The sequence below is a fragment of the Onychomys torridus genome, chromosome 1 (genome assembly GCF_903995425.1).
Source record: "Onychomys torridus chromosome 1, mOncTor1.1, whole genome shotgun sequence".
Classification (NCBI taxonomy): Eukaryota; Metazoa; Chordata; class Mammalia; order Rodentia; family Cricetidae; genus Onychomys; species Onychomys torridus.
In genome coordinates, this window is record NC_050443.1 from 8,119,318 (window position 1) to 8,263,496 (window position 144,179).

Consider the following 144,179-nt stretch of genomic DNA (forward strand, 5'->3'; position numbering starts at 1 on the left):
CCTCTCAGCAAGATATTCTCCTTTTTCAATAGTAGTCTTCTTTCATACCAGTCAAACATGTTCTGTCTCCAGTTACAACATACTTGTATCACATTGCTACTCGATTTTTCCCACTTCTCCATTACTTATTTGTTCAACATTATGGCATAGGGAGCTGGGGGTGTTTCATGCAGTATACCTTTTTTCCAAACAGCTTTACTTGCCAATGTTCATTGCAATGAGCTGTTGGTCTGTTTCAGAGCCTCTGGCTTCTGTTATACAATCAATACTGGAACTTCACCCAGATACTTCTTGGATATCCTACTATTGTTGAGAGTCATGAATATCCTGTGACTAGGTTGTCAAGGACCATCCCTTTTCACCTTCTCCACCAGCTCATGGATAGGGTAGATGTTGGGGTGACCCAACTCAAAGCCCTACATCTGAACTTTGGTGGCTGCTGAGTTATTCAGTGCTGTTCTTGGCTGTGCCTTCCCTCAAACCAGAGCTGACAGGCAAGGAACAGGACCAGTCCTGACTATTCTTAAGGTTCATTTATTTTATGTGTAGAAGTATTTTTTTCTTGTATGTTTGTGTTTGTTCCATGTATCTGGTGCCCAAAGAGGCTGGAAGGAGGCATTGGGAGTTGTCAATGTAGATACTAGAAATTGAATCCCAGTTCTCTACAAGAACAGTGAATGTTTTTAACTGCTGAGACTTATCCCTATGCACACTTAATTAATTGTTTAAAATATCATTTTAGTTTAAATTTGCTAGTTTTTAATCTATGCAGAAATTCATCCATATGTATTAGATTTTCCAGTGTAGTGGAATCTTCTTAAGATAAACTCTAAGAATTTTGGGAATTGTACTAGAGCATGTCATAACGATTCCATTTTCATATCTTACTCTATTATCTTTGGCATTCATTCTTCCTTTTCGGTAGTTTATCTAAAGTTTCTCAATATTGTGAACGAACCAAATTTATTTCTTTGACTCTGTGGTTTGTTTTCTTGTGAGCTGTTTTCATTTCACTAATTTTATTAATGTCAGTGCTTTCTTTCCAGTTCCTGATTTTGATGTTTGACTTGTTCTTTTTCCCAAGCGCTAAGGGGAATCATTAACTTAATTACTAGAAATCCCTTTGATTTCTTAATGTGGTCATGTTGATCTTTAAACATCTCTCTTAGGACTGTTTACATTGCATCTCACAGATTTAAATATGTTGGTTTTAATTTTCATTTTATTGAAGGCGTCTTTCCGCTCTGGATTTCTACAAGAAATCATTCATAGTTGTTTTATGAATCATTAATGTCCATAATTTTGTTTACCTTCCAAAGTTTCTCTTGTTTATTTGTAGTCATTATATTGTTATCAGGTAGAATATAAGGAAAATTTTCCATTTCCCCATATTCCCTCAGACATTTTTTGTGTTCTAATGTATGATTCATTTTAAAGAAGTTTCCATGGGCTGCTGAAAACCATTTATATTCTGCAGTGCTTGGATACAACATACTGTAGTTGTCTTTTAAGGCCATTTTACCTGTGATTTCATTTAATTCTGTCTACTTTCTATTGGTACTAAGTGTTAATTCTTGGTAATGAAACTACTTTGACACCTTGTGATAGCATGTGGCTTTACATCTAGTAGTATTTTCTGTATAAAACGGGGTTCAGAAGTGTGTGGAATTGTACAGTTCTCTCCAAGAATTGTTCCCTTAATCAATAGGAAGTGATATTTATCATTTCTCATTAGATTTGATTGCAAGTCTATTTTGTCAGATTGCATCAGCAACATTTGCTTGTTTTCAAGCTCTATTTGCCTAGATCATCCTTTTTCATCATTTCATTGTACAGTTACATCTCTTTTATGATGGAGTACAACAAAAAATATTTCCTTCTTTTTAATTCTAATCTCCCAACCCATGTCTTTTGATTAAGGAATTGACACCATGAATAGTAAGATATTACTGAAAGGTGCCTATTGATTATTGTAATTTTGATGATTTTGCCAATGTGCTCAAGCTGTTTTCCTTTTATTACTTGTTTAGCTGTTGTTCTAGTTTGCTTCATAGTTTCTGTGATTAAACATTATTGCTAGAATCAATGTAGGGGAAGAAAGTATTTATCTGGCTTACATTTTCAGGTTGCAATCTATCTATGGGAGAAGTCAGGGCACTATCACCAGAAGGAACCATTTTACTAATCTGCTTGTTAACTTCATCAATGTTTTATGGTCAGTTAGCTTTCTCATATAACCCAGATATAGCTACCTTTTCTGTAGGCTCCTAACCATCAATCATCAACAAAAACAACAGCTGAAACACCTGGTAACATGTCAATCTGATGGGGACAATATCTTAACTGAGGCTTTCTTGGATAATTCTAGGTTGTGTCAAGTTGACTAGGGAAGCTAATGTACAATTGTGGTCTTAAGGATACATATATTTTCCTCTTCAGTATAGACAACTCCTACAAATATGTTTTGTAGAGCTTTGTTGGTGGTCATAAATTCCTTTCACATATTTTTAGCATATAAACTTGTATTTCTCCTGAGTGATATCAAGTAGATTGATGGGTGCAGTAGTCTGAGCTGTCATTGCTTTTCTTTTAGAACTTGAAATAAAGCTTTCCAGTCCCTTCTGCTTTTCAAAGTTTGTGCTAAAATCTGTTATTCTGACAGACCTTCCTTTACATTTGACTTGGTGTTTCTCTCTTTCTAATTTCAATATATTTTCTTTGTTTAAATATAATATTTCAAGAGGTGGTTCTTTTCTGGTCTTGTCTATTTGGGCTTCTAAATTCTTTCAGTATCTGAATTTGCATCCATTCTAACAAGAAGCAACTCAGAGAAAAGGGTTTGTTTTGCTTATAACTCCAGGTTATTGTTTATTATTGATAAGAAGTCTTGGTAGGAACTTAAATCACTGTAATCATAGTCAAGATCAGACAGACAATATGTTTACCTTTACTTTCTTGCCTGTTACTAGCTTTCTTTTCCCTTATACTTTTCTGGACTCCCATTAGTAGGGAATGATGCTGCCCACAACGTCTAAATTATCAATGAACTATCAAGACATCTTTTCATACCTAGAGCCAATGTAACTTAGAAATTTTTTTAATGAAAATCTCTTCCAAGGTGGTTATAGGTTATGTTAAGTGAAAATTACAATCACTGGGCTGTGATGGCACACACCTTTAATCCCAGCACTCGGGAGGCAGAGCCAGATGGATCTCTGTGAGTTCGAGGCCACCTGGGCTATCAAGTGAATTCCAGGAAAGGTGCAACCTACACAGAGAATCCCTGTCTTGAAAAAAAACCTGCAATCAATTAAACACAACATCTCTTTTTGGAACTATAGGAAATGATCATGAAAATGTTTTCTATACCTATGAATCTGAAATTTCATCTTTACATAGGGTGACATATATCTTGGTGACAGATATTCCACTCTTATCATCTTATTATATAATCTTAGTTCTTATTAGATTGTCCCAAGTCTTCCACCTTGCCTTCACATCATTATTTTTCCCTAAAATACCTTATTTATTATGATCTGGTGTGTATGTGTGCATGAGTGGCTTTTTGGGTACACACACCTCAAAGAACATTTATGAGTTCTTGAGAACAATGTTGTGAAGTCATTTGTCTACATCTAATTTATGTGGGTTAAGAGACAGTTTGGTCATCAGGTTTAATTTTTTTTACCCATTTTTATCTCATAATGCCACCATTCCCTTTTTTATTTCTATTTATTTCATTTACAATTGATTTGTTGTATAGATCATTTGTGCTTGTTTTTGTTTCCTTGTGCAATAAAGTTGTTTTTAATGACTTACTCTTCAAAATGATGTCATTAGGGAATAAATAGTATATTCAATGGTCAAAAGTACTTGAAGATTTTTAGAAGAGTGGCATTTGTTTCCCACCACTCACATTAAGTGGCTCACAATTTCCCATGACTCTAGATTCCCATGACACTCTTCAAATCTTACTGGACACACACACACACACACACACACACACACACACACACACACAAATACTACAAGTCTCTAGGGCCTTGCATATTATCTATTTGCCCATGTATATACTACTTCCCCACATCCTCTCCTCTTCCCCAATTACTCTCTACCAGATGACTTATTCCCCTCACTCTGTACATCAATGTGACTATTAATGATGTAATATAACCTTGATTTATACCTTCATTGGATTTTACTCAACAGGTTGATGGGAGTCATTCTTCCCAACATCATACAAAATACAATTCTTCTAATCTCTGTCATTGAATCATTCTATCTTCATAGTACACTTCACCAAGAGACAGGTATGTACTTGTCAGGTTGTTGAACATTACTCCCTGTAAACATTCAGATCTTGTGGTTATTTATTGAGGGTTACAGCAAATAGGTCTCATCACTTGATACACATCAATTAAAATGTAACAAAATAATAAATATCCAGGCTGATTATGGTGGTACATTCCTGAAATCACAACATTCAAGTGAATCAATAGTTCAAGACCATCCTTGACTACATGCCAAGTCTGAGGCAGTGTTGTTGACAAACCATTTGCAGTCCCTGCCTGCAAATAAACATGTCTTTAAAAATGACTTCAAAGGCAGAACCACTGTTAATTATTAACTACATTTACGTCATTGGCTTAATTTTGGTGCTTGCACTAACACAGTTTTGGCTTTTTGTTTGTTTCCAGACAGGTGCTGTTTTATTCCAGGTTGACCACAATATCTCTGTGTCATGGAAGATGACATTAAACCTTTGGTCTTCTCTTGAATCAACCTCATGAGTTTTTGTATTGCAGATGTATGACAATAACACATTTGGCTTGGCTTTTACCTTTTCTTGGGATGTGCATAGGTATATGTATTTACAATGGTGTGGTTACAAATGTGTGAATGTGGCTGTTCTTGTGCCAAAGCATGAGTGTGGGAGACAAACAACATGAGGTGTTGAGCCTTAATTTCTACTTAGTTTGAGATAGAGTCATCTTCTTCTTGTTCATCACTGTGTGTGCCAGATTAGCTGTTCTGTAGCTTCTTTGCATTCTCCTGTCTCCACCTCCAATGTCATAGAAGGAGTACTAGGATAAGAAATAGAGTCTTCATCACCATCTTTGAGTCCTTCCTGGGGATTCAAACTCAGGTCCCCACACATGCAAGGCAAATGCTTTCTACTGAACGATCATCTGAGCTCAGCTTTTAATCACATTAAATGTCTTAACTCTGTTATGTATTGTGAAAACCACTTTCTCTGTATTATTTCTCTATTGATAATTCATCCCTAGCTTTCAATAGAAAATTATGTCAGATATTATGCAATTCACTTTCTATCTACTTTCTCTCTACTAATTCTCTGTAGATCATTTATGCCCTGCTTTCAATCAAATCTTATATTCCTATAATTTATGCATCCTACTGCTCTGACCATGGCATAATTCTTAACTTCGCCTCAGACTTGATTCAGAAATTTCCACAGATAATGGTGAAGAATCCAAGTGTACAATGTAGGCTGAGATATGTATAGAAGGCCTTAGACCATGAAGAGTGAAGACACTGTGACTGTTTAGAACATATCACAGTGGCTGAAGCAATGTAAACAAGACTTTGAGGTAAAGCTTTTGGGCTATGGCTGGAAGGTCCCTAGTAGTCTGTGTTTTGGAAATGTGAGTGTTGAGGAGTAACTATTGAAAAGTGATGGAAGCTTAAAGGTGGAAAACAGAGTCAGGGGATCTCCCTCAGAATGGGTTAAGATAGTTCCTTAGACTTCATGACAAAAATTCCAAACCTAGCCATGCCATGACCTATCTGGCTTACTGTGTTGGTATGACAGATTTTCCCCAATACATGCCTCCATCATTGCAGCCCACCAGGCAAATGACTCCATGTGTCATCAGGGATGAAACTGTGAGGTAATGAGTTTACTAATGAGCATGGTTTACCACCTCAATATCTGTGTGTATGTGTCAAATGTCACATTGAATATTGTAAATACTAGTTTGATTTTTCTTAGTAAAGCTGTCTGCCATTGCAGAAAAGTGAAGAATATCAGGGACACATGAATTTCATTCTTTTAATTGACACGATTCTCCTCCTATCACACAGTGGCATATGTATCATGGTTTGAGCACACCATGCCTGGATATCCATGAGAGAAAGGGGCAACTTCCTGCTACTGAGTAACAAAGATATGAAAATATAATTGTCATTCTTACAGGAATCACAAAGCCTCTCACAAACTCACCCCATGCAGCACTCCTTATTTATCAGTATCTTCATGTCAGGTTTAGACTCATGAAGGGTCAATAAAAAGTAAAATTATGCCCTATGTCCTTTATTGACCCACACCTGGAATTTTCTCTCCAGCCTCCTTATCAAACACCCCCATCTTATTCTGCCTGTGGTAGGTGCAGTAGCTCACATTTGTGCTAATGATTTTATTAATTCTGTCTATGCTAAACATTTAATACACCTAATAACCTATTGGTGAAATTATGTTCAGTGGGGAATGGGTAAAGCAGTTTCATTCCACTGTTATGCCCAAATGTCTGTCACTGCCCCTGAAGAGCAACAAAGGCAGGAAATCCATCTGTGAATCCTGGGAGAGCACAAGAAAGAGCAGAAGTCACATGAACAGCACTTAGTTGTAGATGTAACTGTCTTGTTAAATAAGAAACACAAAGCCGATTGCAGAGTTAAAAGCCAAGAGGTCAGAGCAATAGTTCAGAGCATAAACCTTTTCTTACTCTTCACTGCTGCTGCTGTTCTTCCTCTCCACAGAGAGAGCTACTTCCTGTGTATCTGTCTTTTTTTGTAGACTTCCTGTTCTGTTCTCTTTGGTTGTAAACTCAATCTTATGACCCACCTCCTCATCACTGCCTGTCTGTACAGACCTCCAGGTCTTCTAAGGTTGGTATTGAGATTAAAGGCGTGTGTCTCCATGCTGGCTGTGTCCTAGAATGCACAGAGATCTGTCTATCATGTGATCTGGATTAAAGGTGTATGCCACCACTGCTTGACTTCTGCTATGGCTTGCTATTAGCTCTGACACCCAGGCTACTTTATTTATTAACATACAAATAAAATCACATTTTAGTCCAAATAAAATATCATCATATTTCCCCTTTTCTATTTTAATAAAAAGAAAAAAGGTGTAACTAATGTAAGAAAAATTATATACAAAAGTACAATAACTATAAGCAATAAATCCCTAAACAATGTCTAGTCCATTTGTATTAGACAAATTCAGAGAAAATAATTCCATTATCTATCTTATTTTGTTAAGTCCAAAATGTACCTGATTCACTTTCTTTCCTAATTTATATTATTAACAGAACTGTCTTATAACGTCTTTCAAATTTATACACTTGCACCTCTTAGTTTCTTTTCTGAAATTCTTAACAAGGAAAACTATAACTACAACTGATCTTCAACTCCCTCAGAGACCCAAGAAGGAAATACTATTACCTAACTAACAAACAAACAAACAAACAAACAAACAAACAAAAACAACCAGGAAATGCATGCAAGCAGCTTCAAAAAAATGTGAGTTGACAGAAACAGCCAGCTTACTGGACAGTCACCTGAGGTTTCTCCACAGTGTTGGGGCATCATCTTCAGCCTATAGGCTTAGCATATCTGACAGACTCATTTGTGAAATAGGATGTATACAAGGTCAGCAGTTTGACCTCACATTTGGTGAGAGTAGTCCCTGTACCAGAAACATCTGAATTCCACTAATGTCATGTCATGATTCAGGATTTTAAATTATGGAAATTGTTGATGTTTTTTGAATTCAACTGTCCATTCTTCTTGGCTGTGTGTGTGTGTGTGTGTGTGACTTCGTCTTGGCATCCCATTCTTCTCCACATCCCTCTATTAAATGCCATTCTACTATTGAGAGGTGTGGACTTAGTTACTCTTCAAGAATAACTATTTCAGCTGCTGTTCCACTACACATCAGAAACCATCAACCCACTGCCTGTTCAGCTGCCTTCGAAGAAAAGGGCACTGTACCTTTTTCATATTACAAAGTCCACTTCAGGAATGGTGCCATATTGTCCTGGCCTCAGAAGATGCCTTTTGATAAAGCTACAAACACACTTGTTTTTGGCAAGAATTGGTAGTCCTTTGTTTCATGTCCTGACTGTCCTGTTTATCCACACTTGATTTGAGGATACTTTGTTGTCCAGTGGCTAACTTTTGCCACAATGACAGTTAACTCCAAATGCAGTTTCTTCAATGCCCATATTTTCTCTGAAGTAGATTGGTACTGCCAGGAGTTGACATGTCTCATAGTCATAAAAAAGAAAACTTTCTGTTATTAAAACATTTTAAATGCCATTGTCTGGATTTGAAGATGACCTTCTATCTAAAATATATCTGCTTGATCTTGAAAGCACACTTACTATGACTACAAGTTCGATTGTAATGTCTAACTACTGACTTGCACTTCTTTATGTCCCAATAGTTGGTAATAATAACATTTAAGGATCAGCAAATTGCACTACATTGTTAAATGAACAGTATAAGTACAATATCTTGAACAAGATTAGAAATATACTTATAGCATTTTCTAACAATATTAATCTCAATATATATATAATTTGTATACAATATTAAAATTCAATCCAATGTAAAGCATTTAAAACTAGTAATTGTCTTTTTCTTGTTTTTAAACCAGCACCTTAAAACTAATCTCCTTTGCCTAGCCCTTTTCCTAACCCTTAACAACAACTTGTAACCAACACTCCTAAACAATAAAAATTATCCCAGACCCAAAACCCATTAAAGACCATAAATAAATAAATAAATAAATAAACCACCCACCCCACACAACCTCTTTGAGAATGTAGGCATTGGATTCTTAAAATTGCATCCTGCTGGGTATAGGCGAAGGTATCTTTATTCTGAAAAGAAACATTTTGGGTTAATTGTCAAATTCTAGGAAAGGTATCTGTATTCTTTGTTATCTATAATGCCAAAGTTCAGGGTTTATCTCAAGTCCTTATTCATGTAGTCTTTGAAACTGGATCATCTCAGCTCGCCCTTCTAAATTGCTCTGAGCGTTTTGTAGTCCCAAGCTGATCTGTAGATGATGTTTGTCAGCTTAGTGATATTATTATTATCAATGTGGAATTGTTATTGTGGGGCTCCATCTTCTTCCTGGATACTTCAGTTGATGTTAGGCCTGGCCATGATTTCCTGTAGAAAACTAATAAGATACTCAAACACAAAGACATATATAGGCAGCTAGTTGAAGCCATTTTTCTAGAACTAGAAAATTAGAAAGTTAGTACTCTATATGATCATTAGTACCTTAACAAAGTTTAAAATGTGTGTATGTATATATATATATATATAAATATATAAATATATATATATATACATATGTATATCTTGTAAATTTTGATATAAAATTCATACTTTAAGAAAAGTTTAAAAACATCAGAATCGAATCAAAGAATTGAGATTAGTAATAGAATAGTCCCTACATTAATTTGGTTTTTCTCCCGACCCATATCAGAAGATGGCTCTTTCTTCTGGCATGGTACGGGAGTTTGCATTTTCCTTTTAACACCATGCTTGACTTTAAAGAAGGAGAAAGTCATTCTTCAACTCCAAAGTCAGCTTTAAATTTTAATTGAACTGGGACTACAAGAAAACCAATAGTATGAAATTTCTTTAGAGAAGAGTAGAAACAAACATTTAGGAAGATTTAAAAAATTTTGTAGATAATAATACCAATAGGCCATTTTACTCTTTTTCTTGGGACAGACGATTTGTCCTTTTTCTTCAGTTGTCTCATTTGTCCAGTGTTCTTCAGATTTCTTAGCCTTCATTCTCCTAAAATACAAAAACAAAAAAACATTTTCCCAAAACTGATTTTGGGGAGGTTCCCTTTCAGCAAGTTATTATCTGATCAAATGAAAAGACATGTGTTAATGGTATAAGTTAATATAAATTGAATGGTAATGCTGGTTGATGAACTATCACCTCTTCTAATTAAGAGGTCTCTCTTGTTCAAATCAAACCTTTATCAATGTTGATGGTATCCACAGCTTATCTTCTCCTGTAGAAACAAAAGCAAAACCTCATCCCCAAGGTAACACATATCCTGGTTTCCATTCTGAGGTCAGCATATCCTTGAAGTATATAGGTTGATTCTGTAGTTTTTTTCTATTATCCAATGTCTCTCTGCAACTGTTGTTCCTTTCTCATTAGCACTGAGAAAGTTCAAAGTTAATAGAGCATTATGCAGTCTATTTCTGGGGTGTTTTGTTATCCCTTTCTGCTTATTTAGCATGTCCTTTAGAGTTCTGTTTGATCTTTCTATCACTGCTTGGCCTGTAGGATTATGTGGTATACCTGTAATATGCTTCATATTGTAATAAGCAAAAAACTGTTTCATTTTAATAGCTGGAGCTATTGTCAGTTTTAATTTGTGCAGGTATACCCATGATGGCCATAACTTCTAGCAAATGAGTGATTACAGAATCAGCTTTTTCAGAACTCAAAGCAGTTGCCCATTGTAATCCTGAATATGTATCAATGATATGGTGTACAGATTTCAATTTTCCAATTTCCTTAAAGTAAAACACGTCCAGATTTCATTCCTCTGAGTACCCTTTGGGTTACATCCTGCTGGTAATAGTGTCTGATTATAAAAGGAACAAGTAGAACATTTCTTCACTTTTTCCTTGGCTTGTTGGCAGGTTATGGAAAAATCATTTTTAAACCTTTAATATTGACTTTTTTTGAAATTCTGAGGCCTCCAGCACATTTCCTATCAATAGTTTATCAATCTCATCATTACCTTGTGCTAGAGGGCCAGGTAGATCAGTATGGGTTTGGATGTGAGTTATATATAAAGGATGACTCCTTTTCCTGATTGTATCTTATAACTGAATAAATAGTAAAGTTAATTCTGAAGCATCAGGGATAAGTTTTACAGTCTCAATATGTAATACTCCTCTTTCAGCATGTTGAGAGTTAGTAACTGTGTTGAGAGGTTCTGAAAAATCCATTAATACCAATAGAATAACATACAATTCCAATTTTTGAACTGAATTGTAAGGACTTAGAACCACTTTGCTTAAATTTTCAGAAATGTGACCACCCTTTACTCATTTGTTTGCATCTGTAAAAAAATGTTTGAACTGCAGATATTGGTCTTTCCCATACAATTTGGGGCAAGATCCAATCAGCTCGCTTTATAAGATCAATTCTGTTGCTTTTGGGATATTTGCTGATAATTTCTGCCAAAATATGTACTGCAAGCTCTTTTCCAAGGTTCACTTTCTGTCCATAATTTTTCAATATCCTCTTTAGTTAAAGGTACAACAATTTCTGCTGGGTCTATTACTGCTAATTGATGAAGTCTCAATTTTCCTTTCAAAATTAAGTCAGAGACTTTTTCCACATAAGTTTTTAATTTTTTATTCAGTTTATTTGGTAAAAATATCCATTCCAATATAATATCTTCCCTGTGCATTAATATTCCTGGAGGATAATGCATAGAGGGTAAACAACGAAAATGCAATCTAAATTTGGATCAATATGATCCACATGTCCTTTATATATTTTCTTTTCTACCAGGGCCAAGTCTTTCTCAGCTTCAGGTGATAATTCTCTTGGACTTTTTAAGTCCTTGTCACCTTTTGAGGTTTTGAACAAATTATTCAGTTCTTCATTTTTTACCCCAACAATAGTTTATAGATTAGAAGTATCTCCAAAGAATCTTTGAAAGTCAGTAAGTGTCTGTAGTTGATCTCTCCTAATTTGCACCTTTTGGGTCTAATTTTTTGTAGTTCTATTTTATATCCTTAATAATTAATAGAATCTCCTCTTTGTATCTTTTCAGGAGCAATTTATAATCCCAAGCAAGGAAAAATTTTCTTTACTTCTTCAAACATTCTTTCTAAAGTATCTGCATTTGTGTTGGCTAGTAAAATATCATCCATAAAATGATAAATCATAGATTTAGGAATTTTTTATGTATCACTTTTAATGGCTGTTGTACAAAATATTGGCACATTCCCTGTGGGAGGACTCTCCACTGAAATCTTTTAACTGGTTGAGAATTATTGTAAGTAGACACCGTTAAAGTGAATCTTTCTCTGTCTTTTTCTTGTAAGGTTATTGAAAAGAAACAGTCTTTTAAATCAATAACTATGAGAGGCCATCCTTTAGGTAGCAGAGTAGGCAAAGGAATCCCAGATTGTAGAGAGCACATTGGCTGAATTACTTTGTTAATTGCTCTAAGGTCTGTTACCATTTTCCATTTACCAGATTGCTTTTTAATAACAAATACAGGAGAATTCCAAGGGTTGGTTGATTATTCAATATGCTGAGCATTTAACTCTTCTTCCACCAGCTCTTCTAAAGCCTGGAGTTTCTCTGTTGTTAAAGGCCATTGATGAGCCCATACAGGCTTGTCTGTTACCATTTTAAAGGTAGAGCTGTTGGTGTCTTCAGAAGATCTTCAGTCGTTGTTCCCTGTTCTTGTATAATATAGATGGCTGGTGACAACTCACTACAATAATACCTTCTAATATTTCTCTCAGAAACATGTGCTAATTTACGATTTGTTTCATATGGTTTTAATTTTCCTCTCTGTCCTTCTGGACCTATACATTTGAGCCATCTTGCACTCTGTTTCTCTTGAGATAATGTTTTAATTCCTAATAGTTGAATGTTTACCTCCTGAACAGGCCAAGTTGGATGCCAAAAATCTGGTGTAATTATGGTCACTTCAGCACCTGTGTCAACCAGACCAGGCAACAAAACACCATTTATTTTTATTGTTAATTTTGGTCTTTGTTCATTTATAGAAGTTTGCAAAAATTTTTTTCTTTATGGTTTCTCCCAAATTTTCTGTTCTCTCTGTCTCAGTTGTTCCACTACTCTGAGTAGCCTGGTTTATTACAATAGGCATTTGGTTATTTAATTGCTCTGAGTAGGGGTCTCCTCTATGACTGCAGGAAAGGTCTAAACTGGATTCACTGTGGGGTCCTGCCTGAGACCCCCTCTAGGAGTTTCCCAAAGACTGAGGCAAAGTATTATCTTGCCTGTCCCTTGTTGATTTACATTTGTTGGTCCAGTGTTTTCCCTTACCACACTTTCTGCATACTCCAGAAGGAAGGGGCATTCTGTTGCCATTGTTCCTTGAAGAAACATTGTTTCTAGGAATATCCTGTTTATAGTCCTTTTGACATGTCCTTGCATTCCACATCCAAAACATCTGACATTCCTCAAATCTCTTGAAATTGTTTCTCCTATTCACATATCATCATGGTCATGAGCCTCAACATTAACCGTGTCTCTAATCCAATCTTCCCAGGGTGCAGACCTTGCCTTAATGGCCTGATTATTCTCTTACATGCTACATTTGCATTCTCAAAAGCCAAAGATTCAACTATTATCTTGCTAGCTTCTGAATTTGGGACCATTCTCTTTATTGCTGAAGTCAGTCTTTGTAAGAAATCTGTAAATGATTCTTTTGGGCCCTGTATGACCTTTGTAAATAATTCAGTTTTCTTTGCTGGTTCCTTAACTTTGTCCCATGCATTCAAGGCTGCCATTCGACATAGAATTAGAGTTTGGATATCATATAAACATTGTGTTTGTATTGAAGCATATTGGCCTTCTCCAACAAGCTGATCCTGGAAGATTTGTACACCTTTATCCCTTTATTGTTTTTCTATGTATTTTTAGCTTCCTCTTTAAACCACATCTTCCCCTGCAGCTGTTGTCTGGGTTCCAGAACAGCATGAGCCAGCTCTCGCCAGTCCTATGGTATAATACTATTATATGTCGACTGGGAGTCTAACATTTGCTTTACATATGGGGAATGCATGCCATAAAATACTATTGCCTCCTTAAACTTTCGTAAATCTAACATTTCAACTGGAGTCCATATATTTTGTGCATTCACTTGACCAGGTAGCTGTTGTAAGGTTACCAGATGAATTAAGGGTGATTGTGTGAAAACAGGCTTTCTTTCTGTAACCTTATAATCCAATCCTGAAACAATGACACTGTTAATTTATTCTGTATGAATCTCAATTTCTCTATAATTCATTTTAACAGGTTTATAAGTTTTTCTAAAACTTTTATCCTGGCCCTTAAATTGACTATCTTTTTAAATAGTAAACTAAGGATAAGGAAAGTAATAATGTGCATAATTCCATCAACACTAATCTTCTCATACAGTTGTTCCATTTTCAGATTGCTTGAAATTTCAAACAAAGCCCTTTCTGTTTATTTAGCATATTCTTTAGAGTTCTGTTTTATCTTTCTATAACTGCCTGGCCTGTAGGATTATGTGGTATACCTGTCATATGCTTTATATTGTAATAAGCAAAAAACTGTTTCATTTTAACAGAGACATATGCTGGAGCATTGTCAGTTTTAAGTTGTGCAGATATACCCATGATGGCCATAACTTCTAGAAGATGCTGTTTCAGGATTCAGAGCAGTTGCTCATTGAAATTCTGAGTATCAATAGTGTGGTGTACTTATTTCAGTTTTCCAAATTCTGCAAAGTTAAACACATCCATCTGCCAGATTTAATTCCTCTGAATCCCCTTTGTGTTACATCTTCCTGGTAGTAGAGTCTGATTGTAAAGGGAACATGTAGGAAATTTCCTTGGCTTGTTGCCTGGTTATGGAAAAATCCTTTTTTAAACCTTTACTATTGATATTTTTTTATGAAATTCTGAGGCCTCCAGCCCATTCCCTATCAATAGTTTATCAGTCTCATTATTACCTTGTGTTAGAAGACCTGGCAGACCCATATGGGTTCAGATGTGAGTTATATATAAAGGATGCTTTCTATTCCTGATTGTATCTTGTAACTGAGTAAATAACAATATTAATTCTGACTATCAGAAATAAATTCTGCTTTCTCAATATGTAAGACCACCCTTTCAGCATACCAAGGCCAGTAACTATATTGGAAGTTTCAGAAAAATCCATTAACACCAACAGAATAACATACAATTCCAATTTTTTAACTGAATTATAAGGACTTTGAACCACTTTACTTAAATTTTCTGACTTGTATCCTGCTTTTTCTTGTATCTGTATAAAATGTACAGGCTCCGCATATGGGTGTTTCCTGAACAATTCAAGGCAGAATCCAATCAGCTCTCTTTATATGTGGAATCTATTACTTTTGGGATATTTGCAGTTAATCTCTTTCAAGAAATTACTGCATGCTCTTTGCCAAGGTTCACTCTTTGCCCAAAATTTGCCAGTTTCATCCCTAGGTAAATGTACTAAAATTTCTGCTTGTTGTGTTTCTGTTAATTGACAAAGTCTCAATTTTTCTTTTAAAATCAAGTCAGAGATATTTTCCACATAAGTTTTTAATGTTTTACTCTGTTTATTTAGTAGAAATATTCATTGTAGTGAAATATCTTCCTTCTGCATTAAAATTCCTGTAGGAGAATGCTTAGAAAGTAAAATAACTAAAATGCAATCAAGCTTTGGATCCACATGATCCACATGTCCTTTCTGTACTTTCTTTTTCATCAAAGCCAATGCTCTCATCTTCAACTGATAATTCTCTTGGGCTATTTAAGTCCTTGTCATGTTCTAAGGTTTTGAACAAATTACTCAGTTCATCCTTTCTTACCTCACCAACAGTTTGTAGATGGGAAATGTCTCTGAATAATCTTTAAAAGTCATTAAGAGTTCATAATAGATCTCTCCTAATTTGCAGTTTTGGGGTCTAATTTTTTGTACACCTATGTTTTATCCTAAATAACTAATAAAATCTCTTCTTTGCATCTTTTCAGGAGAAATTTGTAATCCCCAACAATGCAAAATTTTTCTTTACCTCTTCAAACATCCTAAAGTATCTGTCTTTGAATCAGCTAGTAAAATAGCATCTATGTAGATTAGATTAGAAATTATATATTAAGAAATTGCTTATGTATTACTTCCAATAGATGTTGTTATATCAGCCCAAGCAGCCTGATTTATTCCAATAGGCTTTGGTTATTACATTGTTCTAAGAATGGGTTTCTACAAAGGCAGGAAAAGTCTGAAATGAATTTGCTTTGTCGGCCTGAATGAGGCCCCTCTGGGAGTTTTCCTATGACAGAGGCAAAGGATTGCCTTGTCTGTCACTTACTGATCTACATTCCTTGGTTCAATGTTTACCCCTACCACACCTACTGCATATCCAAAAGGGAGGGGCATTCTGTTGCCATTGTTTGTCAAGTAAACATTCTTTCTAGGAACACTCTGTTTACACTCCCTTTTCTTTCTTTCTTTCTTTCTTTCTTTCTTTCTTTCTTTCTTTCTTTCTTTCTTTTATTATTATGTGTTTTAATTTTATACATCAGCCATGGGTTCCTCTGTCCTCCCACCTCCCGCCCCAACCCCCACCTTCCCTCAGCCCCTCCCCTCCATTCCCATGTCCTCCAGGACCAAGACACCCTTGGGGATTCATTTAAACCTGGGATTCAGTACAGGCCAGCCCTGTCCTCTCCTTCCAGACTGAGCATGTGTCCCTGTGTAAGCCCAAGGTTCCAAATAGCCAGCTCATGCACTAAGGACAGGTCCTAGTCCCACAGACTGGGTGCCTTCCAAACAGATCAAGATATTCAGTTGTCTCACTTATCCAGAGGGCCTGATCTAGCTGGGGGCTCCTCAGCCATTGGTTCATAATTCATGTGCTTCCATTCAATTGGCTATTTGTCCAACTGTCAAGAAAGAGGAGGGACCACAAGAGCCTGAATTGTTGAATCCAAGATTGCAGAAAGCACAGTGACACTCCCCTTTCAAATGACCTCCTTTACCACAACCCAAACTTCTGACATTGTATTTCTGTCAAAGCTTTTGAAATTACCTCTCCTATCCACATCTCATGGTCAGGAAAGTCAACATTCATTGTATCCCTGATCTAATACTCCAAGGGTGCTGATCTTACCTTTGACAGCCTGAGTTTTCTTTTGCATGAAGTACTCGTGTTCTCAAAAGCCAAAGATTCAATTATCTGTTTCTCTTCTGAATTTGGTATCATTCTATTTACTGTTGTAAACAGCCTTTGTAAGAAATCCCTGAAGGATCATTTTGGGCCTTGTATAACTTTAGTAAATAATTCAATTTTCTTCCTTGCTTCCTCAGTTCTGTCCCATGAATTCATGGCTGCCACATGACACTGAATTAAGGTTTGGTTATCATACAAATATTGTCTTTGTATATCAGCATAATTACCTTCTCCAAGCAGCTTATCCTGGGAAATCTCCATACCTCTCATGCTACATTGTTGTTCTATTGTTTTAGAGCCCTCTTTCAACCATAATCTACATTTTGATTGTGCCCAAGCCTCTAGAACAGCTTTAATTAAGTCTTTCCAGTCTGAGAGATAAATCTATAACAAATAGAACATGAGTTTAACATCTGCTTTACAAATGGAGAATGTATACCATATGAGACTATAGGTCTTTAAATCTCCTTAAATATAACATTTCCACTGGAGTCCAATTAGCTTGTACATGCCCTTGAGCAGGTAGTTCCTTTAAGTTTACTTGATAAACTAAGTTTGGTTGTTTGAAAACAGGCTCTCTCTCTGTAACCATATAATTCCACCCTGAAGTAATTTCACCTCTTAATTCTTCTGTCTGGGTTTTTATTTCTCTATGATTCATTTTAACAGATTTCTCTAAAGTCAATCATGAGTTTGTTTACCTTTAAATTCTCCTGTCTGGGTCTGAATTTCTCTATTATTCATTTAAACAAGTTTTTCTAAATCTTTTATCTTGGCACTTAACTTGTTCAACTTTTTAATGATAAAATAAAAATGATCAAATAAATAATATTTGTAATTGATGTTATGTACATCCTATCAAAATTATTTTTCCTCTCATTTAATTGTTTAGTTTTCAGACTGCCTAATGTGTTATCAAACAGAGATCAAGTTCTTTCCATGATAAACATGTTTTCTTTTTTTATGTGGGAAATATAATTCTCTTTTAACTAATTCCACTATTTAAGATATCATATTTGACTTACCATGTCTGTCAATTGTGTAGAACAGTAGATGTCCAAGGGAATTTCAAAGCAGCTACCTAGTGAGGTGGCAGTCTGAGATGAGAATCCAAAGAGAAAGAGCCCATCACCCACCATGAGAAAGAAAGCCAAAGAAACTCTGGCCACATGCTCTGGCCTGAGCAATGCAATATGACCTGAGTCAGGGGCCCTGTAAGCCCACATGTAGTTCTTTAAATGAATTCTTGACACGTTGGAGCACCAATTATAGATGAATTTCTAAATGGTCTTATTAAATCAAAAACACTGAGCCAAATATAGAGGTGAAAGCCTTAGAGAGATCAGGAAAATTCAGAAAGCTACCATCCAACCTTACCTCGCCAGCTTTACAGCTTCCAAATGAGAGCTGGTTCCTTTATATCCATGTCATTATGCCTTGCTGTTCTGGCATCTGATTATTTCACTGTCCAGCTACATCACTTTCTCCTCCTACACAGCTCTGTGACTTTCTGTCTGTCTGTACAGACCTCCAGACCTCCTTGGTTAACTGGTATTGGATTTAAGGCATGTGCCACCATGCCTAGCTCTGTTTCCAGTGTGGCCCTGAACACACAGAGATCCTGCCTGCTAAGTTATAGGATTAAAGATGTTGTTACCGTTGCTTGATTTCTTTGTTTACTTATAATGGCTGGCCTTTTTCCTCTGATCTCCAGGAAGGCTTTATTTATTAAAGTACAAATAAAATACCACCACATTTCAGAACAATTGAAATATCACCACACCTCTTGGCTTTATTCCTCTTCTTGTCACAGTCTTTCTTGGTTCCCTCTTTCTTGGTCCTCCTTTCTTGCCGGTATCTCAAGGCCCAGCCTATTCTGCTGACTGCATTCATTATAATATTTGCTTTTCCTTCTCTGGAATCTGCTTTATGCCCCTGGCTGTATTCTCCATTATGGCTATCAGAAATACCTTCCATTTAACCATGATAGTAAAGAGAATAATGCATTATTTCCCATTTTCACATCCAGATTTAAGTATAAGTGTGTCTTGATGACACACAAGTTGAGGGGACTATGTGGTAGCAGAAAGTATTAACAGGGTCAAATGAACAGGACTTTGCAGTAGAGGAGCATTTATCATAATAAATTACAATGATGTGCATTTCTGTATCAAAGTTTCATAATATAACCCAATATTATATAGACCCACTAAAAATTACAAAAATAAAAGTGAAATACAAGTATAAAATACTGATCAGAAATGTAAAATTACAAAGGTCTTACACCTTAGACTATTTGAATGGGCTTTCAAGTCTCTGTAAATACAATTTTTTAATTTTTTTTGCCCAAGTGAAACAGAATGAAAATTACTTAAAGTGTCCTGTAGTGTTTTAATGCTAAAAATATTACAAGGATTATTTTAAGCTGGGATTCCATGAAGCATTTTGGAATTAGCTGATAATGTATAACAGAGCAGTAATAAAAGAAGCAAATATTTGATGACTCAAGACTCCAAGTTTCAGAGCTGGGGAGATGATTCTGAGATCAAGAGCACTGTCCTGCCCTTATAGAAGACCTGATTTCAGTTCCAAGACACAAAGCAGGCCGCTTACGGCAACAGGTAATTGCAGTTCCATGTGATCCAATGCATTCTTCTGACATCTGAAGGCACTATACATAGAAATATGGACACACACACACACACACACACACACACACACACACACACACACACACTACCTCCACTACTATTACCACTACTAATACTGCTACCATTAGTATCTTGAAAAAAAATCAAACTCCACAATTCAGTAACAGGATTTATTCTGTAACATGCAGTCATTCACTTGTGCAAGGACAGGAAAATAAACCCCAGTCTCCATATATATTTTTTTAAAGTTTTAAGAATTTATTCCCATGGAAATATCCCTGAAGGGAAACCAGCCATTTTTTCCTGGAATACTTTATCAAAGACTTCAGCTTGGGCTACTGTAAAGTGATTCTTCCAGTCCCCCATCATGCCTGGAAAATGTGAAGCAGATACATAGATGGGTTAATGATGATCACATCACTGTTCTCAGTCTTTCCTTCACATACTCTTACCATCTGCTTGACAAGGGACACACAGTTAATAAAGTGGAAGTACCAGTGACTTCCTGTAGAATACATCTTATTCCCTTGAATTAATATACATCAATCTTCTACCTCTGTGGCAATAATGTTTCCCCTTTTCCTATCTCATCGTATCAGCTACACAATCTAATAGATTTCACACTAGCTCTACCTTTTAGATGTTGAGATTATTCCTGCTTTCCCACTACACCTGCTTCCATCACAATGTCCAATCCAACAGAGTTTTTTTTTATCCAAACAGGTTTTAATTATTCCTTCTTAATTTTAGTGTTTACTATAAAAGTTCTACAGAACATGCAAGCAACTCTTAAAAGATCTTTAAAATTATGTTTCATTATTTATGTGTAGGTACATATGAATGCTGGTTCCTGAGGAGCTTTGAGGCACCAGGTCCCCTTGAGCTGGAGAAGCACAATGCTGTGAGGTACATGCCAAACATATTGGTACTTTCATCTGATCTAGGAGACCCAGATACTGACAGCTGAGAACATCCCAGTATTTCTGTTTTCAGTCAGTATAGTGTCTGATTATGCATGAAGAACTATATGATCTTTTTACAATACCTTGGTTTTCATGACACCATTATGGTATGTCTTTAGTTTTGACATTATAAACATCTAATTGTCCAACTTCTTATATTGCATTGTGTGTTCCTTCACCATAGAGTGTCGATGATTTCCATGTACTCACTTATTGTTATTTGGTTTCCTAATTTATGCCACTGTGACCACATTTTCCTATCTTCCCTCCATGAAGACCTCTGCAGACCCTATCCTTGCTGTATTTCATTTCATAACTGTGACACTTTTATGATTTTCCTTTTTGTAAAGATGATTGAAATATGTTTCTAATATATTTGAAAAGTAAAATGTTTCTTTCATTGCCAACGATTTCAATCATAAAATCATATTAGACATATAGTACATGCTCAATATGGAACTGTTGAAAGCATTCATGAATAAGTGAGGAAGGTGCTTGCCTTGTTTCCATTTTGCCGATAAGGAAAAATTAGTCCTTGAGATGTTACCCAGCATGATAGTGATGAAAGTGTACTTGAAGGCCAAAAGACTGACAGTAGAAGTCATAGTTTTCCTTATCATATTGTATTCCTTATGTATTATATAAGGTAACTTTAAATTCCCAGTGGTGTTATCAAAGAAATGTAAAGTATTCATAATTAAATGGTAATTAATTGATTTACTATATTCAAATAATATGCCATTAATTGATATGACTATAAAAGTGTCATCTGTTAAGATGGTAACCTATTGGTATCCATTGCCACTCTCAGCTATGTTATTATCTCCATTCTTAGAACAAGTTTCTTTATTGTTTCCCCCAGCACACTGAGATCCTTGTAAGCCAGAATGGATGCTGAGCTACCAGAATCTCAGTAAATTCAATATGGCTGCCTACTTGGTTTGAATCAGTCCAGATGGAAGAAGTATGTCTTTGCAGGTACACACATGAAGTTGCAAGTTGAATTATGTCAAAATCCCATGCACCTTACAAGCACATATTTCTTTTCTTTTATTCTTTCTAAAACTCTCCTCAAACTCTGGTGTGTTAGGGGACAGGATAACCCTAAATCTTTGTGGCTTAAGTCTTGTTGGAAAGGAACTTCCTCATAGTTCTGGAGGATGCAGGTCTCACAAAAGGTTGTTGTCCAGACCTTCCCTGGCTTTTCATTCTCCTGTAGATAGTAGGCTTATCTCTAGGTCTTCTTCCCTCTATGTTTCAGATTAATGCCTTCTAAGGACATCAGTGAAAATAATTAATGGCTCAAACATTCTATTTAGAAATAATCCACTGTGAAAAAATGAGATCCAAAACCTTTGAAGTTTGTTGGAAGATGTTTCCTTACACATGCCTTCATTGTGATAATGTCTTTATAAAAGTTATGTCAACTATATGGTGTATGAATGGAAATGACCACCTCTCTGATCTCTATTCTTGCAGTATCTAAATATGGAATAATATGACCAAAATTGTTTGTAGAAAATTATTGCTTGAAGCTTAAATTCAGATTCATCCCATCCAGCCAGATGATTGAGTCTCACAGGTAAAGAGTATCTCTTCAGAGTAGCTCTCCAGAACTAAGAAAAGGTTCTGAGAAGAGCAACTAAAGGACAGTGAAAATAGGTGTAGAGAATTCTTCCCACTTCAGGCCATTAAGAGTTAGTAAAGCTTTTTATGCATTATGATTTAGGGAGTTAGGCATCTAATGGCAATTAATTAAATTAACTTTAGAATTAATCTTTGATCTGTTCATACTTTCAAGATTAAAAAAAACAATCTGATGTAGGAACTGAAATTATCAACAATATACTCATGCATTGTATTTTTTCAAATATGTTTCCCAGATATCCATCTCAGCATCCTCTATTATGAAGTTGTGAATCAGGAAGGGGCAAGTAATGTACTTGGTCTCCCCCTTCAATGACCTGGTTTCCAGGGGGATTCATGGCTTATAATGAGTATGAGTACAAGGAAAATAATTTTCCAGAGCAAAAGCTATCTTCAAATGTAAAAGAAATGGATGTCATATATAATCCAATGATAATTAAATTACAAATGACTTATAGAGTCAGATCAAGTTTTTGACAGAACTAACATATAAGATACATAAAAATTATGTTTGGGAAGAGACTTAACTAAAATCCCATTGTGGTTTTATCTTAGAAGTATCTACATGGAAAAGAGGACATGACAATTGTCTTCATGGAATTTTGTACTTAATTCTATTGCATCTGCTCAATTGTGACTCTGACAAAATGTTTACATGTTAGTTTCCATAACATTTCCCTATTAAACAAGCCACTTGATTCCTTTTGGCAATAAAGCCTTTTGTGTATACCTACTGTTTTACCTCTGCCAAATTCTGATTCATTACAGAAAGACAAGAATGGGCAACTTATCTTCTTATGTTGGACCTTCAGTCCTAGTGCAGAGACCTCTGTCTCAACAGAGTCTGGGGCACAGGAGTCTGAGGTAGTTGGTCAACAGCAGTGGATTCTCTACAGGTCTCTCAGCCCATAGTATATAGATGAACATATTCTTGAAGTGACATGTATGCATGCTTGAATCTGAGTCCAAACTTCCACTTGTGAGAATACTAGGAATATTGGATTAAATGCAATCTGCTAACCATTTTTACTTACTCATCTATATGTATACTCCTGATGTCTTTACATTCTAGGACATGATACTTACCAGAGTGGAAGAGGATCGAGGTTCAGCTGAACCATGTGAATTATTGGGAGAAGAAAGTTAAACCCATAACTTTCCACTTCCTTCATCTATGCCTATGTTCTTTACTTGTCCCCAAAGACCTGATATCTGATTCATTCCATCTTCAATGACAAATTCTATCTTAAAAATTATTTGCTTATTAGGTAAAGATGACACTCCAGGTGTGATTCTTAATGAAAAAGTTGATACTTAATTTTGTAGCTATGTAATCACACTCATAATCTTCTCAAACATACAGAGGTAGCACAGACATAGAAAAGATTGATATTCAGATACCTGCAGAGGCAATTCAGAACAAACTGAGTTGCCCTGAGCCTTAAGTAATCCCAATTTAGGTTGGCAAGTGCCATCAGTTTGTAATACAGGTGAATAATTTACTTAGTCTTTATGGGGTCTATTCTCAGTGTGGTGTGGGAAAGCAATCTTAACATGTTCAAAATCTTTTCCATCTGTGAATGGAAGTGATTTCTGTGATTACATCCCATATATGTCTTAGGTTCCATGCATTAAATATTTTTTGTTGGAGTTTTTATGATACAAGGAGCCTTACAAAGCCTCATTGCAACACGTTTACCCTTTTGTTTTCCATTTAGGGTATTGGACACAACCATCTGCAATCCCAAGATGCTCTCTCAGAGCAAATCAAAATTTTCAGAGGTACTGAAGCCCACATCATCACCATGGAATGACTCTCCTATAAGGCCTGTGAGAAACTATGATGTGATAAGCAATGGCTTTTGAAACATTCCCAATTCTTACTTAGAGTCTCATCGGTACAACAAGCCTGTTCTGACTTAATTTAAAGCTCAAAAATTTCTTCACCTTTTCTCAAGAGAACCAAACCATCAGAAGCCATATCTTCAGGCAGGAAACTTATATTGGACATGTTATTTTCTTTCATTGAATGAAAGGAACTGTACTTGAGGACCATATCCAATTCATTTGTCTCTAATTTTTTTCCTAGGAAGTCACAGATCTTCTCTATGGTGCTCTTTGTGTCCTAAAAGAAGAAGAAACAAAATGAAGGTAATCAACAGAAAGCTCTGAGAGAGCAGATATAGAGATGAGGACTATGGATGGAGGATGAAAAGTGGACATAACGAAAGAAATTGTAACATGAGTTGAGAAAACACTGAAAAGGGTTTAGGAAAGAAACAGGCCTTGTAGAGAAGGTAGGAGTTCCACTCAGCATTTTTATATTGAGTGGCTGATCTATGACCCTAAAAGACACAGGCTGCAATTTCTTCCAGGGAGAAAAATATATTTGAGACAGTGTCTCATATAACCAATGCTATTCTCAAATTAACTTCATAGTGGATGTAGTCTTTGAACGTCTGATCCCCCTCCTTCCATTTTGTAGTGTTCTGTTCACAGATGTGCAACAATGCACTTACTAAATTCACTGGGATATTTTTCTCTTGAATGGGGTCTCACTATGAATCCCTGTCTGGTGGGATGGAAGTTGCTCTGGAGACCAGACTGACCTCAGTCTCAAAGAGATCAGATATATATCTACATGTCTTTGTGACCTATGTGCTGGTATTGAAAGTGTGTACCACCATACCAAACCTGCCTTGAGATATTAAAAAAAAGACTTACAGAAGTAATTTTTGGCTGTGAGTCATGGGAATGAAGATAATGTATACAAAATATTTGATAGAGGTTAATGTTTACACCATGTAAAGCTGCATCCTATGGATAAATGAGAATAATATAATTTTACACTTTCATGAGACTGATATCAATAATTATAACTTGGTTGTACTTCTAGAAGATGTTATTTTTTGATGCCTGCCTGGGAAGCATGGAGGCTGATGGCAGATTTTCACCTTTCCCTCAGTTCCTCCAGATCTAATTCCCCAGTCTCATCCCCAATTATGATACAGAACTATAGCAACTCCTCCCACCTAGAGTGGACATCTTCTAACATTCCTCCTCCAACTCATTGTACTATCACAACATCCAACTCCAACAGGCCCTCCTTGGAAAGCCAAAGACCACTCTGGGGAGTAAAGAGGAAAGCTAACTTCAGATCTTCACTTCCCCTTCATTCCTTTCAATCCGATACCCCAGGGAAAACCCTAGCTCTGTAGCAGAACATCTACCTTAGAAACCCACATCTCTAGTGGACCTCCAAGACCCCTCCTTACATCCCAACTCCAATGTATTGATTTGTTCCACACTAAGCTTGATCATGCATTCCCTGGGAACTCACAGACCAAGCTCAGCAGGGAAACAGTTAAGCTAAATGCAGATCTCTATTTGGTACTTCAAGTCCAGTCTCATAGTCTCATGCCCAGCTGTATGTAGAGCACCTACTATAATCTCCTTCCCACAAATGCCCCATCTCATGTGGATAACACAAATCTTAAGCACCAAAGTTCCTTCTACATACTCATTGTTTTGTCCTAGCAAATCCTGAAATCCAGAAGACATTCCCTAAGCACCTACAGGCCACTCTAATCAGGAAAGCAAACAGGTTAAGTGCAGATCTTCATTTTTACCTCAATTCTTCCATGTCCACTCCTCAGTCTCATTCACGGCTTTATGTCAAACTTTCTGCTGTGGCCTGACCTCACTTAGTGGCCACATTGTCAGGTGACTAAATAAGCAGCTCCTGTAGAAAACTCTGCTCTCTTCCCTCCTGTGGAATTTCTTATGAACCCCTTCTAGACCATTCCCATTCCCAATTGTTAGCTTTCAATATCTGGAAACATTTTAACTGGAACTCCTAGTGGCCACATTAATCAGGGTCCCAGAAGAATTTCCTAAATGGCAAAACACACAGCTACCACACTCTTCTAAGTACCAGACAGAGCAACAAAATAAGGAAGGAAGCATGAACCCAATAATGGGAAGACCTGATATCACCACCTAGAAATGTAATTTTCCCAATGCCAGATGTCTAAATGCCAACCTAAAAGCATATTCAATAACACCCAAGACAGTATGTTTTCACTAGAACCCAGTAACCATACTAGAATAGGCTCTGAGTATTCCAACATAGGTGCAGAACAAGAAAATGACCCTAAAATAGCATGTATGGAGATGATAGAGGTCCTTAAAGAGCACAAGAATGAATACCATATACAAATCTATTAAAACACAACAGTAGAAGGAAATGAATAAACCATGAAAAACCTGAAAATAAAAATAGAATCAATCAAGAAAACCCAGATTGAAGAAAGTCTGCAAAAGAAAAACTTAGAAACTCAAACAGGAATCTCAGACGTGAGCTTCATGAACACAATGCAAGAAACAGATGAGAGAATCTCAGGCATTGAAGGCAAAAGAGAAGAAATGGATACATTTGTCAAAGAAAAGGTTAAACCTAAAACATTCCCATCACAAAACATCAAGATATCTAGGACAGTACAAAAAGAACTAGTCTAATAATAAGAATAGAGAAAGACCATGAAAACCCAAGTCAAAGGCATAGAAAATATTTTCAACAAAATCATACAAGAAAATTTCTCTAACCTGAAGGAGATGCCTATCAAAGTAAAAAAGCATGCAGAACACCAATTAGGCTGAGTTGGGAAAGAAAATCCTTACAGTATGTAATAATTATCAAAAACCTAAACAGAGAGGGCAATTATGTATGGATAGTTAAGTGCTAGAATGGTAGGATCAAGTGGGAAGGGTGAAAGGAAAGAGACTTGGAGGAGAGGTTATGGGGAGATACAGCAAAAGTTAAAGGAAATTTGAGAGAATATATGCAACCTAACAGTAGAAACTTCTTCATATATAGGAATGAATGCATACATATGTATATATGTATATATGTATATATATATATATATACACACACACAAATAAGGACTATCTAAATAATATAACCTAATAATGGAGAAGGTGGTGTCTCAAATGCACATCTCTAGTCATAAAAGAATTTTTTTATAACTGAGATTAGTTTACATCTAATTGAGTTGTTGGCCAAAGAGATTACATGACAACCACTGATATCACAGGGTATAGGTTGCACCTCACAAACTGACAGCAAGGCACAATTTCTAAAGACATCAACTTCATAACTCTTTGAACATGTAGATGCTTGGCTGGTGATTATACAGAGTTTCACCTCTACTATCTAGCATCTTTGTAATATGAATGTACTTTGCAAACTATCAAAAGAGAAATGTAAACATGAAGCCAGTCACAAATCCTGTGATCTACAAGGGTGTCTGCTGTGGAACAATCCTTTTCTACATTATGAATATGCATTACTCACAATGGTTAATAAAAAACTGACATGCAGGTAGCTGGGCAGCATGTTAGATGGGAAAGCCAATTTGAGAAGGATGGGAAAAAGGAAGGTGGAGTCAAGAGAGATGCCAGCCATCCATCTAGGAAGTAAGACATGTTAGAGGACAAGGAAAGCCATGAAACACCTGATATTACATAGATTAATGGAAATGGGTTCATTCAAATGTAAGATTGAACTGATAACAAGCCTAAGTTATCAGCCAAGCATTTATAGTTCATATTAAGCCTCTGAGTCCGTTATTTGAGACTAGGCAGTTGGGATGGGAAGTGTCCCTTTACATATGGTATTCCAATGTGTGGCCGAAATTTCCCCATAAAATCTGACAATGCTTAGCACCTTGCCCCCTCACCAAGACTACCATCCCCTATAGCACTAGTGACCAATGGAGCCATTAGCCCACTGTGTACTGATTGGGAACAGGTAAGGCCCCATTGCCTGACTGGGCAGACCAGTTCTAATCACTAGGCCTAGAGGGCAAATTTTTGTGCCTGGACCCTGTTCCTCAGCCAAGGCAGCCCTAGAGACTGGGCAGCAGATTCTATCTCTACACCACTCCCCAAACCAATCATCCCCTGCAGTACCAGTGACCACGAGAACCATAAGCCTGCACTACACCAATTGGGAACAGGTAAGACCCCATCTCCTGACTGCACACCAGGTCTCAAAATCCAAGGACCCAGAGGCACATTCTGTTTCACTCCCCCAGCTATTGGAGCCCCAGGGACTTGGCAGCTGCCTCTTTCCCCACCCTCTCACCAAGACAAACATCCCCAGTGGCTACCAGTGACCACCAGAGTCATAAGCCCATCCTTCACCAACTGGGAAAAGGTAAGGCTCAATCTCCTTACTTGGAAGACCAGTTATCTAACCACTAGGCCCTAGGGGCACATTCTGTGCCCCTCCCCCACCCTTGAGGCAATGTAGTCCAAGAAACTGAGGAGGAGATTCTTCCTCACACCCCATTTGCCATACCCATCATCCCCTGTTGCAACAGTGACCACCAGAGCTATAATAAGCCCAGCTTGCATCAATAGGAAACAGGTAAGGTCCCATCTCTGGACTGTGCAGACCATCTTTCTTTCCCCTAGGCCCCAGGGGAAATTTCATGCCCCTCCCCCAGACACTGGAGCCCCAGGGACCAATGAGCTACATTTCCCCCTGATCTCTTGCCAAGCCAACCATGTCTTGTGGCTTAAGCCATAAGCCCACCATGTACCAATTGGGCATTGCTGCTCCCCGAGACAGCCTAGTAGCCCCAAATGGAGTAAGAGCTGCTCCCTGAGACACAAGTGTCCCCATTAAAACAAGAGTATAAATTGGACCAAAAGAGGCTCCCTAAGACACAGACACTGCTTACATCAAGTGGAGGAAGAGATGAGTAGATGCCAGTGCAAAAACAGAGTCCTCAATGTAAATGCCAACATGGCACCATCAGAACCTATTGGTTCTGTATCAGCAAGACCTGAACATCCCAACACAGAAGAAGTAAGCAACCTTAAAAATGACTTTAAGAACATGATAGAGTTCTTTAAAGAGGAAATGAAAAATTCCCTTAAAGAAACTGAGGAAAAGACAAAAAAAAATGGGAGAACTTAATTAATCCCATAAAGAGAGCCAAGAAAAAGCAATTACACAGGTAAAGGAAAGAGTTCACAATTTGAAAAATGAAATAGAGGAAATACAAAAGACACAAATTGAGGGGATTCTGGAAATAGAAAAATCTGAGTAAATGAACAGAAACCACAGATGCAAGCATAACCAACAAGAGATGGAAGAGAGAAACTCTGGAATTGAAGATATGATAGAGGAAATAGATTCATCAGTCAAAGAGAACACTAAAGCCAACAAATTCATAACAAAAAACACCCAGCAAGTTTGGAACACCATGAAAAGACCAAACGTAAGATTAACAGGGATAGAAGAAGGAAAAGAATACCACTACAAAGGAACAGAAAATATTAAACAAAATCATAGAAGAAACTTTCTCAACTTAATGAAGGAAATGCCTATGAAAATCAAGAAGCTTATAAAATGTGAAACAGACTGGATAAAAAAGTCCATTTGCCAATTAATAATCAAAGCCCCAAACATACAGAAAAAAGAAAAATACAAAGATCTGCAAAGTAAAAACTCCAAGTAACATATAAAGGCACACCCATCAGAATAACACCTGACTTCTCAATGGAAAGTCTAAAAGCCAGAAGGTCCTGGTCAGACATTATACAGACACTAAGAGACCATGGATGCCAATGAGACTATTATATCCAGCAAAACTCTCAATTGCCATAGACAGAGAAAACAAAATCCCAAGATAAAAAGAGATTTAAACAATACCTATACACAATTCCAACCTCACAGAAAGTACCAGAAGGAAAATTCCAACTAAAGAAGTTAGATAACACATGAAAACACAGACAATAGATAATCCCACACCAACCAATACCAAAGAGGGGAAACAAAACACCACCAAAAATAACAGGAAATAGCAGTCACTGGCCATTAATATCTATAATTATCAATGTTCTCAGTTCACCTATAAAAAGTCACAGACAAACAAAATGGATATGGAAACAGGATCCTTCCTTCTGCTGCATACAAGAAACACACCTCAATTTCAAAGACAGACATTACCTCAGAGTAAACTGCTAAGAAAAGATATTCCAGTCAAATGGACTTAAGACACCAGCTGGTGTAGCTATCCTAATATCTATTAAAGTAAACTTCAAATTAAAATCAATCAAAAGAGATAGGGAAGGGCACTACATATTTATCATAGGGAAAATCCATCAAGGTGAAGTCTCATTTCTGAACATTTATGCCCCAAATACAAGAGCATACACATTTGTAAAAGAAACATTACTAAAGTTAAATTGTACATCAGACCTCACACACTAGTAGAAAGAGATTTCAACACCATGCTCTCACCAATGGACAAGTCTGCCAGACAGAAACTTAACAGGTAAACAATGGAACTAACAGATATTAAGACACAAATGGACTTAGTAGATATCTACAGAACATTCCACCCTAACACTAAAGAATATACTTTCTTCTCAGCACTCCATTGAACCTTCTCTAAAATTGACCACATGCTCAGTCACAAAGCAAATGTCAATAGATATACTCAATCACAAAGCAAATATCAATAGATACAAAAAAGTAAAAACCTCCTGTATTTTATGGGACTACAATGATGGCTTAAAGTTAGATCAAAACAACAACAAAAAAACCAGAAAACCTACAATCTAATTGAAATTGAATCATGTACAGCTACATAACCAATGGGTCAAATAGAAGTAAACAAAGAAATCAAAGGTTTCCCAGAATTCAATGAAAATAAAAGTACAACATACCCAAACTTTTGGGATACTATGAAATCACTGTTAAAAGGAAAATTCATAGCACTAAATGCCCATGTAAAGAAGATGTGCAGCATAAATCTTAACAGGTCTTATCAATAAAATCACATGTGAGGCCAGTTATTGGGGTGACTTCTGGAAGATCAGAGAAGCATAACAAGCCACAGCTACCTCACCTCACCAGTTCCTCAGCTGATCCTAGAATTCTCTGTGTCCTCATCCAGAAAGAATCTCAGTTGAACTGTGCTGCTCCAAAGCCTAAAACCTTAACCAGTTAAATGCTTCTAGTTTCTGGCCCTCAAGCCTTATATACCTTTCTGCTTACTACCATCACTCCCTGTGATTAAATACTTGCTTTCTTGGATTACAGGCATGATTCACCATGCTTGGCTGTATCCTTGAACAGATGGATTTCTGCCTCTGGAATGCAAGGATTAAAGGAGTATGTTACCACCGCCTATCCTCATGTTTAATATTCTTACTGTTCTGTCTCTGATCACAGATAAGTTTATTAGGGTGCACAATATTGTGGGGAATACCATCATATTTTCCCTTTTTTGTCTAAAATTTTAAAAAGGTTATAACTAATACAAGAAAAACTATTCAGTAAGTATATACAATATATACAGTCAAGAATTACATTAAAATGTCTAGTCCATTAACATTTGACAGATTCAGACAAAAAAACACCATTATATATATTTTGACAATGTCTAGTCCAGTAACATTTGATAAACTCAGACAAAAATTTCATTACTCATCTGTTTAAAACAAGTAGTCCTTTTTAAAAGTATTTTTCTTTTCATAACAGAGTCAGTAATCTATCTTTTGTCATTTTTATATCTTCCCTTTTTTTTCTTTTTACAGTAGATTCAGTGATCTACCCATTTATCCTATTATTCTTTATCTTTTTTCTCAGAGCAGATTCATAAATACCTCATATCTGTATTATCTTTTTTTAAACAAAAACTCTGAATCTAATCTCCTTGTTCAGCTTTTTTTCTGACCATTAACAATTAACAACTTGTAACCAACAATCATAAACAATGACAATATCCATAAGTCATTAAAGGACTGAAAACCTCCCATCCCACCTCTTAAGAATATGGGCATCATTTTCTTAAAATTACTTCCTGCTTTCTGGGGATGAAGACATCTGTAGGGTAATCCCGAAAAGAAAAATTTTGGGGGTAATTGTCAAGTCCTAAAAGAGTTAGCTATATCATTTGTCTAGTCTCTGTGTAATGGGAAAATGCAGGGATTGTTTCAAGTCCTTTTTTGAGTAGTCCCTCAGGCTGGATCATCTCAGCTAGCCATCTTGAAATAGTCCTGAGCAGTTTATAGTTGAAAGCTGATCTTTCTGTGGTATCAATCAGCTTAATGGCTTTACCATAGTTCATGTGGCATCATCCTTTTGAGGATTTCAAAGTCACTGTTAGGCATGGTCATGGTTCCTTTAGACTTTTTTGAGGGGCTTCCTCTGTGGTTTGGAACAATCACAATCTGATAAATGTCTGTCCCTCAGAACCATGAATCTTTTTCCCAGGAGAGAAAATCTTCACATCTATTTCTCCCCACCATTTGTCTTGCCAAACTTTTTCAAACTGACCTTTGCTGATGCTTTCTTGTAACATGATGTTTCTGGCAATTCTTCTCTGAACAAGCAGCGGTAAACCCTTTGTCCCAGGTAGCAGCATCACCACAGTCACCAACACAATGGGAAGGAGCCTGCCACTTGGAGCAGCAGTCACTGCCTCCACGTTCCCACTGCCTCCATGTTCCCACTGCCACTGTTTGTGTCTGGGCCCTGACCGAAACTTCTCCTTAGCAAGTCTCCTAGTTTGTCCTCAAATTCGAGATCCTCCTGCCTTTGCTTCCTTCAGTAAATCCTACCAGCATGGGCCACCACAACTGAAAGCTCTAGAACAAAAAGAAGCCAACTCACCCTAGAAGAATAAACACCTGGAAATAATCAAATTGAGTGCTGAAATCAATAATATAGAAACAAAGGGAACAATACAAAGAATTAATGAAACAAAGAGGTGGTTCTTTAAGACAAACAACAAGATAGACAAGCCATTATCCAAAGTAACTAAAAGGCAGAGAGGGAGCACCTAAATAAATAAAATCAGAAATAAAAGGGGAGAGATAACAACAGACAATGAGGAAATCCAGAGAATCGTCAGATCATACTTCAAAAAACTGCACTCCATAAAATTGGAAATCTGAAAGAAATGGACAATTTTCTGGATAGGTACCACATAACAAAGTTAAATCTGGACCAGATAAACAATTTAAATAGATCACTAACACCTAAGGGAATGGAAACAGTCATTAAAAGTCTCCCAACCAGAAAAAGCAAAGGACCAGATGGTTTCTGCACAGTATTCTACCAGATTTTCAAAGAAGAGCTAATACCAATACTGTTCAAATTGTTCCACATAATAAAAATTGAAGATACACAATGAATGCTTTTAGTGAGGCTACAGTTACACTGATACTCAAACCACATGAAGATGCAACAAAGAAAGAGAATTACAGACCAATCTCCCTCATGAACATTGATACAAAAATACTCAATAAAATACTGGCAAGCAACACAAGAATACATCAAAATAAGTATCCACCATGACCAAGTAGGCTTCATCCCATAAATGCAAGGTTTGTACAACACATGAAAATGTATCAATGCAATACACTATATAAACAAACTGAAAAAACAAAAACAAAAAACAAAACAAAAAACACATGATCATCTAATTAGATGCTGAAAAAGCCTTTGAAAATACAATACTCTACCATGAGACTAGACCATCAGCGAACCAAGGGGGAGGAGCTATTACCAGCATTCTGTGATCTAAGTTACATAGCAATTTTTTTTTCATGCAGACAGAAAAAGTTATTGAAGTGCAGTTAAGACATATTAAAAAAAGATCCTCCAAACAGATCACAGTGTGTTTAAAAATATGCATAGACTTGAGAGAGAGAGAAACTAATATATATATATATATATACACACACACACACACACACACATATATATATATATATATATAGTTTTAGATAAAAGAATATAGTTTTAAAATAAGTGAATTCCTTAAACAATAAGACACATAAATATGGAAAACACACAAAAAGTCAGGATACTGTATGTTATTGTGTTGTCTTTACATTTTTTTGACTACTCATCAACAAATGATAACTGCTAAGCAATATTTATTATGAAAATTGCTAGATTAAACCATCCTATTGTAAAGACATCTTGATGTCAAAATTTAAGTCAAAAGATATTTTACTTTGGGAAAGAGATTCTGCTTTTATTTCCACAGGAAAAGAGAGGCTCTGGATTTATTTGGGGTTAAGAAAAATCAGGTTTGAACGAGGAAGACCCCCTGAAAAATCTCCAATGGGAAAGGATTACACTGATATTGCAATGTTTGAGAGTGCCTCTGTTGCAGTTCCATCTGAGTTCTGCATCAGAACAACTTCAAGGCTGCTGGCTGAGATGATCTAGCCTCACAGAATACTTTAGTCAGGACTTGAACATAATCCTAAATTTTCTCAGGATCTCCAAAACATTATCAGGACAAAAATCAACCAGAGATAGTCTAGAGAACTACACTCACATTCCCCAAAACATGATTATCATCATTTGTAGGGTTGGCTACAAGTTGTTATACATAATGGTCAGAAAAAGCAAAATATTGAGATTAGATTCACAATCATGTTCAGAAAAGACAAAGGGGGGATATAGAAATGATAGGATAAAATGGTAGACTATTGAATCTACTTTAATCAAAAAACTAGTATTAATCCTACATATTTTAAATTCACATGGATTTTGGTTTATTGATACAAATTTAAAGTTATTTTTGTTATAATGTGTGTGTATTTCAACTCTTGTTTCAGGTATTATGTTTATGTAGCTAATTTTATAATGTAATATATACTTGAGAATTACAAATTAATAGTCTTCTATTATAGCAAACATACAGTCTTGTTAGTTGGGTCTTCTAAAAATACATAGGTATATTTCATATAGATAGGAAATCTTCAAACACTTCAAAGGCCTAAAGATTATGGCATGTAAAATGTTTAAGAATATAGACATTTCTTGACAATGAGACATGTCTGCTCCTGGCAGCAACAATTACTTCAAAGACGATGGTTAGCACCAAAGAAGTTCCATAGGGAGTTTATTTTATGGCAAAAGCTAGACACAGAGGTAAAGTAACTGCCCTTGCCTCAATTGCTGACAGTTACTGTCTAAACTGCATCAGCAGGACGCAAGAATGGCGACTGCTGAACTTTGCCAAGATAGTGTGGGATAGTCTTTCAATATTCTCTGCTTAACAGGAAAGTCTTTCAGATATGTTTGACCTGTATGCCAGAGTTGGATGCCCCAGTGTTACACAGGAAATTTGGTGACTGTCCAGGCAACCTGATGTCCCTACCATTAGGTAACTTTTCACTCTTCTTGGGTCTTTGATGGATTTGAAGACTAAATAGCTATCATTATACTTTTCTTAGTTATAATAGACAGTAAATTAGATACAAATCTTTAAACAAACCAAGATAGATAAGTATTTTCTCCTATTTTGCCTAATATAAATGGATCAGATTCTGTTACTGTAATTATCACTTAATAATGGTTTTAGTTGTATATAGTTTTACTATATTAAGGTGAAAACCATCCTTTTAAATTAGACAAATATGGAAAAATTCTCTGTAAAATCCTTTCTACACTAAGAATATATATTACTCACATTGGTCATCAAACAATTGACAGACCAGTAGCTCAGCAGGAATTTAGGCAGTAAAACCAAATTGAGAATGATGGGAAGAAGGAGAACAGATTCAGGAGAGATGCCAGCCAGTTGATCAGGTAGCAAGACATGTTAGAGGACAGGTAAAGCCACTAGACACCTGGAAGTGCATAGATTAATAGAACTGGGTTAAAAATAATAATTAGCCAGTAATGAGCCTGAGCTATCAGCTGAGCATTTATACTTTACATTCAGCCTCTGAGTTGATTATTTGGGAACAGGTGGTTGGGACAGGAAACTTCCAATTATGTAGTCCTACCTGCAAGATATGCCAGGGCAACCATGCCACAAAGCTCATGTGAGTAACCAACAAATAACTGATTTTACTTAAGGCTTAATCTACAAGATGGAACACATAGCTGACACTGCTTTGTTGACCAGAGACTAGATAGCCCAGGGACCTATGGTAAAACCAAATAATACTGGTCTGAATAATTAGTGACAAAATTATTTCAAAGGGTGTTCTGCTATGCTCACATTAGTGCCTTGTACAGACTTCATCAGAGAAGTTTTCTCCCAAAGCTGTTGAGGAGAAAAATAGAAATCCACAGACAGAGAATATACAGAGTTTGAGATACTTTTGAGCAATCAGCTCTAAATGTTATGTCTCCACATAACCTCTCTCTTCAGAGCTTAGATAACTCTTCAGAAGTAGATGAAAGAGTGTTAAAGCTAGAGAAGAGGGAGGACATTAAGAAAACATGACCATCCACATCAACATAAAAAAAGCTCATATGAACCACAGACTGGAGCAACATGCATAGTGCCACACCCTTCTGCACCAGTCTTCTGCTTATATGTTAGGGCCTACAGTTTAGTGATTTTGTGGTCTTCCTGGACATAAGAGCATGTGAGTCACTGCTTGTGCCTTCTCTTGTACTGTTTTTCTTCTGTTGGTTTTTCTTGTCCAACTTTGAGGTGATAATATTATTTCATCATATTATTTTGTTATATTTATTAAAAGTGAAAATCTAGCCACTAGGGTAAAGGTTAGTTAACAACTGAACTGTCATTAATACCTGCTGGTAGAGGGAAAAATCCACTATCTCCAATGAAGTACCACTAGAGGCTATATCAACCACGCCAGGAAAGTCTTTATGTGAAGGAGTAGTTGAATGTCATGTAATAGACTGCACAATTTTATTATTATTATTATTTTTTATTTGTGTTTGTGTGTGTGTGTGTGTGTGTGTGTGTGTGTGTGTGTGTGTGTGAGTGTGCATGTGCTTTTATTTGGTTGCAGTTCAGTCATTTTTTTGGTTATTTTTTTATTTTGTTTTCTTTCAGGTAAAATTTTCCTTCATTTGGATTTTGTTTGTATTTTCAGAAAGAATTTAAGGTTATGTGGGTAAAGAGGAGGAGAAAATTGGAAAAAAAACTGTGGGAGAGAAAGAATATATGATCAAAATGTATTTAAATTTAAAAATGGTTTTAAATAATAGAACATTTTGTAAGAGAAATAAAAATGAAAAAACAAAGAAGTTACAGCTATCAGTAACCTTCATCATCACCAGAGTCTACTTCTGAAAGGTACATAGTGGCTGTGAGACTGCTTCTTTTCCTCCTTAACCAAATTTTTTGACTATTCTAAGGATGAGCAAGTGTTTTCTCTGACAGACTGCACAATTTTTTTCTTGTTCAGTAAAAAGTATAATTTATATTTTCATCTGTGATATATAAATTATTGTTACCTTTCACTGATAATTTCAAAACTACTTAAACTTTTGAGTTGTTGATCAAATGTGAAGATTTTTGTGCTCATATGCTTGTTATCATTATTATGTGTCCATCAGTAGAGGGAGATTTTTTTAACTAAATGAAAAATATACAAATGAAATTAAAACATAAGCCCAGGACCAGATGGTTTCACTGCAGAGTTCTACCACATCTTCAAAGAAGACTTAATAGCAATACTCTTTAAATTGTTCCACACAATAGAAGCAGAAGGAATATTACCAAACTCCTTCTATGAGGCTACAATTACCCTGATTCTTGAAACTATTTTAATTAATTATCTTTTGAATCAATGTCTCTTTTAGCCAAGGTTGACATCAAACCCACCATACAAACAAGGATAACTTAGAACCCCCCAATCTGACTCTCTCTCTCCTAGTATTAGTTTTAGAGTCATGTGATGCCTTGCTAAGGTATTTTTTTTTTTATTTTTTAAAACAAGAGCTATGCTAGACACTTACACAGTACTTGAACATATTGTTAACTGTACGGCATTTCAATGAAATGAAACCTGTTATGATCAGTCTATTCAGACATATGTCATTACTAAATGTTGAAACATTTTAGATATTCTATACTAAGAGTTTTGAAGTCTCCAGTGTATTCTAGCCCACCATGCGCAACTTTCTGTACTGCAAGGGACAGACAGTTCACAATCATCTCTGACTAGCTGCCTCATGTACATGCCTGGTCATATGGGAGCATCATTCAGTGCTGTTCATATGACTTCAGCACTTGTGATTTCCCAAGATTCACAGATGGATTTCCTGTCTTTGTCCCTCTTCTTGCCTTCAAGGGGAGATGACATACATTTGGGCACAAAAGTGGAGTGATACTGCTTTGCCAATTCCCCACTGACCAATGGGTTATTAGGTGTATCAAATGTGATGCATATTCAAAATGAATAACCCTATAGTACAAGTGTAAGCTATGCCACCCTACCACAGAGTGGAGCAGAGTAAAGAAGTTGTGGTTGACGGACTAGGAGGCTGGAAAGAAAATGCCAGATGCAGCTCGATAAAGAACATAGGGCAATATCTCATTTTTATTGACTCTTCATTGACCTAACAATGACATAGGCATACTGAAGAATGTGAGGTGCTGCATGAGGTGAGATTGTGAGAAGCTTTGTGATTCTTGTAAGAATGACAATTACCTTTTTCATGTCTTCATAGCTTAGTAGCAGGAAGTTGTCCCTTTTTCTCATGGACAGCCAGGCACGGGTGTGCTCAAACCATGATCCATATGCCACTGCATGTAGGGAAAGAGGAAATCATTGATTATAAAGAATGAAAGTAATGTCTGCCTAATATTCATCAATTTTCTGGAAATGGAAGACAGCTTCACTACAAAAAATCAAATTGTATGGTAAATAATGTGACATTTAACACACACACACACAAATTGAGCTGATTAAATAAAGTTCATTAGTAAACTCATCATTTCACAGCTTACCCCTGATACCTCTTAGAGACACCCTCCTGGTGGGCTACAATGAAGGCAGGCATGTTTTGGGGAAAAGCAATAAAAAATACAGTAAACCAGAAGGGTCTTTGCATGGCCATGCTTGGACACATTATCATCATGTCTAAAAATCTATCTTAACCTTTTCACAGGGAGATCCCCTCACCCTGGCATCTACCTTTTATCCTACCTTATTCCACCACTTCTCAATATTGAGTCCTCAGTACCCTAGCCTCCTGAACACAGAACTAGAGACCTTCCAGGAATCTCATTCCACCTTCACCCCAAGCTTCATTTACATTCCTAGGACTACTGTGATGTATTCTCAACAGTCACAGTGTCCTCACTGTTCTTGGTCTAGAGATCACACTACATTTCTCAGCCTCCATTGCACACTTGCATTTTTCACGATTATCTGAAGAACTAACTAAATCAAGTGAAGTTAAAGGTTAAACAAGTGTCAGAGCAGTAGGACATATGAATTCAAAGATTCTAAGATTTGATTGAAAGCCCAGGGTAAATGATCTACAGAGATGTAGTAGAGGGAAGTGAATTGCACAATACATGACAGAATTAAGCCACTTAAAGAGATTGATTGCTGGGATCAGGTGATGGTTAATTAGAAAGCATTTGCCTTGCATGAGTTGAATCCTCAGGAAGCACTCAAAGATGGCAATTCATTAAATTTCTTACCCTATTGCTCCTTCTATGACATGTGAGCTGGAGACAGGAGAATGCCCAGAAACTTGGGACCAGCTAATCTGGCACACACAGTGATGAACAAGAAGAAGGAGACTCTGTCTCAAACAAGGTACAAATTAATGCTCAACAACCTGATATTGTTGTTTGCCTTCCACACTCAACTTTAGCACAAGAAGAGTCACATTCACACATTTGTAAACACACCATCATAAACACACATAACTGTGCACATCCAAAGAAAATGTCAAATCCAAGACAAATGTGTCATACATCTACAGTACTAAACTCAGGAGGTTAAGACAAGAGAAGACCAGAGGTTCAATGTCATTTTCCAGTACACAGAGAATTTGTGGCCAAAATGGGGTACAACAGATTCTGTCTGAAAACAAACAAAAAGCCAAAAGTATTTTAGGGAGAGCACCAAAAAATAAGTTAATGGCATATATGTAGCTGGTAATTAACAGTGGTTCTACCTTGGACGTCATTTTAAAAGATATGTGTTTATTTGGAGGCAGGTATTAAAAAGGATATCTCAATAAGGCTGCCTCTGTCTTGGTATGTAGAACTATGAATTCACTTGAATCCATCCCATGAATGTTGTAATTTTAGGCTTGCACCATACTAATCAGCCTGGATATTTATTATTTTGTTATATTTTAATTGATGTGTATTAAGTGATGAGATCTAATGCCTGTATTCAAAAACAAACAACCACAATATCTGAGTGTTAACAGGGAGTAATGTTTAATTAGCAGACAAGTAAGTACCTGTCTCCTTGTCCTAGAAAAACAGAAAGATACAAAGACAGAGATGGTAAGAATGACATTTTGTATGACAGTGGAAGAAATATTCTCATCAATACCACCAGTTGAGGGAAACCAAAAGAATGAATCAAGGTTGTAGGACATCAATAATAATCACAATTAACAGAATGAAGGGAATAAGTCATCAAGTGTCTAAAGGGGAGAGGGAGGGGGAAAGGGAGAGAGAAGGGGAAGAAGAGAGAGGGGGAGAATGTTATATGTGAATATTCAGAGGATATACAAGACCCTGGAAACTTGTAGTTAATGAAATAATTTTGAAGGCTTATTTTATTCTTTATTTTTGTATATTTTTGTGTGTTTTGTATGAGTATGAGTCCATGTGTTTGTGTATTTGCAGAGATGAGAAGAGTGCAGTTCCCCTGAACTAGAGTTATTGAAAATTGTGAACTACTTGATGTGGGTCCTGAGGAACAAACTCCCGTCCCATAAAGTACCAAGTTCTTTTGAGCACCAAATCATCTCTCCAGCCGCTAATGAAATAATTTTGAAAAGTAAGTTATGAAAATAACTTTATTGCACTATGAATAGTAGAAATAAGCACAAGTGATCTATGTGACAAATAAACAGTAAGTGAAGTAAATAGAGATGCAGCAGGGAATGGTGGCATTGTGAAGTAATAATGGATAAAACAAGAGCTTATCATATAAACCTGATTCCAAACTGTCTCTGTAACACACATAAATTAGAATTAGACAAGTACATCCACAAAATTGTTCTAAGGTTCTCACAAATGTTCTGTAAGAAATGTGTACCCACACAGATACTCATGCACACACACACATACCAGATCACAATAAATAAGATATTTCTAAAGGAAAAAATCATGTGTGAAGTCAAGGAAGAGGTATTGGGACAATCCAATAAGGACAAAGATAATAATAATAATAATAATAATAATAATAATAATAATAATAATAATAATAATAAATAATAATAATAATAATAATAATAATAATAATAATACAAGAGTGGGAATACCAAGATACCTCTGACTCTATGAAAAGAGAAAATCTAAAGTTTATAGGTATAAAAGAACATCTTAAGATGATTTGCTGTAGTTAGGAATAGAGTGATTGTGTTTAGTAGCTTTAGTGTTAACTTAAGACAACCTATAACCACCTTGGAACAGAACTTTAATGAGGAATAATCTAGATTACATTGTCCTATGGGCATGTCTTTCAAAGATTGTGCTGATAGTTCATTGATAATGTATAAGGATGAAGTGCACATTGTGGGAAGCAACATTCCCTACTGTCAGGGTCCAGAAAAGCATAAGGAAAGAGAAAGCTAGCTGTGGGCAAGAAAGCAAAGGTAAGCATATTTATTGTCTCTCTCTGCTCTTGACTGTGAACATAGTGCTTTAACTTCCTGCCAAGCCTTCTCAATCAATCATAAACTGTAACCTGGAGGTGTAAGCAAAACAAATCCTATTCTCTTTAAATTGCGTTTTGTTAGAACAGCTGTCAATTCAGATACAGGCAAAATTTCAGGGACCACATACACAAGACCAGAAAAGAATCTCCCTTTATAATATTATAACTAAACAAAGAAAGTACATTGGAAATTCACAACAAAAGTCTGTCAGAATAACACATTTATTTTTACCTCAGACTTTAAAATGCAGGAAGTACTGGAATGTTACTTCAAGTTATAAAAGACAACTACTGTACCCATCCAAGCTGCTTGTCATAACTCAAGGAGAAATAAAATGTTTCATGCTAAAATTATGCAAAATGAATTTATAACCATCAACACAGCTCTACAAAATATATTTATAGGAGCCTTTCAGACTGAAGAGGAAAACAGATGTATCCATAAGAATACAACAAGCATAAGATTACTTTACCAGTCAACTTGACCCATCCTAGAATTAACTGAGCAAGTGTCAGTTAAGATATTGTCCCTATCAGATTGTCCTGTGACCAGCGGTTTGAGTTGTTGTCTTCAACATTGATTGATGTGTTAGATCCCACAGCATAGGTAGCTGGTTCTGGGATATCTGAAGAATCTAACCTAGCCTGAAACACTGAATGATTCTAGAGTTCCTTCTGCAAGCAGATCAGTAAAATGGTTCCTTCTTCAGTTCCTTCTGGAGATACTGACCTGAAACCTCCCATAGAAAGACTCTGACATGAAAGTGGAAGCCAGATAAATAAATATTTTCTTTCCCCACATTGATTATGACAAGTGGATTTTGCCATAGAAACTATAAAGCAAACTAGAACAACAGTTAAACAAGAAAACAGCTTGAGACCCTTGAAAAAATCATCAAAATGATAGTAATCAATAGGCACCTTTCACTAGTCACTGAATATTAATGTCAATTACCAATGAAAAAACAGTCTAGAAGATTGGAATAAAAAAGTAGGAAGTGTATATTTGTTGTACTCTGCCATAAAAGGCAGATATAACCTTATAGTGAAGTGATGAAAAAAAGGTGTTCAGGGCAAATGGAACTAGAAAACAACCACATGTTGCTGATCTAATATGACAAAATTGACTTGAAACTAAATCTTGTGAGAAATGATAATTATTACTTTCTACTGGTAATGGAAGAGTTCATGGAGAGAACTTTACAATTACACATATATGTGCTCCCAGTTCTATACAGAAAATACTATTAGATGTAAAACCACAGATTATTACCAGATGTCATAGTAGTTTCACTCCCAACAATTAACCCTTCATCCCAATATAGAGTAAACAGAATTAAATGACGTCACAGGTAAAATTGCCTTAAAAATCCACAGAATATTGTATCCAAATACTGCAGAATACTCCTTGTTCTCATCAGCCCATGAAACTTTCTCTAAAATAGATCATATATTAGAACACAAAGAATGTCTGAGCAAATATGGGGAAACTGAAATATTTCTTTATATTCTACCTGACACCAATGAGATAACTACATGCAAAAAAAGAGGAACTCCAGAAGGTAAACAAACTCATGGACATCAAACAACTCACAAAGTAATTATGAATGATTTCTTGAAGAAATGAAGAGTAGAAAGATTCCTTCAATAAAATGAAAAAGAAAGCCCAACATCCTTTAATTTGTGAGATACAATGTATACAGTTCTAAGAGAGATGTTTAAAGGTCAGTCTTCTTGTAATACGAAATCAAAGAGATGTCCAATAATTTAGTTAATGATTCACCTTAGGGCTGTAGGAAAGGAACAAGTTAAACACCAAAATCATTAGCTGGAAAGAAAACCCTGACATTAATGAAATCAGTAAAACAAAAACAGCTCAACAAGAAAACAAACTACAGAGTTAATGAAATAGATTTGGTTCTTTTACTACATAAACAGTATTGACAAACTTTATACTAACCAAAAGGAAGAATGAATGCCAAAGCTAATACAGTAAGACGTAAAATTGGAGTCACTATGGCAAGCTCCAGTGAAATTCAGAAAATCTTTAGGGTTTACCTTAAGAACATTCCACTAAACTGGAAAACCTAAAATATGGATGAATTTCTACATAGATTAAAAACTACCAAAATTAAATTAAGATGACATTTCGAACAAATAAACAAGTAGGGATGGGGAGAAGGCTGAGCAGTTAAAAACATTCCCTGTTCTTTTAGATAAGCAGGACTCAATTTCTACTACCTACACTGCATTCTTCCAGCCCCTTTGGGCCCCAGACACGTATTCAACAAACACATACATGCAAGAAAATAATTCTATAAATAAAATAAAATGAACCTTAAAAGTAATCAGAACAGGACCTACCCCTTGCCTGCCACATCTGGTGCAGGGAAAAGCAGAGCAAAGAGCAGTGACAAATAACTCAGCAACCACAGAGGCCCAGACCTGGGCCTTTGAGTTGGTTCAGCTCAACATTTACCAAATCTATGAGCTGCTGGAGAAGGTGGAAAGGGCCGGTTCTGCAGAAGCTTAGCCACAGGATCTCCATGACTCTGAGCAACAGTAGGATATCTGAGCAGAGTCTGGAGGAATTAATATTGATGGTGTAGCAGAAGCCAGAGGCTCTGAACCAGACCAACAGTTTATTGCAATGAACATTTGCAAGTAAAGCTGTCTGGGAAAAAGGTATACTGCATGACACAGCTCAGCTCCCTATGCCATTATGATGAACAAATACATGATACCAAAGAAGACTGCCATAGATAGAGCATGTCATTGTCCAGAGTGGTTGGCAAGATAGTTTGAAGTTTTTTTTTAACTTTTCTTTTCAATATAAATGCATTTGTGTACTTATTTTACTTTTCAGCCATAGTTTCCCCCTCTCTCCTCTCCTCCCAGTACCTCCCCCAGTAAAACCCCACTCTGTTCCCACACTTCAACTTCCTCCTCCTCCATTTCTGTTTAGGAAAGGGCAGTTCTTTCATGATTATCAACATGACATATCAAGCTGCAGTAAGACTAAGTACTTCACCATGTATTAAAGATGAGCACGATGACACAACATGTGGGGTAGGGTTCCAAAAGCCAGTAAAAGAATTGGAATTAGCACCTGTTCTCACTGTTTGGAGTCTTACAAAAGCACCAAGCTACAAAACTATAACACATATACAGAGGGTCAAGATAAGTCCCATGTAGGCACCCTGGTTGGCCTTTCGGACTCTGTGAGCCTTTATAAGCCCAGGTTGAGGCTTTGAGTATTCTTGTGGTGTCCTTGATCCTTGTGGCTCCAACAATTCTTTCTCCTGCTCTTTTGCAGGATTCACTGAATTCCACCTAATATTTGCCTGTTGATCTGCATCTGTTTCCATCAGTTGCTGGATGAAGTCTCTCTGATGACGATTTGGCTAGTTACCAATCTGGTCACAGGAGATGGACAGTTCAGACTACATATCAGCTATTGTTAGGAGTCTAAGTTCAAATCTTCCTTGGAGATTCTTGGCAATGTTTTTACCTGACCCTGAAATGTACCCCTTTCCAGAAGTCTCTTTCAGAATTTTCCCCATTCATCCCCTCTCTCAACCTGATTGCTCATGTTCTCATGCCAACCTGCCCTCAGTTCCACTATCAAACTCTTTCCTTTTTCTTTTCTGAGTGTCCCCACCATGAATCCTCCTTGTTACCTAGTCTCTCTGTGTCTGTGGATCATAGCACTATTATCCTTCATTTTTCAGCTAATATCCACATATAATTGTCTTTCTCTGTCTGGTTTACCTTACTCAGGATGATTTTTTTCTCTAGTTCCATCCATTTGCTTTCAGATTTCCTGGTGTCCTTGTTTTAAGCAGCTGAGTAATAATCTATGTTTTCTTTATGCATTCCTTGGTTGAGAGACATCTGGGATTCCAGGTTCTGTCTATTACAAATAACGTTGTTATGAACATAGTTGAGCAAATATCCATATTGTAGGATTGAACATTCTTTGGGCATGTGCTCAAGAGTGGTGTTGTTGGGTCTTGGGATAGATTGATTCCCAGTTTTCTGAGAAACCTCCACATTGACTTTGAAAGTATGCACAATACCTCCTCTTCATCATGAACTGTTAGTTGTATTTTTTATATTAGCCATTCTGAAATGTTAAGGTGGAATCTGAGAGTCATTTCCATGCTGGATAAGGATGTTGAACAAATTCTAAGGGTTTTTTTTTTGCCATTTTGGTTTTCTCTGTGGAAAATTCTCTATTTAAATCTATTTATAAATTGGATTGTTCAGCTTGTTGATGTCTCATTTTTGAGTTCTTTATATATTTTGAATATTAAACCTAATTCAGATGCACAGTTGATGAAAACCTTTTTCCAATCTATGAGGCTACAATTTTGTCCATATTGATGGTGTTCTTTGTTTTAGAGAAGATATTCTATAAAGCAAAGATCCAGTTTATTAATTGTTGTTCTTAGTCCCTGTGCTATCAGTGTTCTATTCAGGAAGAGTTGTCTCCTGTGCCAATGCTGTTCCCCATTTTGTCTTCTATCAAATTCAGGGCATCTGGATTTATTTCGAGGTCTATGATCCACTTGGACTTGAATTTTGTGTGGGATGATAGCTATGGATCTATTTGCATTCTTCTACTTGCTGACATCGAGTTAGACCAGCACCATTTGTTGAAGATGCTTCCTTTTTTTCCCCTTTGTCTATATTTGGCTTCTTTGTTGAAGATCGGTTGTATGTCAGTGTCTGGATTTATGTCTTTGTCTTTGGTTCAATTACTCTAATCCATCTTTCTCTTTTTAAGCCAATACTTTTTACAATTATAGCAGTGTAGTAGAGCTTGAACCCAGGAATGGTGATAGCTCAGGTCATTCTTTTATTTTACAGTACTGTTTTAGCTATCCATGATTTTTTTTTGTTTTACCATATGAAATTGAGTATTGTTCTTTCAAGTTTTGTAAACAATTGTTTTGAAATTTTAATGGAAATTATGTGGAATCTGTAGCCTTCTTTTGGTTACTATGTTTATCCTACAGATCCATGAGCATAGGAGAACTTTCCCTCTCCTGATATCTTATTCAGTAAAGAACCATACTCAACTTGTCTTTTTTAAAAAAAAATCTTATTTTTTATTTTCTTTATGGGGTGGAAGTTACAGGGGTTGAGAGCAGGTATGGAAGACCTGGGAAATGAGCAGGATTGGGGTACACAATGGTAAATTAAAAAAAATCAATGTAAAATTATGTTATACAAATAATCAGGCCTGTAATAATCAATGAGTTAGCAGAAGTACATAAAACAATCTCTAAAGTGAAAAAAAGTACAGATGAATTATCTCAGATCTTCAGAGAACTTGACCAAAGCTTGTTGAACTGTTCCATAAATGAATGAAAAGAAGGCACACCACCATATTACCTTTATAAAGTATCATCTTGATACTAAAAACAGACAAATATTCAATGAAAAAGAAAAGTATAGACTAAGATCCTTGAAGAACATAGATGCAAAACTTTTCAACAAGATACTTTCTAACCAAGATCAGGAATATACCAAAGAGTATTTAAATGGGACAACAGGTAACGTTAATTGATTTCAAACCTGTTGACCTAAATCCACATTTATAAATATAACTCTTCTACTCTTCACCTGCATACTTGGTTTCACATGTACACACACACATACACACACACACAAACACACACATTTTATATATACATATATATATATATAATATTTGTATATGAATATGTTACATGTATATATGTATGTGTATGCATATGTATATATATATTTTGTGGTAAGGAAGTATTCTTTATTTTTCTTTATTATTATGTGTTTTTAAAATTTATACATCAGTCATGGGTTCTCCTGTCCTCACCTCTCCTGCCCCGAACCCTCCTTCCCCCCAGCCCCTCCCCTCCATTCCTATGTCCTCCAGGATCAAGGCATGCCTGGGGATTCATTTAAACCTGGTGGATTCAGTACAGGCAGGTCCTGTCACCTCCTTCCAGACTGAGCAAAGTGACCCTGTGTAAGCCCAAGGTTCCAAACAGCCAGCTCATGCACTAAGGACAGATCCTGGTCCCACAGACTGGGTGCCTCCCAGGCAGATCAAGCTATTCAATTGTCTCACTCATCCAGAGGGCCTGATCCAGCTGGGGGCTCCACAGCCTTGCGTTCATAATTCATGTGCTTCCATTCGATTGGCTATTTGAACCTGTGCTTTTTGCAATCTTGGATTCAACAATTCACGCTCTTGCAGACCCTCCTCTTTCTCAATAGTTGGACACCTGGAGCTCCACCTGGGGCCTAGCTGAGGATCTCTGCATCCACTTCCATCAGTTATTGGATGAGAGTTCCAAGACGACTGTTAGGGTGTTTAGTCACCTGATCACCAGACTAGGTCAGATCAGGCTTTCTCTCGACCATTGCCAGCAGACTAAAGAGGATATATCATTGTGGATTTCTGTGGACCTCTTGAGCACTCTGCCTATTCCTGTTCTCATGTGGTCTTCATTTATCGTGGTCTGTTATTCCTCGTTCTCCCTTTCTGTTCTTGATCAAGCTTGGATCTCCTGCTCCCCTAAGCTTTCTTTCCCTCAAATCTTGCCCTTCATTACTCCCACTGTTGTTGAGGTTGTTCATGTAGATCTCATCCATTTCTCTGTCATTGGGTGATCCTTGGGTCTTTCCTAGGGTCCCATTGTCTAGGTAGCCACCCTGGAGTTGTGTAGCAGTCTAGTCATCTTTGTTTTACATCTAGTATCCTCCTATGAGTGAATACATACCATATTTGTCCTTCGGAGTCTGGGTTACCTCACTCAAGATGATTTTTTCTAGATCTATTCATTTGCCTGCAAACCTCATGATGTCATTGTTTTCCTATGCTGAGTAGTACTCCATTCTGTATATGTACCATATTTTCTTTATCCAGTCTTCAGTAGTAGGGTATCTAGGATGTTTCCAGGTTCTGGCTATTACAAACAAAGCTGATACGAACATAGCTGAGCAAATGCCCTTGTGGTATGATTGAGCATTCCTAGGGCATATGCCCAAGAGTGCTACAGCTGGGTCCTGGGGGAGATGGATTCCCATTTTTCTAAGGAAGCACCATATTGATTTCCAAAGTGGCTGTACAAGCTTGCATTCCAACCATCAGAGGAGGAGAGTTCCCCTTGCTCCACATCCTCTCCAGCATAAGCTGTCCTCTGTGCTTTTGATCTTAGCCATTCTGACAGGTATAAGGTAGTATCTCAGTGTCATTTTGATTTGCATTTCCCAGAAAATTAGGGACGTTGGGCAATTCCTTAAATGTCTTTCAGCCATTTGAACTACCTTTGTTGAGAATTCTCTGTTTAGTTCTATAGCCCATTTCTTAATTGGACTGTTGGGAATTTTGATGTCTAATTTCTTGAGTTCTTTATATATTTTGGATATCAGCCTTCTGTCAGATGTTGGGTTTGTGAAGACATTTTCCTATTCTGTTGGCTATAGCTTTGTCTTGTTGACCATGTCCTTTGCTCTACAAAAGCTTCACAGTTTCAACAGGTGCCATTGATTGATTGTTTCTCTCAGTGTCTGTGTTACTGGTGTGATATTTAGAAAGTGATCTCTGGTGCCAATGCATTCAAGAGTACTTCCTACTTTCTCTACTATCAGGTTAAGAGTAACTGGATTTATGTTGAGGTCTTTGATCCACTGGGATTTAAGTTTTGTGCAAGGTGACAGATATGGATCTATTTGTAGCCTTCTACACATTGACATCCAGTTATGCCAGCACCATTTGTTGAAGATGCTTTCTTTTTTTCATTGTACATTTTTGGCTTCTTTGTCAAAAACTATACATACATACATACGTGTGCGGGCTAATGTCAGGGTCTTCAATTCCATTGGTCCACATGTCTGTTTTTATGCCAGTACCAAGCTGTTTTTTATTACAGTAGCTCTTTAGTAGAGCTTGAAGTCAGGGATTGTGATGCCTCCAGAGGTTGTTTTATTGTACAGTATTCTTTTGGCTATCCTGGGTTTTTTGTTTTTCCATATGAAGTTGAGTATTACTCTTTCCAGATCTGTGAAGAATTGTGTTGGAAATTTGAAAGGAATTGTGTTGAATCTGTAGATTGCTTTTGGTAAGATCACCATTTTTATTATGTTAATCCTGCCTATCCATGAGCATGGGAGATCTTTCCATTTTCTGACATCTTCTTCAAATTCTTTTTTCAGGGACCAAAGTTCTTGTCATATAGGTCCTTTACATGCTTAGTTGGTGCAACCCCAAGGTATTTTATATCATTTGTGGCTATTGTAAAGGGTGATGTGTCTCTGATTTCCTTCTCAGCCTGTTTGTCTATTGTATATAGGAGGGCTACTGATTTTTTGAGTTGATCTTGTATCCTGCAATGTTGCTGAAGGTTTTTATTAGCTGTATCAGTTCCTTGGTTGAATTTTTGGGGTCACTCATGTATACTAACATATCATCTGCAAATAGGGAATGCTTGACTTCTTCCTTTCCAATTTTTATCCCCTTAATCTCTTTATATTGTCTTATAGCTCTGGCTAGAACTTCAAGTACTATCTTGAATAAAAAGTGGGAGAGGGGACAGCCTTGCCTTGTTCATGATTTTAGTGGTATTGCTTTGAGTTTCTCTCCATTTAATTTGATGTTGGCTGTTGGCTTGCTGTAGATTGCCTTTATTATGTTTAGGTATGCTCCCTGTATTCCTGATCACTCCAAGACCTTTATGATGAAGGGGTGTTGGATTTTGTCAAATGCCTTTTCTGTATCTAGTGAGATGATCATGTGGTTTTTTTCCTTTAAGTTTGTTTATATGGTGTATTACATTGATGGACTTTCGTATGTTGAAGCACCCTTGCATCCCTGTGATGAAGCCTACTTGATCATGTTGGATAATTATTTTGATGTGTACTTGGAGTCTCTTTGTCAGAATTTTATTGAGTATTTTTGCATCAATGTTCATGAGGGAGATCGGTCTGTAGTTCACTTTCTTTGTTGCATTTTTGTTTGGTTTAGGAATCAGGGTAATTGTGACCTCATAGAAGGAGTTTGGTAATATACCTTCTGCATCTATTGTGTGGAATAAGTTAAAGAGTATTGGTATTAAATCTTCTTTGACGATCTGGTAGAGTTCTGCACTGAAACCATCTTGTCCAGGGCTTTTTCTGGTTGGGAGATTTTAATGACTGGTTCTATTTCCTTAGGTGTTATTGGACTATTTATTAAATGGTTTATTTGGTCTTGATTTAACTTAGGTATGTGGTACCTATCCAGAAAATTATCCATTTCTTTTATATTTTCCAGTTTTGTGGAGTAGAGGTTTTTGAAGTATGACCCGATGATTCTCTGGATTTCCTTACTGTCTGTTGTTATTTCCCCCTTTTCATTCCTGATTTTGTTAATTTGGATGCTCTCTCTCTGTCTTTTGGTTAGTTTGGATAAGGGCTTGTCTATCTTGTTGATCTTCTCAAAGAACCAACTTTTTGTTTCATTAATTCTTTGTATTGTTCTTTTTATTTCTATTTTATTGATTTCAGCTCTCAATTTGATAATTTCCTGGCATCTGTTCCTCCTGAGAGACTTTGTTTCTTCCTGTTCAAGGGCTTTCAGGTGTGCTGTCAAGTCACTAGCGTGAGATTTCTCTAGCCTCTTTATGTGGGCATTTAGTGCTATGAATTTCCCTCTTAGCACTGCTTTCACAGTATCCCATAAGTTTGGGTATGTGATATATTCATTTTCATTGATCTCTAGGAAGTCTTTAATTTCTTTCTTTATTTCTTCCTTAACCCATTGGTGATTCAGTTGAGCATTATTCAGTTTCCATGAGATTGTAGGATTTCTGTAGTTTTTTCTGTTGTTGAAATCTAACTTTAAGCCATGGTGGTCTGATTGAACCCAGGAGGTTATTCCAATTGTTTTGTATTTGTTGAGAGTTGCTTTGTGGCAAACTATGTGGTTGATTTTAAAGAAGGTTCCATGGGGTGCTAAGAAGAAGGTATATTCTTTTTTGTTTGGGTGGAATGTTCTATAGATATGGATTAAGTCCATTTGAGCCATAACATCAGTTAAGTCCATTATGTCTCTATTAAATTTCAATTTGGCAGATCTGTCCAGAGGTGAAAGTGGTGTGTTGAAGTCTCCCACTATTAATATGTGGAGTTTTATATGTGATTTAAGCTTTAGTAATGTTTCTTTTACGTATGTGCGTGCCCTTGTGTTTGAAGCATAAATGTTCAGAATTGAAACTTCATCTTGGTGGATCTTTCCTGTGATGAGTATGTAATATCCTTCATCATCTCTTTTGATTGATTTTAGTTTGAAGTCTATTTTGCTGGATATTAGGATGGCTACATCAGCTTGCTTCTTAAGACCATTTGATTTGAAAATCTTTTCCCAGCCATTTATTCTCAGGAGGTGTCTGTCTTTGAATTTGAGGTTTGTTTCTTTTATGCAGCAGAAAGATGGGTCCTGTTTTTGTATCCATTCTGTAGTCTGTGTCTTTTTATTGGTGAATTAAGTGCATTGATATTAAGGGATATTAATGACCAGTGATTGTTCGTTCCTGTTGTCATTTTTATTTTTTTGGTGGTAGTGTGTGTGTACTTCTTCTTTTGGGTTTACTGCTGTGATGTTATCTATTACCTGTGTTTTCATGGGTGTATCTGCCTTCCTTAGGTTGGAAATTTCCTTCTAGTCCTTTCTGTAGGGCTGAGTTTGTGGATAAGTACTGTTTAAATCTGGTTTTGTCTTGGAAGTTCTTGTTCACTCCATCTATGATGATTGAAAGTTTTGCTGGGTATATTAGTCTAGGCTGGCATCCATGGTCTCTTAGTGCCTGCATTATATCTGTCTAGGTCCTTCTGGCTTTCAAAGTCTCCATTGAGAAATCATGTGTTATTCTGATGGGTTTGCCTTTATAAGTCACTTGGCCTTTCTCCTTTGCTGCCCTTAATATTCTTTCTTTATTCTCTACATTTAGTTGTTTAATTATTATATGGCAAGGGGACTTTTTTTTGGTTGTCTATTCTGTTTGGTGTTCTATAGGCTTCTTGTATCTTCATAGACATTGCCTTCTTTAAGTTGGGAAAGTTTTCTTCTATGATCTTGTTAAATATATTTTCTGTGCCTTTGAGTTGGTATTCTTCTCCTTCCTCTATCCCTATTATTTGTAGGTTTGGTCTTTTCATGGTGTCCCAAATTTCTTTGACATTTTGGGTCATGACTTTGTTGGTTTTAGTGTTTTCTTTGACTGATGAATATATTTCTTCTACTGTATCTTCAACACCAGAGATCCTCTCTTCCATCTCTTGCATTCTGTTGGTTATACTTGTCTCTGAAGTTCCTGTTCGTTTACTCAGATTTTCTATTTCCAACATTACTTTTGCTAGTGTCTTCTTCAGTTTTTTTTATTTCCCTCTTCTGTTCTTGGTTTGTCTCCCTTGCTTTTTCATGATTTTCATTCAAGGATTTATTGTTTTCTTCTACTTTAATTGTCCTTTCCTCTAGTTTTTTATAGTGTTCTTCCCATTCTTTGTTTGTCTGTTTCTCTACTTTATTTTTGATTTCTTCTATATAAGGCTCTAGCCTCTTCATGATGTTACTTATAAGGTTGTTTTCTTCTTCTTCTTCTTCTTCTTCTTCTTCTTCTTCTTCTTCTTCTTCTTCTTCTTCTTCTTCTTCTTCTTCCATTCCATGATGTTCAGGTCTAGCTGTTGGAGAATGGCTAGGTTCTGGTGATGCTGTAATGCCCTTTATTTTGTTGTATGTACTTCTGCCTTGACATCTGCCCATCTCCTCTTGTGTTCGTCCTTATTCTTATCAGTGTACTTGGTCCAGAGAGAGTTGAGAGATTTAGGAAGCCTCTCTCTGGTCCAGATGGAAGCTCTGGGCCAGATGGGAGCGCTGGTCCAGATTAGAGTGCTGGCCAGATAGGAGCTAGGGAGCTGGACTCTGAGTCTTGGTAAGTCCCTGGGGTCTCTTTATTTTGTCCAGATTGGAGCTCCTCTTGTCCAGATGGGAGTTCCTCTGGTGTCTGGTCCAGATGGGAGTTCCATGGCAGGATAGAAGCTTGGGGCTGGTCTCTGATTCTCAGGAAGTGGCTGGGGTCTGCAGCAGATGGGTGTGGGGGTAGGGTGTGGAGACTGCAGAGTCTGCCTGCAGTCTTGAAAAAAGGGGGGCCTTCCCCCAGGGCCTGCTGATTGGCAGGAAACTGGGGCCAAGTTGGTCAGGTCCTCCTGGAGTGGTCTGTGTCCAGAGGTGGGACCCAGGCACAGTTGCCTCTCTCACTATAACCCAGGCACTCACCTCTGGTCCAGATGGGAGTTCCAGGCTGGATGGAATCTGGGGGCTGGTCCTTGAGTCTCAGGAAGTGGCTGGGGTCTTGGACAAATGGGTGTGGAGGCAGTGTGTGGAGACTGCAGTGTCTGCCTGCAGTCTTGGAAAAGGGGAGCCTTCCCACATGGCCCACCGATTGGCAGGAAACTGGGGCCAATTTCATCAAGTCCTCCCAGAGTGGCCTGTGTCCAAGGGTGGGACCCTGGCGCAGTTGCCTCTCTGACTATAACCCAGGCACACACCTCTGGTCCAGATGGGAGTTCTGTGGCAGATGGAAGCTGGGAGCTGGACTCTGAGTCTCAGGAAGTGGCTGGGGTCTCTGGCAATTTGGTGTGGGTGCAGGGTGTGGAGACTACACTTGCCTCTCATATATATATTGGTTTTTCGAGACAGGGTTTCTCCGTGTAGCTTTGCACCTTTCTTGGAACTCACTTGGTAGCCCAGGCTGCCCTCAAACTCACAGAGATCCTCCTGGCTCTGCCTCCTGAGTGCTGAGATTAAAGGCATGCGCAAACACTGCCCAGCACATATGTATATTTTAACAACCATTTACCCTAATCAAGTTAAGTTTATTCCAGAGAGGCAATTCAGGGCTAGTTCAATATACAAATATCAATAAATATAAATTAAATAGTTTGAATGGACTCAAGAACAGGAAACACACTGGAATCTGTGTAGACAGAGAAAAATTTTTTTAAATAAATTACATATTCTTCAGGACTAAAGTCTTGAAGAATTTGGAATAGAAGAAAAATATTTCAACATAATATTTGCCTTTTGAGTATAGGCAATATAGTTGAAAATATAGTTAATATTCCACTACATAATGGGAAATTCAATGCATTTCCAGTAAAAACTGGAAGAATACAAGCATATATACTTCTCCCACTATTTTTCAATGTAGTACCAAAATCTATGCTAGAAGAAAAATAAAAAAGCAGCAAACAAAAGGGATACAAGTAAGAAAAGAAGTCAAAGCACCTTTATTTTCAGATGATACAATTCTATCAATAAGAGAACTGAAAACTTTTACCAGAAAACATTAGAACTGATAAAGACTTCTATAAGATTGACTGGGTACAAAATTGTCATACAAACATCAAAAGCTTTCCTATATACCAATGGCAAATAAACTGAGAACTAAATCATTGGAATAAGTTTGTTCACGATTGCCTCAAGAAAATACATCAGAATAAATCTAATCATGGGTGCTGGCTTGAAAATGATATCCCCTATAATTTTTACACATTTGAATACTTGTTTACCTGTTGCTTGATGTTTTGAGAGGATTAGGGGGTGTGAACTTGCTGGAGGAAATATGTCACTGGGTAGGATTTAAGTTTTCAAAAGAGTGGCACCATTACAACTGTACTGTGGTTTCTTTTTGTGAACTGAGATGTGAAATCTCAGGTGCTACTGCATGGCCATGCCTTTCCTTCTGGTGCCATGCTTTCTGTCATAGTGATGATGGAGTCTTACCTCTCTAGAACAATAAGTTCCAAACAAACCATTCCTTCTGTAAGTAGGCAGGTTAATGATGTCTTTTTCTCTCCTTTTTAAAAAATTTATTATATTTGTGTTTTAATTTTACACATCAGCCATGGGTTCCCCTGTCCTTCTTTCTCCCAACCCCACACCCTCCTTCCCCCAGTCCCTCCCCTCTATTCCCATCTCCTCCAGGGCCAAGACTCCCCTGGGGATTCATTTAAACTTGGTAGATTCAGTATAGGCAGGTCCAGTCCCTCCTTCCAGGCTGAGCAAAGTGTCCCTATGTAAGCCCAAGGTTCCAATCAGCCAGCTCATGCACTAAGGACAGGTCCTGGTCCCACTGCCTGGGTGTCCCCCAAACACTTCAAGCTATTCAATTGTCTCACTTATCCAGAGGGCCTGATCCAGCTGGTTGCTCCACAGCCCCTGGCTCATAATTCATGTGCTTGATTCATTTGGCTACTTGTCCCTGTGCTTTTTCTAATCTTGGTCTCAACAATTCACACTTTCATAGTCCCTCCTCTTTCTGGATAATTGGAATCCTGGAGCTCCACCTGGGGCCCAGCAGAGGATCTCTGCATCCACTTCCATCAGTTATTGGAGAAGACTTCCAGCATGAACATTAGGGTGTTTGGCCATCTGATCACTAGACCAGGTCTGAGCAGGCTTTCTCTTGACCATTGCCAGCAGTCTACAGAGGATGTATCATTGTGGATTTCTGTGGACCTCTGTAGAACTCTGCCTTTTCTTGTTCTCATGTGGTCATCATTTATCATGGTCTGTTATTCCTTGTTCTCCCTTTCTGTTCTTGTTCCTGCTGGGATCTCCTGCTCCCCTAAGCTCTCTTTCCCTCAAATCTTGCCCTTCATTACTCCCACTGTCGTCCAGGTTGTTCATGTAGATCTCGTCCATTTCTCTGTCACTGGGCTATCCCTGTGTCTTTCCTAGGGTCCCATTTTCTAGGTAACCTCCCTGGAGTTATATACCGTCAAAGCAAATGTACATAGTTAATAATGTTTTATCACAGCAAGGGAAAAGTAATGAATGAACCAAGTATTCAAAGTCCTCTTTCAGGGAAACCCCATGACACTAAATACAGAAACTGATGTAGATATTAGGACATGGAAAATGTACCCAGAAGTATGAATGGTATCTAAATGACCATCCTACCAATTACAATGTCCAGATTCGACACAATCTCAATCATGAATTTAGTGTCAATATACACAAAAAATAAGAAAAAAATAAAAATTCATACAGAATGTTTAGATGTTCACTCTTAAATGGAACATTATGCAATTACCTCTAAGATTAGGGACCTCTGCAGAGGAGGGAGTGGAAAGCACGTAGAAAGTGGGAAGAGAAATAGAAGAGCTGGAAAATGCTGACTTGTGGGCATGACAGAGCAAGTGTAGCATGATCTCAATGGTACTGAGGCTGTTTGCAATGGGACTGCACAAGAATGGCCTATCAATGATGCATGGTGTATGGGGAGGACACTCATGGGACACTATTGCTCTCTGCTGAAGTGCTGGATACTGAAGGATTCTGGATGATGAGAATTCAATTTCTTCAGTTGTGTACCATTGATGTACCAACTAGGTTTCAAATGATAGTACAAAATCCACAGCCCTACAAATGATCCTAATCATGACTAAACTAAATGAGTCACAATTAAACAGACAAACTTTTCAAAGAGAATTGTAGGGAATGGGGATTAGTAGAGATGAGAAGATGTTAAAAAAAAAGTGTGAAATAATCAGAATATAATTTATACAAGGTAAGACATTTCCAAAGAACAAATTCAATTAAAAATTCATATGAAAGCACAACCTCCCCCAGATAATCAAACCAATCTTCAAAAAATACAGAACCCTCTTTGAAGTTATGCCATAGCAATATAGTAATAAAAACAGCACTGCACTGATACAAAACAGACATGCAGATTAATGGAATAGAGATCCAAGATGTTATTTCACATAAATGCAGGCAAATGATTTCTGTCAAAATGTCAAAAATATTCATTGGAGTAAAGACAATCTCTTTCATAAATTGTGTTTGAAAAATGGATTACTATGTGTAGAAGACTTTGTTTATAACTTATTCTCTCTTAACCACACATGCGCGCGTGCACACACACACACACACACACACACACACACACACACACACACACACACGTGCATTCACCCCAATCCAAATGGATCAAGAACCTCAACAGGAGATCTAAAACTCTGAAACTGGTAGAAAAAGATAGGAAGTCCACTTTGATATGGAATCACAGCTAAGGACTTTCTAAAAAATACTCATTTCACTCAGAAAGTGAGTCAGATAAACAAATGGTACATCATGAAATTAAGACTTCTATCAAGAAAGGAACTCATTAATCATGTGCATATTAATCCTACAAAATTGAAGAAAATCTTTGTCACCTACATGCTCTCAGACACAGTGTTTCTAGCATCTATGAAGAAAACAAAACTAAACAAAAAACAAGCCCTCAACATTATGAAAAAATCCTGGAGTAAAATTTGGGCAATGGAATGCAACAGTGTTACCCTCTCCCCCAAGCCCCCCAAAAGACCCTATGCCTTGTGTGTATTTTTAATACTTTAAATATTCAACATAAATAGCTGTCAGGAACATACCAATAAAACTAATTAGATAGTTCATCTTACCTAGTCGGAATGACTATTGTCAAGAAAACAAATGGTGCTAGAATAGTCTCCCAGAGAAACCCAATTTGAAAAAAAAAAGGAAAGACATCAAATGGCAACCAATGTTTGAAGTGTGGGGCAAAGAAAACAAAAATCCAAATATAAGGGGTTGAGAAAGGAGTAGATGCATATAATGGATGGGAACGTTGAAACATAGTATAAGGCTACTGTGTTCTAGTTATAAATTTGACATGGATTTTTGGTTTTGTAGATGGAAAATTGAGTACAATATAAGTGATATTGAAAGTATAACATTTAGTCTTATTAACCGTGTCCTTTGCCCTACAAAGCTTCTCAGTTTCAAGAGGTCCTATTTATTAATTGTTTCTGTCAGTGTCTGTGCTACTGGTGTTATATTTAGAAAGTGATCTCTGGTGCCAGTGCATTCAAGAGTATTTCCTACTTTCTCTTCTATCAGGTTTAGAGTAACTGGATTTATGTTGAGGTCTTTGGTCCACTTGGACTTAAGTTTTGTGCATAGTGACAGATATGGATGTATTTGCAGTTTTCTACATGTCAACATTCAGTTATGCCAGCACCATTTGTTGTAGATGGTTTCTTTTTACCATTGTACAGTTTTGGCTTCTTTGTCATAAATCATGTGTTCATAGGTTTGGGGATTAATATCAGGGTCTTGAGTTTGGTTCCATTGGTCCACATGTCTCTTTTTATGCCAGTATCAGGCTTTTTTTAAAAAGGATTTATTTATATTTTTGGTTGTGAGCCTAGCCTTTAATGGCAGAGCTATCCCTCCAGCCCTAGAGGAGGTACTGTAAGAACATGAATTGTTGAGACCAAGATTGCAAAAAGCACAGGGACAAATAGCCAAACGAATGGAAGCACATGAATTATGAACCAAAGGCTGTGGAGCCCCCAGCTGGATCAGGCCCTCTGGATAAGTGAGACAATTGAATAGCTTGAAGTGTTTGGGAGGCATCCAGGCTATGGGACCAGGAACTGTCCTTAGTGCATGAGCTGGCTGTATGGAACCTTGGGCTTACACAGGGACACTTTGCTCAGCCTGGAAGGAGAGGACTGGACCTGCCTGTACTGAATCCACCAGATTTAAATGAATCCCCAGGGGAGTCTTGGCCCTGGAGGAGATGGGAATGGAGAGGATGGGGTGGGGGGAAGGTGGGGGTGGGGGCGGGAGGGTAGAGGACAGGGGAACCCATGGCTGATGTGTAAAATTAAACACAAATATAATAATAAAAAATATTTATTTATTATATATACAGTGTTCAACCTGCATGCCAGAAGAGGGCCCCAGATCTCATTAGAGATGGTTGGGAGCCACCATGTGGTTCCTGATAAGTGAACTCAGGACTTCTGGAGGAGCAGCCAGTGCTCTTAACCCCTGAGCCATCTCTCCTGCCCACCAAGCTGTTTTTATTACTGTAGCTCTCTAGTAGAGCTTGAAGTCAGGGATTGGTTTGCCTCCAGAGGTTGTTTTATTGTACGAGATTCTTTTGGCTATCCTGTTTTTTGTTTTATTTTTAAAATTAATTAATTAATTATTTATTTCTTGTTCCATCTGAAGTTTAGTATTTTTCTTTCCTGGTCTGTGAAGAATTGTGTTGAAATTTTGATGGTGATGGCATTGAATCTGTAGATTGCTATTGGTAAGAGTGCCATTTTTACTATGTTAATCTTACCTATCTATGAGCATGGTAGATCTTTCCATTTCCTGATATCTTCTGCAGTTTTTTTTTCTTGAGAGACTTGAAGTTATTGTCATATAGGTCCTTTACTTGCTTAGTTAGAGTTACCCCAAAGTATTTTTTATTATTTGTGGCTATTGTAAAGGGTGATGTTCCTCTGATTTCTTTCTCAGTACCTTTTTCATTTGTATATAGGAGGGATACTGATTTTTCTTGAGTAAATCTTGTATCCTCCCACATTACATTAGAAATTTATCAGCTATAGGAGTTCCCTGGTTGAATTTTTGGGTCACTTATATACACCATTTTATTGTCTGCTAATAGTGAAAGTTTGACCCCTTCCTTTCCAATTTCTATCCTTTTGACCTCCTTTTGTTGTCTTATTGCTCTAGCTAGAAATTCAAGTACTATATTGAATAAATATGGGGAGAGTGGACAACCTTGTATTATTCCTGATTTTAGTGGAATTGCTTTGAGTTTCCCTCCATTTAATTTGATGTTGACTGTCAGCTTGCTGTAAATTGCCTTTATTATGTTTAGTTATTTTCTTGTGTTCCTGATCTCTCTAGGACCTTTAACATGAAGGGCTTTGGATTTTGTCAAAGGATTTTTCAGCATTTAATGAGATGATCATGTGGTTTTTTTCTTTCAGTTTGTTTATGTGGTATATTACATTGATTTTTTATGTTGAACCATCCTTGCATCTCTGGGATGAAGCCGACTTGATCATAGTGGATAATTTTTTTGATGTGTTTTTGGATTTGGATTGCCAGTATTTTATTGAGTATTTTTGCATCAATATTTATGAGGGAGATTGGTCTGTCATTCTCTTTCTTCGTTGCATCTTTGGGTGGTTTGGATATCAGGGTAACTGTAGCCTCATAAAAAGAGTTTGGTAATGTTGCTTCTGTTTCTATTGTGTGGAACAATTTGAAGAATATTGGAATTAGCTCTTCTTTGAAATTCTGGTAGGATTTAGACCTGAAAAAATCTGGGCCTGGGCTTTTTTTAGTTAGGAGACTTTTAATGACTGTTTCTATTTCCTTAAGGGTTATTGGTCTATTTAAATAGTTTATCTGGTCTTGATTTCACTTGGGTGTATGGTATCTATCTTGAAAAATTATCCATTTCTTTTAGATTTTCCTAGTTTTCTGGAGTACAGGTTTTTGAAGTATGACCTGATGGTTCTATGGATTTCCTCAATGTTAGTTGTTATGTCTCCCTTTTCATTTCTCTTTTTCTAATTTGGATGCTCTCTCTCTGCCTTTTGGTTAGTTTGGCTAGGAGTTTGTCTATCTGGCTGATTTTCTCAAAGAACCAATTCTTTGTTTCATTGATTTTTGATATTGTTCTTTTGGCAGCCTAGAGAATTGGAAAAGATCTTCACAAACCCCACACCTGACAGAGAGCTGATATCCAGAACATATAAAGAACTCAAGAAATAAGATATCAAAATACCCAACAGTCTAATTAAAAAATGGGCTATAGATCTAAGCAGACAATTGTCAACAAAAGAAGCTCAAATGGCTGAAAGACATTCAAGGAATTGCTCAACATCCCTAGTCATCAGGGAAATGCAAATCAAATTGACTCTGAGACACCATCTTACACCCATCAGAATTGCTAAGATCAAAAACACTCAAGAAAGCCTATGTTGGAGAAGATGTGGAGCAAGGGGAACACTCCTCCACTTTTGGTGGGAATGCAAACTTGTACAGACACTTTGGAGATCAATATGGTGCTTTCTTAGAAAATTGGGAATCAGCCTCCCTCAAGATCCAGCTAGAGCACTCTTGAGTATATTCCCAAGGATGCTCAATCATACCACAAGGGCACATGCACAACTATGTTCAGAGTAGCATTATTTGTAATAACCAGAACCTGAATACAACCTAGATGCCCTTCAACTGAAGAATGGATAAAGAAAATGTGGTACATATACACAATGTAGTCCTACTCAGCAGAGAAAAACAATGACATCATGATGTTTGCAGGAAAATGCATGGAACTAGAAAATATCCTCCTGAGTGAAGTATCCCAGACTCAGAAAGACAAATATGGTAAGTACTCACTCATAAGTGGATACTAGATGTAAAGCAAAGGTTAAACAGACTGCAGCTCACAACTCCAGGGAGGCTACCTAGTAAAGAGGAACCTTAGAAAGACACAGAGATCACCCAATGATGGAGAAATAGATGAGTTCTACATGAGCGAACTGGGGGTAATGGGAGGAAAATGGAGGGCATGGGTCAGGGGAAAGAGGGATCAGTGAAGCAGGAGGTCACAGCTAGATCAGGAAAAGTTTGGGAGAACAAGGGAAGAGATACCATGAAAAATGAAGACCCCATGGGAATAGAAAGAAACAGAGTGCTAGAGAGATCTCCAGAAATCCACAAAGATACCTCCACAATAGACTACTGACAATGGTCAAGAGAGTGCCTGAACTGACCTACTCTGGTTATTGGATGGCCTAATACCCTAACTGTCATGATAGAACTCTCATCCAGTGACTGATGGAAACAGATGCAGAGATCCATGGCCAAGCCCCAGGTATATCTCCAGGAGTCCATTGGTGAGAGAGAGGAGGGATTATATGAGCAAAAGATATTGAGACCATGATTGGAAAAAGCACAGGGACAAATAGCCAAACTAGTGGAAACACATGAACTGTGAACCAATAGCTGAGGAGCCCTCATGGAACTGGACCAGGCCCTCTGGATAAGTGAGACAGTTGATTAGCTTGAACTATTTAGGAGGCCCCCAGGCAGTGGAACCAGGATCTGTCCTTGGAGCATGAGCAGGGTTTTTGGAACCTAGGGTCTATGCTGAGACACTTTGCTCAGCCTTTGGGTATGGAGGTGGGGACTGGACCTGCCTCAACTGAATCTACTAGGCCAAGCTGAATCCCCAGGGGAGGCCTTGCCTTGGAGGAGGTGGGAATGCAGAGTGCAATGGGGATAGGGGGAAGGCTGGGAATAGGAGGAAGGAGGGTAGTAGAATCCATGGCTGAAATGTAAAATTAATTTAATTATAAAAATGAAAATATAAAAAAAGAAAAAAATAATAAATGATGACTGAATAGAGGCAATGGCAGCAAGTGGCAGGCAGGGCTATAGCAGCAGGAAGGTCATCTCAACTACAAGCTGGAAGCAGAGACAAGAAACTGGAAGTGACTTAAGAACTTAACCTTTTGATGTGGACCTAGGGGAGCACTCCTCCACTGCTAGTAGTAGGGCAAACTTGTACAGCCACTTTGGAATCAATATATCAGAAAACTGAGAATCAATCTACCTCAAGTCCCAGTGTTATCTCTCTTGGGCATATATCCAAAGGATCCTCAATCTTTCCATAAGAACAGTTTCCATGGCAGCAATTTTCACAATAGCCAGAACACGGAAACAACTTAGGGGCTCCTCAGCCACACAATGGATATAGAAAATGTGTTACATTTTCACAATGATGTATTACTCAACTGATAAAATCAATTACATCAGGAAATTTGAGGCAACTGGAAGCACTAGAAAATAAATCATCCTGAGTGAGGTATCCCAGACACAGAAACACAAACATGGTATGTACTCACTCAAGAGTGGATATAGGCTGTAAAGTAGAGGATAACCATGCTATAATCCATAGACACATAGAGACTAGGTAACAAGGAGGGCCCAAAGGGTATGGCAATACACAGATATCCTTGGGAAGGGAAAAGAGAATTGATCTCCTTTGTTGACCGGGATGGGAAGATGATATATTAGGTTGGAGGCCTGGTTGGAGTGGGAGATAAATGAAAGATACATCTTGATGGCAGGCATTGGTGGTCAGGTAGAAACCTGATAAAGCAACTCCCATGAATCTCCAAGGATGACTTAAGCTAAGAACATTAGCAATAGTCAATAGGTAGCCTGAACTGGCCATCTCCTGTAATCAGGCTGGTAATTACCCACATTGTCATCAGAGAGCCTTCATCCAGTGAATGAAGTAAACAGATAGAGAGACCCACAGCCAAGTACTGGGCCTACCTCAGGGAATCCTGTTGACTCTGGACTGACATCTACAGAAATTACATGGAACCAACCTAGGGCCTCTACACATATGTGACAGCTGTGTAGCTTGATCTGCTTGTGGGTCTCCTAGTGATGAAAGTGGGGCCCATCCCTATTTCTTTGGTTGCCTTTAGGAACCTATTCCTCAGAGTGAGTTCCCTTGTCCAGCCTCCAAGGAGAGGAGTTTAGCCCCACCTGAACTTGATATGCCATGCTTTGTTGACACCAATGTCTGTCCCTTTCTAAACAGTAATAGAGGAGGAGTGGATTAGGTGGTGGGGTAGTTAAGGTAGTGGGGGGAGGGAGGGCATTGAAGGAAAGAGGGAGGGTAAACTGGTCAGGATATAGAATAAATGAATAAAAATAATTAAAAAATTAAAATCTTTCAAAGTCCACACTCAGTTGTACCTCCTGCAAGGCTATACCTCATCTATCTTCTGAAACAGTGCCATCAAGTGGGAAACAGGTGTTCAAATGTCAAGGTCTATTTGAGGCATTTCTCACTCAGTAACACAAATTATACCTCCCTTAGTACTGGAAAGAGCAGATAGTCCAAACCTTGTTGGGATGGTGTTTCATGAGGCAAGCTGTGGCTGTGCCCTGTTAAACAGTGGTGTGTCAAACAGGAAGACTTCACAATTAGGTTTATAATTGTGATGAGACTTGCAAACAATGACTGAATACAGAGAGATAAGTTGGAGCCAAGTGAAGACTATAGAATATACTAAATGCTAGGGATGTAAATAAGGTAGATAAAACACATGACCTTGTGGGTATGAGTCACAGCATTAAACTGACAGAACATGGGAGTAGGTACCTTTAGTACTAGAACTCAAAATGTAGATGCAAGAGGAGCAGAACTTCAACATTGTCCCTGGCTATATAGAGTTCAAGACCAACCTGAGCTATATCTCACCTTGTCATTAAAAATGTCTCTGAGACTCACCCAAGCCCTATATTTAATAGGACACTCACCATTCCCTTTGAGGAACCATTCAAAATAAGTTGTCAGTGACTCTGGATTCTTAACAAATTTTGTCTTACTCCAGAAAAAATAACCAGACACAAGAACATCTCTGGGATTTCTGATGACATAGATAACCTTAAATAGAAAAACATAAATATGTAGGTCAACATAGTTATTCCAATCAATTTAACTTGCACAATTTATATGAAATGTCAATCAAATTTCCATGAGGTTTCTAAAAACCTTAATTATTTGTATTTGGATGAAATATTTGCATAAGTGCAAAATATCTATAGTGAGAATCATCTTTTAGAGTTTTATTTCATTTACAAACATGTAAAAGCAAAATTGCTCACGTCACTAATACTTTAAAAAAAATCAACCCAAAACAACAATAACAAAATCCAAGACTGATTCTATAGTTGTAAAGGTCAATAATTACAGTGTGAAAAACCATCCATGCACTGTGAAAGAAGATCTTATACACAAAGAGGTGAGTATTGTGCTAATTCTATCCACAATATGAGAAATTAATTGTTTTCCATAACTGTACCGACCAAATACAACTTCAAAAGAATCATGATATAGAGGTCAAAGCCATTGTCATTGCACAATAGTGAACACAAAGCCCTACAGGCAACTCAGAAATGCAGAGTAGGAGAAACAGACTTTCCCTGGGAAATGCAGAACAACTGGTTATGCAATTCCCAATGCTCAACCCTGAAACATACATACAATAACATGTTATAGACTGAGCAGGTTGTATTTAAATATTGAGAAATACATAGGTATATATACATATATAACAACAATGAAAGAAAAAAGAGACTACAAATTTGAAAGAGAGAAAGAAAGCTTGGGGGAGGAAGGGGGGATGACTTATGTAATTATGTTATGATCACAAACAATAGAAGAAACAAATTAAAATTAAATAATACTTTTAATAAAAGGAAATTTATATTTTGTGCCAATGCTCTCTGTGACATTATTCTAGAATTCAACTCTTTAGGCCTCAATTTTTCCAGCTAAGTATGTTCCAAATCCCAATAATACACATGAATATAAGTGAATGCTTACAACCTCCTTATGATATCTTCAAGAGAAGACATTTTTCTAACTTTGTCTTTGTAGTTTAAGTATAAAATATTTTAGGCCTTATAGTGCAGAGACTTCCAAAACATATTCTTAATTACAAGGAACTATCATAGTTCAGAACCTGTATATTTCTGATACCGTCTAGAGATCCTCTATCAGTGATGTGTATGATTCCTGTGGCAAGTGATCTCAATGGACAGCTAGATACAACAACACACAGTGGGTACAGATGAGCCATGATTGCTGAACAATCTACATGATTAGAGCACTGATGCCTGATCAGGCTGCTTCGCCCATGAGCAATCTGTCTGTGGTGATTCACAAAATGTTCATGGGACATATATATATAATCATGTTTAGCTAATTGACTTTAATGACAGCGAACAGTGAAACAGTTGCTTGACCTGCATGTGTAGTTCCTGCATGCTCTAGTTGATATTTCACATTCTCTCATATATCTACCCAGGATCACTGTGTGGTACTTGACATTCTGGTACTCTGATGTAGTCTGAGGCAGAGACATCTCTACATCACTTAGTGCACGAGAATCTCAGCTTCCTACATGCAATCTACACAATCTGAGTGCATTTCAGCAAGAGCTCCAGGGGCCATAAGATAGATAAAGTTCAAAGAGCATTTGGGCAGAGATTTCTCAACCACTGGACACTGACCTTGGCCTTAGAACTGAAGAAAGACTTGGGGAAAAGATGTAAGGGAAGGTGGGAGGTGATGAGGCGTGGTCCTTCCTTATTGATTAATTTTTGATATCCTCTTTGACCCTCTATCCAGGGTGAGCGTTCCCAGATAGGCTCAGATTGGATCCAATTGGGATCTCCCTTGGACTGAATCAAGCAGACTGTCTCAACCAGCCAGTGAGTTCCTGAGGAAGAAAAGTGATGATCATCATTTCATCATTACTTGTAAAATAGCCTCAAGTAGAAAACACATCTGTACAATTTACAGTGCAGCTGTTTCCAAGCACACAGACCTGTGGTGTTCACAATGTCTACATGCTATAAGCACAAAGTATATTTATCCAGCACATTGCCAATGCTTCACATGGAAAAACTGACACTATACTCAATTAATTCCCCCTTGAACATCCCCTCAAGTCCTGGGCCATCATCATTCTACATTCTGGTGCTGTGAGTTCTACTTTCCCAGGTATGTAATTGTGGACTCTGTCCTTGAGAGGAGCTCCTTTCTTTTAATACAAAGCCATTCAGATGCATCCATGCTGCAGTATGTGTATGAGTACTGCTTCTCTTTAGTGAATAAATCCCCTTCTGTCTTTTTTCCACACACTCTTGCATTTATGTTTACATGTTCACTTGTCCTTGGGTATTTCTCTAGCTCTCTGCTCTGGGCCATTGTATGAACCTTCTTCATGCATTCCACTGCCCTTGGCTTTTCCAGGTTCTTTCACTGTCAGTGTCAGCAACCTAAAACTTTCTCTGTCCAGTGCTTCTGCCACCCAGCAAACATCCCTCCCCGAAGCCCATGCTGCTTCTTTTTGTTTTGTGAGTTTTGAGACTGTTTGCACTCTCTGGACAAGGTCCACAGTAATTCTTCTTCTACCTGACATTGTCCTCTCCTCTACATATTCTTACATCCATGGCTTTATACCTTGGTGCTATTTCTTCTGTTTATTTTCCTCATTTCCCTCTTCCACTCTCCTCCACACAGAGACAGAACAATGCCAGAGTCTGCCTTAGGATCCACTGGCATTGCTAACATGGCTTAGACACCTTCTCCCCACACAGACCAGGCTGGAGGTCTTTCTCTGAGTGAAAATGCACTCACACACAGCAGTCCATGCCCACAAAACATTTTAAATATAAAGATCACTCTACACATCACCAAAATGAATGAGGATCAAAGCCCTATCCTTCCTCATAACTCAGGATCATTCTTACTAATAGTTCTTACCTGACTTAGGGTAAGTCAGTATGACTGTGTCTTCATCTCTGATCACAAACTTATCACAAACATTTTTGAGTATTTCTTTTTCAAACCATACAGATGGCAATGGTATGCCATCAAACCAAAGGTAGTCTGACATGGCAAAGAGCTCTTTGTGGGTGCTGTTAGGATTACAGCTTTAGCCACCTTTTCAGCTTCTAGCAAATGTTGAGAGGTAATATTTATAGTGCAGACAAAGAAATCATTAACACCTCACAGTTTATTGTAAAACTAGCTACTGAAGAGAAGAAAAATGCAACAACCAGTCAAAGGTTGTTGTGTTAAGCAATTGTGAAATCATTTGGAGATCATTCTGCAGCTTTTGTGAACCTGAGTTCATGATTCCAAATAAGAAACTCAATAACAAGTACTAGGACATAGAAATGGGGCTTAATTTAAAATGTTTTCGAATACAATTCAGCTTTCAGAATGGTTTCAAACATGCATAAAAGTGACAGAGATCATACAAAATGTTACCACATACAGTTCTTTTTAAAAAAGTATTGGTTATTTTGAGAAACTCAATTCCTTAGCTGTGCTATATGACTCTCCCCCTCACTCTCCCCCTGCAATGCCTCATTCCCTTCCCATATTTATGGTATCATCTTTAATTTTCAGTTTAAAATTTGGTGAATCATGAGTTTCCTTGGGTTCCTTACAGGTGGCTAGACACTGTGTATAACAAACATACTCTAGTGCAGGCCATGTTAGGAGTTAATTTTTTAATGCATTAGGTGTCTGTGTTTGTCTTACTTATTTTTATGTCCTTCTATATTCATTTTTTATTAAATATGATAACCTTGACGTTTGGTGAGTTTGATCTGGGTAAGAGCTGGGGGAGGGAAAGGAATATGATTTGATATATTTTCACATCTACATTTGTTGTCTCAGAAGGCCTTTCTATGTAGCTACAGCTGTCCTGGAGAGTGTTACACGCATCAGTCTAGCCAGCTCACAGGGAGCCATCTGCCTCTGCCTTTTGAGTCCTGGGATTAAAGATATATCATATGCCAAGGTAATTAAAATACATTTAATTCACTTTTGTCCTAAAAAACAGTAATTATTTCTGAGTCCACCAAGATGGCTAGGAAAAGGCATTTGCCAAAAAGAGATCCCTGAAACTTTTCCACTGACCTCCCCATGTGACTCCAAAACTGTCACACTACATAAAATGTAATTTTAAAACTACTTTAAAGACTTAAAGAAATCTTTGGATTGGGTGTATCACCGAGTCTTAGGGGGTGCTGGAATAAGAGCAAAGAAGGTCCATTCAAGCACCTAAGTCATTCCATCTCATTTGATTCTTGGCTTGCCTTCGTCAAAAAATGTAATCATCCCTGTGTTCTCTCCTTCTGTCTTTCCTGATCTTCTAAAGACTGGAGATTGAATCAATGTCCTATGCATAGTAAACATGGAAAAGGCATCTGTCTCACTCAGATAAATTTCTAATGTTCATCTCATATTTTCAAATGAAAAATTTAAGCCATATATCCTGGTTTAACCTCAAAGTCACTCTAGTCCAGGCTGTCCTTGGATGACCAGTTCTCCTGGTGTACCTTCCAAAGTAGGTAGGATTACATGTCTATGCTCCCAGGTAGCCCTTGCTCTCATGTAGCCCTTGTTATCACTGAGGTTGTGAAATTTTTCTTATCATTTGAAAAACTAGAAAGTCATGGAGAGGCTATGTCAGTTGTTGCTTGATGGCCTCTTCCCCATTGAGACAGGATCTCCTGTAGCCCAAGTAGGATTTGGATTAACTATTGAAGTTAGTCTAGACTGGCTTTCAAATCCCAGTCTTTCTTTTTCAATATCCAATATAAATATACTGGTTTTCCCATTATAGCCTGTAGAAGCAATAAACAATCCTATTTTCCAAGATCTGCTATTGTGGTCAAGGCTGCCAAATAGGGAGAGATTGGAGCACAAATTCGTTCTGGACATAAGAATGAAGATGGCATGACCAATATTCTGTTAGTTTCTGTTTCCCATACAATTCTGTCACTCCATAACAATTTGTGAAACAATAATTAAATCTCACAGGGTCCTGGTTACCCACTTCTTTAATGCTAATATTCAGGAGCATGAGGAAAGTTAATATCTATAAGATTGAGGCTACGCTGATCAACAGTGTGAATGATAGAACAGACTAGGCTAATTGAAAGATCCTGATATATTAAAAAACAATTATGATTACATCAGTAAGATTAGGACTCTTTGGAGTGGGGCTGATACTGAGGGGCATAAAAGGGTGGGTGTTAGTAATGGATGAGAGAGCCTATGTGGTTGCAGGAGCCAAAAGATTGGTGGAGTTTTTTGAACTTTCACCTTCGAAAAGGTAGTAAGCTCTAGATCCCAGAATAGTGTTCAAACACTGAGAGGGACCTGAACAAGTTGCAGCAACATATTGATTTCCTGGTGAGGTGAGGTCTCAAGTTAGTTTGGGGGGTACTTTGATTAGGGAGAGTGGGAGTAATTGGAGCTCCCTTGGTAGCACTGTGGAGTTGGTATGTGTGTTTGGAGCTGGTATGAAGTACAACAAAGCCTAGAGCAGTTGATGGCAAAGAATTAGTGTAGGAGTTAGTGACTGTGGGGCTTCTCTGATCTCTATTTTTAATCCCAGGTTTTCCAGTGTAGGAAGATCTCACAGTGGGATCATATTCTCCTGTGATTTCTGGATCTCAAGTCCCCCCAAGGACCCTCTTTTTGCCACCTGGAATGAGTGGATAACCCATTGTACTTCCATGTAACAAATCCTGTAGTTCTCCAGTGAACTCAGATATCCAAGGTTCCATGAGTACCGCAGGTCCACCATGTCAACAAGGTCTCCTGGTGTCTCAATACCCTCTAAGGTCACAAGATTCACTCTGAGAAGCAAGGAAGCAACAGAGGAAATGTACAGTCTTCACACAGGTACAAAATCTTGTCTTCCAGGTACATGTTGAAAAGTGAATTTGCCTGAGCCAGGAGCAATTCGTGGAACTTGTAGAAAGGTTTTGCTTGAATGATTATATTATCAAGATATGTTCCCCTCATATCTTCCTTTCTTCTATTCAGAAAGCCTCTCCTGTATTAGCCACCCACACACTTCCCTGATTCCTCTATTTCAAGTGGTCAGAATTATTGGGGGTACTTGGCCCAAAAGTTTGTATAAGGGTATGATGCTATATCCCATATTGGAGTCAAATGCCCCTTAGCCCCTTAGCACAGAATCATGATGTGATGCAGAGGGCTAATGATAATCCAAAGTGTCTTAGATGACTAGACATCAGGGTTCCCTTCCAAACTCCCAGATTCTGGTAGAAGCTCCTTCAGTATGTGCTAATCATGCCTTACTTATTCTTGTGTCTAGGAACCTGAGAGATTTATAAACAGGTGCTGGGTATAGACCAATATTCAGAGTTTCATTCCATCATCTTCAGATTTGGAACCTAAACTGGGTATGTGCCCTCTCCTGTTCTCCCCTTTTTTCTCTCCAGATCTGGTTAAATAACAGGCAAGCTTGGGAGAAACAAGGAATGTGCAAGAAGTTCCTGGGAAGCAGGGCTGTGGCTGTCATGACAGGTCCACCTTCTGGGAAGGATCTATCACCTCTGACAGTGCAGATTCCTTGTGCCAGAGACCTGAGCTCCAAAAATATCCATCCTCTATTAGCAAACTGACTCTCCAAATGTGAGACAGTCCTCTAATTCCTCTAGTAATGCTTTCCAATGTCCTTCTGATCCTGAAAGGGTCCTAGGTCCCCTTGTGTCCCCAGGATCTTCAATGAAACCACATATCCCAATGCATCCAGGTAGCCCAACACTGGGAATATAATCAGTGCACCTTGCTTACCAGATGCCCTCAAGTTCCTGAGTGAGTTCTGCTTTGGAACTAGGCCAAATGATGCCTTCAGTTAAATATGATGACCAGCAAGTTTACCCTGAAGCTCTAAGGAAGCAATGGAAAGAATGAACTGTGTAGTATAAGGAACAAAAGCTCCTCCTCCAAGAACATTTTGATCAGTGCATTTCCCCAAGCTTTGGAGCAATGCCTGATGCTGGCAGTAATGATTGCTGTGTCCCAGTATGAGAACAAGGTCTCTCTCTGTCTTGTGTCTCTCTCCTGAAGCCAGAATAGCCATGGCACCTGCACACTTACCAGAAACCCACACTCATGATCCATGATTCTGCAACACTTCTGGTACCATGTCACAGTAGTGGGAGGTGGACCTATGTGCATCCATGCCTGGACCTGTTTATACTGCTTTAATTGGAGGTACCATTTTGGAGACACATTATCACTATGGCAGGGTCTCAAGGATACAGACATAAGGAACCCTTGTTTAACCCCAGGCATTCTATCTGTAGATTCCCTAGTCCTTTTGTGTCAGATCATAAACCATCCTAACTTCCTACCTTCTTTTAGAACCATGTATCTCTGAGTTTATGTAGGTAGTTGTTAGAAACAAATTTCCATCTTGTATGTTCAACTGCACATACAGGTCATCCTCTGACATATTTTTGGGTCTTTTTTCCAGAACCAGCATGCTAAATACAAACAGAAGAATGCTCAAAAAGGACACTCGGAGTCAAGTGAAAGCTCTAAAGCTGTTTCTGGGCCAACCCATTCCATAGTCACTTATCTGTTTTTGCCTCTGTCAATGTAGAATCCATGTCTGCAGGAATATCCACTGTGGGCTCCATCCTCGAACACAACCCTAGCCTGGAAGCTTTTGTCAATGATGAACAGGACATGCAAGATGCTGGATATAGTCCCCAAGAGGACCTGCTTGATGGTCAAGCACTGGCTGTAGCTCCCAACCCTGTTCAACCTAAAGTAGTTAAAGCCCAGTCCGACCTTGCAATGACTAAAGGTACAGATTCAGTGGAATCTCCAGTTCCCACCACAAAAGCAGCCAGAGGACTTGATAGTGCTTATTACTTATATTCAACTTCTAAGGCCCTCTGGCAATGCATAATTGAGGCTCTGGACCATGGGTAACCTGTAGACTTGGACTTATTCCTGAATCCGTATAATACCTGTCACATGGAGTAGTTCATGGAAAGAAATCTTTATAGAAAGTAAGAGGTTTGGTGGTTCCAGTCTCCATGATTTGGGAGACTGATGCAGTCTCATCTGTAGTAGTTTCAGGCCTGTGTGGTCCGTATACTGAGATTTAAAAAGAAATTAAATATTGAGTAACTATTGTTGCCCTACCTGCTAAATAAATTTAGAATTTATTTTTTGCAAATATTTTTTAACATTGGTCATTGCCACAATTACAGATTGTGTGATTAGATTTTTTGTTTTTGTTTTTTTTTCCAAACTGGCACACACAAAAAACTATTTTTAAAGAATACTGAGGTCTACTTCTGTACTGGGGTTTATGCCTGGATTATGAGTCTCCAGAGGTCATGGGGAGTCCTAGTTCATATGCAAAAGCAAAGAGCCTTTATTGCAAGCTTGACCTTGGGCTTTCCATCTATTTGTATACAGCAGTGGAATCAGAGAGATCATTGAGCTTGGTTGAGACAGGGTTTTCAAGGAATAAAGAATGGAAGGTAGAAGAATTCCAGATTCAGAAGGAGGTTGAACTCATGATTGGGAAGGAATGAAGGAACAGAATTTTTGTCAAACAATGATTAATACTGGCATAGCTGCAAGGGAATTGTCAATTTATACACAAGTGATGTAAGCAATGCTTTATGTTCTATAACATTTAGAACTTGCTTTCCTTAATTCTGATTGTTCTCCTTCAGGGTACAGTTTGTGGCTTTTCCTGGTTATTTTCATGGTGAGGCCTAGTTCATATATTGTTAGTCTGTAGCCTGTCATGGCTATACTAACATTAAGTTAGGCCTTTTCATTCAACCACTCTACAAGTAAAAAGAAAGGACCAATAATGAGTCCTGTGTGTCCAGGGGACCTAAGAGATGATATTGAGCCCAGAGTACAATCATATAATATCCCTTTTTTGTATTTAGGACCATACCATGAATGTACAGGGTCAATCCTGTGTTGCTGGCCTATTATCCAAATGGGGCACTATAGTGGATTTCATTCTGCATGGTCAAGGTTTTGTTTTTGTTGAATTGGCTCAGAATGATTGACATGTATGCCATGGGATTTACCCTGAAGGGAATATGCCTTTAACTCAGCATTTTCAACCTGTTGAAGGACAGGGATGATGTATTCTCTTCTGTAGCGGCTTGCTGCTGGAATTGGGGTATTGGTTATCAAAGATGAGGAAGGCTGAAATGCTAGTCAAAGCCTGGGCCATTGGGCATTTATCAGGAACATCTGATTAGCTGTTTCAGGTGAAGAAACAGGGAGAAATTGCATCATCTGGTCTGTTTTACATCAGCTTTCAACAAGTCCAGAGCTCAGCAGTTTACAGTCCATCGGTTTTCCCTAGATAGAGTCTGCTAAATCTGCTAAGACAAATATAGACTAAGGACAAAAGTTAAAATTTAGGACATTTAAAGTAAGCTTTATATTTGGATTTTTATTTATTTCAAGTTTATAAATAAAATTTAAAATCTTGAGCTTATGATTGAATTGTAAATATTCAGTGCTCTATTAGTTTATCTGAATTCCTTTTTTCAATGTTAAAGCGCTAAACCTCTGAAATCTCAGTGCAACAAGATTAATATCCAAGACCAATTGTCCTACTAGTCTTTCATGTTTTTGTTTTTGTTTTTGTTTTTGTTTTTGTTTTTTGTTTTACTATTAAGGGAACATATAGAGAAATATAAACAGAAAAACCAATAAGTGTTGTTGTCTAGCTAACAAAGCTACAGATAGCTTAACCATCAATGTCAGAGATCTGAGACAGTTTAATCAAATTATAGAGATGAGATTATAGCCTTACCTAGACAGATGTCTTGGGATCCTATGCACTCTATGCCTTCCAAGGGCTAGGTCTAAGTACGTGTGCTATGACTAACCAGATGTAGATATAATCTTTTGTGTTTGGATGGAATGTTCTATAGATGTCTGTTAACCCCATTTGAGTCATGACATATGTGAGTTCCCTTACTTTTGCGTTAAGTCTGTCAGTCTGGCAGACCTTTATACTTGTGAGATTGTGGTGTTGAAGTCTCTCACTATTAGTGTGTGGGGATTGATGAGTGACTTAAGCTTCAGTATTTTTTTACAAATATGGGAGCCTTGTATTTGGGGCATAAATGTTCAAAATTGAGACTTCATCTTCATGGATTTTTCTTGTGATGAATATAAAATGACATCTCAAACTCTTTTGATTAATTTTACTTTGATGTCTATTTTGGTAGATACTAGTATAGCTACACCAGGTGCTTCTTAAGTCCATTTGATTGGAAGGTCCATTTCCAACCTTTTACTCTGAGGCAGTGTCTGTCTTTGAAGTTGAGCTGTATTTGCTGTATGCAGCAGAAGGTTGGATCCTGTTTTCCCTATCCATTTTGTTAGCTTGTGTCTTTTTATAGGTGAATGAGTCCATTGATAATAAGGGATATTAATGACCAGTAACTGTTAATTCCTGGTATTTTTTGGTGGTAATGTGTATTTCCCTTCTTTGGGATTTGCACCTGTTGGGTTATATATTGACTATGATTTCATGGGTGCATCTAACTGCCTTAGGTTGGAGTTTTCCTTCTAGGTCTTTCCCTCCTCTTTCTCGACAGTTGGACACCTGGAGCTCCACCTGGGGCCTGGCTGAGGATCTCTGCTTCCACTTCCATCAGTTATTGGATGAGAGTTCCAGCACGACTGTTAGGGTGTTTGGGCATCTGATCACCAGACTAGGTCAGATCAGGCTTTCTCTCAACCATTGCCAGCAGTCTACAGAGGATGTATCATTGTGGATTTAAGGGGACCTCTCCAGCACTTTGCTTATTCCTGTTCTCATGTGGTCTTCATTTATCATGGTCTGTTATTCCTTGTTCTCCCTTTCTGTTCTTGATCCAGCTGGGATTTCCTGCTCCCCTAAGCTTTCTTTCCCTCAAACCTTGCCCTTCATTACTCCCACTGTCATCCAGGTTGTTCATAGAATCTGTACAATAAAACAACCTCTGGAGGCATAACGATCCCCGACCTCAAGCTCTCTTATAGAGCTACCATAATAAAAACAGCTTGATACTGGCATAAAAACCAACATGTGGGCCAATGGAATCGAATTGAAGACCCTGACATTAACCCGCACACCTATGAACATATAATTTTTGACAAAGAAGCCAAAACTGTACAATGGAAAAAAGAAAGCATCTTCAACAAATGGTGCTGGCATAACTGGATGTCAAAGTGTAGAAGGCTGCAAATAGATCCATATCTGTCACTGTGAACAAAACTTAAGTCCAAGTGGATCAAAGAACTCAACATAAATCCAGTTACTCTGAACCTGATAGAAGAGTAAGTAGGAAGTACTCTTGAACGCATTGGCACCAGAGATCACTTTCTAAATATAACACCAGTGGCACAGACACTGAGAGAAACAATCCATCAATGGGACCTGTTGAAACTGAGAAGCTTTTGTAGAGCAAAGGACATGATCAACAAGACAAAGCAACAGCCAACAGAATGGGAAAAGGTCTTCACCAACCCCACATCTGACAGAGGGTTGATACCCAGAATAAATAAAGAACTCAAGAAACTGGACATCAAAATGCCCAACAGTCCAATTAAGAAATGGGCTATAGAACTAAACAGAGAATTCTCCACAGAGGAAGTTCAAATGGCTGAAAGACATTTAAGGAATTGCTCAACATCCCTAATTATCCGGGAAATGCAAATCAAAAGGACACTGAGATACCTCCTTACACCTGTCAGAGTGGCTAAGATAAAAAACACAGAGGATGTGGAGCAAGGGGATCTCTCCTCTACTGCTGGTGGGAATGCACGATTGTACAGCCACTTTGAAAATCAATATGGCGCTTCCTTAGAAAATTGGGAATCCATCTCCCCCAAGCCCAGCTGTAGCACTCTTGGGCATATTCCCAAGGAATGCTCATCCATACCACAAGGGCATTTGCTCAGCTATGTTCATATCAGCATTGTTTGTAATAGCCAGAACCTAGAAACAATCTAGATGCCCTTCAACTGAAGAATGGATAAAGAAAACATGGTACATATACACAATGGAGTACTACTCAGTAGAGAAAGAGTACAACATCATTAGTTTTGCAGGCAAATGGATTGATCTAGAAAAAATCATCCTGAGTGAGGTAACCCAGACTCAGAAGGACAAACATGGTATGTACTCACTCTTAGGAGGATATTAGATGTAAAACAAAGATGACTAGACTGCTACACAACTCCAGGGAAGCTACCTAGAAAATGGGACCCTAGGAAAGACGCAGGGATCACCCAATGACAGAGAAATGTATATTTATTTTATAAGTGGGCTACTGGACTTCTGGGTCTTGGTAGGACTGGGAGGAAAAATGTCTAGCAACAACATTTTCCCCCAAGACCCTTACTGTCAATGGTCCTCTGGACATGCAGGGGATTTTTCAGAGTATTATGGAAATATGGGCCCCTCCTATGGATACAACAAGCACATTCTGACCTGCACAAGATCACCTTTATGTTTGACCAGTCCTTCCAATTCAGCCTTATGGCACACTGGCATGGAGAACATGGAACATAGCCAGATAAGTTTATCTTCCTCTTTTCTTTAAACAATACAATGTCCCTCTGGGAAGATCCCATCTCATTCCAGGAAAAAGTTGTAGGATTCACAGGAACTTGTGACAGTTATTTGCCAAAAAGCAAGATCTTAGCAGAACTCACCATACTTCCAGTAAAGATAAAACCCCATGCAGTCCTCTCTTCCACATCTATCCTTTATGCCGCCTTTTCAGATCAAATAAAAACACACATGGTGTTGTTATCCATTGTGCTGGCTCCAAAAATATTACTTATATTATACATGAATCTGTTTCCATTCATTTGGGTGAGTTATTGGCCATCCCAAACATGCTAGTGGGGTGCTAGCCTGAGCCTGTTAATATTTTTTTTCTGACAGCCAGTATGCTGTGTAGGCAGTTCATGTGCTGGCCTTTTTTCAAGCCAAAGACTCACTGTTCCCCTTTGCCAGCACCATGCTACTCATACATGATGTCCTAAATCAGATGATTGAGCATTCGTACCTATCCCATATTAACCTCACTCCAAATTACCCCAGATATTGATTTGAATAAATGAGGTCACAGACACCTTCTAATTAACAGTGAGTATGGATCTCATAGACCAAACCTGGGCTCTTCACCAGCAGTTTCATCTGTCTCCACAGTATTTGCATAGACTTCTTCCAGAATTACTCATTCCCAATGTAAACATCTCTCCTGGGCATGTGCAACTTGCACTCCTCTTGTCCCCTTAGGACCACTTCATTGTGGAGGAGTTAATCCCTGGGTCATCCATCTGGCAGATGGATGTCTCACATCATACCCACTTTGGCAATTCTAAATATGTTCATGTGGTAATAGATACCTGTTCATCCTTTGTTTATGACCTCACCCTTTATGGGGAGAAGGCCATCAGTGCTATCAAGGCTGTTATGTTGGCTGTTGCAATAATGCCCTTGCTACCACCACCTGTTCACCATGTCTGAGCAAGGGGCTGTGGATCAAAAAACAGAGACAAGAGACATCAGGTCATCTGTGTCAGCAGAATGCCGAATGCCATTTATTGAAGGAGGGAGGAGGCCTTAAATACAGGCTTACAGCACAATGGAGGATCCCCGGATGGCAGAAGTTCCCTACCCAATGTTCTACATTCTTACATATAAGATGTTTACACAAAATGCAGAATACACAAACAAAGAACCTCCTGTGAGTGTTCAGGAAGGAGGAAACCAGCAGGGGATCAGCGTTGGGAGGACATCTGATCAAGGTCGGCAAGCAGGCAACAGTTACCCAAAGTGGGGTTTCCAGGGCCCTATAGTTGGACATGGTAGTTATGTGGAAACCTTGGGCACTTATTACTGACAGTGGCCATGCCTATGCTTCTCAACAATTCAATACTTTCTGGGGTCCTGGAAGATTTCCCAAAGAACTGGTATACCTTACATTTTGCAGGGACATGCCATTGTGGATAGGACCAACAGAGATCTTAAGTAGCTATTGGCAAGGACTATCTCACCAGAGGATAGGAGAGAACATCATCTGGCCTTAGCAGAGTTCCTTTCCCATTTGAACTTTCACAGTTTTGATGCTAAGGGGCTCAGCATAGCCTACAAGTACTAGATGTGTTTGGTGAGATGGAGACATCCCATCTCCCTCTATTTGTGGCCACCAGCCCTCATGCAAACCCATGGAGACAGTATGCTTGTATTTTTCCTCAGGGTACCACTATGCCAATATGGGTCCAAGAAAGATATATACACCCATCCACAGGTCAGCTTAATTCTAAAAAGTAGGAAATAACTGTAGACAGGTAGAATATATATATAAATTCCTTTTATTTTGCTCTCATTGCTCCACTAAATGCTGAAGATTTGTGGGTCCTTGGTTTTCCTCATTTTATATGATGGATTAGGAGTACTTGGAAGATTTCTTGTGTCCTGGCCAGCCAGCAGTTGGCACACTTGTGTTACCCAAGTAAATACACAGACTTATATTAATTATAACAGCTCAGGCAGTTCAAGATCAGGCTTATTACTGACTAGCTCTTACATTTTAAATTAACCCATTTCTATTAATCTGTGTTTCGCCACATGTTCCATGGCTTTACTGGTATGTTGGCATGTTGCTTCTCTTTCAGTGGCAGCTGGCCTCTCCTCTGTCTTTTCCTGTCTCTCTGTTTGGATTTCCCACCTGCCTCTAAGCTACCTTAATGTAGGCCAAACAGCTTTATTTGTCAACCAATCAGAGCAACACATATTAACAGCCTAAAGAAAGACATTCCCCACTATTTTAAGGATGGGGAATGTTAGTTTAGCATGCCAGGCACGAGTTAAATATATTATATTAAGGACCCATGGTTAGCTAAGTTTCTATCTCATTCATTACAGCTAACATACAATATTTTCCAATTAAATCAAACAAGGGCAGAGGTGATGGCTTTTGATTCTTTATATTTGAAAAGGTTTGTCACAATATAAAAAGGCTTTTTGTCCTTCCTGGATTCTCAATTATCTTTTGATTGGCCAGGTGGTGTTTATAATCTTTCTCCATTTTAAGTGTCTCCTACACCATATCTGTCAACTCTACAGATGTTCATGGCTCTTAGACACCAACTCATTACCCTCCACAGGAGGTTATGCATGCCTGGATTTCTGAAATTCAAAAGGCTACTTCCTGATCCTCTCCACCCAGGATGACTCCCCAGGGATAAATGTTCTTCAAGGGCTGATAGACAATAATTTGGTAAGACCTTTTTTGGCAAGCCTACCTAAGACAGGCACAGTCCAGTTACTGAGTTACTCTGAAATGGGGACAACAAGTCTTGTGCAAAGAACTCCAACTTCCACTGAAAACACACACAATAAAATAAAAGGTAGATATGTTGTAGGACAGACCCATAGGGTTGAGAATATAGGCTCATGTTGCCAAGACATGTACATCTTTATAAGCTAATGTGTGTCCATGGGCCTAGCAGGTGCTGTCAGAGTTCCTGATCCTGCCCAGCTAATGAGGGGTGACCTCAAGATGCCACCAGATTAATGTTAGAGCTGCAGATCATACCCAGGCATTTAGGGATGACTTTGCGATGTCACCACATTAGGAAATAGCCTGTGTGCTGGAAGGATATATATCTATATATCTATATCTATATCTATATCTATATATATATATATATATACACATACATACACATACATATGTATATATATGTATATATATGAATATATATATATATATATATATATATATATATATATATATATATGTGTGTGTGTGTGTGTGGTGTGTGTGGTGTGTTTGTGTGCATGTATGTGTGTACATGTACATATTTATATTATGGAGTCTTTTGCATTATTGAATAAATGAGTCTGCTGTTTGCCTTTAAACTGACTCCCAATGTCTGTGCAATTAATGTTGCACCTTCATACCCCCTCCTCTGAAGGAGCCATTAGTACCCAGCAACAGAAATGTACAGTGCAAGTGTGGAACACTTTTAATTGCATTCCTTTTTTAATATGTGTAACATTATTTTACTTTAATGTTTGAGTGTCTTACTTGCAGGAATATCTGTGTATCTCATTCATTCCTTGTGCCTGTTGAGTCCAGGAAAGATCACTGGATTCCTTGGAAATGCAGTTATAGATGGTTGAAAGTAATATATGGGTGACAAGAATGGAACCTGGGTTCTCTGGAAAAGCAGTAAGTGTGCTTATCCACTGAGCCATATTGTGCCTTTCACATTTTATGATCTGTTTATAAATAAGAAATAAGATTTTCCACCAAATGGAAATATCTCTTGGGTCTAATCTCTTATTTCCCATCACAAATAAAATTTGTGTGTTAGGGTTTCTATTGCTTTGAAGAGACACCATGACCACAGCAACTTGTATAAAGGAAAACATTTAATGGGGTAGCTCACTTACATTTCAAAGGTTTACTTTAGTATTGTCATGGTAGGAAGCAAGGCAACATGCAGGCAGACATGGTGCTAAAGCTAAGACTCCTTATATCTTGTTCCAAAGACAATAGGAAATGGTATGAATCACTGGGAGTAGCTTAAGCATATATGAGACCTCAGAGCCCACCAAACAGTGAAACACTTCCTCCAACAAGGTCACACATACTCAAACAAAGCCACATCTACTAATATTTCCAGTTCCTTTGAGGGAGCATTTTCTTTCAAATAACCAAAATTTGGTATAACAAATGAAGTCAAATTGTATTGTGGAATATTACTCTAACTATGTGAAGATATGTTATATTACTTTATCTATGTAAATATGTGTTACATTTGTTTATGCTGCATTTGTTTAAATATGTAATTATGTGTTGCATTGGTTTTACTTTGCCTTCCTAATATACCTCATGATCTAACAAAGAGCTCAACAGCTGGTAGCTAGGCATTAGAGGTATATGTGGAGCTGGTGGGAAGAGAGAATAGATAGGAGTGGGAGTCTAGAAAAAAAGAGTGGAGGGAATAATGGAGAAAGAGAGAAAAGGTGCTGAGGGCCAGCCAGTCAGACACAGAGAAAGCAAGGAAAGTAAGACTTATAGAATGAATGAAAGATAAAAAATGTCCTGAGACAAAATGTAGATGAAGAGAAACAGCATACTTTAAGTTATAAGTAGGACTTCTGTAGATAAAGCCAAGTATTCGTAACTAATAATGATTCTCTGTGCCATGGTTTGGGAGTTGCTAGTTTTTCCAAAAGAAAGCTTGTAACAAAAGAAAGACATTCTATTGTTACTGGATTTATTTTGTAGTGTTAGTTTACATTATTTTCCTAAACTGAAATCTTGTGCAATATCAAAATAAGGCTGATCAAATTTTTATCCACACACAAATAAAATATATATGTACATGGATTTGTAGGGTGTCCTATAATTAATGCTAATGTTGTTTTGAAAATCCTTATGGAAAATTTCTACTTTAGAAGCTTCTTAAGGTAAATAAAATAATTTAAATTGAATTACAACTTCATGACATATAGGGCAGTTCATGCTCTAACTGTAAATTATATGCCACCAAGTAATATATCAAATACCAGGGATTGGTAATACCTTTTTAGTTGTGGGTCAAAGGGGTCCCATAGACCCCCAAACATTATAGGCTATAATCAAGGTTATGCTTACCATCTCCAAACTCATGGAAAGGTCTTATTCCTGAAGACAGAACTTAACTAATATCATTGAACATGGAGAAAAGGAGCTGGTATACAACCGGAAACTTCATCTCTACCTCTTATCATTAATAATGCTGAAATGTACTGTGCACATTTCAGGAGAAAAAGAGCAATCCTCAGTCTCACACATCTACAAATCCTGTGACCTACAACAATGACCTACCTTCAAGATATAGTGGTACAATAACAGCACAAATGTTATGGGAGTGATCAAAACCTTTTTATTTGGAATTAAATCTAACTCCATCAGATGTTTGCCATAAGTCTTTGACTTGTGTAGAATCAGTTCTAAATTGATTCTGCTAAAAGAACAGAACAATAAAGTTAATCCTGATGACATATTGCTATGCCAAAAGATCAGCACATTACTAAACTCTCAGCAGAGAAGCTCTGTTTTTGGCACTAGATTGCAATTAACACAGAGACTCATAGATGGACAGTGTGGACAGTGAGAAACTTGGAGAACTCATTTCAAAACAGGATAATTTCATTCTTTTTAATTTATTTATGTTTTGGATTTATTTATTAAATTTTTTGTTTTGTTTTTACATCCCAATCTCTGTTTCCCCCTGCGTCCTCTCCTCCCAGTAGCTGTCCTCCTCTCCCTATGTACTCTCCCTCCTTTTTCAGAGAAGTGCAGGCCTCCCATGGATATCAGCCTGTCAAGCATTATTAAGTTGCAGTGAAACTAGGCACATCCTCTTCTAGTAAGCCTGGACAAGGCAAGTAGGAGGAAAGGCTCCCAAAACCAGGTAACAGAATCTGAGTCAGCTTCTGATCCTACTTGTTAGGATTCCCCCAAGAAGATCAAGCTACACAATTTTAAATATATGCAGAGAGCCTAAGTCAGTCTCTTTCAGTGTCCCTGGTGGTCAGTTCAGTCTCTGTGAGCCTATTTATTTGATTCTGGGTTTTCTGTGGTGTCCTTGGCTCCTCTGGCTCCTACCATTCTTCTTCCCCTCTTTGTCAGGATTCCCCAAGCTCTGCCTAATATTTGGTTGTGGGTCTCAGCATCTGTTTCCATCAATTGCTTGGTGATGACCATTGAGAGAGGCACCAGTTCATGGGGATAGCAGAATATCTTTAGGAATCATTTCATTGACTATTTTTGGAACCAGTCATATTTGGTTCTATCCTAAGTCTCTGGACTATCCTACCTCTGGTCCTGTCCCTCCAGTCAATATCAGGGGTGGGCTACCACTCATGGTATGGGTATAAAGCTTGATCAGTCATTGGTTGGACACTCCCACAATGTCTGTGCCACCTTTATCCACCACATTTTGAAGAGGGCAAGTTGTAGACTGAAACTTTTGTGGCTGGTTTGGTGTATATCCATTTATAAGTGAGTACATACCATGTCTATTTTCTGGGCCTGGGTTTCCTCACTCAGGATGATCTTTTCTAGTTTTATTCATTTGCCTGCAGATTTCATGATGTCATTGTTTTTAACAGCTGAGTAATACTCCATTGTATAAATGTATCACATTTTCTTTATCCATTCTTCAGTTGAGGGACATCTGGGTTGTTTCCAGGTTCTGGTAACTATGAATAAAGCTACTACAAAGCTATGTGAGCAAATGTCCTTGTTGTAGGATGGAGTGTCTTTGCATGTATGCCAAGTAATAGTATACCTTGGTCTTGAGGTAGATCTATTCCCAATTTTCTGAGAAACTACCATATTGTAGAATTCATATTTCTAAAGTAAACTCCTGATAATTAAATATTTGTAGCAAATTCAATTTAATTTTCAATCTCTGTGAGGATCTTTGAGGTTCCATTTTCTATGTTGTTCTCTTAGACGGCCTCTGTTAGCACAGTTCTCTAATGATTCGCTGACACTCATAAAAAGAACAAGTGTTCAAAATTCTTTTCAAAAATCATAGTTTGAAACCAATGTTGATTAGAACTTCCATTACAGTCAGATCAATTGGTGCTGCCAGAATACACCAGTAGTCATTGCATTATTGACTTCCACATGCTTACAATAAATGAAAGTAATGTATATTTGCTGAAGACTGTAGCTAACTAAACTAACATATATGTGTACATCTTAATTTCATCTAATCAATATTTTTTCTTTACTTTTAAAGCAGCCATTAAGATTTTATTAGTCTCCTGTCTTTTTTTTTCATTTTCTTTATTAAGAAATTTTCTATTCATTTTACATACCAACCACAGATGCCCCCTCTTCCCTCTTCCCATGCCCAGCCTTCTCCCCAAACCATCCCCATCTCCACATTTTCCAAATCAATGTTTTTCATGGGGAGTTAGCAGAACCTGACACACTCAGTTGAGGCAGATCCAAGCCACATCCCTCTGCAACAAGTCTGTTCAAGGTGTTATATCCTAGGCACTGGGCTCCAAAAAGCCCACCAATGTACCAGGGATGGATCCCAATCCACCTGCCTGGGGACCCCCTAAATAGTTCAAGCTAAACCACTGTTTTCCATATCCAGAGGGCATAGTCTAGTCCTATGGGGGCTCCAGAGCTATTAGTCCACAACTTATAGGTTTCCACTAGTGTGGCTAGTCAACTCTGCACGTTTTTCCATCATGATCTCAACGTCCTCTGCCTACAGAATCCTTCCACTCTCTCATTGATTGGTTTCTCGAGCTCACTGAGTCTGAACAGCCAACAAACCAGGTTGCCTAGATTGGACTGAACTTGGCCCTGTGTATATGTATGAGAGGTTGGTAGCTTTGTGATTTGGAGGACAACAAACAGTAGGAAAAGGGGCTGACTCCAACTCTTTTACTGGCTTTTGGGACCCTACCCCTCATTCTGGGTTACCTTGACCAGCTTTAATACATGGGGAATTGCTAAGTCTTAATGCAACTTCTTAGGCTATGATTTAGTGATACTCATGGGAGACCTGCTCTTTCCTAAACAGAATTGGACGAGTGGTTTGAGGGAACAGAGGGAGGCTAGGTGAAGATCCTCAGAGGAGAGGATGGAGGGGAAACTATGATTAGAATGTAAAAAATATACATAAATAAAATTATTTTATAAAGAAAAGGAAAAACAAACAAACCAAAGATCAAACCACCTTGTTGACCCCTCTCAGCAAGATATTCTCCTTTTTCAATAGTAGTCTTCTTTCATACCAGTCAAACATGTTCTGTCTCCAGTTACAACATACTTGTATCACTTTGCTACTCGATTTTTCCCACTTCTCCATTACTTATTTGTTCAACATTATGGCATAGGGAGCTGGGGGTGTTTCATGCAGTATACCCTTTTCCCAAACAGCTTTACTTGCCAATGTTCATTGCAATGAGCTGTTGGTCTGTTTCAGAGCCTCTGGCTTCTATTATACAATCAATACTGGAACTTCACCCAGATACTTCTTGGATATCCTACTATTGTTGAGAGTCATGAATATCCTGTGACTAGGTTGTCAAGGACCATCCCTTTTCACCTTCTCCACCAGCTCATGGATAGGGTAGATGTTGGGGTGACCCAACTCAAAGCCCTACATCTGAACTTTGGTGGCTGCTGAGTTATTCAGTGCTGTTCTTGGCTGTGCCTTCCCTCAAACCAGAGCTGACAGGCAAGGAACAGGACCAGTCCTGACTATTCTTAAGGTTCATTTATTTTATGTGTAGAAGTATTTTTTTCTTGTATGTTTGTGTTTGTTCCATGTATCTGGTGCCCAAAGAGGCTGGAAGGAGGCATTGGGAGTTGTCAATGTAGATATTAGAAATTGAATCCCAGTTCTCTACAAGAACAGTGAATGTTTTTAACTGCTGAGACTTATCCCCATGCACACTTAATTGTTTAAAATATCATTTTAGTTTAAATTTGCTAGTTTTTAATCTATGCAGAAATTCATCCATATGTATTAGATTTTCCAGTGTAGTGGAATCTTCTTAAGATAAACTCTAAGAATTTTGGGAATTGTACTAGAGCATGTCATAACGATTCCATTTTCATCTCTTACTCTAGTATCTTTGGCATTCATTCTTCCTTTTCGGTAGTTTATCTGAAGTTTCTCAATATTGTTTATACTGTGAAGGAACCAAATTTATTTCTTTGACTCTGTGGTTTGGTTTCTGTTGAGCTGTTTTCATTTCACCAATTTTATTAATGTCAGTGCTTTCTTTCCAGCTCCTGATTTTGATGTTTGACTTCTTCTTTTTCCTGAGCTCTAAGGTGAATCACTAACTTAATTACTAAAAATCTCTTTGATTTCTTAATGTATTCATGTTGATCTTTAAACATCTCTCTTAGGACTGTTTACATTGCGTCTCACAGATTTAAGTATGTTGGTTTTAATTTTCATTTTATTGAAGGAGTCTTTCTGCTCTGGGTTTCTTCAAGAAATCATTCATAGTTGTTTTATAAGCTGTTTAATATGCATGAGATTGTTTACCTTCCAGAGTTTCCCTTGTTTATTTGTAGTCATTATATTGTCATAAGGTAGAATACAAAGAAATTTTTCCACTCCCCATATTTCCTCACACATTCTTTGTTTTCTAATATATGATTTATTTTAAAGATAATTCCATGGGCTGCTGAGAACCATTTATATTCTGCAGTGTTTGGATACAACATACTGTAGTTGTCTTTTAAGGCCATTTTACCTGTGATTTCATTTAATTCTGTCTACTTTCTATTGGTACTAAGTGTTAATTCTTGGTAATGAAACTACTTTGACACCTTGTGATAGCATGTGGCTTTACATCTAGTAGCATTTTCTGTGTAGAACAGGGTTCATATGCGTGTAGAATTGTACAGTTCTCTCCAAGAATTGTTCCCTTAATCAGTAGGAAGTGACAATTATCATTTCTCATTAGATTTGATAGCAAGTCTATTTTGTCAGATTGTATCAGCAACATTTGCTTGTTTTCAAGCTCCATTTGCCTAGAACATCTTTTTTTCATCATTTTATTGTACAGTTATATCTCTCTTTTATGATGGAGTACAACAAAAAATATTTCCTTCTTTTTAATTCTAATCTCCTAACCCATGTCGTTTGATCAAGGAATTGACATCATTAATAGTAAGATAGTACTGAAAGGTACCTATTGATTATTGTAATTTTGACCATTTTGCCAACGTGCTCAAGTTGTTTTCCTTTTATTACTTGTTTAGCTGTTGTTCTAGTTTGCTTTATGGTTTCTGTGATAAAATATTATTGCTAGAATCGTGTAGGGGAACAAACTTACATTTTCAGGTTGTAATCTGTCTATGGGAGAATTCACGGCAGTATCTCCAGAAGGACCTGAAGCAGAAACCATTTTACTACTCTTCTTGTTAACTTCATCAATGTTTTATGTTCAGTTAGCCTTCTCATACAACCCAGACATAGCTTCCTTTTCTGTAGCCCCTAAACATCAATCATCAACGAAGACAACAGCTGGAACACCTGGTAACATGTCAATCTGATGGGGACAATATCTTAACTGAGGCTTTCTCGGGTAATTCTAGGTTGTGTCAAATTGACTAGGGAAGCTAACTTACAATTGTTGCAGTCTTAAGGATACATATATTTTCCTCTTCAGTATAGACAACTCCTATAAATATGTTTTGTAGACCTGTGATGATAGTCATATATTCATTTCACATATTTTTAGCATATAAACTTTTATTTCTCTAGTTATGACAAGTAGCTTTGATGGGTGCAGTAGTCTGAGCTGTCATTGGTTGTCTTTTACAACTAGAAATAAAGCTCTTCAGTCCTTTCTGCTTTTCAAAGTCTCTGAAAAATATGTTATTCTGACAGACCTTCCTTTACATTTGACTTGGTGTTTCTCTCTTTCCAATTTTAATATATTTTCTTTATTTAAATATAATATTTCTAGATGTGGTTCTTCTCTGGTCTTGTCTATTTGGGGTTCTAAATTCTTATAGTATCTGAGTTTGCATCCATTCTAACAATAAGCAACTTAGAGAAAAGTGTTTGTTTTGCTTATAACTCCAGGTTACAGTTTATTATTGATTAGAAGTCTTGTTAGGAACTTAAGTCACTGTAATCATAGTCAAAATCAGACAGACAATATATTTACCTTTACTTTCCTGCCTGCTACTAGCTTTCTCTGCCCTTATACTTTTCTGGATGTCCATGAGTAAGGAATAATGCTGCCCACAACGTCTAAATTACCAATGAACTATCAGGACATCTTTTCCTACCTAGAGCCAATGAAATATAGAAAATTCCTTATTGGAAATCTCTTCCAAGTTGGTTATAGGTTATGCTAAATTAAAACTACAATCAATTAAATACAACATACTTTTTTGTAACTATAAGAAATGATCATAGAAATGTTTTCTATACCTATGAATCTCAGATTCCATCTTTGCATAGGGTGACAGATATCTTGGTTTTAGTTAGTCCACTCATCATCTTATTATATAAACTTTGTTCTTATTAGATTGTGCCTAGTCATCCACATTGCCTTCACACTGTGATTTTTTCCTTAAAATACCTCATTTATTATGATCTGGTGTGTATGTGTGATGAGTGGCTTTGTGGGTACACACAACCCAAAGAACATTTATGAGATCTTGAGAATAATGTTGTGGAATAATTTTTCTACATCTAATTTATGTGGGTTACAGAGACAGTTTGGTCATCAGGTTTTACTTTTTTTTTTTTACTCATTTTTATCTCATAATGCTGCCATTCACTTTTGTATTTCTATTTATTTCATTTACAATTGATTTGTTGTGCTTGTTTTTATGTTTCCTTGTGCAATAAAGTTGTTTTTATGACTTACTCTTAAAAATTATGTCATTAGAGGATGGATATAAACTTCAGTGGTCAAAACTACTTGAAGATTTTTAGAAGAGTGGCATTTGTTTCCCACCACTCACATTAAGTGGCTCACAATATCCCATGACTCTAGATTCAGGGGAACTGACACTTTTCAAATCTTACTGGACAAACACACACAAATACACACACACACACACACACACACACACACACACACACACACACACGTCTCTAGGGCCTTGCATATTATCAGATTGCCCATGTATAACATTCTCTCTCTCTCTCTCTCTCTCTCTCTCTCTCTCTCTATATATATATATATATATATATATATATATATATATATATATATATATATACATACATACATACATAGATTTCCCTTTCTCACATCCTCTCCTCTTCCCCTCATCTCTCTCTACCAGATGACTTATTCCCCTCACTCTGTTCATTGATGTATTAATGATGTCATACAACATTGATTTATACCATCATTGAATTTAATTAACTGTTTTTTTAATTGATGGGAATCATTCTTCCCAACATCATACAAAATACCATTCTTCCCATCTCTGTCATTGAATCATTCTGTCTTCATAGCACACTTCAACAGGAGGCAAGTATATGCTTTTCAGCCTGTTGAACATTACTCCTGACGCACTCAGATCTTGTGGTTATTTGTTGTGGAATACAGCCAATAGGTCTCATCACTTGATACACATCAATTAAAACGTAACAGAACAATAAATATCCAGGCTGATTATGATGGTACAAGCCTGCCAACACAACATTCAAGTGGATCAATAGTTCAAGACCATCCTTCATTACATGCCAAGCCTGAGGCAGTCTTGTTGACATTTGCAATCTATGCCTGCAAATAAACACATGTCTTTAAAAATGACTTCAAAGGCAGAACCACTGTTAATTATCAACTTCATTTACGTCATTGGCTTATTTTCAGTGCTTGCACTAACACAGTTTTGGCTTTTTGTTTGTTTTCAGACAGGTGCTGTTGCATTCCAGATTGACCACAATGTCTCTAAGTCCTGGGAAATGACATTAAACCTTTGGTCTTCTCTTGACTCTATCTCCTGAGATTTTGTATTGCAGATATATGACAACAACGTATTTGGCTTGGCTTTTACCTTTTCTTGGGAATGCATAGGCATGTGTATTTACAATGGTGTGGTTACAAATGTGTGAATGAGGATGTTCTTGTGTCAAAGCTTGTGTGTGTAAGACAAACAACAACATCAGGTGTTGAGCATTAATTTCTACCTAGTTTGAGATAGAGTCTTCTTGTTCTGCACTGTGTGTGCCAGATTAGCTGGTCCCTAGCTTCTGGGTATTCTGTCTCCACCTCCAATGTCATAGAAGGAGCACTAGGGTAAGAAATAGAGTCCTAATCACAATCTTTGAGTCCTTCCTGAGGATTCAAACTCAGGTCCTCATACATGCAAGGCAAATGCTTTCCACTGAGCCATCACCTGAGCCCAGCTTTTAATCACATTAAATGTCTTAACTCTGTTGTGTATTGTGCAATTCACTTTCTCTCTATTATTTCTCTATAGATAATTTACCCCTAGCTTTTAATAGAAAATTCTGTTATATTTTATGCAATTCTCTCTCTCTCTACTAATTCTCTGTAGATCATTTATGCCCTGCTTTCAGTCAAATCTTATATTCCTGTAATTTATGCATCCTACTGCTCTGAACATGGCATAATTCTTAACTTCACTTCAGACTTGATTCAGTAAGTCCCACAAATAATGGTGAAAAATCCAAGTGTGCAATGCAGGCTGAGATGTGTACAGAAAGCCTTAGAACAGGGACAGTGAAGATACTTGACTGTTTAGAACATATCACAGTAGCCATAGGGATGTAAATGAGACTTTGAGGTGAAGCTTTTGGGTATGCCTAGAAGAAGGTCCCTAGTTGTCTGGGTTTTGGAAACATGATTGTTGTGGAGTCACTATTGAAAAGTGATGGAAGCTTAGAGGTGGATAACAGAGTCAGAGGATCTCCCTCAGCAAGGGTTAAGATAATTCCTTAGACTTGATGACAAAAATTCCAAACCTAGCCATGCCAAGAACTCTCTGGCTTACTGTGTTGGTATGACTGATTTTCCTCAATACATGTCTCCATCATTGCAGCCCTCCAGGGGAATGACTCCATGTGACATCAGAGATAAAACTGTGAGGTGATGAGTTTACAATGAGTTGGTTTACCACCTCAATATCTGTGTGTATGTGTCAAATGTCACATTGGATATTGTAAATACTGGTTTGAGTTTTCTTAGTAAAGCTGTCTGTCATTTGCAAAAAAGTGAAGAATAATAGGAAGACACGACTTTCATTCTTATTAATTAACACCTTTCTCCTCCCATCACACAATGGCATATGTATCATGGTTTGAACACACCCATGCCTGGATATCCATGAGAGAAAGGGACAACTTCCTGCTACTGAGTTACAAAGATATGAAAAAGGTAATTGTCATTCTTACAGCAATCACAACGCCTTTCACAATCTCACCCCATGCAGCACCCCTTATTTATCAGTATCCCCATGTCAAGTTTAGAGTTATGAAGGGTCAATAAAAGTGAAATTATGCCCTATGTCCTTTCCTGACCTGCACCTGGAATTTTCTCTCCAGACTCCCTATCCATCACCCTATCTTATTCACCCTGGTGTAGGTGGAGTAGCTCACAATAGTGCTAATGGTTTTATTAATTCTGTCTATACAAATCATTTAATACACCTAATAACCCATTGTTCAGTGGAGAATGGGTAAAGCATTCCACTGTTGTGCCCAAAGGTATGTTACTGCCCCTGTACCGTAAGAAGAGGAACAATGGCAGGAAATCCATCTGTGAATTCTGGGAGAGCAGAAGAAAGAGCTGACGTTACATGAACAACACTTAGTAACACTCACATCTGACTAGGCATGTATAGTATGCAGCCAGTCAGGGAGCACTGTGCCCTGTGCTCTGAAGTACAGAGGTTTCTGCATGGTGAGCTAGAAGACACTGGAGGTTTCAAAACTCTTGGTAGATAATATCTAAAAATTTTCAGCATTAAGTAATGGCATATGTCAAAATAGACTGACAGGCCACACTCTTAATCAGATCATTGCAGGTTCCATTTCATTGAAATGCTCCCACAGAATATTATAAATATGTTTAACTTCTGTACATGTGTCTCAAATATCTTTTATTTTAAAAACTAAAAAGTATATTAGCAGGGTGTCACATAACTCTAAAGCTAGCACGGCCATATAGAGACAGTTTCAGGGGTTCTAGATCATCTTTGTGTATATGGTGGGTTTCAGGTCAGTCTTGGCTACAAGAGACATTTGTTTCAAAAGACCATTAAGGAAAATAATGTTAAGTTCGTTTATTTTCTTTATTTTCATTTGGTTAAAAGATACTCCCTCCAGTGATGGACACATACTAATTACACCAAGCATATAAGCACAAAAATACTCTCGTATGATCAGCAAATCAAAAGTTTAAGTAGTTTGGAAGTTATCAGTGAAAGGTAAGCATCATTTACTCATTATAGATAAACATATCAATTTCACTTTATACTGAACAAGAAAAAAATTGTACTGAGCATGCAGCCTGCCAAAAAAAACACTTACCCATCCTTAGAACAGACAAAAATATTAGTTAAGGAGGAAAAGAAGCAGTGTTACAACCAGTTTTATACATTTTAGAAGTTGACTCTGGTTATGATAAAGTTACTGATTGTTGTAACTATTTTTATTCATTTTATTTCTCTTATTACATTTTTTAACATATAAAATAAAATTTCAATTTAAATATATTTTGGCCATATTCTTCCCTCACACAATTCCTTCCAAATTTTATCCTCCACCTTACCCACACAACCTTAAATTCTTTCAGGAAAAAACAAACAAAATCCAGTAACAAAATTCTCCCTGAAATAAGACAAAATAAAACAATATATAAAATAAAAAACAATAAAAACACTGAACTGTAAGCAAATAAAAGCATGCCCCCAAACACACACAAAAATCTGTGGAGTCTATTATATGTTGGTCAGCTCCTCATGAACATGAAGACTCCATTAGAATGGTTGGTATATCCAGTGTCATTTAATTGAAGAAAAGTAATTTTCCCTCTACCAGCAGGTACAAGTGAAAGTTGAGTTGTTAACCTTTAGCCTAGTGGCTAGATTTTAATTTATTCATTCATTCATTCATTCAGTTTCTAAAAATATAACAAAATAATATCACCTCAAAGTTGGACAAGACAAACCACAGGAGGAAAACCGTACAAGAGAAGGCACAAGCACAGACCCACATATTTGCACATTTTGGAAGACCATAAAATCACTGAACTGGAAGCCATAACTTATACGCAGATGATTAGTACAGACTGGTGTGTCACTATGCATGCTGCTCCAATCAGTGGGTTCCTATGATCTTTTCTTATGTTGATGTGGTAGGCCTTTGTTTTTTGGTGTCAATAGATGGCCATTTGGGACACCATCTCCCCCATTATTTGGTTATAATATTTAGATTGCCATCATATGTATGGCATATATATATATGTGTGTGTGTGTGTGTGTGTGTGTGTGTGTGTGTGTGTGTATGTGTGTATAAAGAAGTTCCTTCAAATGTCCATTAATTTTAAATTTTAGCTGTGCCTCCCCATATTTCCTCCCTCAAGTCTCTCTCCTTTCTCCATCAACACTTGGTTCTGCCACTCTAGTACTTATCTAGTCATGCATTGTTTGCCTTCTATAATTAGATTATTTTTATAATTCTTTCATGCTGAGGGGACTTTCCTTCTTGATTCAGTCTATTTGGTGTTCTCCATTCATCTTTTACCTTGGTAGGCATCCTATTCTTTTGGTTAGGGAAATATTCTTCTATGATTTTGTTGAAAATATTTTCTGTGCCTTTTACCTGGGTTTTCTTCTTCTTCCTCTATTCTTATTATTAGACTTATTATTTTCATAGTGTCCCAGATATCCTGAATGTTTTGTGACAGGATTTTTTAGATTAACACTTTCTCTGACAAATGTCGATATTTCTTCTATGTTGTCTTCAATGCCTGAGATTTTCTCATCCATTTCTTGTATTTTATTCATGAAGCTCACATCTGAAGTTTGTGTTTGAGTTCCTAAGTTTTTCTTTTGCATTTCCTTCAATTTGGGTTTTCATGATTTCTACTTTCAGGTCTTGAATGGTATTCATTTCCTTCCACTGCTTGTGTTTTCATAGATTTCTCCATGGGATTTATTCCTTTTTTCTTTAAGGACCTCTATCATCTCCATACATGCTTTTTAGGGTCCTTTTCTTCTTCTGAAATTATTTTGGGACATTCAGGACCTGCTGTAGTATAGTTGCTGGGTTCTAGCAATGACATGTCCTAAATGCTATTGATTGTGCTTTTTTGTCTGGCATCTATACATCTAGGATTGGGAAGAGTGTAATTCTACATGCTGATATCAGGTCTTGTCTTTGCTGGGTTGAAGCTTCTTCCCTTATTTTTTCTTACTCTGACTGGTACTTAGAAGAGTGTGGTGGCTGTGTGTTGCCTAGTAGGAAATTCTTCTGGGATCCTGATAAGTGTGGCCACTGGGGATTTCAGGTAAAATGCTTTCAGATATAGATAGCTGACATTTAGGAATGGAGTTCATCTAGGAGGGGAATATAAGAAGATCCAAAGAAGAGAAGAGAACGGAGTATTCCATGGGAGCTGCTTACTTAGTCCTCTGGGAATGGGACACCTGAGTGCAGTCAGACCACAGGAGAAGGTTTGATATGAAGCTCTGAATGAGACTGAAGACTGGACTTGGAAGAATGGAAGGAGAGAGGAAGATCTGCAGCTAACCTACTTGCTTTCCTGAGTAGAGGGGCAGGTTGGTTCTTAGGTAGTGTCTTCTGGATTTCAAGAGTTGCCAGGACAAAGAAATGAGAAGGAAAAAGGAATTTTGTTTGTTAAAATCTGTGTTATCCACATGAGTCAGGGGTATATGGGGGAGAAGACTGTAGCAGGTGTTCTACACAGAGCTTGAAATGAGTCTAAGAGACTTGGAGGAACAAATGGAGAGGTGAAGATTTGCATTTAGCCTAACTGCCTCCCTGTCCAGCTTGGTCTGTAGGTTCCTAGGGAATGCTTGAAGGAGTTCAAGTATGGGACAAATCAATGCATTGTGGTATGGATGTTAGAAGGGTTCTGGGATATCCACTAGAAATTTGAGTTCCTAAGGCAGATGTTCTGCAAAGCTGGAGGCAAGAAAGAGGGATTGTTGTTGTTGATCTTAGCCATTCTAACAGGTGTAAGATGGTATCTCATAGTCATTTTGATTTGCATTTTCCTGATGACAAAGGATGTTGAGCAATTCCTTGAATGTCTTTCAGCCCTTTGAGCTTCTTTTGTTGAGAATTCTCTGTTTAGCTCTACAGTCCATTTGTTAAATTGGACTGTTAGGTATTTTGATGTCTAATATCTTGAGTTCTTTATATATTCTGGAGATCAGCTCTCTATCAGATGTGTGGTTGGTGAAGATCTTTTCCCATTCTGTGGGCTGTTGTTTTGTCTTATTGACTGTGTCCTTTGCCCTGCAATAGCTTCTCAGTTTCAAGAGACTAATTTTTTCTCTCAGTGTCTGTGCTACTGATGTTATATTTAGGAAATGATATAGGGTGCTGATAAATTCAAGACTACTTCCTACTTTCTCTTCTATCAGGTTCAGAGTACCTGGAATTATGTTGAGATCTTTGATCCACTTGGACTCAGGTTTTGTGCACGGTGACAGATATGGATTTATTTGCAATCTTCTACATGTTCACATCCAGTTATGCCAGAACCATTTGTTGAAGATGCTTTTTTGTCATTGTACAGTTTTGGCTTCTTTGTCAAAAAGCAGGTATTCATAGGTTTGTGGATTAATTTCAGTGTCTTTAATTTGGTTCCATTGGTCTACATGTTATTTTAATGCCAGTACCAAGCTGTTTTTATTACTATAGCTCTATAGTATACCTTGAAGTCAGGGATTGTGATGCCTCCAGAGGTTGTTTTATTGTACAGGATTCTTTTATTGAGAACAGCTTATGTTGGAGAAGATGTGGAGCAAGGAGAACACTCCTACACTGTTGGTGGGAATGTAAACTGGTACAGCCACTTTGGAAATCAGTATGGCACTTTCTCAGAAAATTGGGAACCAATCTCCCTCAAGACCTAGCTATACCACTCTTGGTCATGTACCAAAAGAATGATCAATCATACCACAAGAACATATGCTCAGCTATGTTCATAGCAGCTTTATTTGTAATAGCCAGAACCTGAAAGCAACCTAGATGCCCTTCAACTGAAGAATGGATACATAAAATGTGGGACATATACACAATGGAGTACTACTCAGTAGAGTAAAACAATGACATCATAAGGTTTGTAGGCGAATGGGTAGAACTAGAAAATGTCCTCAGTGAGGTAACCTAGACTCAGAAAGACAAACACAGGTATGTACCTACTCATAAGTAGATACTTGATGTAAAGCAAATGATAACCAAACTGCAAACCATAACTCCAAGGAGGCTATTCAGTAAAGAAGACTCTTGGAAAGACATAGGGATTGCCCAGTCATGGAGAAATGAATGAGATCTACATGGGCAAACTGGTGGTGAGGGCAGGCAATGGAGGACAAAGTTTGGGGGTAAGAGAGCTGAGGAAATTGGGAGGTCCTAGCTGTATCAGGAATAGAGTGGGAGAACAAGGGAAGAGATACTACAATAAATGAAGACCCAATGGGAATAGGAAGAACCAGGGTGCTAGAGAGGTCCCCAGGAATCCACAAAGATGACTCCACTATAGACTACTGGCAATGGTTGAGAGAGTACCTGAGCTGAAGTACTCTGGTGATAAGATGGCTATACACCCTAACTACCATGATAGAACTCTCATCCAGTGACAGATGAAAGCAGATGCAGAGATCCATGACCAAGTCCCAGGTAGAGTTCCAGGAGTCCAATTGAAGAGAAAAAGGAGGGATTATATGAGAAAGAGATATGGAGACCATGATTGGAGAAAGCACAGGCACAAATAGCCAAACTAGTGGAAACACATGAACTATGAACTAATAGCTGAGGAGCCCCCCCTGGAACTGGACCAAGCTCTTTGGATAAGTGAGAGAATTGATTAGCTTGAATTATTTAGGAGACCCCCAGGCAGTGAGACCGGGACCTGTCCTTAGTGCATGTATTGACTTATTGGAACCTAGGGCCTATGCTGAGACATTTTCCTCAGCCTTGGTGCAGGGAGGAGGGGATTGGACATTCCCCAACTGAATGTACCAGGCTCTGATGACTCTCAAGTGGAGACCTTGCTTGCAGGAGGTGGGGATGGGAGGTGGGTTGCAGGGGAAGGCTGGGTGTAGGTGGAGAGAGGACAGGGGAATCTGTGGTTGATGTGCAAAATAAAAAGTAAATCTCTTAATAAAAAGAAAAAAAGAAAGGAGGATTGGACTCAAAGGAATGGGGAGGGTGAAGATCTATAATTAGCTTACCTCATCTGAGGCCACAGTGGTCTGCAGATTTGCAGGAAGGCACGTTGGAGTTGGATGTTCTGATAGTAATATGAATTGGAGGAGTGAGGTTAGAAAACCTAGATGACGACATATGCCAAGAATGATCTGTTGCATAACTGGGTATGAGACAGGGGAATTGGATCTAAAGCAGCACAGGGAAAGGTAGAAATCTGAAGTCAGTCTACCTGCTACCCTGGCAGGTGTTATTGGAATCTTAAACAGATTTAAAAATAGAAAAGCCTGAGCCAGATAATGGGGTAAAAGCTGATATTAAAGAAGCAGAGCAATCTACAGCCAACTTCATGTCTACAACTCCTCACCTGATACTAGAAGCCTCTGAGTCCTCACCCAAAAGGCCTCAGTGAAGCCTTTAGTTACTGATTCCTCAAGCTCCATATACTTTTATTTGCCCTGATATATTACTTAAAATGTGTGTGTGCTTCCTAAGCAAAGGCATGAGATTTCAAGTGCTGGAATTAAAGGTATGTGTCACCAAATCTGGCTGTTTCTCTCCTAGACTGAGTCAATCTCATGTAGTTCATGGTGGCCTTGAACTCGCAGAGATGCAGATGGATCTCTGACTGCAGAGTGCTAGTATTAAGAGTATGTGCCACCACTGCTTGACCTCTATGTCTAATCTAGTTGCTGGCTCTGTCCTCTGATCTTCAGGTAAGCTTTATTAGGGTATACAATATATCACCACAGGTAGGAGTAACAAAAAATAATTTTTAATGAAAAATAGTAAGGAGCATTAAAAACAGGAAAACTAGATCATTCGGAAAAAAAAAATTAAACTCTTGAACTTATTATCCAGGAACAGAAAGTTTCCATGTAAGTAGCAACACCAAAGGCTGTTTTGTCTTTTGTAAAATATTTTAATTTCTCATTATAAAATTCAATATTCCCCAGGAAGCTTCCTTACACAGCTGTCTCTGTTGTATGGTAGTGCAGTTCCTCAAAAGTCTCCTGTCCAACCATTCAACACAGTCTTTTCAGTTATTGCCATGGTTGTTTCTTTCCCATGTAATAGTAACTCAACTTGTGCTAAAGTATGTAATAAAACTATGGAGCCAGTGACACATTTAGGGCTCAGGACAAAGGTTATAATTCAAACAAATGTTTCCAGTGTTCCAATATTCTGCCTTCTTATGAGAATCTCACTGGATTAAGCCGGTGGTGGCTGTCCATTGTTCTAATTCCAGAATACAGATATCTGAAGCCTGTGAATGTGATGCCCATCTTTGTTATTGTATGAGCTCATAAATCCAAACAAAATACAATCTCCCAGAACTACTCCAAGTAAAAAATTACTGAAATCATTCCTATGAAAGTGTTTTAAAACAATATTATTCTCAGTTACCCACAGGAAACAACATTACATGGTGTAAATATTGACCATTCTTAAATTATTTATGCACATTGCCTTCATTCCCATTTATCACTGTCTAGAATTAATTCTCTAAGTCTCTTTAAACATCTCAGAGAAGGATGGGTATGGTGGTATGCACACCTTTAATGTCAACACTTAGTAGGTAAAGCCAGGTAGGTGGATCTCTGACCTCTTTGAGCTTAAGTTCAGACTTGTCTCCAGAGAAACTTCCATTCTACAAGTCATGGCCCATTGTGAGACTCTCTCTCTCAAGAATAAAACATTGCAGTACATTTAGTAGGTGAATTGGAACACACCTGTGAGAACAGTAATACAGAGATGGAAACAGGTGGATCAAATGCTCAATGACTTCATCCACTATGAAGTAAGTTTGAGAAGAGCATTGGTTATATGAGACCCTGTCTCTAGTGTCCTCTCCTACCTAGAAGAAATTCCAGCCTCTGTCTTTTAGGGCCACAGAGCAGCCAAATTTCAAGCTCACTCAATATAGAAATGCTGTATGGGACTCCTAACCTCTTTACATGCCCTATTTCTTTCCTAAACCCTTTTCAATGCTTTCTCATTTCATGTTGCCATTTCTTTCTTCACGTCCCTTTTTCATCCTCCATCCATTTTTCTAATCTCTGCCTCTGTTCTCTCAGAGCTTTCTGTTGATTACCTTCATTTTTGTTTCTTTCTATTAGGTCACAAAGAACACCATAAAGAAGATTTGTGACTTCCTAGAAAAAAAAATAGAGCCAGATGAGCTGGATATAGTCCTCAAGTACAGTTCCTCCCATGCCATGAAAGAAAATAACATGTCCAATTTTAGTCTCATCCCTGAAGATGTGATTACTAATGGTTTGTTCTCTTGAGAAAAGGTGAAGAAACTTTAGAGCTTTAAAAACTGTCAGAACATGGGTAGCACTTGTTCTTCCAGTGAGCCTCTAAGAAACTTGGGAATGTTTCAGAAGTCATTGCTTATCACATCATAATTTCTTTTTTTTACATTTAGTGTTTATTTTATTTCTATACATTATCTATCATAACATTCATATATCATATTATATCATCAATGCTATAGCACATGTTATCTCTATATCTACTATGCTATACATACTAGGTTTTTATAGATATTGAATTTTAAAGCAAATTATATGGATATAGAATGTTTTTTTTATTATTATGTGTTTTAATTTTATACATCAGCCATGTCCTCCCCCCTCCCGCTCCCACTCCCACCTTCCCCCAGCCCCTCCCCTCCATTCCCATGTCCTCCAGGACCAAGACACCCCTGAGGATTCATTTAAACCTGGTGGATTCAGTACAGGCAGGTCCAGTATCCTCCTTCCAGGCTGAGCATTTGTCCCTGTGTAAGCCCAAGGTTCCAAACAGTCAGCTCATGCACCAAGGACAGGTCCCGGTCCCACAGCCTGGGAGCCTCCCAAACAGATCAAGCTATTCAATTGTCTCACTTATCCAGAGGGCCTGATCCAGCTGGGGGCTCCACAGCCATTGGTTCATAATTCATGTGCTTCCATTCAATTGACTATTTGTCCCTGTGCTTTTTGCAATCTTGGATTCAACAATTCATGTTCTTGCAGTCCCTCCTCCTTCTCGACAGTTGGACACCTGGAGCTCTACCTGGGGCCTGGCCGAGGATCTCTGCATCCAATTCCATCAGTTATTGGATGAGAGTTCCAAGACGACTGCTAGGGTGTTTAATCATCTGATCACTAGACTGAATCCTGTACAATAAAACAACCTCTGGAGGCCTCACGATCTCCTACCTCAAGCTCTACTATAGAGCTACTGTAATAAAAACAGCTTGGTACTGGCATAAAAACCGACATGTGGACCAATGGAATCGAATTGAAGACCCTGACATTAACCTGCACACCTATTAACATATAATTTTTGACAAAGAAGCCAAAAGTATTCAAGGAAAAAAGAAAGCATCTTCACATCATAATTTCTAACAGCATTTACAGGAGCATATTTCCATGGTAATATAGTGGGATTCAGGAACTCTGAAAAAATGATTTGTTCTAGGAAAGCATCTTGGGATTGCATATGGTCAGGTCCAATACACTCAATGGAAAACAAAAGTGTTGACATGTTGCAATGAGGCTTGTAAGGCTCCCTGTATCTTAGAAATTCCAAAGAAAACATTTAGTGTATGGTACCAAAGACATATCTTGGACGATAACCACAGAAAACACTTCCATTAATGGCTGTAAAAGATGTTGAACATGTCAAAATTTCTGATCCTTAGCAGGCTGAGAGTAGACTCACATAAAGGCTAAGCAATTGTTCTCCTCTGTTGCAACCTGATAGTACTCGCAAACCTAATTTTGGATTGCCTCAGGCTCAGAGCTACTCAGTTTGTTGTGAACTGTTTCTTCTGAAATGGGAAAATCCATCTTCTCTATATCTGTGCCACATCTCTATGCCGGGAACAGACTTCAGGTATGGTTTTATAGCTGTAAAGTTGAAGATGAAATTTGCCAGAATGAGTCACATCTGATGTGTCACCTTTACTTTATTAGCAAAGAATTGGTGAGATGGGACTTAAAGTTGAACAAGACATGAGTTAGATGTCAGGTATTAGGCGATGAGTAAAGAACATGAGTATAGACACAGGAAGCAAAGGGTAACGGGTTTAAATTCCTTTCCCAATAATTTACTTTCTTCAGTCTTAAATTTCAGTCTTCCTACAACCTAGAGTGAAAGGATCAGGTGCTAGAATATAAGGACATCATGAGTACACATAGAAATAAGTAAGTTAAAGTGGTTAACAGATGGCATTTAATACAATACTGTTGGTATCCTCACAAGAAGAAGTTGGGACTCAGATTTGAGCACACATACATGTCTCCACAAGAATATAGTCATCTATATACTAAGAATTGAGGCCACTGGGAAAATCCACAGATATTTTGTATAGCCTCAGACTCCTGTGCTCCAGACTCAAGAGACAGAGCTCTCTGCACTACAACTGAAGGTTTCATGTAAAAGGAAAAGTTGCCCATTCTTGGATTTCTCATAATGAATCAGAATTTGGCATAGGTATAACAATATATATATATATGAAAGTTTAAATGAAATGCCAATAGAAATTAATTGGCTTGTTTAATAGGCAAGGGCTTTGGAAGCTTAGATGCAAAAGTTTTGTCAGAAATACACTGGAGCATATGCAATAGAATTAAATACACAATTCCACGAGGCCAACTGTCATTTCCATTTCTACATGTAGATTCTTCCAGAATAAGACCACAATAGGATTTAAGTCTCATAAAAACATAGTATTTTTCTTTTTTAATTTTATTTTATAATGAATTTAATTTTACATATCAGCCATGGATTCCCCAATCCTCCCTCCTATCCTCCGTCCCTGCCTTCCCACCCAAACGTCCCCCCATTCCCACCTTCTCCAAACAAGTCTTTCCTGGGGATTCAGCTCAGACTGGTAGATTCAGTTGAGGAATGTCCAATCTCCTCCTCCCTATGACATGGCTGAGAAAAGTGTCTCAGCATAGGCCCTAGGTTCCAAAAAACCAGTTCATGCACTAAGGACAGGTCCCAGTCCCACTGCCTAGGGACCTCCTAAATAGTTCAAGCTAATCAATTCTCTCACTTATGCAGAGAGCTTGGTCCAGTTCCTGGAGTGCTCCTCAGCTATTGGTACATAGTTCATATGTTTCCACTAGTTTGGCTATTTGGCCCTGTGTTTTTTCCAATCATGGTCTCAATATCTCTTGCTCACATAATCCGTTCTCTCTCTCATTAATTGGACTCCTGGAGCTCCACCTGGGGCTGGCCATGAATCTCTGCATCTGCTTCCATCTGTCACTGGATGGGACTTCTATCATGACAGTTAGGGTGTATGGCCATCTTATCACCAGAGTACTTCAGCTCAGGCACTCTCTCAACCATTGACAGTAGACTATAGTGGAGTCATCTTTGTGGATTCCTGGGGACCTCTCTAGCACTCTGATTTTTCCTATTCCCATGATGTCTTCATGTATTGTGGAATCTCTTTTCTTGTTCTCCCACACTGTTCCTGATCCAGCTAGGACCTCCCACTTTCTTCAGCTCTCTTACCCCCAAACTTTGCCCTTCATAACACGCCCTCACCACCAGTTTGCTCATGGAGAGCTCATTCATTTCTTTGTATTTGGGTGATCTCTGTGCCTTTTCTAGGCTCCTCCTCAAGAACCAGCTATACCACTTTTCAGCATATACCGAAGGAATGCTCAATCATACCAAAAGGACACATGCCCAACTATTTTCATAGCAACATTATTTGTAATAGCCAAAACCTGGAAACAACCTAAATGCCTTTCAACTGAAGAATGGATAAATAAAATGTACTCAGCAGAGAAATATCAATGACATCATGATATTTGGAGGCAAATGGGTGGAACTAGAGAAAAATCATCCTGAGTTAAATAACCTGGACTCAGAAAGACAAACATGGTATGTGCTTACTCATAAGTGGATACTAGATGTAAAACAAAGAATAACAAGACTGTAATTCACAACTCCTGGGAGGCTACCTAGTAAAGAGTATTTTTCATATATAATATATCTTAGGAGAAATACATATAATTTTTGTAAAAAACTTGTTTTGACTCTGAAAGTCATTTATAATGTTATTATGCTAGTGATTGTATATGACATCTGGTTCTTTTGCTTTTAAAGATAACTTTTCTCTGGGGAATTATTTCCTTGTACTCATAATCATTGTATGCCATAAGTTCCACTGGAAATCAGGACATCGAATGGAGAGACCAAGTTCATTACTCACCCCACACTGATTCATTACTTCTATGTAGAGATGCTGAGTTGGATATGATGGGAAATAACTTTGAAATAAGATGCATGAGGATAATATTGGTCTTTTCATTTCTTTTCATAATATTGGTTCCATTTTTTAATCTTGATGGTATAATCAGATCAAAGATTAATTCTATAATTAATTTCATTACTTACTAGTACATAACTAATTCCCCAAATCACAATGCATGAAAAGCTGTATTAAGTGATACTGGCTTTAAATGGGAGGAATTCTCTAGACCTAATTTCACTGTCCTTTAGCTGCACTTTTCAGGATATGAGAAAAATACATTTTCCTGCTTCTAGATAGCTACTCTAAAGAGCTACTGTTTAATTGAGAGACACAGTCATCTGGCTAGGTGAGATGAATCTGGTTTTAAGCTTCAAACAATTATTTTCTAAAAACAAATTTGGTCATTATGATTGCATATTAAGGTATTGCAGAAAATTCAGACCAGAGACATTGTCATTCCCATTCATCCACAGTTTAGTTGACAGAATATTTATAAGGACATTGCCATAATCAAGACATGTGGGGGCGTAATATCTTCTAACAAACTTTAAAGGATTTTGACCTCATTTCTTCACAATGGATATTTCCTAAACAGAATGTTTGTGCCATTAATCATTTTCATAGGTGTCCTGAGAAGGCATTAATCTGAGACACAGAGGGAAGCAGATCTAAATAGAAAGCATACAATCTGTAGGCCAATAAAAAACCATGGAAGATTGGACAACAACCTCTGGTGAGAACTGCAGCATCCATAACTATGAGAAAGTTCCTTTCCACCAAGACTTATGCCACAAAGTGTTAGGGTTATTCTGTCTCCTGACACAGCACAGTTTGTGTAGATTTTTAGAAAGAACAAATGAAGAGAAATAAATGCTTGTAAGGTGCACAGGATTTTGACATAATTAGTCTTATGCTTCATGTGTGTACCTGCAAAGACATGCTTCTCTGGTCTGGACTGGTTCAATCCAGTGAGCAGCAAAATTAAATTTGCTGAGATTCTAGTAGCTTGACATCAATTCTGGCTTTACAGGATCCAGTAGGGCTGTGGAAAACAGTAACAAAACTTGTCCTAATAATAAAGATAGTAATGAAGCTGACAGTAGCAATGGATATCTATAGGTTCCCATCTTAAGAGATGATACTCTTATAGTTATATCAATTAATGGTATATTTTTGAATATTATGTATCAATAATGGCCATTTAATTATGACTACTTTGTATGTTTTCTTTAAAATACTGCAGGGAATTTAAAGATAACTTATTGATACATAAAGAATATAATGTCATAAGAAAACTATGACTTCTGTTTACAGTCTTTTTTGCTTTAAATCCACATCCATCACTATTATGCTACATAACATCTCAAGGACTAATTTTTCCTTATCTGGAAAATGGGAACAAGGCTAGTACCATCTTCACTCATTCATGAAAACTTTCAACAATTCCATACTAAGTAAGTTCTATATGTCTGATATGCTTTGATAGAGGAAGCTTTTGGTGATGCAAGAAATATTTTACATATCAAATATATTAAATACATATTTCAGGCATCTTTACAAAAAGGAAATTCATCCAAGTGTCACAGCTATGAAATAAAAAAAAAAAAACAGCAGGGATGTGTACTGAGGAGTTCTACATGGAGGGAGGATATGAAGATGTGGCCATAGTGGTATCAATTAGGAAACTAAAGAACAAGAAGTGACTATATGGAAGACATCAGCAATATAGTGTGAAGGAAAACACAATGCACTGTGAGCAGTTGGACAATTTGACATCTCTAATGTCAAAACTAAAGATAAAATAGAATGGAGTGAAAAGAACCAAGATATGGTAAAAATTTATGGTGAGAAGATCATGTAGCTCTTCATACATCTCTGAGCACCATACTGACTGAAAACAGAAATCTTGGGATGTTCCCAGCTGGCAGTAGCTCTGTCTCTTGCATCTGATGAAAGCATTAAGATGATTGGCATGTGTATCTTCAGCTCAAGGGGATCTGAAGCCTTAAACCTCTGCAGGCATCTGCATTCATGTACACCTATACACACACATAATTAAAATTAAAATTAAAAGAGGTTTTTAAAAGTTGCTTGCATGCTTTGCAGAACTTTTATAAGTAAATACTAAAAGGTAGAAAGAAGAATTGAAGTCTGTTTGGATAATTGAGATGAGAAACTCTGTTGGCCTGGACAGTGTGATGGAAGCAGGTATAGTGGCAAGCAGAAATAATCTGAACATCTGAAAGGTAGAGCTAATGTTAAAGCTGTTGATATGGTGGGAAAGTAGAAGGGGTTACATGATTGGCATAGAGGTAGAAGGCTTCAAGGAATAAGATGTGTTCTCCAGTAAGTCAGTGGTACTTCTACTTTATTAACTCTGTGGTCCTTGTTAAGCACATGGTAAGAGCATTTTGAGGAAGAACTGAGTTGTTGAGATTATCATTAACCCATCTATGTGTCTTTTTAATATTTTCCAGGTACGACTGGGGACTGGATGAATCACTGCAGGCCAACTGAAGCCTTTGATAAAATATTCCAGGAGAAATGACCTGTTTTCCTACAGGGTTTTTTTTTTCTGTGGGAATGATTTCTTAACACTTTTAAATCATATATGGACAGAGGGGATTATTTTCCTGTCCTTATATATATGAATGCCAGGATGAAGCCACAGAATAAATTCTGTTATTAAAATGTGGAGTTATTTTTTTAAGATATTAGTAGTAGCAGTAGTAGTGATGGTGGTAATGGTCATTGTAGTGTGTGTGTGTGTGTGTGTGTGTGTGTGTGTGTGTGTGTGTGTGTGCTTGTGCATGTATATGTGAGAAGTGTTTGTGTGCGTTTCTGTATTTCTGTGTACAGTGTCTTCAAAGGTCAGAAGAATGCATTGGTTCCCATGGAGTTGCAGTTAAATGTCCTTTATGCCCCCTGCTTTGTGTCTTGGAACTGAACTCAGGTCCTCAACAAGGGCAGTAAAGTGTTCTTTACTTCCGAATAATCTCTCCAGCCCCGAGTCTTGGTGTCTTGAGTTATCAAATATTTGCTCCTTTTTATTAGTGGTTTGTTATACAGTATCACTAACTCCAATATGCTTCATGGAATTGCAGCTTAAGACATTCATTTTAATATTTTCAACGTAAAAAAATCACGACAAGAATCTTTAAGAAAATTTTACTCTGTGACATTAGGGCAAAGGAAATAAATTGTATTTATAAAGAATAAACCCTATTCAAATAAACTAAGGTGTAGTAAGACCTTTATCAACTTACATTTTGGATCAGAATTTTATACCTGTATTTCACTTTTTCATTTTTTGTAATTTTTAGTGGATGTATAAAATAATGGGTTACATTAGGAAATTTTGATACAGACATGAACATCATTCAGTATTTCCCCTCTACTGTTGAGTCCTGTCCTTTTTCTCTTGTTAGTACTTTCTGCTCCCACATGGTCCCCTCTGTTTGCATGTCATAGAGACACACTTATATTTAAATCTAGATGTGCAGACTGGAGAAGAATGCATTATTCTCTTTACTTTTATTGTTTAGTGGGAGGTTTTTAAGATAGACATGATGGAGAATACAGCCAAGGGCACCTGGAGAATCCAAATCAGGGAGAGAAAGCAGTAGACTGAACATAGCCAGAAGAATGGGCCAGGCCATAAGATAGGCAGCAAGAAAGGAGGACCAACAGAGAGGAGTTAAGAGAGAGAGAAAGAGTTGAAAGAAGACCAAGAGAGCCTACAGGTGATTAGTCAAAATGTCAGGGTTATATAGGAATCAGAAGCTGGGGAAGGGAAGCCCATGATCTGGAGAAGTTTAGGTTAAGCAAGAAGCTGAGAGGAGCCAGGATTCAAGATATCTGAGTAGACTCTGTAACAAATACTTGTCCAGAGTGCTTAGAGGTCAGCAGGTACTTTATTATGCTAATGGGCACCACCACAGTTAGCCATGTGTTCTGAGTTTCTTTGGGGCCTGACATACCAGCTTTTTTTGTAGATGATGATGTAATCTATTCTATAACTGCTTCTTAGATGAAATTAGGACATTGTCAGGACTTGGGCAGGTTGGAGTGCTGACCAAAGATTGGGAGGGAGGAGAGGAGTATAGTGTTCCAAGGTTCTGTGAGACCATCTGGGGTTAGCAAAGTGTGGGCAGCCTTGGAGCAGTCTTAAAATTCTGGTTCAAGCCCAGCTGTACATTCCAACAGAACCATCTAGCTTATATTGGGTTTCAGCAAGTCTAGGGCTAGCTCATTTTAATTTGTAGCAGTTGGCAGTCTTTAACTGATCAGAAATCCAATTGGACAGATATAGACAAGAGAAATTAGGTAAAGTTAAGGAGCTAAGTGAAAAATCTTTTTTTTTTTGGGGGGGGGGTTATACCCTTGAAACTTCCAGAACTGTGATGCTGGTAGTTGGGATGTGGAAGTTGACTGAAGACTAGGGGTAGCAGATATAGGAAGGGAGGGAGGGAGGGAGGGGGAGAAAGAGAGAGAGAGAGAGAGAGAGAGAGAGAGAGAGAGAGAGAGAGTACTTAAGTATGGACAGTGAAAGAAGTACGTAATACTGGAGTCTGTTTGACCTGTGACAGGTGGATCCAAGTCATGACTCACTGACACTTACATGAATTTTTAAAGTTTACAGAAAGAAATAAAAGTATTTTTGGCATATTAGCATTGGCACTGATAATAATCTGTACTGAAATACTTACTGCAGAGAAAGCAGCTAACAGGTACATGTAAAACATCTAAAGTAGGCTCATGCCTTAGAGACATAGTAAAAGCTATTGTTTTGGGTTAAAAGCATGAAACTTCTTCCTCTGTCCAGAGGCATGGATATATAAAGATTAGAATGAGATGTCTTCAGCAGAATGAGAAGCACTTTTAAGTCTGTACCTGGAAAAAAAAAGGGAATTTTAAATTTTGAGCTTGTGTCTATGATGAGAGTTGTCATTTGTTTACCAGGCATAGATTAACAGTTTATCAGAACTCCATCGATTAATGTCAAAACTCTTATCCTTAAAACTTAGTAAAACTATAGCATAGAAGGAGAGAAAAATATGCAACAAGTCTCATTTTTCAATACCCTTAACACACTTTAAATCACTTTCTTAAACCTTCACAACTTAAGTATTCACATCCTCAGACCTTTAAAACTTGCATTTCCACACTTGATATTATTTCTTCATGGTAGAAGCATGGAGACATGCAGGCAGACATGGTACCAGAGAAGGAGCAGAGAATTTATCATCTTAATCTGCAAGCAAAAGAAAGTATACTGTCTTCTTGCTGGCCATGGCTTGAGCATACACAAATAATATCTTTATACAGCTCCAAATCAGTATAAGTCATATCATGTCCCAAGTAGTAGGGTCCAAAATCCTTGATGGAGAAATGTTATGATAGAAAGAAATGTACAAGTTTTATATTAAAATATTAACATAATTCAACAAAGAAAAAACGATAAAATGTAAATAAAATTGCAGTTGAGTATAAGATAGCCATACTAACAATAAAAATAGCAAGACTCTAAAAACAAGGCTTCACACTTGACTCATTCATGGTGACATTTGACCACAATATGTTAAATCAATACTTTATATTTTGTACACTAATTCAGTAAAGATAACAAACCCTATATCAATGCATGAACCCCTTGAGTGTCAAATATAATGTACATTACATTGGTAAATTTCATGTCTTAAATTTACATGTGCAAACTGATATACACAGACATACATATAACTATGTACATACTATGTATATATAATATAAAGAAAACTGGCTGCTCTTCCAAAGGTCCTGAGTTCAATTCCCAGCAATTACAAGGTGGCTCACAACCACCTGTAGTGACATTTGGTGCCCTCTTCAGGCCTGCAGGCATACATGGAGACAGAACACTGTAAACATATTAAGTAAATAAATCTTTCAAAAACAGATAAAATCTTTCCATGAGTCTCTAGGTTTTCAAATAAGAAGAAAAATTACACACTTTAATGTGATCAAGAGCTACTAAGAGCCAGATCTGGGGGCATAAACCTCTAATCTCAGCTACTTGGGAAGCTGCACAAAACGGACAGCCAGTTTAAGGATGGCCTGGGCTACAGAGTGACTTTGAGGTAAACCAGGGATATGACCGGAACTTTTCATTTAAAAAAATGGGATGAACAATAGAAATTTATCTGAGTGAGACAGATGACTTTTTCCACTTTTACTATGAACAGGACCCTGATTCAATTTCATGTCTTTAGAAGACAAAGAAATGAAGGAGAAGAGAAAACAAGATATGATTAAATTTTGTGAGGAAGGCATGACAAGGGGCAGATGAGGTGGAATGTCTGAGGTGGCTTGAGATGGACCTTCCAACCTCATCCTTGCTCCTGTGCCAGCACCCTAAGTCTCAGTGACACACCCAGTCAAGGAAAATTTCTTTTTAAGTCTTCAAATAACTTTTAAAAACTACATTTTATGTAGTGTGAAGGTTGTGGAGTCACATGGGGAGGTCAGTGGACAAGTTTCAGGAATATCTTTAGGTAAATGCCTATACCTGGTGAGCCATCTTGGTGAATTCAAACAAATAATTACTGGCTTTTTAGAAGAAAAATTTAAATTATAAAAATTTAAAAATATTAAATGTATTTTAATTACCTTGGCATAGGATCTACCTTTAATCCCAGAAATCAAGAGGCAGAGGCAGGTGGATTCCTATGAGTAGGCTAGCTAGCCTGATCTACATATAACTTTCTAGGAAAGCTTGGCGCTCCAAAGAAAGACCTTCTCAATCAACAATTGTAGAGATGTGGATACATATTAAATCTTGTTCCTTCTCCTTTCCCAGCTCTTAAGCACTTCAAACTCACTAAATGTCAGGATTATTATTTTTTATAAAAATGAATTCAAGAGTAAATATAAAAGGAAATATGTAAGACACACACAGATACCTAATGGAGTTCATTAAATGATTAACTGTTTACCTGACCATGTGACTTCCAGTCAGTGTGTTTGTTATACCCAGTGTCTAACAATCTATAAGGAACCAAAGAAAACTCATGGTTCTCCAAATTGTACTACTTTTTCTTCTTCCTCTCTCTCTTTCTCTATCTATCTATCGATCTATCTATCTATCCATCTATCTATCATCTATCTATCTTTTGAAAAAGGTTTCTGTGTCTAATGCTGCCTATACTGAAACTGGATCAGTAGCCCAGGTTGAGTTTGAACTCACAGAGATCCTCCTGCTGTGTACCAACATACTGAGCTCCAATTGGATTCTGGTGATATCCACACTTTGTTCAGTCATGGCTTCACTATGGGGAATGGGTAGACATGGGTGCATTCTGTTTCCACATCAAAGGTTTTCTCATACTGCATGTTCTGACAGATGGGTAATAGTTAGAATACACAGACAATTTTTTCAATGTACTACAAGAACACAGTAGCCTAGCAAATTGTTGGCTCACATATCTTTAATTCCAAGATTAGGGAATAAAAGGCAGGTGGAACTATGTAAGTTCCAGGATAGAGTGCTCATTCTAAACAGTTTTTGGACAGCTAGGGCTACAAAGAAAAACATGTTCTCAAAAGACTTAGCAATAAAAAATGAAAGAAAACAAGTTACCAAATTTATAAATTGGGTATAAAACTAAAATTGTAATTTCTCAAAAGATGAATCAAAAATGCCCAAGGAACACTTTTAAATAATATAAAATAGGTTACCTGTGGCAGTAAATTCCTTTAATCACAACACTCTGAAGGATAAAGCAAAAAGAAATCTGTGAGTTTCTCCTAGCCTCCTCTACATAATAGGATCAGGGACAGACATGACTCTAGACAGAGACTTTGTCTCAAAGAAATAAAAAAATCGTATTTTTAACAAGTAAAGCAGGAAGAGGAAGAATTCAAAGTCTTTCCACATCAGATAAATGGAAAAAAATAATATGGCATTTAAGCTTACTTAGAGTGGCCAAGATAAAAAAAAAAAAAGAAAAGAAATGATACCTCATGCTGGTGAAGATGTGGGCAAAGAACAGTTGCTTGTTGCAGGTAGGAGAACAGCCACTATAGAAACAATGTGGATAATCCTCAAAAGCTGATAAACCGGCACTTGGGTTACAGGTCTGTAACGCCGGCCACTCAGTCTGAGGCAGCCAGACTGAAAATCAGGTTTGGGAAAATCAGTGAAACTCCATGTGCAAATAAAAAGTAGAAAGGGAGAGGAGGGTCCAAATGAAGTAGGACTTCAGGTAAAGGAGTTTGTCACAAAGCCTGGTGACCTGTGTTCCATCCCTGAGATGTACAAATTCCAGAAACAAAACCAACTCCTTATCAAGGAAGTGGTGGCACACATTTTATATGTTCTTTTGTTGTGTGCCTATGTTTAGTCTGTGCAAGTGTGTGTGCAACGTTGGCTTGCCCAAGATCCTAGCATGATTGTGAGCCACCTGGTGGTAGCTGAACCAGGCTTTCCTGTAAAACAACGGCTCTGACCCACTGATCCATCTCTCCAGACCACTGAAAGGAATCCTCAGTGACTGGACATCTCTAGTCACAGAATGTTCTAAAGACTTGAAGGTTTGCAATGAGAAGCACCTGAATTGACCACATTAAATTTTGCCCCAAAAGTACTTTACTTAAAGCATAAGAGAAATGAAACTAGAAGATATTTTTAGAAAACATTAGGTACTAAGAAAAGTTCATAGTAACCCAGGCATTTAGCATACACCTGGAATCTCAGCACTCAGGAGGCAGAAGGAGTAAGGCAAGAACCTGGGCTCAGCCTGGGCTACATATGGAAACATTGGCTCAATACAGAGAAACATTGGTTCAATTCTCAGTCAGCAGCCAGTATCCCAGCTTTCAGGGGACATAAAAATGTCTGGCCATCCTTGCTGAAATAGCATTGTGATGAGTGTCAAAAAATCAAAGTGATATGGGTGTGACGGCACGTCCTGCCTGTTTCTACACTGTGGAAAGGGGAGGGAGGCATGCCAGAAGCAACAGGACAGTCCCTCCCACATGAAAGACAAGAGGAATAAAACCCCAGGTAGAGCACAATTTAGTGTTCAAGTGAGAAGAATACTCATACACTCTTAAAGTTATCAAAGGCTATATAAGAGCCAGACCCAGAGACATAGAACTGTAAACCCAGCTGCTTGGGAATCTTCACCCTGGGAACTGCAGATACAAGGATAGTCTCAGCTACAGAATGACTTTGAGGTCAACCAGGTCTATGTGACCTGAACTTTTCATTTCATAAAAGGGAACACAGACAAGAAATTTCTGTGGGTAGGACATCCTTTTCCATTTTCACTATGATCAGGTATTTGATTCAATCTCCAGTACTGAGGAGTCAAGAAAAAAGAGGAGAAAAATTGGCAAGGAATTAAGTCATGGGAGGAATTCATGGCTAGAGACAAATGCAGGAACTATAGAAGAATGTATATTCCTCAGATGCTGACAACACAGGACTTGGGTTAAAGGTCTGCAATGCCACCCTCTTAAATTTGAAGAAGCCAGACCGTAACAAATCAGGGCTGTCTGGCAAGTAAGTGAGACCCTGTGTCAAAATAAAATGTAGAAGGAGAGAGGGAATGATGGTTACCCTTCTAGACCTATTAAGTCCTGATCCCATCCAGCCCATCCACCTTGGACCACCTTGTTCTTTGCAAGAAATCAGTGTTTAGCAAGGAAAGATGTGGCAAGGAAAATTGGTGCTACTGTGTCCTAAGGACAGCAGGTCATATCCTGGTTTGGTTTGTACTTTCTGAATGCCTGTGTACATTAATTTTTCATGGAGGCAATCTAGATGAATGACTCCACCAGCCACATAGGAGGGTGGTAGGAAGAAAAAGTCTGTGGATTTCTAGAACCTACAGTGGTGAATTTGGACATGCAGAGTGGGTTGGGCTTCTGGTGGAGGTATGTTCTTGCAGAAAGCACTACCTGTATCTCCACTAGTTCCTCGTCTTGTTTTCCTCAGATGTGAGTGTTGCTCCATGCACAGCTGGGCTTTCATAGTTCCTCACCTTGCAACTAAATTTTGTCATGGTTGTCATTTTATTCTAATTTTTTCCAGAAGGGCAGTTCTAAAGCCCACCCAGATTGGTTTTGATTTCTAATACCAGATCTGAATCTTCATCCATGTTATGTGGAATATTGAACCTCATATTTCATCCACTGGAGGCTGAGCTTCTAACTGGTGACTGAGAATTTATGTTTTAGATTAGACGTTTCTGTTTGGTTGTGGTGTCCCACCACTTTAATTCTAGCACTTAGGAGGCAGAAGAAGGTGGATTTCTCTGAGTTTGCAGAAATCCTTTTCTACAGAGTGAGTTCTAGGAGAGTTAGGGCTACACAGCGAATCCCTGTCTTGAAACCCCCCCCCCAAATTAGAATTCCCTCAGTTTTTTCACATGTAAGTTCTGTGATTATATGTGTGTGTTTTTATTATTGTTTATTATATGTTTTTTTTATTATTGAAAGTCAACTTTATTATTTTCTGTTATCAAAACCATGAAGGATCTTGAGTTCTTTTTGCCACAGTATTTCTGTGTGTTGACAAGGCTGGAACCTCTGTTCTGTTTCTCTTCTTCCTGTCTGCTGTGAGCTGAGATACAGGTTGGAGCTAACACTCTAGGATTCACCAGAAACTTCTTTTGGCTTTTAGTGTGTTGTAACTATTATCCATTGGGTGGTTATCTTGTTTCTTTAAGTGAGTAAAATGTTTTTGCAAGTAATTTAAAGTGTTCTAATTACCTAATCCATAACATTGAAAAATGTAAATTCATTATTGGATTATAAATAAGGTAAATACAAAACTAGAAAATAAATCTGGGATGAGATTAAAGGTGAAAACATCATAATATATTGTATACATAGTTAAAATAAGAATAAGGAAGACCTTCAGTTTCATGAGGTCCCATTCATTGTTATTCTTAGTGTCTGCCATCTTGGTGGACTGGAAACTGGAAAGACCAGAATAAAGAGCCTGGATCTTGGAAAGGGACCACCACAACCAGGCTAATGGGGGGAGCAGAGTTCACACTTAGGACTCTTTCTTAGCCTAACACTGACAGAGCAGGTGTAATGGGGATACTGAGGATGGGGCATGTCCCATAGAGAGACTTGGTAAGAGACTATATGGTGACTGGAAGAATGATGCTTACCATTTCCATCTCTTCATAACTCAGCAGAAAGATGTTTTTTTTTTCTCTATCTCTCAGGGACATCCCACTACATGTGTGCTCAATTTATGATCCAAATGGCACTGTGTATAGGAGATAAAGAACAGAAGATCAGAAGTTCAGTACCAACCAAATGATTCAGTGGTTAAATGTAATTTTTGATAACCCTTTGACTTTGGTTTGATCTCAACGAACCATACGATGTTTAAAAATAAGTGATTCATCAAGATTTACTATGATCTTGACAGGGTATTCATAGCATGAACACACACACACACACACACACACACACAGATGAGTGAACATGACAATTTTTGAAAGAAGGCACATTATGCAATCATTACTAGTTCCCCTGATCCATCTGTTTCCTAAGTTGTAAATGACACATCATATGCATATTAATATTTATTTATTCATATGCTTTATGTAAATGGATGGATTTTCTACATGTACACCAGAAGAGGGATTTGCATGCCCTGAAACTAGTACTTGATGGTTGATAGCTATATGTGTGGGGCTGGAAATTGAACTCAGGAGCTATGGTAGGATACTCATTGCTTTTAACTACTGAGTCATATCTACAACTTATAAACCATGTATATGTCAAGAGCATTGTGGTAGGTTGAAAGAAAATGTCCCCTAATGAAATTGGCACTACTAGGAGGATGTGACATTTCTGGAGTAGGTATGACTTTGTTGGAAGAATTATGCCACTGTGGAGGTATGCTTTGATGTATCACATATACTCATGCCACACTGAGTGTCTCAGACTACTTCCTGTTGCCTGGACAAGATTTGAAACTCTCAGCTATCTCTTCAACATCATGTCTTCCTACATGCCACCATGTTTCATCATCATGATAATAGACTGAATTTCTGAACTGTGAGCCACCCAATTACATATTTTTCTTTTTAAGAGTTGCCATCATCATGTCTCTTCATAACAATAGAAACCATATCTAAGATACATACCCACTATGTTATTTGATATTATGCATGTTAGTATACAAAGTAACATCATGAAGCCAAGCCCATTAACGGACTCATTATCTCATAGGCATATTGGCAGTGTGATAAGGGGAGATTTCAGCATCAGAGATGTGTATGAAGGAGAGATGTTATCTCAACACTGGCCAAACAGGGACACTGTGTTTTAATACAATCCTCTCTGTGCAGATACTTAGGCTGGGAGCTGGGCAGTGGTGGCACATACCTTTAATCCCAGCACTTTAGGAAGCAGAGGTAGGCAGATCTGTGTGAGTTCAAGGCCAGTCACACCTATAGATCAAGGTCCAGACAGCTCCAAAGCTCCACAGCTACCTTGTCTCAAAAAAGAAAGAAAGAAAGAAAGAAAGAAAGAAAGAAAGAAAGAAAGAAAGAAAGAAGGAAGGAAGGAAGGAAGGAAGGAAGGAAGGAAGGAAAGAAAGAGGAAGAAAGAAGGGAAGGAAGGAAGGAAGGGAGAGAGAGAAATAAATAAATAAGAAAGAAAGAAAGAAAGAAAGAAAGAAAGAAAGAAAGAAAGAAAAATACTTATGCTGCTATATGGAGGGTTTGTATATCCAACTTGGCCAAAGCTCTTTTTATACTGATTACATTATTACATGTGTACATATGTATGGTGTGTATGTATGTGTATCTTTATCTTCCACAGTCAAGGGCTTGAAGAGCTCATACAAATGTATATGCATGCAAGGGGAGGTTGAAAACTGTCATTAATGTCTTCCTCAACTGCTCTATTCTTTATTTACTGAGATAGATGTCCACTGAAACCAAAGCTTGCCAGTGTTGTCTAGTGTGAGGTTGAGATGGACTGTGAGGTTTGAAAACTTCAAGTTATGCCCAGCTTTCTCTATGTCATGGTTGTTCTTAAAAACAAAAGCTCTTGGGTTCTTGCTCTTTTTGCCACTCCTCAGTTCCTCCATCATGGACCCTTAAACCCCTGGAAGTATTAGCTACAATAAACATTCTTCTTTAAATAACCTTGGTAATGATGTTTCATCACAGGAATGGAAAACTTAAGAACACATTAATACTTGGTGATTTGTTTTGTCTCTCCTCCCTGATGCAACAGCTTAAGGATCACATGACTTTGTGAGGCCACTCCCATCAATCAATCAGATCAATGATTTAGCTACAAAGTGATCTCAAGGCCAGTTTGTGTAATTATGCAACCAACTATCTTAAAAGGAAATGTAGGAGGTTGGTAGGGGATGGAGCTGGTAGTAGAGCACTTGCTGCGGGATGTCCTGTATGCTGTGAATACATGTTACTATGATTGATTGATAAATAAAATGCTGATTGGCCAGTAGCAAGCCAGGAAGGATAGTGTAGGTGAGGCAATGAGAGAAGAGAATACTTGGAGGAAGAAGAGTGAGTCAGGAGACACTGCCAGCTACCATGTGGAGAAGCATGATGTAAGATACCAGTAAGCCATGTGGCAACTTAATAGCAATGGGTTAATTTAACATATAAGAACAGATAGCAAGAAGCCTGCCATGGTCATACAGTTTATAAGTAATATAAGTCTCTGTGTGCTTTCTTGGGGGACATGAGTGGGAGAGATTTGTCCTGACTTCAGGCAGGCTGGGACAGAGAAAATCTTCAGCTACAAGCACTTGCTTGGCATATGTGGCCTCTGTGTGTACTGATGTATCTAGAGATTCAGGATACCCTGGGATGTTCCATCATGGGGTAAGACTGGATTGTATTTCTATCACTGAGCTGATTTACTTTCCAGTGGTGATGAGCCCTAAAGCTGCTGGAACAAAGAGAGGTTGGGGGACCCAGGAGGATCATAGAGACTCTGAGCTTCTCAGACAATCATGAAAGAACACACCATTTCTTTGAGTGAAAATTTCAAAACATATATCCAGTGACTCTAGTTTCTTGATGTAATTTAAGGTATGTCATATATGATAGCCTGACACATTGTCTCTGGGATTTCTGAAGAGATAAATCACTTTAACACAATCACAAGAGAATGAAAAACCTATGCACTCAGTTGCCAACATCGTTATTTGATCTCCTAGGCAGTTTTAATATAAAACCTTCCAAATATGAAAAGATTTCTGTTTTATTTGGGGCATGGCTGTGTTTATGTGGGTGTGTTGTGTTCATGTGCACATACTAGGGCTTGTGTGTCTTGGTATGCAGTCTTATATTCTCAGGTGTCTTCTTCCAATATTATATTTACTCCAAGGTTCAAACTTCTCAGTTTTGACGTTAAGCCCCTTTACCTGTTAGGTGATTTCCAGATCCTTCCTCTGTGGGATGATTGAGTCTAACCTAGTGAGATCACATCTTAAACATGTTACACAGTTGGATGTGACCTTAATTCTCTATCTTCTATTCTTAAGAACTGTGACTAAATGCATGCATCAATATATCTGGCTCTCTATGGACTCTTTTACAAAAGGCTGATAGCAAATATTAAGCAGTTGTCCATGGTATAATTGGATTGTCACTGTACTAGGAGTTGAACATTGGCAAAATGTGATGGCTCTTTATTCTGGACATCAGAGTACTGATGAGGAAAGTCCCAAGAATGTTTTAAAAAGCTTGTGATTTTTTTAAATAGTCACCTTGTGCCTCTCTCTCTGTGTGTATGCATGTGTTCAATTCCTGGGGAAGCAGGAAGTGGAAACCAGATAAATATGGTTGTGAGCCAGCCAATGTGGATGCTAGAAATGAACCCAAGTCCTCAGGAACTTCAGCAGGTTCTTGTAACCTCTGACTATTCTCTCCATATGATGCAAATAGACATGGTTTTAAACTTGTGTTGTTTGATGAAAGATCACTACCAGAAGGACTGGTCAATAAAATATGTAATGTTAACAGACATAAATCCCTATACAGTAACATACCATACTGTTCTTCTAAAGATAGTGACTCATGCTAAGTCATAGTTCCAGTACTGCTGATATTCTCTTGTGATCCTTCATCAGCCACACTGAAGATTTGAGTAACTCTGATCTCAACAGACAGCATGGCTATGCACCAAACACAAGGTAACCAAAGTTTACAAAATAAACACCACTACATCTTAAATCACATATTGACACTTACACACTGAAATCCTGGAGATTTCAGAACCTGTCCCTCACTAATAGGCAGGTTATCTAGACAAAAAATAAACAGAAATGTTCAAGGAAACTGACTGTAGTTAGGTTTTGCTTTGGACTGTTAAACAGCTCCCAGATAAAGACACCAAGATTTCTTATTAATTAACAAACCTCAGCCTTTAGCATAAGCTTTTCCCACTAGCTGTTATATCTTCATTTAACTTGTTTCTATTCATGTACGTTTTTCATCAGTTTTTTTTTTTAAACTTTCTTACATTCCATACATTCTGCTTTCTTGCTTCCTCTGTGTCTGTCTGGCTTCCCCTGTCATCTCCCTCCCTCCATCTGTCTCATTTTCTTCTCTTTTATTTTTTCTGGAACAAAAATTCCTTCTCTGCCTGGAAGTCCTGCCTATACCTTCTCCCTCATTATTGGTTATCCATTTTTTTATTAGCCCAGTCACATGCCTTAGGTAGGCAAGGTAAAGTAGCAACATATCTTTACATAGTGGAACAAATGCAACACGTTTTGCCCATTAAACAAATATTCTGCAACATTTCCCCTTTTGTCTAAATAAAGAGGAAAGGCCGTAATTTCAACATAGTAAAAATATATACATAAGAACAATTAGCAAGTAAAAATTATGTTTGCAATATCCAGTGTATTTGAATTTGGCATATTCAGAGAAAATTCTCCATTATCTATCCTATCTTGGTGAATCCAAATTTGTACCTAATTTAATTTCTATCCCAACTTATATTACTAATCAAAAACTTTCTTTATAGACATAAAAACATTTTCTTATATTAAGAATTTATGCTATTATGTCTCTCCAAATTTATATAATTTATAGCTTTTTGGTGAGTTTCTTTTTTGAATTTGGTCACAAGAAAAATTATAACCATGACTTTTTCATCTTCAACACCTTCAGAGACCTGAGGATAAAATAATATTATTTGAGTAAGTAGGAAGTGCTGAGCAAGCAACTTCTGAAACTAGATAAATGACAAAGACATCTGGCTGTCTAGACAATCACCCAAGAGTCATGCTAGATGCCTCTGCAAATTTGGGGAACCCCTTCCATCATCAGCCTAGACGCTTAGAATATCTGACAGCCTTTTCTGTGAAGGAAAAAATTTAAAGGACTGTCCAACCTCATCTTGGCAAAGTTTGCCAGTCTTTTTCCTTTGTGTTCTGATTGTCCAGTTTGTACAACGTATTGTCAGCAGTCAATGCAAGGGAAGTTTCTTGCCCAAATGGCTATATTTGCTACAATGAAAGCAAACTCCATATGGAGGAACTTTGATGCCCATCATCCTTTTATAATGTAGATTGAGGCAGGTAGGAGCAGATGTGTCTCACTGTCATGAAAAGCCTTAGGTTATTAAACATCTTAAATGCCATATTCTGTAGCACTCTGAAACATTTCAAGATCACCTGTCTATCTAAAATATATCTGCTTAACCTTGAAAGCATACCTAAATTACAACAAGTTTAATTGTTACAGATGACTAACTACTAACCTGCACTTAATAATTATCCTAAACAGTATGTAATAATAGTTTTTAAAGACTACAACCCCATATTACATTTTCAAATGAGCTACACAGGGATAACACCTCAAACAAGAGTGGAAACATATACAGTATTACAAAAATAAACTTAAATCTATATCAATATACAAAAGTCTATCAAAGCAACATATTTCAGATGCAAAGTTGTCTTTTCAGCAGACAGACCCTGCAATCTCCACACCCTGCCCCCACACCCATCTGCCAGAGACCCTAGCAACTTCCTAAGACTTAAAGACCGCCCCCAGCTCCCATCCCACCCCAGAGCTCCCATCTGGACCAGAGGTAAGTGCCTGGGGTCACATCCAGAGAGGCCAGCACCTAGGTCAAAGCCCTGGGCACCAGCCATTCAGAGGAACACCTGCCCAACTTGGCCCCAGGTTCTGGCCATCAGGCAGGACACCCACACCCACACCCACTGCGAAGGTTCCCCTTCTCCAAGACCACATGCTCTGCTCCCACACCCATCTTCCAGAGACCCTAGCCACTTCCTGAGACTTAGAAACCATCCCCCAGCTGCCATCCTGCCCCAGAACTCCCATCTGGATTAGAAGTGAGTGCCTAGGGTCATAGCCAGAGAGACCCACCACTAGGTCCCACACCTGGGACCAGCCATCCCTAGGAAGACCTGCCCAACTTGGCCTCAGTTTCTGGCCATCTTGCAGGCCCTTTGGGAAGGCTTCCCTTTTCCAAGAATGCAGGCATACCCTAAAATCTCCAGAGCCTGCCCCCACAACCATCTGCCTGAGTCCCCAGCAACTTCCTGAGACTTAGAAACCAGCTACCAGCTCCCATCCCAACCTGGAGCTACCATCCCGCCCAGAGCTTCCATCTGGACCCAAAATCTGCCAGATCTGCCTGGACCAAGTGCACTGAATAGACCAAGAATGAATCCATGAGGAGTTGGGCAGATGTCAAGGCAGAAGTACATACAACAAAATACAGAGCAATACAACATCACCAGAACCTAGAATTTCTCCAACAGCTAGACCAGAACATCACAGAATGGAAGAAGCAGAAGAAAACATCCTTATGAATAACATCATGAAGAGGCTAGAGCATTATATAGAAGAAATCAAAAATAAATTGGAGGAACAGACAAACAAAAAATGGGAAGAACGCTATAAAAAACTAGAGGAAAGGACAAATAAAGCAGAAGAAAACAATAAGAGTCCAAAAGAAAATCATGAAAAAGCAATGCAACAGATTAGGGAAACAGTCTAAGACCTGAAAAGAGAAATAGAAAAAATGAAGAAGATACCAGCAAAGGGAATACTGGAAATAGAAAATCTGAGTAAACGAACAGGAACGTCAGATGCAAGTATAACCAACAAAATGCAAGAAATGGAAGAGAGGATCTCTGGTGTTGAAGATACAGTAGAAGAAATAGATTCATCAGTCAAAGAAAACACTATAGCCAACAAAGTCATGACTCAAAATGTCCAAGAAATTTGGAACACCATGAAAAGACCAAACCTATGAATAATAGGGATAGAGGAATGAGAAGAATACCAACTCAAAGGCACAGAAAATATAGTTAACAAGATCATAAAAGAAAACTTTCCCAACTTAAAGAAGGAAATGCCTATGAAAATACAAGAAGCCTATAGAACACCAAACACACTAGACCCCCCAAAAAGACCCTTGCCACATAATATTAAACAACTGAATGTACAGAATAAAGAAAGAATATTAAGAGCAGCAAAGAAAAAAGAAAGTGACATATAAAGGCAAACCCATCAGAATAACACCTGATTTCTCAATGGAGACTTTGAAAGGCAGAAGGACCTGGACAGATAGAATGAAGACACTAAGAGACCATGGATGCCAGCCTAGACTAACATACCCAGCAAAACTTTCAATCGTCATAGATGGAGTGAACAAGACATTCCAAGACAAAGCCAGATTTAAACAATACTTCTCCACAAACCCAGCCCTACAGAAATCACTAGAAGGAAAATTCCAACCTAAGGAAGGCAGATACACCCAGGAAAACACAGGCAATACATAACATCACATCAGTAAACCCCAAAGAAGAGAAGTACACACACACTACCAACAAAAGATAACAGAAATGAACAATCACTGGTCATTAATATCCCTTAATATCAATGGACATAATTCACCTATAAAAAGACACAGACTAACAGAATGGATACATCTTTCTGTTGCATACAAGTAACACACCATAATTCAAAGATAGACACTACCTAAGAATAAAAGGCTGGGAAAAGACTTTCCAATCAAATGGTCTTAAGAAGCAAGCTGGTGTACCCATCCTAATTTCCAGCAAAATATACTTCAAACTAAAATCAATCAAAGGGATCAAGAAGGATATTCCATATTCATCACAGGAAGGATCCACCAAGATGAGGTTTCAATTCTGAACATTTATGCCCCAAACACAAGGGCACCCACATATGTAAAAGAAATATTACTAAAGCTTAAATCACATGTGAAATCCCACACATTAATAGTGGGAGACTTCAACACCCCACTTTCACCTTTGGACAGATTGGCCAAATTGAAACTTAACAGAGAAATAAACGATTTAACTGATGTTATGTATCAAATGGACTTAATCGATATCTACAGAACATTCCATCCAAACAAAAATGAATATGACTTCTCAGCACTCCATGGAACCTTCTCTAAAACTGACAACATACATGGCCACAAATCAAATCTCAACAGATACAAAACAATTGGAATAACCTCCTGCATTCTACCAGATCACCATGGTTTAAAGTTAGATATCAACAACAGCAAAAACTACAGAAACCCTACAATCTCATGGAAACTGAATAATGCTCAACTGAATCACCAATGGGTTAAGGAAGAAATAGAATAAGAAACTAAAGACTTCCTAGAGGTCAATGAAAAGGAATACACAGCATACCCAAACTTATGGGACACTATGAAAGCAGTACAAAGAAGGAAATTCATAGCACTAAATGCCCACATAAACAAGTTGGAGAAATCAGACACTAGTGACTTAACAGCACACCTGAAAGCTATACAACAACAAGAAGCAAAGTCTCCCACAAAGAATAGATGGCTGGAAATTATAAAATTGAGAGCTGATATCAATAAAATAGAAAAAAAGAGAATAATACAAAAAATTAATGAAATAAAGAGTTAGTTCTTTGAGAAGATCAACAAGATAGACAAGCTCTTATCCAAACTAACCAAAAGACACAGAGAGAGCATCCAAATTAAGAAAATCAGGAATGACAAGGGGGACAGAACAACAGACCATGAGGAAATCCAGAGAATCATCAGGTCATACTTCAAAAACCTCTACTCCACAAAACTGGAAAATATAAAAGAAACGCATATTTTTCTGCATAGGTACCACATACCTAAGTTAAATCAAGACCAGATAAACCATTTAAATAGTCCCATAACCCCCAAGGAAATAGAATCAGACATTAAAAGTCTCCAAACCAAAAGAAGCCCAGGACCAAATGGTTTCAGTGCAGAATTCTACCAGATCTTCAAAGAAGACTTAATACTAATACTCTTCAAATTGTTCCACACCATAGAAGCAGAGGGAATATTACCAAACTCATTCTATGAGGCTACAATTACCGATTCCTAAACTAAACAAAGATGCAACAAAGAAAGAGAATTACAGACCAATCTCACTCATGAACATTGATGCAAAAATACTCAATAAAATACTGGCAAACAGACTCCATGAACTCATCAAACAATTATCCACCATGATCAAGTAGGCTTCATCCCAGGGATGCAAGGGTGGTTCAACATATGAAAGTCTCTCCATGTAATTCACCATAAAAACAAACTCAAAGAAAAAAAACCACATGACCATCTCACTAGATGCTGAAAAGTCCTTTGACAAAATTCAACACTCCTTCATGATAAATGTCTTGGAGTGATCAGGAATGCAGGGAGCATACCTAAACATAATAAAGGCAATCTACAGCAAGCCAACAGCCAACATCAAATTAAATGGAGAGGAACTCAAAGCAATGTCACTAAAATCAGGAACAAGGCAAGGCTGTTGCCTCTTCCCATACTTATTCAACATAATACTTGATGTTCTAGCCAGAGCTGTAAGACAACATAAGGAGATTAAGGGAATACAGATTGAAAAGGAAGAAGTCAAGCTTTCCCTATTTGCAGATGACATGATAGTACACATTAGTGACCCCAAAAATTCAACCAAGGAACTGATACAGCTTATAAACATCTTCAGCAACATAGGAGGATACAAGATCAACTCAAAAAATTCAGTAGCCCTCCTATATACAATCAATAACCTGGCTGAGAAGGAAATCAGAGATACATCACTATAGCCACAAATGTTATAAAATACCTTGAGGTTACTCAAACTAAGCATGTAAAGGACATATATGACAAGAAATTTAAGTCCCTGAAAAAAGAAATTCAAGAAGATGTCAGAAAATGGAAAGATCTCCCATGATCATGGATAGGCAGGATTAACATAGTATAAATGGCAATCTTACCAAAAGCATTCTACAGATTCAATGCATTCCCCATCAAATTACCAACACAATTCTTCACAGACCTGGAAAGAATAATACTCAACTTCATATGGAAAAACAAAAACAAACCCAGGATACTCAAAAAAATCCTGTACAATAAAACAACCTCTGGAGGCATCACAATTCACAATCTCAAGCTCTACTATAGAGCTGACATAATACAAACAGCTTGATACTGGCATGAAAGCCAACATGTGGACCAATGGAATCAAATTGTAGACCCTGACATTAACCCACACATCTATGAACATATAATTTTTGAAAAAGAAACCAAAATTGTACAATGGAGAAAAGAAAGCATCTTCAACAAATGGTGCTGGCATAACTGGATATCAATGTGTAGACGGCTGCAAATAGATCCATATCTGTCACCATGCACAAACTTAAGTCCAAGTGGATCAAAGACCTCAACATAAATCCAGGTACTCTAAACCTGATAGAAGAGAAAGTAGGAAGTAGTCTTGAACACATTGGCACTGGAGATCACTTTCTAAATATAACACCAGTAGCACAGACACTGAGAGAAACAATCAATCAATAGTACCTGTTGAAACTGAGAAGCTTTTGTAGAGCAAAGGACATGGTCAACAAGACAAAGCGACAGCCTAGAGAACAGGAAAAGTTCTTCACCAACCCCACATCTGACAGAGGACTGATATCCAGAATATATAAAGATCTCAAGGAATTAGACATCAAAATTCCCAACAGTCCAATTAAGAAATGGCCTATAGAAGTAAACGGAGAATTGTCTACAGAGGAAGTTCAAATGGCTGAAAGACATTTAAGGAATTGCCCAACGTCCCTAATTTTCTGGGAAATGCAAATCAAAATGACTCTGAGATACCACCTTACACCTGTCAGAGTGTCTAAGATCAAAAACACAGAAGACAGCTTATGCTGGAGAGGATGTGGAGCAAGGGGAACTCTCCTCCACTGCTGGTGGGAATGCAAGCTTGTACAGCCACTTTGGAAATCAATATGGTGCTTTCTTAGAAAATTGAGAATCCATCTCCCCCAAGACCCAGCTGTAGCACTCTTGGGCATATACCCAAGTAATGCTCAACCATACCACAAGGGCATCTGCTCAGCTATGTTCACATCAGCAATGTTTATAATAGCCTGAACCTGGAAATAACGTAGACGCCCTTCAACTGAAGAATAGATAAACAAAATACGGTACATATACAGAATGGAGTACTACTCAGCAGAGAAAAACAATAACATCAAGAGGTTTGCAGGCAAATAGATGGATCTAGAAAAAATCATCCTGAGTGAGGTAACCTAGACTCAGAAAGACAAACATGGTATGTACTCACTCATACGAGGATACTAGATGTTAAACAAAGTTGACTAGACTGCCACACAACTCCATGGTGGCTACCTAGAATAAGGACCCTAGTAAAGTCATAGGGATCATCCAATGACAGAGAAATGGATGAGATCTACATGAACAATCTGGATGACAGTGGTAGTAATGAAGGCCAAGGTTTGAGGGAAAGAAAGCTTATGGGAGCAGGAAATCCCAGCTGGATCAAGAACAGAAAGTGAGAATGAGGAATAACATACCATGATAAATGAGGACCACATGAGAACAGGAATAGGCAAAGTGCTGGAGAGATCCCCAAAAATTCACAATGATACATCCTCTGTAGACTGCTTGCAATGTTCTAGAGAAATCCTGATCTGACCTAGTCTGGTGATCAGATGGCCAAACACCCTAACGGATGTGCTGGAACTCTCATTCAATACCTGATGGAAGTGGATGCAGAGATTCTTGGCCAGGCCCCATGTGGAGCTTCAGGAATCCAATTGTCAAGAAAGAGGAGGGACTGTAAGAGCATGAATTGTTGAGACCAAGATTGAAAAAGCACAGGGACAAGTAACCAAACGAATGGAAGCACATGAATTATGAACCAAATGCTGTGGAGCCCCCAGCTGGATCAGGCCCTCTGGATAAGTGAGACAATTGAATAGCTTGAACTGTTTGCGAGGCATCCAGGCTGTGGGACCCAGACCTGTCCTTAGTGCATGAGCTGGCTGTTTGGAACCTTGGGCTTACACAGGGACACTTTGCTCAGCCTGGAAGTATGTGACTGGACCTGCCTGTACTGAATCCACCAAGTTTAAATGAATTCTCATCATTGTCTTGGCTCTGGCAGATATGGGAATGTAGGGGAGGAGCTGGACAGAATTTGAGGGAGGGGTGGGAGGAGGGAGGACAGGGGAACCCATGGCTGATGTATAAAATTAAAACACAAATATAATAAATGTAAAAAAGGAAAAAAGAAAAGAATAACTGTTTCAGTTACTGTTCCACTGCATATCAGAAGCCATCAGTCCATTGCTTTTTCAGCTGGCTTCAAATAAAGGAGCCCTATACCTTTTCTAGGTTGGAAAGCTATTTCAGAAATGGGGTCATATTGTCCTGGCCTTAGAGGACACCTGTTGCCAAAGCTGCAACCACACTCATCTTGGCAAGGATCAGTAGTTTTCTGTTTTGTGTCCTTTTGTCTGCTTTGGTTGCAAACTCAACATTCAGTGTGAGGGCACTTTGTTGCCCAGTGGCTAACTTTTGCCACAGTGGAAGTTAACTCTATATGCATTTTCTTCAATGCCCATATCTTCTCTGAAGCATATTGGTGCTGCCAGGTGCAGACATGTTTCATAGTCATAAAAAAGAGAAAAAAATCTCTGTTTCTAAAACATTTTAAATGCCATATACTATAGATCTCTGAAGAGTTTGAAGATGACCTGTGTATCTAAAATCTATCTCTGCTTGATGTTGAAAATATACTTATTTTGACTACAAGTTCGATTGTAATGTCTAACTACTAACTCTCATTTCTTTATATCCTAATAGTAATAATAGCATTCAAGGAATAGAAAATTGCATTACATTGTTAAATGAAATGTATAGGGCAGTATCCTGATCAAGATTATAAATATATGTGTAGTTAGAGTTTTCCTGCCTGGCCCACAGTCAGGACAAATCTCTCTTACCTGCCAGTCCCACAGTCGCTCAGACCCAACCAAGAAAGCATACAGAAACTTATATTGTTTATAAACTGTATGGCGAAGAACCGCAGAAGCAGTGAAGGGTAAGGTTTTCCGCTCTTGCTCTGACCTCGTGGTTTTTAACTCTGCAATTGGTTCTGTGTTTCTTATTTAACAAGCCGGATACATCTACATATATGTATAGCATTTTCTGCCAATATAAATATAAATAATGTGTATACAATATATAAAAATCCAGTCCAATGTAAGGTATTTAAAACTAGTCATTATCTTTTAAAGTAGATTCAAATATTTACCTTTTAATCTATCTATCTATCTATCTATCTATCTATCTATCTACCTATCTATCTTTCTTTTCATAATAGATTAAATAATCTATCCTTTATTCTATCATTTCTAACTCTCTTTTGGTTTTCAGAGTAGATTCAATAATCTACATCTATTTTACCATTTTTGAGACAGGGTTTCTCTGTTTACCTTTGCACCTTTCCTGGAATTTGCTTTGGAACCAGGCTGGCCTCAAACTCACAGAGATCTGCCTGCCTATACCTTCCGAGGGCTGGGATTCTGCCTCCTGAAGATGTATATCACCAACACCCTTCTAACAATCTACCTCTTATCTATATTCTCTTTTCTCTTTTTTTTTTTCAAAAAAGAACCTTAAATCTAGTCTCCTTTGTTAAGCCTCTTGCCTTACTATTAACAATAACAACTTGTAACCAACCATGCTAAACAATGACAACTATCCCAAACCCTAAACTTATTGAAAGACCCAAAACCTCCTGCCCCACCTCTTCGTAATATGGACATTGTGCTCTTAAAATTACTTCCTGCTATTTGGGGGCAAAGGCATCTTTAGGGGATCGGGAAAAGAAAAATTTCTGGATAATTGTCAAGTTCTGGAGTGGTAGCTATATCATTTGTTGCCCAGTCTCTGCATAATGCAAAAGTGCATGTCTTTTCTTAAGTCCATTCTTGAATAGTTTGTGATGCTGAATCATCTCAGCTAGTCATCTTGAAATTGTCCTGAGCAGTTTGAAGTCCAAAGTTGATTATTTGGACATGGTTTTCAGCTTAGTGGTATTATTATTGTCCATGTAGAATTGTGTTTGTGGGGCACCATCATCTTCCTGGAGCCATCAAATTTGCTGTTACACCTGGTTGTGATTCCCTGCAAAAAATTGAAAGAGACTCAAATACAAATAATTTACGGAAAGCTAAATTAAGCCCTTTTTCTATAATTAGTTAGTACTCTGTATAATCATTAGTAACATAACAAAAGTTTAATATATATATATATATATATATATATATATATCAATCATTCTTATACATTTTGATATAAAATTTATACCTAAGAAAAGTTTAAAGAATCAGAATAGAACTAAAGAATTGAGATTAGTAACAATAGAATAGTCCCTTACTTTTTTGGTTTTCTTCTTTCCCATATCAGTTTGCACTTTCTTCTGACAAGGTACAGAGATTTTGCATTTTTTCTTTAATAAGTATGCTTGGATTAGAGAAGGAGAGAGCCATTTTCCAACTCCAAAGTGAGCTTTAACTTTTTAATTAAACTGGGACTACACAAAGATCATTTGTGTCAAGGGTCTGTAGAGAAGAGCAGAAACAAACATATAGGAAGTCTTGTGAAACTTTATATGTGATAAACTAATAGGCCAATTTACACTTTTTCTTGGGACTTATTTTTTTCTACATGATTTGTCATTTTTCATCAGATGTCTCATTTGTCCAGTGTTCTTTAGATTTCTTAGCCTTTATTCTCCTAAAAGACAAGAAAAAAAGAAACTTTGCCCAAGACTAATTTTGGGGATGATCCTTTTTGGCAAGTTATTGTCTGATTGAATGAAAAGGTTTGTGTTAATGGTATAAGTTAGTTTAAATTGGATGGTCATGCTGGTTGATGAACTTTCACCTCTTCTAATTAAGAGGTCTCTCTTGTTCAAATCAAACTTTCATCAATTTTGATGGTATCCACAGCTTATCTTCTCCTGTAGAAACAAAAGCAAAACCTCATCCCCCACATAACACATATCCTGGTTTCCATTCTGAGGTCAGCACATCCTTAAAGTGTATAGGCTGATTTAATTCTGTAGTTGTTTCCATTATCCAGTGTCTCTCTGCAGCTGTTGCTCTTTTATCATTAGCACTGAGAAAAATCAAAGTTAATACAGCATTATGCAGTCTATTTCTGGGGGGGTTTTGTTATCCCTTTCTGTTTATTTAGCATATTTTTAGAGTTCTGTTTGGTCTTTCTGTAATTGCTTGGCCTGTAGGATTATGTAGTATACCTGTCATATGCTTTATATTGCAATAAGCAAAAAACTGTTTCATTTTAATAGAGACAAATGCTGGAGCATTATTAGTTTAATTTGTGCAGCTATACCCATAATGGCCATAACTTGTAGAAAATGCTGTTTCAGAATCCAGAGCAATTTCTCATTGAAATTCGGAGTATCAATAGTGTGGTGTACTTATTTCAGTTTTCCAAATTCTGCAAAGTTTACCACATCCATCTGCCTGGTTTGATTCTTATGAGTTTCCTCTGGGTTACATCCTGCTGGTAGTGGAGTCTGATTGTAAAGGGAACAAGTAGGACATTTCCTTGTAATTTCCTTGGCTTGTTGCCTGGTTATGGAAAAATCCTTTTTTAAACCTTTATTATTGACTTGTTTTTTAATGAAATTCTGAGGCCTCCAGCCCATTCCCTATCAATAGTTTATTAGTCTCATTATTACTTTGTGTTAGAGGGCCTGGCAGAACCATATGGGATCAGATGTTAGTTACATATAAAGGATGCTTCCTATTCCTGATTATATCTCATAACTGAGTAAATAACAATATTAATTCTGACTCATTTGGGAAAAATTCTGCATTCTTAATATGTAAGATCAACCTTTCATCATACTGAGAGCCAATAAATATGTTGAGAGGTTCAGAAAAATCCATTAACACCAACAGAATAGCATAAATTCTAATTTTTTAAACTGAATTATAAGGACTTTGAACCACTTTACCTAAGTTTTCTGACTTGTATTCTGCCTTTCCTTGTATCTGTTAAAATGTACAGGCCCCACATATGGGTGTTTCCTGAGCAATTCAAGGCAGAATCCAATCGGCTCTCTTTATAAGTTGAATCTATCACTTTTGCGATATTTGCTGTTAATCTCTTCCAAGAAATTACTACAACCTCTTTGCCAAGGTTCACTCTTACAGCAAAATTTTTCAGTTTCATCCCTAGTTAAATGTACTAAAATTTCTGCTTGTTGTGTTTCTGCTAATTGACAAAGTCTCAATTTTTCTTTTAAAATCAAGTCAGAGATATTTTTCACATAAGTTTTTAATTTTTCACTCTTTTTATTTGATAGAAACATTCATTACAGTAAAATATCTTCACTCTGCATTAAAATTTCTGTAGGCAAATGCTTAGAAAATTAAAAAAAAAACTAAAATGCAATCAAGCTTTGGATCCACATGATCCACATGTCCTTTCTGTACTTTCTTTTTCATCAAAGCCAATTCTCTCATTTTCAGGTGATAGTTCTCTTGGACTATTTAAGTCCTTGTCATGTTCTAAGATTTTGAACAAATTACTCATCATTTTTTACATCAACAACAGTTTGTAGATGGGAAATGTCTCTGAATAATATTCAAAAGTCATTGAGAGTTCATAATAGATCTCACCTAATTTGCACTTTGGGGGGCTCTAATTTTTTGTAGATCTATGTTATATCCTAAGTAATTAATAGAATCACTTCTTTGCATCTTTTCAGGAGAAATTTGTAATCCCCAACAAGGCAAAATTTTCTTTATATCTTCAAACATTCTAAAGTATCAGTCTTTGAATCAGCTAGTAAAATATCATCCATGTAATTAGAAATTAAGAAATGTATACATTAAGAAATTGCTTATGTATCACTTGCAATGGATATTCTATTATCCTAAGCAGCCTGATTTATTCCAATAAGCATTTGGTTATTAAATTGCTCTAAGAATGGGTTTCTACAAAGCCAAGAAAAGTCTGAAACAAATTTGCTATGGGGGCCTGCATGAGGCCCTTCTGGGAGTTTCCCGACGACAGAGGCAAAGGATTACCTTGTTTGTTGAATGCTTATCTACATTCCTTGGTTCAGTGTTTACCCCTACAACACCTACTGGATATCAAAAAGGGAGGGATATTCTGTTGCTATTGTTTGTCAAATAAACATTCTTTCTAGGAACTCTCTGTTTACAACCCTTTTCAAATGACCTCCTTTACCACAACCCAAACTTCTGGCATTGTATTTCTGACAAAGCTTTTGAAATTACCTCTCCTATTCACATCTCATGGTCATGAGACTCAACATCAATTGTATCCCAGATCCATCCATCCAAGGGTGCTGATCTTACCTTTAACAGCCTGATTATTCTTTTACATGAAGTACTCGTGTTCTCAAAAGCCAAAGATTCAATTATTATCTGTTTCTCTTCTGAATTTGGTATCATTCTATTTACTGCTGAAGACAGCCTTTGCAAGAAATCTGTGAAGGATCTTTTTGGGCCTTGTATAACTTTAGTAAATAATTCAATTTTCTTCCTTGCTTCCTCAATTCTGTCCCATGAATTCATGGTTGCCATGTGACAAAGAATTAAGTTTGGTTATCATATAAACATTGTCTTTGTATATCAGCATAAATACCTTCTCCAAGCAGCTTATCCTGGGAAATTTCTATACCTCTCATGCTACATTGTTGTTCTATTGTTTTATCCTCCTCTTTAAACTATATTCTACATTATAATTGTGCCCCAACCTCTAGGATATCTTTAATTAAGTCTTTTCAGTCTGAAGGATAATTCTGTAACAAATTGACCACAAGTTTAACATCTGCTTTACAAATGGAGAATGCATACCATATGAGACTATAGTTCTTTAAATCTCCTTAAATTTAACATTTCCACTGTTGTCCAATTAGCTTGTACATGCCATTGAGCAGGTAGTTCCTTTAAGTTTGCTTGATAGACTAAGTTTGGTTGTTTGAAAACAGGCTGTCTCTCTGTAACCATATAATTCAACCCTGAAGTAATTTTACCTCTAAATTCTTCCGTCTAGGTTTTTATTTCTCTATAATTCATTTGAACAGTTTTTTTCTAAAGTCATTCATGAGTTAGGTTCACTTTTAAATTCTCCTGTCTAGGTCTGAAATTCGCTATTATTTATGTTAACAAGTTTTTCTAAATCTTTTATCTTGGTACTTAAATTGTTCAACTTTTTAAAGCTAAAATGAAAATGATTGAACAAATAATATTTATAATTGATGTTATATACATCCTATCAAAATTAATTATCCTCTCCTTTTATTATTTCATTTCAGAATGCCTAATGTGTTATCAAACAGAGATCTAGTTCCTTCCATGATAAAAATGTTTTTTTTTAAATGTGGGAAATAAAATTCTCCTTTAACTAATTCCACCCTTTAAGATATCTTAATTGACTTAACATGTCTGTCAATTGTGTAGAACAGTAGATGTCCAAGGGAATTTCAAAGCAGCTACCTAGTGTGGTGACTATCTGAGATAGGAATCCAAAGAGAGAGATCCCACCACCCACCAAGAGAAAGAAAGTCAAAGAAATTCTGGCCACATGCTCTGGCCTGAGCAATGTAATAGAGCCTGAGTTAGGGGCCTTGTAAGCCCACATGTGGTTTGTTAAATGAATTCTTGACACGTTGGAGCACCAGTTGTAGATGAATTTCTAAATGGTCTTATTAAATCAAAAACACCGAGCCAAATATAGAGGTAAAAGTCTTAGAGAGATCAGGGAAATTCAGAAAGCTACCATCCAACCTTACCTCGCCAGCTTTGTAGCTCCCAAATGAGAGCTGGTTCCTTTATACCCATGTCATTATGCCTTGCTGTTCTGGCATCTGATAAGTGCATTATCCAGCTACATCACTTTCTCCTCCTACACAGCTCTGTGACTTTCTGTCTGTCTGTACAGACCTCCAGACCTCCTTGGTTAACTGGTATTGGATTTAAGGCATGTGCCACCATGCCTAGCTCTGTTTCCAGTGTGGCCCTGAACAAACAGAGATCCTACCTGCTAAGTGATAGGATTAAAGATGTTGTTACCATTGCTTGATTACTTTGTTTACTTATAATGGCTGGCCTTTCCCTCTGATCTCCAGGAAGGCTTTATTTATTAAAGTACAAACCAAATACCACCACATTTCAGAACAATTGAAATATCACCACACCTCTTGGCTTTATTCCTCTTCTTGTCACAGTCTTTCTTGGTTCCCTCTTTCTTGGTCCTCCTTTCTTGCTGGTATCTCAAGGCCCAGCCTATTCTGCTGGCTGCATTCATTATACTATTTGCTTTTCCTTCTCTGGACTTGCCTATATGCCCCTGGCTGTATTCTCCATTATGGCTATCAGAAATACCTTCCATTTAACCATAAAAGTAAAGACAATAATATATTCTTTCCCATCTTCACATCCAGATTTATGTATAAGTGTGTCTTGATGACACACAAGCAGAGGGGACTATGTGGGAGCAGAAAGTATTAACAAGGCAAAAGAACAGGACTCACCAGAAGAGGGGCATTCATCATAATAAATTACAATGATGTGCATTTCTGTATCAAAGTTTCATAATGTAACCCAATATTATATAGACCCACTAAAGATTACAAAAAAAAAATGAAATACAAGTATAAAATACTGAGCAGAAATGTAAAATTACAAAGGTCTTACACCTTAGGCTATTTGAATGGGGTTTCAAAGTCTCTGTAAATACAATTTATTTATTTCTTTTGCCCAAGTGACACAGAATGTAAATTACTTAAATTGTCCTGTAGTGTTTTAATGCTAAAAATATTACAAGGATTATTTTAAGCTGCGATTCCATGAAGCATTTTGGAATTAGCTGATAATGTATAACAGAGCAGTAATAAAAGAAGCAAATATTTGATGACTCAAGACTCCAAGATTCAGAGCTGAAGAGATGATTCTGTGATCAAGAGCATTGTACAGCTCTTATAGCAGACCTGATTTCAGTTCCAAGACACAAATCAGGCAGCTTAAAGTGACATGTAATTGCAGTTTCATGGTAACCAATGCATTATTCTGACCTCTGAAGTCACTATACATAGAAATAGGGACACACACACAGACACACAGACATACACACACAGACACACACAGACACACACACACACACACACACACACACACACACACACACACACACACACACACACACACACACACACACACACACACACGCGCATTACCTCCACTTCTATTACCACTACTAATACTGCTACCATTAGTACCTTGAAAAAATTCAAACTCCACAATTCAGTAACAGAATTTATCCTATAACTTGCAGTCATTCACTTGTGCAAGGACAGGAAAATAAACCCCAGGCTCCATATATTTTTTAAAAGTTTTAAGAATTTATTCCCTTGGAAAAAGCCCTGGAGGGAAACCAGCCATTTTTTCCTGGAATACTTTATCAAAGTCTTCAGCTTGGGCTACTGTAGAGTGATTCTTCCAGTCCCCAATCATGCAAGGAAAATGTGAAGCAGACACATAGGATGGGTTAATGATGGACTCAACACTGTTCTCAGTCCTTTCTTCAGATGCTCTTACCATCTATCTGTGTGACAAGGGCCACACAGTTAATAAAGTGGAAGTACCAGTGACTTCCTGTAGAACACCTTATTCCCTTGAAATTATATATATATATTATTTTCTACCTCTGTGGCAGTAATGTCCCCTGTTCTCCTATCTCATTATATCAGCTACATACTCTAATAGCTTCCACATTATCACTACCTTTTAGATGTTGAGATTATTCACGCTTTCCCACTACACCTGCTTCCATCACAATGTCCAATCCAACAGTTTCTTATCTCAATTATCCAAACAGATTTTAATTTTTCCTTCTTAATTTCAGGGTTTACTATAAAAGTTCTACAGAACATGCAAGCAACTTTTAATAGATCATTAAAATTATGTTTAATTATGTGTGTGTAGGTACATATGAATGCAGGTTCCTGTGGATCTTTGAGGCACCAGATCCCCTTTTGCTGGCGATACACAATGTTGTGAGCTACATGCCAATCATATTGATACTTTAATCAGATATAGGAGACCCAGATACTGCCAGCTGAGAACATCCCAATATTTCTGTTTTCAGTCAGTAAAGTGTCTGGTGATGCATAAAGAACTCTATGATCTTTTTACAATACCTTGGTTTTCATGACACCATTCTGGTATGTCTTTAGTTTTGACATTATAAACATCTAATTGTCCAACTTCTCATATTGCATTGTGTGTTCCTTCACCATAGAGTGCCGATGATTTCCATATACTCACTTATTGTTATTTGGTTTCCTAATTTATGCCACTGTGACCACATTTTCCTATCTTCCCTCCATGTAGACCTCTGCAGGCCCCATCCTTGCTGTATTTTATTTTATAACTGTGACACTTTGATGAAGTTCATTTTTGTAAAGATGACTGAAATATATATCTAATATATTTGAAAAGTAAAATGTTTCTTTCATCACCAAAGATTTCAATCATAAAATCATATTAGACATATAGTAAAGCTCACTATAGAATTATTGAAAGAATTCATGAATGAGTGAGGAAGGTACTGGCCTTATTTTCCTTTTTCTGATAAGGAAAATTAGTCCTTGACATGTTACCCAGCATGACCATGATGAAAGTGGACTTGAAGCCTAGAAGACTGACAGTAGAAGTCATGGTCTCATTGTCACCTTGTATTCCTTAGGTATTACAAAAGGTAAATTTAAATTCCCAGTGGTGTTATTAAAGAAAATATAAAATATTCACAATTAAATTGGAATTATTGATACATCATATTCAAATAATATGCCATTAATTGATATGACTATAAAAGTGTCATCTCTTAAGATGGTAACCTATCAGTATCCATTGCCACTCTCAGCTATGTTATTATCTCCATTATTAGAACAAGTTTCTTTATTGTATCCCACAGCATACCTGGACCTTGATAAGCAAGATTGGATCCTGAGCTACCAGAATCTCTATAGTGATATTTTATTTGTATTGAAATGTGATTTTATTTGTATGTCAATAAAGTTGCCTTGAGGTCAGAGCAAGCCAGAGCAGAAGCCGAGCAGTAGTGGGGCACGCCCTTAATCCCAGCCCTTGGGAGGCAGAGCTAGGCGGATCTCTGTGTGTTCAAGGACACAGCCAGCATAGCAGACACACGCCTTTAATTTCAGTACCAACCATAGAAGACCTGGAGGTCTGTACAAACAGGCAGTGACGAGGAGGTCATGTGGCTGGGTTACAACCAATGAGGGAGGAGAACAGAAAGTCTTTAAATAGACAGGACGCACAGAAGTAGGTCTCTTGCGGAGAGGAGGAACCGCAGAAGCAGTGAAGGGTAAGGTTTTCTGCTTTGGCTCTGACCTCGTGGTTTTTAACTCTGCAACTGGCTCTGTGTTTCTTATTTAACAAGCAGGATACATCTACAATTGGCGCCCAACGTGGCAAGAATTCATTAAAAAACCGCTTGCCTTGGCAGTGGGTCCGGCTTCCCGCCTGGGCGGGCCTGCCTCCCTAGCTCCGGCTTAGCCCTGGTCTAACCCAGGCCTAGCTCAGCTTAGGACTCAGGCGCTGCAGCTGGAGTTACTTGCTTAAAAAGCCAGTGCTACAAACAACTCAGGCCTGCGGGAGCTACCGCTAAATTGCAGGAGCTACACGCAACTGCAGATAGGCTGCTTTTGGCTGAAACGCCAGCGCACGTGGTCGGTCGGAGCTTAAGGAAGCCAGAGCCCAGGCTCGACTCCGCTCAGACCGGAACATTGAAGCGGCTGGATTCAAGATTTTAGCCAGAACTTGGCTACGCTTTCTTGCTTTCTCTCTCTCTCTCTGGATTCCCACCTCGGACGCTAGGTAGCTGTTTGGAAATTCCCTCGGATTTCTACTGTTCTGCGCAGAATTGGTAAGTCATTTATATCAGATATTTTAAAGGAAACTATTTAAAAGAGATTTTTTTTCCACATTAAAAAAAAATGGGTTTTATGTGTACATTGGAAGAAAATTGGGCTTTGTTTGAAATTTTAGGCAGTATGGTAATGGAACAACTATATGAGAAGATTAATGTTGATCGAATTATGTACATTATTATTCTTCTTATCCTTATTTTACAATTTAAAAAGACAGTCAATTTAAGTGCCAGGATAAAAATTTTAGAAAAACTTGTTAAACCTGTTAAAATGAATTATAGAGAAATTCAGATTCAGACAGAAGAAATTAACAGTGAAGTTGTTTCAGGATTGGATTATAAGGTTACAGAAAGAAAGCCTGTTTTCACACAATCACCCTTAATTTATCCAGTAACCATACAACAGCAGCCTGGTCAAATGACTACACAAAATATTTGGACTCCAGTTGAAATGTTAGACTTACGAAGGTTTAAGGAGGCAATAGTATCTTATGGCATGCATTCTCCATATGTAAAACAAATGTTAAACTCCTGGTCGACTTATAATAGAATTATACCACAGGACTGGCGGGAGCTGGCACAGGCGGTTCTAGAACCCGGACAGCAGCTCCAGTGGCAAATGTGGTTCAAACAGGAAGCTAAAACCATAGCAAAACAATGTAGTGATAGAGGTATACAAATCTTCCAGGATCAGCTTGTTGGAGAAGGCCAATATGCTGCAGTACAAACACAATGTTTATATGATATGCAAACTCTAATTCTATGTCGAATGGCAGCCATGAATGCATGGGACAGAGTTGAGGAACCAGGGAAGAAAACTGAGTCATTTACAAAGGTTATACAGGGCCCAAAAGAATCTTTCACAGATTTCTTACAAAGATTGACTTCAGCAGTAAAGAGAATGGTCCCAAATTCAGAAGCTAGCCAGATAATAATTGAATCTTTGGCTTTTGAGAATGCAAATGAAGCATGCAAGAGAATAATCAGGCCGTTAAAGGCGAGATCTGCACCCCTGGAAGATTGGATTAGAGACACGGTTAATGTTGAGGCTCATGATCATGATAATATGTGGGTAGGAGAAGCAATTTCAAGAGGTTTGAGGAATGTTAGATGTTTTGGATGTGGAAAGCAAGGACATTTGAAAAGGGACTGTAAACAGGGCACTTCTAGAAACAATGTTTCTTCAAGGAACAATGGCAACAGAATGCCCCTTCCTTCAGGAGTATGTAGAAGGTGTGGTAAGGGAAGACATTGGACCAATGAATGTAGATCAACAAGGGACAGACAAGGTAATACTTTGCCTCAGTCTTTGGGAAACTCCCAGAGGGGCCTCAGGCAGGCCCCTACAGTGAATCCAGTTCAGACTTTTCCTGCAATCGTAGAGGAGGCCCCTACTCAGAGCAGTTAAATGACCAAATGCCTATTGGAATAAACCAGGCTACTCAGAGTAATGGAACAACTGAGACAGAGAGAACAGAAAATTCAGGAGAGACCATAAAGAAAATTTTTTGGCAAACTTCTATAAATGAACAAAGACCACAATTAACAATAAAAATAAATGGTGTTTTATTGTCTGGTCTGGTAGACACAGGTGCTGATGTTACCATAATTGCACCAGAATTTTGGCATCCATCTTGGCCTCTTCAGGAGGTAAATGTTCAACTGTTAGGAATTGGAACATTATCTCAAGTTAAACAGAGTGCAAGATGGCTCGAATGTATAGGCCCAGAAGGACAGAGAGGCAGATTAAAACCATATGTGGCTAACATAGCCATGAACCTGTGGGGTCGAGACCTGTTACAACAATGGAATACTCAGATTAACATCCCTCCAACCTCAGAAATAAATAATAAACTAGCACATGTTTCTGAGAGAAATATTAGAAGGTATTATTCTAATGAGTGGTCACCAGCCATCCATATTATACAAGAACAGGGCAGAAAAACTGATGATCTTCCAAAGGCACCAACAGCTCTACCTTTAAAATGGTTAACAGACAAGCCTGTATGGGTTCATCAATGGCCTTTAACAACAGAGAAACTCCAGGCTTTAGAAGAGCTGGTAGAAGAACAGTTAAATGCTCAGCATATTGAAGAATCTACTAGCCCATGGAATTCTCCTGTATTTGTTATTAAAAAGAAATCTGGTAAATGGAGAATGGTAACAGACCTTAGAGCGATTAACAAAGTAATTCAGCCAATGGGCTCTCTACAATCTGGAATTCCTTTGCCTACTCTGTTACCTAAAGGATGGCCTCTCATAGTTATTGATTTAAAAGACTGTTTCTTTTCAATACCCCTACAAGAAAAAGACAGAGAAAGATTTGCTTTCACGGTGCCTACTTACAATAATTCTCAACCGGTTAGAAGATTTCAATGGAGAGTCCTCCCACAGGGAATGTTGAATAGTCCAACCCTGTGCCAATATTTTGTACAACAGCCCTTAGAAGTGATACGTAAAAAATTTCCTAAATCTATAATTTATCATTATATGGATGATATTTTACTAGCTGACTCAAGTGCAGATACTTTAGAAAGAATGTTTGAAGAAGTAAAGAAAATATTGCCTGGCTGGGGATTACAAATTGCTCCTGAAAAGATACAAAGAGGAGATTCTATTAATTATTTAGGATATAAAATAGAGCTACAAAAAATTAGACCTCAAAAGGTACAAATTAGGAGAGATCGCCTACAGACTCTTAATGACTTTCAAAGATTATTTGGGGACATTTCTCATCTACGAACTATTGTTGGGGTAAAAAATGATGAACTGAATAATTTGTTCAAAACCTTAGAAGGTGACAAGGACTTAAATAGTCCAAGAGAATTATCACCTGAAGCTGAGAAAGAATTGGCCTTGGTAGAAAAAAAAGTACATGAAGGACATGTAGATCGTATTGATCCAAAGCTGGATTGCATTTTGGTTATTTTACCTTCTAGGCATTCTCCTACAGGAATATTAATGCAGAGAGAAGATATTATATTAGAATGGATATTTTTACCAAATAAACCAAATAAAAAATTAAAAACTTATGTGGAAAAAATCTCTGACTTAATTTTGAAAGGAAAATTGAGACTTCGTCAATTAGCAGGAATAGACCCAGCAGAAATTGTTGTACCTTTAACTAAAGAGGACATTGAAAAATTATGGGCAGAAAGTGAACCTTGGCAAAGAGCTTGCAGTAATTTTTTGGGAGAAATTAACAGCAAATATCCTAAAAGCAATAGAATTGATCTTATAAAGAGAGCTGATTGGATCTTGCCTCGAATTGTACGTGAAAAACCCATATCTGGAGTTCGGACATTTTATACAGATGCCAACAAGCAAGGAAAGGCAGGTTACAAATCAGAAAATTTAAGTAAAGTGGTTCAAAGTCCTTATAATTCAGTTCAAAAATCAGAATTGTATGCTATTCTGTTGGTATTAATGGATTTTTCAGAACCTCTCAATATAGTTACTGACTCTCAGTATGCTGAAAGAGTGGTATTACATATTGAGACTGCAGAATTTATCCCTGATGCTTCAGAATTAACTTCACTATTTATTCAATTACAAGATACAATCAGGGAAAGGAGTCATCCTTTATATATAACTCACATCCGATTCCATACTGGTCTGCCAGGCCCTCTAGCACAAGGTAATGATGAGATTGATAAATTATTGATAGGGAATGTGCTGGAGGCCTCAGAATTTCATAAGAAACATCATGTCAATAGTAAAGGTTTAAAAAAGGATTTTTCCATAACCTGGCAACAAGCCAAGGAAATTGTAAAGAAATGTCCTACTTGTTCCTTCTACAATCAGACACCATTACCAGCAGGATGTAACCCAAAGGGTACTCAGAGGAATGAAATCTGGCAGATGGATGTGTTTCACTTTGCAGAATTTGGAAAATTGAAATATGTACACCATACTATTGATACTTATTCAGGATTTCAATGGGCAACTGCTTTGAGTTCTGAAAAAGCTGATTCTGTAATCACTCATTTGCTAGAAGTTATGGCCATCATGGGTATACCTGCACAAATTAAAACTGACAATGCTCCAGCATATGTCTCTATTAAAATGAAACAGTTTTTTGCTTATTATAATATAAAGCATATTACAGGTATACCACATAATCCTACAGGCCAAGCAGTTATAGAAAGATCCAACAGAACTCTAAAGGACATGATAAATAAACAAAAAGGGGTAACAAAAACCCCCAGAAATAGACTGCACAATGCTCTATTAACTTTGAATTTTCTCAATGCTAATGAGAAAGGAACAACAGCTGCAGAGAGACATTGGTTAATAGAAAAAACAACAGAATTAAATCAGCCTATATACTTCAAGGATGTGCTGACCTCAGAATGGAAACCAGGGCATGTGTTACGTTGGGGACGAGGTTTTGCTTTTGTTTCTGCAGGAGAAGATAAGCTGTGGGTACCATCAAAACTGATAAAGGTTCGATTTGAACAAGAGAGACCTCTTAATTAGAAGAGGTGATAGTTCATCAACCAACATGACCATCCAGTTTAAACTCACTTATACCATTAATACATGCCTTTTCATTTAATCAGATGTAACTTGCCAAAAGGGGACCTCCCCAAAATTAGTCTTGGGGAAGGGTTTTTGTTTTTGTCTTTTAGGAGAATGAAGGCTAAGGAATCTGAAGAACACTGGACAAATGAGACAACTGGAAAAAAAGGACAAATCATCTGTCCCAGGAAAAAGAGTAAAATGGCCTATTGGTATATCATCTACAAAATTTCATAAATCTTTCAAAATGTTTGTTTCTGCTCTTCTCTAAAAAAATAATACTCTTAGTCTTCTTGTAGTCCCAGTTCAATTAAAGCTCCAAGCTGATTTTGGAGTTGGAGAATGGCTCTCTCCTCCTTTAAACTCAAGCATGTTGTTAAAAAGAAAATGAAAACTCCCTGTATCATACCAGAAGAAAGAGCCATCTTCTGACATGGGACAGGAGAAAAACCAAATTAATTAAGGGACTATTCTATTACTAATCTCAATTCTTTGACTCTATTCTGATTCTTTAAACTTTTCTTAAAGTATGAATTTTATATCAGAATTCACAAGATATATATATATATATATATATATATATATATATATATATATATATATATATATTTTAAACTTTGTTGAGATAATAATGGTCATATGAGTACTAATTAATTTAGAGAAAAGGCTTCGATTAGCTGCCTATACATGTCTTTGTGTTCGAGTCTCTTTTCAGTTTTCTGCAGGAAATCACGGCCAGGCCTAACATCAAATGAAATCTCCAGGAAGAAGATGGGGCCCCACAACGACAATTCCACGTGGAAAATAATATCACTAAGCTGA

The 144,179-nt window shown here is 37.7% G+C and overlaps 1 protein-coding gene across 2 annotated transcripts; it reads right to left on the reverse strand.

The window, feature by feature from the left end:
• Positions 1-19,911: 19,911 nt before the first annotated feature.
• On the reverse strand, positions 19,912-68,303 carry LOC118569564 (bile salt sulfotransferase 1-like). Of its 2 annotated transcripts, XM_036167532.1 has the most exons (6): positions 68,171-68,303; positions 66,913-67,121; positions 65,155-65,281; positions 38,730-38,824; positions 24,210-24,387; positions 19,912-20,024 (listed from the first exon to the last, which is right to left on the reverse strand). In XM_036167532.1, exons 1-6 carry the CDS (start codon positions 68,301-68,303, stop codon positions 19,912-19,914), a joined length of 855 nt encoding a protein of 284 aa, XP_036023425.1. The 2 variants fall into 2 exon arrangements, with proteins under 2 accessions (XP_036023425.1, XP_036023434.1); XM_036167541.1 differs by lacking the exons at positions 24,210-24,387; positions 38,730-38,824.
• Between the last annotated feature and the right edge of the window lie 75,876 nt (positions 68,304-144,179).

What these genes read in the sequence shown, in the direction of transcription:
- LOC118569564 (XM_036167532.1), bottom strand. Translation starts at nt 68,303, where the DNA reads ATGTCAGACTACCTTTGGTTTGATGGCATACCATTGCCATCTGTATGG. An exon ending in TCTTCAGTTCTAAGGCCAAG is followed by an intron (nt 65,282 to 66,912) that starts GTCAGTGTCCAG and finishes TTTCTATTTAAG; the next exon opens with GTTATCTATGTCATCAGAAA. An exon ending in GCTATGAAGACATGAAAAAG is followed by an intron (nt 24,388 to 38,729) that starts GTAATTGTCATT and finishes TTCTTCTTTTAG; the next exon opens with GACACAAAGAGCACCATAGA.